Source organism: Scleropages formosus, chromosome 19 (assembly GCF_900964775.1).
Source record: "Scleropages formosus chromosome 19, fSclFor1.1, whole genome shotgun sequence".
Classification (NCBI taxonomy): domain Eukaryota; kingdom Metazoa; phylum Chordata; class Actinopteri; order Osteoglossiformes; family Osteoglossidae; genus Scleropages; species Scleropages formosus.
In genome coordinates this window covers 12,719,225-12,863,403 of record NC_041824.1, presented here as the reverse complement: position 1 = coordinate 12,863,403, position 144,179 = coordinate 12,719,225, and the positions used below count along the sequence as shown (strand labels likewise).

At 43.0% G+C, this 144,179-nt stretch overlaps 5 protein-coding genes and 1 pseudogene across 8 annotated transcripts; 3 read left to right on the top strand and 3 right to left on the bottom strand.

The window, feature by feature from the left end:
• The first annotated feature begins 331 nt into the window (after positions 1 to 331).
• LOC108939108 (uncharacterized) lies at positions 332 to 6,145 on the top strand (annotated as a pseudogene).
• A 41,895-nt stretch (positions 6,146 to 48,040) lies between these two features.
• On the bottom strand, positions 48,041 to 52,973 carry e2f1 (E2F transcription factor 1). The gene is made up of 7 exons (XM_029246413.1): positions 51,540 to 52,973; positions 51,081 to 51,183; positions 50,219 to 50,438; positions 49,812 to 49,965; positions 48,795 to 48,908; positions 48,446 to 48,680; positions 48,041 to 48,288 (listed from the first exon to the last, which is right to left on the bottom strand). Exons 1-7 carry the CDS (start codon positions 51,762 to 51,764, stop codon positions 48,041 to 48,043), a joined length of 1,299 nt encoding a protein of 432 aa, XP_029102246.1. The 5' UTR covers positions 51,765 to 52,973.
• A 5,358-nt stretch (positions 52,974 to 58,331) lies between these two features.
• pxmp4 (peroxisomal membrane protein 4) lies at positions 58,332 to 60,089 on the bottom strand. The gene is made up of 4 exons (XM_018760359.2): positions 59,924 to 60,089; positions 59,593 to 59,655; positions 58,985 to 59,183; positions 58,332 to 58,861 (listed from the first exon to the last, which is right to left on the bottom strand). The coding sequence occupies exons 1-4, from the start codon at positions 60,034 to 60,036 to the stop codon at positions 58,592 to 58,594; spliced, it is 645 nt and encodes a 214-aa protein (XP_018615875.1). The 5' UTR covers positions 60,037 to 60,089; the 3' UTR covers positions 58,332 to 58,591.
• A 540-nt stretch (positions 60,090 to 60,629) lies between these two features.
• On the top strand, positions 60,630 to 69,753 carry znf341 (zinc finger protein 341). The gene is made up of 15 exons (XM_018760223.2): positions 60,630 to 60,755; positions 61,528 to 61,638; positions 62,823 to 63,013; positions 63,141 to 63,266; positions 63,377 to 63,577; positions 63,665 to 63,839; positions 63,958 to 64,051; positions 64,198 to 64,403; positions 65,861 to 66,051; positions 66,140 to 66,348; positions 68,070 to 68,166; positions 68,259 to 68,391; positions 68,499 to 68,610; positions 68,692 to 68,762; positions 68,863 to 69,753. Exons 1-15 carry the CDS (start codon positions 60,698 to 60,700, stop codon positions 69,372 to 69,374), a joined length of 2,487 nt encoding a protein of 828 aa, XP_018615739.1. The 5' UTR covers positions 60,630 to 60,697; the 3' UTR covers positions 69,375 to 69,753.
• Positions 69,754 to 73,589: 3,836 nt separating this feature from the next.
• itchb (itchy E3 ubiquitin protein ligase b) lies at positions 73,590 to 97,693 on the bottom strand. 4 transcript variants are annotated; one of them, XM_018760602.2, is made up of 24 exons: positions 97,035 to 97,693; positions 89,232 to 89,304; positions 88,725 to 88,866; positions 88,082 to 88,206; positions 87,530 to 87,664; positions 85,311 to 85,356; positions 84,850 to 85,031; positions 84,423 to 84,609; positions 82,267 to 82,362; positions 81,668 to 81,842; positions 81,288 to 81,357; positions 80,566 to 80,650; positions 80,304 to 80,432; positions 79,591 to 79,663; positions 77,090 to 77,161; positions 76,383 to 76,471; positions 75,919 to 76,078; positions 75,642 to 75,775; positions 75,400 to 75,540; positions 74,936 to 75,056; positions 74,466 to 74,570; positions 74,197 to 74,293; positions 73,876 to 73,948; positions 73,590 to 73,731 (listed from the first exon to the last, which is right to left on the bottom strand). In XM_018760602.2, the coding sequence occupies exons 2-24, from the start codon at positions 89,299 to 89,301 to the stop codon at positions 73,632 to 73,634; spliced, it is 2,607 nt and encodes an 868-aa protein (XP_018616118.1). In that variant the 5' UTR covers positions 89,302 to 89,304; positions 97,035 to 97,693; the 3' UTR covers positions 73,590 to 73,631. The 4 variants fall into 4 exon arrangements, with proteins under 4 accessions (XP_018616118.1, XP_018616117.1, XP_018616119.1 ...); XM_018760601.2 differs by having other exon boundaries at positions 97,042 to 97,693; XM_018760603.2 differs by having other exon boundaries at positions 84,850 to 85,028; positions 97,042 to 97,693.
• A 1,354-nt stretch (positions 97,694 to 99,047) lies between these two features.
• Positions 99,048 to 142,453, top strand: LOC108939351 (N-terminal EF-hand calcium-binding protein 1-like). Its single transcript, XM_018760619.2, has 13 exons — positions 99,048 to 99,572; positions 113,841 to 113,865; positions 122,921 to 123,029; positions 125,462 to 125,487; positions 127,466 to 127,563; positions 130,667 to 130,803; positions 134,638 to 134,759; positions 135,123 to 135,202; positions 136,315 to 136,368; positions 136,891 to 137,003; positions 138,844 to 138,921; positions 139,305 to 139,396; positions 140,154 to 142,453. Exons 1-13 carry the CDS (start codon positions 99,411 to 99,413, stop codon positions 140,180 to 140,182), a joined length of 1,125 nt encoding a protein of 374 aa, XP_018616135.1. The 5' UTR covers positions 99,048 to 99,410; the 3' UTR covers positions 140,183 to 142,453.
• Positions 142,454 to 144,179: the final 1,726 nt, after the last annotated feature.

The window sequence follows — 144,179 nt, the reverse complement described above, 5'->3', positions numbered from 1 at the left end:
TGTGTGCAAAAGGAAGACGGGAGGAGGGAAAGAAAGCAAGGGAAGTACACAAGTGGCATACTTCAGAGAAGGAACTCTGCTTCAGGTACTGTAAGGTTTAACTTTCTGTGGCACAGTGCTGTGGAGTCTTTTGACCCCTCGTGACACAATAAATCTCAGTATTCTAAATTAAAAGATTAGGCGGCAGACTACAGGTAGTCCTCCACTTACAGGGTTTTATTCAAACCCCCTTGTAGTGTGTTATATAAGAAATTTCTATATTTATATACATAAACAAAACTCTATGTTGTATAATGGGGTTTTATTATATTTTAAAAGTCTTTAGGTCCCAATGTACCTGGAGAAGAGTGCACTCTCCTGGAAACTTATGGCCAAGTAGTGGATAAAGCAGTACAGCGCACCTCATCTTCTTGTTGGCAGAGTCTCCTTCAGGTGAAGGCCAAGAGTGACACTCCACCGTGGACAAGATGAAGATTCTGTGGGCCCTATGGAGATCTCCCTCCATCCCCCAGCCAGTATTCCGCATATAAAGGAGGAAGATTAACACAAAATGCAGAGGCATATTTGCCTGAGGGGGACTTGTGTGAGGCAACCGGGATACGGTACTCTGGGGAGGAGATAATGGACCAGATAATGACTGGTTTTTATCCTGGTTTTATTATCTTAATGCATTTTATTGTTTTAACACCATACCCGAATGGCTGTTTTTAAAATTCTAAGTGAATGTCAGGGGGCTCAAGAATAATGTTAAAACAAACTGCTGTGTTTAATCAGCTTAAGCTTTGTGCCTTTAACCTGTGCTTTATGCAGGATGTCCATCTCTGGGACCAGTGGAACATGGCTCTCGTCTTTTGTGCTTGGAGGTGGAATCCACTCTACATGTGTGGGGATTCTATTTGAGGACCACATCATTGAAAAGGTATGGCCTTTCACTGTTTATCCTGGCCAGGTTTTCTGGATGGATATCACGTGTTCTGTGCATCTACATTCTGGTAGAGGTCAAGTCACGCTGTCATGACCTGAGGAAAATACCCTAGAGAACCACAGAGGAAGGTAATTATTAATCCCAGGTACATGCTAAACACCTGCACCTAATTAAAGGTCTTGTTAAGAGGAGACCTGCCTGCAGTAAATCTCAGAATCTGATTGAGAAACCTTGCCTTCTCTTGTGCTTTACCTTGCTCCTCGCTCATTGTCATGTGAGCCTTGGATCTTGACCCCTGCTCTTCAGATCACGGCCACAACTCCTCGGATCTCAATCTTCACATTGGAGCCACGCCACTTCTGATCTCAACCGTCATTCTTTGAACAATGACCTCGCCCCTCTGGACTCAGACCCTGGCTTGCAAACTGTAACCTTTCAGAAGCCCTGAACTCAACTCAGCTTCAGAAAAGACATCAATGAATGCTTGTATTATAAGAAATAACACTTGACACATGCATTGCTAGATGAGCTTGTCCCTTATTGTGTAACAGGCACTTAACAGGAGGGGAGTTTAACATCTTTCTGGAGGGTAAAGACAATGCTAGTATTAAACATTTGAAAAGTTTTGTTCTCAGTTTTAGCCTTTCTGTTTTATAAAATGCAACCTCACCGATCCAGGCATTACCTGGTGCAACAGCCAGGATGCCTATAGTCAGATTAAATTTTAGCTTTGTGCTCTTTTTAAGAGGGTCCTCTTAACTGCCCAGTAGCCTACGCATCACATGATGACTGAGGCTGCTAAAAGTTGAGCATGAACGTACTTCTGGAAAAGGAGTACAGAGACATTTCTTAATGAGAAAGATTCATTGTGGCAGGAACCCATGGATATTTACTCTTCAATAGCTGGTTGCTGGGAGGGGCAAGGCAAAAGTTAAGACCCTCACCACCAGCTATTCAACCTGATGTGTCAATGTGTTAGGATATCAGTTTGCTAGTAGAGGAACACCAGGGAATTTATTGCTGCTGCAATAATTGGGGATTTTTTTTTTTATTTCAATAGGGCCATGGAGATAAAGGCTTTTGAGGCAGCTGCCTAAGTGGCAGGCCATAGACTTTCTGTTTGGTGCCAGAGTCAAGTGGGTAGAGAATAAAAAGTGCACCTCTTTTTTTAAACAAAGTGAAGTCCTTCACTGATGGTGCCCAAATGCTGGAGGTTGCATCTTGCGTTTATAAAAATTTTAGCGAAGTTAGGGAAATGCCCCGGAAACAGAAAGAAGCTTTTCCGAGAAATTAATATTGCAGTTCCCCAAGGATGTGCTTTGCAGTTTTGAGAGTTCCATCACTTTGTCTAAGTTGTCGAAAGTGCTTGGTAAGATGAATCAATGCAAGGTCCCAGGCATCAACAGTCTTTCACCTATTGGCATATCCTAGGATCAGCCTTTTTGCAAGTTTTCAAGGAGGTGCAAAACAGATGCATACTTAAAGCTTGATGACAGACATTCTCTCCTTTATTGCTTACAAGATACCACAACCTCTATTTTTGGCATTTGCAAGAGTTGCGTTTGGTGGTGTGTTATGTTAGGTGTAGGGTTTTAAATATTTATTCTAATCCACCTTATTGAATTGGACATTTTCATATAATTTATAGGACATTTTTTGCCCTTTTAGGTACGTAGCCTCTGAAGGCAAGCTGTGTGATGTTTTAGTTTTTATTATAAATCAGGGTAGTTGTTCATTGCTTAGTATTATTTGGTTTAGTTGAATTCATTTTACTAAAAAATGTCCTAATAGGGCCAGGCATGCTGGTAAAGAAAAATATCCAGAGGAAATGGTAGGTAAGATGTATACCCTGAGAATAGAACAGAGTACAGCATGTTTGAGCAGCAATCCACTCAGATTCAGCCAAATGCTTTGAAACTCATTGGACACAGAGCAGATTGACAATGACCCAAAGTATACTATGAAAGCAACCCAAGACTTTAAGGCAAAGAAGTGAAATGTTCTGCGATGGCCAAGTCAAGCATCACCACAGAAGAAACCCAGTGTCTGGTGATGTCTGAGTTCCAGACTTCAGGTAATCATTGACTGCAAAGGATTTGCAACCAAGTTTAAAAAAATGACAAGTTACTTTGTTAATTTGTCCAATTAATTTTGAGCCCCAAAACCTGGGGGATTTGTATAAAAAGGGTTGTAATTCCTATACTGTTCATGCAATGTTTGAGAAAATCCTTGAATTACAGTTGAAAGTCTACACTTAAAGGACATCTTGTTTCTTTTCAAATCCATTGTGGTGATGTGCAGAGCCAAAAAAACAATTGTGTCACTCTGTAAATAGTTACAGATCTGACATGTTTTCTTAATGGTTTATGCAGTGCAGTATGAACAGGGTTCGCAACTTACAATGGAGTCGACTTGTAATAAGGTAATTGGAATGGAAGCCCATTGTTAGCCAAACGGCATCTGTATAAGTCATAGGTCCGCTTCCAGATAAATGTTTGAGCAATTCATCCTTTGCTGACAGTTCTCAAGAGTTGAGAGACTGAAGTCTGTCCTCATTGTTCACTCAGGTTCTTTATTAGAAGAAATTTAATTATGCACAGAACAGGCTTTATAGAATGACTGTCAGATATCAAAATAGCTGCACTCCTGTGGCCAAATAAAAGTTATGTATAAATGCTTTATTTTCATGCAGACTGAAATCAATTTGCCAGATTTCAAAACATGACAAAGATTTCTCCAGGGAAGCTAATGCAGACAGTGAGAAAATTTTCCTGTGCATCTATGATGAAATGTTCTTGAAGTCACTAATTGATACAGTATTTTTATTGCATGAATACTGTGTATGTGATCTGAATAAAATAATCTGCCAAAAATGTACTGAGTCACTTTATTCCTTTGTTTACCTTTAATTTCATATACGATTAAGTTATGGAAAAATATATTTACAGTAATATGTTCTCCCAGGTTCTTCTAAATGCTTCCATATAAATAATTTTCACTGGAATAATCCTGACAGTATTGTTCAGTTATTGTGATAAGTTTTACCTGATACATTAGTGGCATTTCCAAACAGATTGGATCTTCGTGCCTTCTCACATAATATCCTAAGTTCTTGCATTGAGAATCCTTTTGAGGATCATTTGAGCCCTCTCATTCATCTAAGGCGCCACAGTTCTGCATAAATCTAGAATATTAAAATAAGCCAAGCCTGAAGTCAGAGCGATTGTGTCTAAAGGTGACCCAGTTTTATGACTGTTATAACATCCTGAGAGCCCTGTGACTGCCTCACATCCATAACAAGTGAGGAGGTCTATTTTATAACAAGGAACATTGAACCCTACAAATTTCATCTAATATCACTGCTCTTCTTGCTCTTGCACTTTGGGAAATATATATTTTATATAAAGGCATGCACATACTGCAAGTGCTGATAGTAACCCCTTAGCTCAGTTGTGAATCAGACCTCTGCATTACCATTACGCAGAATAAAAACCCACACAAGTCACAGCTCATCAGCTGTGAACCACCATTGAATATTATTATGTCTTTTCTGGATTGATCCAAGATTTCTTCTTGAAGCTTTTCCAATTCCATATCTGTAGGGTGATTAGCTGACATTTTCCATCTTAACTCAGTAATTCTGAGTCTCAAAGGCATGCTAATCTGGCCACCCTCCCGCCCCCCAATCACACCCACACCCTATCAGTCAGTCACTGTCTCCTTCCATATTCACCCCCCCGCCCCGAACTTAGCCTCTCTTTGCTAAACAAATCTAACTAGCCCTGAATGAGCAGTCATACTGCCGTTCTTTCATCCACTGCAGTCATCTATGTCCATTGCATATGAAATGGACATCTGAATGAATGAAATTTCTTTTTAGTTATTCAACTTGACCCAGTACAGCCAGCTCAGAATAATTGCACTGCTCAGTGTTGAAAGATTTTCTTTAGCATACCTGCCAGGCATTTGACTGACTATCTCCTCAGTAACACCTATATCAATACTGCTGTCCAGAAGGAGGGATCCCCAAGGTTCCAGGATGTACATCACAGGCATGGCGACCCAGCTGATCTGGGAGGCCAGGGAGAAGAGGGAACCTGGTAATGCTGTGACTGGACTGCACTAATGCCTATGGATCCATACCCCACAAGCTGGTGGAGAAATTCCTGCACCAACACCATGACCCAAGGAAGATTAGAGACCTCATTTTGGACTACTACAACTTTAGCCTGTGAGTCTCCACTAGGGCCATAAAATCAGACTGGCACAAACTTGAGAAGGATATTGTGACAGGGTATACCATTTCAGTGACTGTGTACTCGCCATGAATATGCTACTGAAGTCAGCCAAGGTTGAGTACAGAAACCCTCTCACCAAGTCTGAGGTATGTCAACCTCCCATCAGAGCCTTCATGGATGGCATGACTGACAGCAGTTGCAAGGGAGTCAATGAAACCTCAAAGGTTTGGAAGGACATATTGGGTGGGCACACATCAAATTCAAGCCTGCAAAGTCAAGATCCCTGGTGCTAAAGAGTGGAAAGCTTCTGGACATTGGGAACACCAATACCATAAGTCACAGAAACCTGTGAAGAGCATGAGAAAGATCTTTGACTGCAGCTTGAATGATCCAGTGTTCATCCGAGCAACTAGCATGGACCTGAAAGCCTGGCTAATTTCAGGGGATTAGTTTGATCTGCCAGGGAAGTTCAAGGCCTGGATACATCATCATGGCATCCTTCCCCAGATCCTCAGGCCCTTCCTCGTTTAGGAGGTCTCGATCACCACTGTTGAGGCTTTTTGAGAAGAAGATCAGTTGGTACCTGTGCAGATGGCCATATCTGCTTCAAAGTCGGAGTAAGATCGCCCTGTACACTCAGAAAAAGAAGCTGAAGCTCCCCATCAGCAGTTTGGATGATGTGTTCAAAATAAGCCATGTGAGGGAGCTACTGCAATACAGAGAGCACAGGCTGTCAGTGAAGTCAGAACAGGACACAAGTGGAGGATGGCAGAGTCTGTGGAAGCAGCCGAGTCACGACTCAGGCAGTGCGCTAGTGGGCACGGTAGCCAAGACAAGGGCTGGTCTTGGCAGTAGCATAACACCACACTACAAGACGACTCCAGCCCAACTTGTTCTGCTTGGGAAATGTGGAGACTCCAGCATGCCCTCTTTGTCAAGAGAATGGCACATTGGAGCCTATTGCCTTCGAGAGGGTTCCTGATGATGAAAGACCCAAAAAAACTTTGACCCCAGATTACATAACTGATGTGTCCAGGTGTATCAAAAGCAACTTTCTGTATTAAGAGGAATACATTAACATGAAAGTTAACATTGTTGTAAACTAGCTTCCCATGAAAATAAAGTAAGAGTACTACAAAAATCAGCCAGGAGTGGGGTGGCGCAGTGGGTTGGGCCGGGTCCTGCTCTCCTGTGGGTCTGGGGTTCGAGCCCTGCGTAGGGTGCCTTGTGACGGACTGGCGTCCTGTCCTGGGTGTCCCCTCCAGCCTTACGCCCTGAGTTGCCGGTTTAGGCTCTAGTTCCCTGCAACCCTGTATGGGATAAGTGGTTCAGAAAGTGTGTGTACTACAAAAATCTCAAGTCAGCTTGTCTGAGAAATTACAGATTATGTTATAGTTAAGAATAATGGTAATGTACAGGTAATTACACCAAATTTGAATATACTTATTTTTCCCCATCTTCTTAAGATAACATAACCATGAAGGCCCGCATAAATGGATTGAACACAATAGTTTACACTGATTTACGAAAGTTTTGCAAGAGAGAAATGCTGTGCAAATGGTTGTGGTGAAAGGATGTAAACAGGGCCGCTGATTATGATGCTAATAAAAACCACAGTTGAGAATGCTGTGAGCGGGAAACGTCACTTTGCACCTGTCAAACATGCCTTGTGTGTTCCTTGCGTAGGAAGGGAGTATGCAGGCTATGAGGAGTGCATCGCAGCACATTCACTGCTCTCAGAGCACAGCTCCACACATGTCCCACAGGCCAACCTTTGTAAAGCAGACAGAACATACCAGAAAGCTGTGGCACATAGTGACTTAGCTCTGCAGGCCTCTGAAAGGAAGAGTGGCTTTGCTTTTTCCACTATAAAAAAGCCTGAGAACATCACAAGTACTTTGACACCATTCTGCTCTGGAGCAAAAGCCTTTTTTCTAATTTCTCTTGTACTTCTGCAACATCTTGAGCCTTGTAACCCACACTTGTTTTGCCCTTATTTCCCATTGAAGGTCACATATTCTGCAGTAGGGTGTCAGCCAGCACTTTTATCAAGAATTACTACAATTTTTGAAAGGATATTTTTACTGGAGCCTCACAAAGTTCATTACACCATGATGCTTATGGGATTCCCCCTCCAGGAATTGTACAAAGTCCTTACTTTACAAGTAAGTGTTCTTGTCATACATGTTAAATGCCATTGGTTTCAGTCAAGTCATTGAAAGTCTTATAACTTTGATTGTATGGCTAGTTGTGCTTCACAAACTCTATTTCTAAGACATTTCTGTCTAGTAGCATCTTCAGGCAGGTGGCACATGAAAACAGCAGATATGACTGAGGCTTGTAACAATGTTCTGTTGGAGAACACAGTGAAAAATGACTTGACTTACAGTGCACCCCATGGCATAAACACCATGGAGGAATGGATGTTGGGTGTTCTCACATCTCAACTATCAGACCTGCAGTCCTCTCATTCCTTATACACAAGAGAGAAAGCTGTGTATGGACCTCACTAATCTCCATTACCTTTCCTCCAAGGGCTAATTGAAAGAAATTGAAAAATTGTCCTACATTTCCTAAAACAATATCTGAAAAGACACCAGCTGTAACCAGCCCCTGGGTATACGTGTGAGGAATAATTCTTCTTGGTCTGCTGACTGGGAATAGTGCTGAGGGGACTCCACCAGAGATTAAAAAGAAGCTACAGAGCTCAGGTTCTGACTGATGGGCCACAGGGAAAGAAACCAGTGAATCCATCTGAGTACACCAAGCTCAACAGACAGCAACTATGTCCATGTTCACCATCACCTTACCTGATTCCCACTGAGAGTTGAAGTAATGCTTAAATGATTTTTTTCTGCCTGACCTTTTCGATCACTTTTTCAAGTGTCCAGTCCCAAAAGAGGCTCCAAGCTTTAGATCTTCAAAGTTCTGAACGTCTTCCATTTTAGAATTATGGACACCACTGTGCTCTTGGGAACCTTCTGTGCTGCAGAAATTTTTTGTAACCTTCCCCAGATCAATACCTTGATACAATCCCATCCCTAAGTTCTGCAGCCAGTTCTTTGGCCTCATGGCTTCACTTTCCCATTGATACACGCTGTCAGCTGTGGGACCTTATATAGAAAAGTGTGTACCTCTCCAAATCAAGTCCCGTTAGTTGAATTTATCACTGGTGGACTCCAAAGAAGGTGGAGAAACATCTCAAAAATGATCAAGGCAAATTAGATGCACCCAAGCTAAATTTCTAGTGTCAAAGCAAAGGGTAATGAATACCTATGTCAATGTCATATTTCAGTTTTTATTTTTAATAAATGAGCAAAAATGTCTAAAATCCTGTTTTTGCTTTCTCATTATGGGGTATAGACTGTAAATTGATGAGGGAGAAAATAATTTAAACGATTTTAGCATAAGGTTGCAACATAAAAAATGTGAAAAAAACTGAAGTGGTCTGAATAGTTTCTGAATCCACTCGATGGTAATGAGCTTCACAGGGTGTGATCTTCTCAAACACAGATTGTTCTAAAGAAATGAGATATACAATAGAAGAGTAGACATATACTGTCCTTCAGTCCAAGTTAATTAGGGAGGAATGTTCGGCAATGAGGGGCGCGGTGGCGCAGTGGGTTGGACCACAGTCCTGCTTTCCGGTAGGTCTGGGGTTCGAGTCCCGCTTGGGGTGCCTTGCGATGGACTGGCGTCCCGTCCTGGGTGTGTCCCCTCCCCCTCTGGCCTTACGCCCTGTGTTACTGGGTAGGCTCTGGTTCCCTGTGACCCTGTATGGGGCAAGCGGTTCTGAAAATGTGTGTGTGTTCAGCAATGATCAGTATTTCAAGAATATGTCTGTTCCACTTGAGACAGCTCAAGTAAGAGTTTTTATTTGCTGGTACTGTTGTGATTGACAACTTATCGTCGTGTATTGTTTTCCAGCATAGCAAACATAAAAATGAGTGAAATCATACATTGTTTTTTTCCAAATGAGTCTTGAAAATGATGGGCCATTAATAAAGACAGTCACTCTGCATTGTATCCCCCAGGACCAGCAGAAAAACTGCCTTGGAGAAATGTTGTTTTGCTATATATTTGGAACAGTCTGAACAGCATTAACCAAAATACTAACAAAGAAATTCATAATTTTGAAGTTTGATCATTTCTTGTGCTGATTAATGAATAGATATTATGAAAGCTAATGAAAGCAAAGTTACAGATTTTTCTTCAAAAAACATCTTGAAACGTACACTGAGTACAGAACATGAGTGTGTTCAGCGTAAGGATAAGACAACCAGCATTCTGCCCATCAGCTCCATTTCAATGACTGGTCTGACAGGAAGAAATCATAAGGGGACTTGGGGTTCATACTGTTGTACATACTGAAACGTTATGCTTTTCTACCTTTGCAAATATTTGGATGACATAAGTAAAGAAAGAGGGATGCGGTGGGTTTGCCTGGATCCTGCTCTCTGGTGGGTCTGGGGTTCAAGTCCCACTTGGGGTGCCTTGTGATGGACTGGCATCCCGTCCTGGGTGTGTCCCCTCCCCCTCCAGCCTTACACCCTGTGTTGCTGGGTTAGGCTCTGGCTACCCACGACCCCACATGGGACAAGCGGTTTCAGACGATGTGTGTGTGTAAGTAAAGAAATATTTAAATTAGGTGAGGTAATTTGTGCTATTTACATGATCTCCAGCAGCTCTATTGGTGCTTGGTGGTGAAAATATCTAGTTTTTCTGCCACATCCACTGAAGATGAACTGAAAATGTTGTCTTGATTTTTTAAGCACAAAGTCAAGCATTTCCCTGGTAACAACTAGCGGGAAATGATATTCTTAAACTCTCAAATGCTTTGTAGCATATATTGTATTTTTGTTGTTTTACAGGACACAGAGGTTTTGCTTGTACTTCCAGTGAAGTGTCTAATTTCAACAGTATCTAAAAATACAATTTTGTTGCTATAGTAACCTCAGCAAATGCTATAAGTCAAAGAATGTGACTGAGTGAACACAATTTGTGTTGTTTATCATGGACCTGATTTGATTTGAATTTCTTCTGCCGATCAGATGAGGCATAGCATATTCAAAGAGTATGCTACCAAATGGGCAAGGCATAAAAATCAGTTTTCAGAATGCAAAGTGTTGTGCTTTGTGAGTCTGCTAACTAGACAGTATGTGTGGACCCTGCTGAAGAAGGAGCAGTGAAAGGGGGCAGCGTGAACGTTTCATTCGTCAAGGACATTAATGACGCTGGTTGGAAGCAGGAGGCCCCTGGCTGAAGTCACCAGAGGGACTTTGTTCTTGCAAACTTCAGAAAATCCTGAGGCTTGAATAGGAATGACCAGATATGCATTGTGACATGTTTGAGTTTTTGAGATGTTTAGCAGCCAGAATAAAAACACCTTTCTCCCACTGTGCATTTGAATGCAACAGCCTTATAATTTAATGATAAAACTCACAAAGATTTAAACATGGCAGTGCTGTGGTTGGATGCTTGCAGTTAAAGGTGAAATGCAGCGCTGATCATGGACAGATCCCCAGGTACAGACACACTTCTTCAGGAACACATGTCACACTCAAGGCCCAGTGACTCTATGATGAATTGTAATAAATTGCACTGATCGGCTAAAAGAGAATGACGGCACCTGTCTCCAGGTTGTGGAGCCTGCTGTCCTCCCTCCGTCTTCTTTTAGATCATTAATTTCTAATGAAGGTACAAGTTGACTGAATGCCCCGTTCCCCTCCCCCCCGACACTCCTGTGATAAATATTGGAATGGGGAACCTGCCCTCCCCCACATGCTCTTGGACCTCAGCGTTCCAGTTTAACAGAGGTAATCATTTATCCCTGATGGGCTCCGACATTCTGGCTCGCTGCAGTGGCTGCCGCAAACTCATTTCGCCACCTCGCAGCGTTGTGGACGGAGCAATGTCAGTATTTTCTATGCCAGTGGTTTTCAATTTAGATTAAGATAAATTTGTGCCTTTTTTAGTGCCCAGTGAGTGAATCTGTCAGCAACAATGAAGGCTCCAGCCCATCCCACCTTCTCCTGCTCCGGCAAGTTCCTGCTGCACAGCAAAGTTGGACATGAGCAGGAAGTCCTAGCTGCCTGGGGCAGTAAATCTTTTATTTTTCATTTCTTTGCAATGCCTAGGGGCAAAACCAGATTGTGAACAGTCTCAAGTATAAAACATATGTTTCATTATGCCCTGAGGCTTAAACATAAACCGAACGTACAATGATTGTGTCGATGTACTCTAGTTTAAACTTGCGATGTCATATTTTAATGTTCAAAAGATATGCCATTTCCTTTTGGAGCTTTTATCCATTTCAAACAAAGTAATTAAATCAAACTAAGCAGTAATTACCCCTTTCCTTGTTGTTCCAGCTTTTATCCCACGTATCTTGAGATCTAACATTCCACTCATAGAGGTAATGTATTTAAAATATCCTCAAGTCACCTAGGCAACAGTCAGTTCTTAAAATTGTGATAGTAATGTAATCATATTGCCCTCTGCAGGCAAGATATGCTGTAAATGAAGAATGCCAAAAGCATCCTGCTGCAAGGTTACAAACATGCGTCACTTAAGCTTCTTGAGATGCTCAGGTAACACAGATTAAATTGAAATGACAAAAGAGTGTTTTTTACTGAAACCAAAATCACAGCTCTTTTGTTTATATCATGTTCAGTGTTCATACTTATTTGAAAAATAAAAGAAGAATGAATGAAGTTTGTGATTTAGATTTTCTCAAATTTTTAAAAGATGTGATCAACGAAACCTAATGTTGAAAATACAGGGATTTTATTTAAATAAAAATCGATAGGGAAGTAAAATCTCTACCTTTGAATTAAGAAGCACTATGTCATTATTTTTCAGGAAAAGTCTAGTCAGTCTAGGTTCTAAAAGGTATTTAATCCATATTGCCATATTGTAGACTGTTAATATTTTTTAAACATTATTCTGTATTCGCAGGGGTGCGGTGGCACAGTAGGTTGGACCGGGTCCTTCTCTCTGGTGGGTCTGGGGTTCGAGTCCCGCTTGGGGTGCCTTGCGAAGGACTGGCGTCCCGTCCTGGGTGTGTCCCCTCCCTCTCTGGCTTTCCGCCCTGTGTTTCCGGGTAGGCTCCGGTTCCCCGTGTGGGACAAGCGGTTCTGAAAGTGTGTGTGTGTGTGTATTCTGTATTTGGCTCATTCCTTTGTCCAAGGTAAGGGTGGGCACAGTGGTGCAGCAGGTAGAAGGGATATTTTGCAGTGCATGGGCTGTGCATTTGGATGTAGCTTCAATCCTCGTTTCGTCTGTGTACAGTTTGCATGTTCTGTGGGTTTTCTGATTTCCTCCTATGGTCCAAAGACACGTTACAGGTGGTTTGCTGACTGGAAAAAAAAATTGCCCATACTGAGTGAATGCGTGTTTGGTTACCCTGTGATGGAATGGTGTCCTGTCCGGCGTCTTCCCCGCCTAAGCTTGTGCACAATATTTCTAGGACAGGTGGTGGACCTGTGATTATCAGCGGTGAGTGATGTCAGTGGCAGCTTTCAAGGATAACAGTCCTGCAAAGTTTCACATGGGCTGAACTGCCCTATTACATCTTTGCTGCAGTGTTGTGGCCTGGACATTCCCACACCAGTCAAGTCTGTTTTCTGCTGTTGTGGCCCATTTCATACCACTTTAAAACAACGTGCTGTCAAGCAGCAAGCCGTTCTCACCCAAGCAGCAGCCTGTATTGGATGTAAACTCTACAAGCGAGGTACGGTCTGAATATGTGTGTATTCCGAATCATTCATCAGCCTGATGCAGATAACAGATCACACCAGGCAACACCTGGGTTACCACCTTCTCATATATAATTTATGGATAAAAAGATTTTTTATTACTTTTCTTGTATTTTCTAACCTCCTTATTTTGTAGATAAAAATTTCCCAAGGTGAATAAATTGCATTTTCTGAGTTGGTTTATTATGAATCTGTCTGTATTTCAAGATAAGGCTGGTGTTACAAGAGATTAAATAAAACACTGCACATAGAATGCATACATTTATAAAAATGTTTTTATTAATAGCGCATAGGTACAAATGTATTGTAGGTACAAATGTAAAGATACCTGATAATCAAGTAATCTGTGAAGGCTGTATCACTCTAACCCAGGTTATATTGTTATGCAATGTTACCTTAATCAAAGTGGTATTCTTTAATCATGTGTTTGCATGCTGAATTTTTAAAATTGTTAATTCCTTGTGAATGAAGAAATTGGATATGAAATAATAATGCACATATATTATACATTCTATGTTTACTTTTTAAAATTTTTTTCTTATTACAATTTAGAACCTAATTCATGTAACTATAATGCTAAAATAAATGCACAAAACTATGAACTTAATAGCTACTACATTTACATTCATTCATTTAGCTGATGCTTTTCTCCAAAGCAACTTGAAATATTAATCTGCCTACAGTTATTTACCCATTTGTACATTTGGGTGATTCCACTAGATCAATTTTAGTGTAAGTACCTTGCTCAACGGAACCACAGCCGGAGGTGAGAGTCAAACCTACAACCTTTGGCTCTAAAAGCATCGGCTCCAACTACTACACTACCAGCTGTACTAAAAGCAAACCTAAACAAATAAATAATGCGATTGTTTTGTTCATTAAAATCCATGAGTTCTGTTTGTCATTTTGTTCATCTTTCAACTTGCAGCAGCCTGAAACTTCTGTGCTGAAAAGACTGCAAGTTTAATAGCTGTGGATCTCTCAACACGAAGAAATTGCACAGTGGTGGCTCACTCCATCACTCTGTGCCAGATCGGCACCACATACAATAACATGTCATGACGAAGACTATGAACACAGGCGAAACACAGACTGTACATACCTTGGCCAAATCCAACCGCCGTTCACACGGGAGAGGCATAAATACAATGGAATCGAATTTTTGATTATAATTTCAACATTAAATTAATTCAACTAGCATGACTGTTAGTGCAAAAAATTAAGCCTCTCCATATACCTGAAAAGACATTTTTTCAAATTATGTAACACAATCACACAATACATATTAAAAACTAAATTGGCAAATCTGCTCCGCACAAAAACGGGGAGAAAGTCAAATGATTCTAACAAATTATTAACACGCAGTTACAAATTGTTCCTATTACATTTCCACAGTAATTCTTCATTTTGTTTCTACTACATTCTGTTTCCTTGCTATGTTCCCTGCTGGGTAACAAATGCTGCTCATTATTTCCCCATTATACTGTAATGCAATTGTCCATTTGTTGTAGTTTAAGAGTCACTAAGCAGGTGAGATTCTCAATGGGCTGCTTGTTTTACTGCTGCGTTTTATGTAAGGAGTCACTGCTAATGTACCGCAGATGCTCGGATCCAGCTAAATGGCTGTCTGCTGGAACCAAGCACCAACAAAGCGGTTTGATTTCAATATACATGAGATTTATAAAAAATTTGCCATTTTAGGTTAAAACAGGGGAGACCAGCCGAATGCTTGATACATCCGTTGTGTGGCAGATGAGGCACGCCTTAATCGGTTGGTGTGAAAAAATGAAAGAATAAAGAGCCATAGACCAACGGAACGCTTCTAAGCTCTGGTCAGGAGAAGTGTTTGAACCAAAATAGACCAAAGTAGAAATGTCAAAGCACCAGAACCCTATAGAGGACTATGGTATCGCTGTGCCCTGCAGCCTTTGAGAAATCCAGACTGAAAGCACAGGTCCATAAAGGGACCAAGGTATCAGGTTAAAAAAAAAACTGAATGTATGTATGTGGAATGAATACCAAATGAATACCAAAAAATGGTTAAGAATGCCGCATGGGCAGAAAGCATCATGGTGGTTAAATCAGCAGTCGTAGGAAGGACCCTAAGATTGCATTTGAATTTCGGCAGTTAAAGATTTGACTTGGTATATGTGGATGAAACGTATTTATTTCCGAAACCTGTTTATCCAGGACTGACTCATGAAAAACAGACTATCATGTTGTTACTGGGTTCAAGGAGGGAAAACCTCCTGGAAAGGAAGGGTAACATGGTCCTCCTCACGTTATTTGGTGTTTCTGTAATATGAGAAAAACAGAACCATACAGATGAAACACGGACATTTAACAGGGTCTAAAAGCTATGGGGTTACCAAGCAGTCTGCTCTACCACCTCTTACCTTTGGACACGCTGCCACTGGCAAAATACACACAGACTCTCTGAACCGCTTGTCCCATACAGGGTCACAGGGAGCCGGAGCCTAACCCGGCAACTCAGAGAGTAAGGCTGGAGGGGGAGGGGACATACCCAGGATAGGACACCAGTCCGTCGCAAGGGACCCCAAGCGGGGCTCAAACCCCAGACCCACCAGAAAGCAGGACCCGGTCCAACCCACTGCTCCACCACGCCCACCTCACTGGCAAAATAATCAAAGTAAATGTAAGCAAAGGAAAGTGAAGCATATTCATTGAAAGGATGTATGTCAGAGTTGTTCAACTAAAGACAAGTTAAGGAAGAGTTCAGTGTAAGATCTGTGTACTTACTGAGCCTATTTTATATGTTCGATCCCTCCATCCTGTGGACAGCTCCCATCCCAGGAGCAGACAGCACCTCTGCAAACCCACTTGTTGGATCGAAGCAAAAAAAACCACATCTTCTAGGACTCAAAGCATGGCAGAAGAACATTCAGCTCTCAAGCGTTTTTCCCACTATTTTGACATGGGTGGCATTTATTTCCTTGCCTGGCAACTTTTCCTAGAATAACCTGTACAGTGTAACCAATGGGAAGAAGCAAACAAGACAGGGAAGGTAGAAAATAAAAGAAAAAGATAGGTGATAAATTTATAAGTGCCTTATTTGGAGAGTTTGAAACTTCTAGAATGGAGTAAGCATGATTTTTCACTTCAGTAACGGAGAACATAAGAGAAGGCTCTAGTCACTTGGTTCAGTAGTTACAGATCTCTGCATGAAAATCAGTTTAACCAAGGCATGACAGATTGGAAGCATTCAAGGTAAGTTACTGACAGCTGCTGACCCACATGAAGAATTCTCTGCTCCCTCACAAGTCAACTTATATTCTTTTGTACCAAAGTACAATGTTGTAACAGTGAAAAATCACTTTCCTTTTCCTGAAATATCAAACATGCACTTTCATTTTGTGGTGAGGAACACTCCAGGAGATTTCAAGAGCAGGCATTTCGAATCCAACACAAATACTGTTGCCGGTTCATGGGATAAATCTCCGCATCCCCCCACCCCACGGTCACCATCAGACATGGTGCTGTGGACATGATCGCATTAGAGCTTGTATTGGCAATTGCACCCCGTGGTCTGTGCACCCCAGTCAGGTCTTCCAGAAAAGTGGTCCCAATAGTTGAAGAATGAAAAGAATAACCAAGCTGTTTGGCAGGGTTCCCATTCAATGGGGTCAGGCAGGGCTCATCACAAGCCCTTGGTAGTGCCATGTACTGGCTGCTCATGTAGATAAACTGGTCATCCCCCTTTAGAAGTGCTGTACATTTTATCTTACATACCGTGGATCTCCCTGTTTCCAGACAAAACAGGACAATAGGCCTCCACCCATCTTCTGAAACAGGAGTGTCAGGAACAATCCCTGATTCGTGGCCGTGTGTGTGGTATACGTCCTCCTTCTCTTAGAACAGGCTATCTAAGAGCAAGGAAGTTTTTTGGAGATTCCACACAGGTGGGTTGTGATCGAGGTGCTTTTAAACCTTCTGTGATTATGAAGATTTGGAGCTGGCTGTCATCGCGGCCACAAGGAAGAGAGGCGTCGGACCCAATTGCAGGTGCACGTTTATTGCGTTGTGGAATCAAAGAAGAGTCGCTGGCAGAAGCGTAGTCAAAAAACAGGCAGGAGGTCACCGATGCACAAACGTCGTACTGTGAGAAAAAGCCAGAGTCCACGTCCAGGAACTAAAGCCAAAGGTCAAGAGATAGGAGATCAGAGCGGGGTGTACAGGGATAGAGCAGGGAAACGGGAAAACAAGGAGCTTGGGAACCGATGGTTGCCGCGACAGGTTGTGAAGGCTGCGGTCGCTCTAATGAGGTTCCACGACCTGAGGTGTCGGAGCAGCCCTTTCATGCCCCGTCTCCCCGATTCGCTGCCGGTGCGTCTGTTCGCCACTAGATCGTGGGCATGACACTGGCGTGCAAGCGAACTCATGTGAACATTAAGGGAACATGAAAATGCCACACAGAAAGGTTTGAGTTCAAAGCTATATTCAGTTGCGGTCTTGAAGTCTCTTCTGTTATCTTTTTATCATATTTATATCTCAATTTGCTTTAAAGAAAATGTTTTTATTACCAGCTTTTGTGTACTGCATGGGTCTCATTTTGGAGACATTCTTCACGGGTGAATGTTACGTTTTACTCTTTTTCAATTAAAAACACAGTTTTGGGGGATGCTATTACAGCAGCCATCCAAGGTGACTGCAATATTTGTGAACTAAACAACAGTACAGGAACAAATGACAGGAAACACACTGAAGTGCTGAAGGTCTTTTACCAGTTTTAAATGCTGAACTATGTCATTTCATTGTTTTTAATAGAGCCATGCTTATGCCAGCTTCCAGACACCTGGAAAACAGTGCAGCTGCACTGCCTACAGAGAGACATTTTCCTTGAAAAGCACTGCTTTAAATCACACTGTGAGAAATGCAAAAAGAAACTGACTTTGTTTTTCTAATAAAGTTTATTGATCACACTTGCGATTGTTTCCCTTATTGAACTGTGTTGTACCAGTGTACAAGGTAGCTTGAAAGCTGAGCATCAACTGCACTCTTTTCTAAAACCTGCTGGTTGAAGTAATGCCATATGGGCAACTGGGGTTCTTTTATTAATCAGTTATTGTGTGCTCTTTTTGTGATAATTAGCCTCATTGAACTGTTTTGTACCAGCGTCCAAAGCACCCTGAAAGGATGGCAGCAACTATTGCACCTAAATTAAGGGTGCTTTATTTTTCATGATGTACAAATAAACTACAGGAAGCAAAGTGTGTTCCAGAAAAATGTTTTCATAAGTAAAACAGGAGCGTTTCACATTTTTCATATCCTCAGTCGGAAGGAAGCAAAACAAAACATAAACAATCAAACTGAAACAACAAAAAAAATCCAACACATCCGACCAGCAAGACAGCAAGGTCCCTCCGTCAGGCCCCAGGCGGGAGTAGCTTACAAAAGCTTTTTCATCTGTCCGTAGCTCATCATCAGTATGTAATTTAACTGAGGCAGTCAGGCTTCAGTTCAAGCCGTACCCCTGCTACTGTCACGTCCACCCCCACAACTCAATCGATAGCACCTGACTCCGGTCCAGCACCTGACTAACTCCCTACCCTTTAAAAGACACTCCGCGGCTCCAATACCTTTGCGGAATCTCGTCAGGGAGAACCGCCCTTCCTCGTGACGCTTCGTTCACAAGCATCGCTAACTCTCAGTTCACGTCCTCTGGTTTTTGACTCTTCGCTTTGTTTCCCGACCCCATCCACGGATACTCGTTCTTGTCCTGTTCGCTGCTTGACCGACCCTTCGCTAAGTCCCCTGACCTCGCTCATGGATCTTCGCCCTGACCCTGACCGCCGATCGACCGACCCTTCGTCTGTCCCCGACACCGAGAACTTGCCCCATCCCTCGACTCCCGACGAACGATGCTGCACTTGGGCCCAGCCGTCTCGGCTCCCTATGTTTTGCGTAACAGATGTGGTTGTATCTGAGTAATTCACAGTAAAGTACCAGCCTTTTGGCACTTACCTCTTGCAGTGCTCTTTTCATTATCTTCTGAGAGTTGTATATTTGACCTTGATATGGCCAAATTTTGACGTGCTGCTGTCGATACACAACAGCCTATTGCCTTCATTCCTGTCACGAGGAGTTAATGGCATTTTCCCCACCTGGTGTAAGAGTGTGCCTTCAGGCTTTGAAGAAGATAGATGAGCACTAGTGTAAGCTTTACATGGTGATTAAACCCCTTTTGTCTCTACATCTGGACTGGATGGACTTGGCAGGTAACAGCCACAGCAGAAGCTCGGTATGTTTGAATTCCATGTCTCTGTTTTTACACCTGCCATGTTTTCCTCCTCTGCTTTGTGCCACCGTATCACTAATCATTCATTTCGCCATCATTTTTTAAAGTTAGAGTGCTGGAAACACAGGTGACTGCACACCTTATCTGAACCCAACAGCTGCGTCCTAGTTACTGGCTGCAGCATCTGTCAGCAGGAATTTAGTCTGAGGTGTTTAAAATTAGATTTAACATCTATCATTTCCACGGGCTGAATGGCTTTGTGTCAGACCTCAGCAAGGGTAATCCGTCACCGGACGGTCGTCTGCCCCGGCTCAGTGACCCATCAGTCAGGTGTGCTACACCAGCAGGACCACTGAGGGAGCTCACAGGAGGAAGCGTCACTGCAGGACAAACACTAGCGCCTGGAAACATGAGCCACACGTGTCCACAGAGGAACCCCACGAGGAGCCATACGACGGGCCGGGAGAAGCATTTCTCAGATTGATGGAATGCCGTAGGACCAGTCAAGTTGCCGAGGTCAACGGGAAGGACAAAGAGGTTTCATTCTAACACAAAATAATGGCATTTGTTCACTGACTGAGTTGTCAGAGTTTTGAGGTGCAATAGAAGTTTAGAGGCTCCTTTTACCAAGGTAACAACAGCAGGTCCACATTAAGTGCTCTATACCTCACTTTGAAGCACATGTAGAGCAGCGTACCAAATACGTTTAGATATGTGTTCAAGTAAATATTCTCTTTGAAATAAATAGAAAAATCTGTTAAATTAATAAAATACTACAATTTGCACCAGTGATTTATCGTGACATATAATATTCACCTGTATTCATTTGACAGACATTTTTCTACAAGGTGATTAGCATCACACTAGTAAATTAACTCCACAACTGCACTCATTCCAACATTGGCTTCAGAGTTTTTCTTGACAGCTGAAAACAGTAGTGTTAATTATTCACCATAGTTGGTTTATTTTCTTAAAGGTTTGCATTGCAGCATATTTGTCTGTATATTGTCAATAGTGGATAATTAATAAAAGTAAAATTCCAGGCCATTTAAATCATGATTTCTATATATTTTTATTTAGGAGATGCTTTTCTCCAAAGCGACTTCCAATGAACTCTATGTAGTGTTATCAGCCCACACACCTTATTCACCAAGGTGATTTACACTGCTAGATACACTACTTACACTGGCTCACTCATCCATACATCATTTAATTGGTAATTTAATCGGTAATATATTTCAGGAAGATATCAATTAGGCATGTTACATAATGTCAGAAATCACCGTGAGGCAAAGTAAATCCAAGTGTCAAAGTTTATTGTGTGAAAGGCTAAGGAAAGGGAGCAACCAAAGCAGAATCTGTGTGTGAGGATTTTGGGAAACATGGGCATTGTGCAGGACTCAGGAGCATCAATGGATGTGGTGGAAAATGGTGTCATGAGCCTTTTGAGTGATGGGGAGGTGAAGGCACAATTGAGGTCACAGCCACAATCAACGTCAGGAACAAAGCCAGGCTCAAAGATTAAATCTTGGGAATAAACAAAGCCAGGGGTCAAATCCATAGTCCAGGTGATGAACGAAGCAGGGGTCGAAGCCAGGTCAAGAGTGTTCAAGGGGGCGAGGATGAAGGATGTGGTCAGGTTTGAATTTATGTCATTTTCTTTGTCGAATATCACACACACACACACACACACACATTTTCAGAACCGCTTGTCCCATACGGGGTCGCGGGGGAACCGGAGCCTACCCGGCAACACAGGGCGTAAGGCCAGAGGGGGAGGGGACACACCCAGGACGGGACGCCAGTCCGTCACAAGGCACCCCAAGCGGGACTCGAACCCCAGACCCACCGGAGAGCAGGACTATGGTCCAACCCACTGCGCCACTGCGCCACCGCGCCCCCTTGTCGAATATCAAAAGACTGAAAAGCACAAGGAGTTGACATGGTTTCTCTTCAAGATTCCACCAATTCCCTGTGGTACCTTAGTCTCTTTTACCCTAGTCTTTGTGACTGGAAACCGGCGCAGTTTGTTGAGTTTCAGTGTTTGCTGTGAGGTGTCGGGACCGGTAGTGACTTGACACTAAAAGTACTGTGTCATACTAAGCAGTAGAAGAGTATGAGAATTGAGATTTAAATGGAGATTTGATATCATATTTTAAACAGTAACGTATTTTAAACAGTAACAATAATGTATTCCACTTCATTAAAAAAATTAAAGGTGGTACAGCGGGTTTGGCCAGGTCCTGCGTTCGGGTGGATCTGGGGTTTGAGCCCCGCTTGGGGTGCCTTGTGAAGGACTAGCGGCCTGTCCTGGGTGTGTCCCCTTCCCCTCCAGCCCCGCACCCTGTATTGCTGGGTTAGGCTCCAGCTCACCGTGACCCCACTTGGGATGAGTAGTTTCAGACAGTGTGTGTGTCTTAAAAAAAAAAACTTAAATCTGTTGATGAATTCTTTTTCTTTGCTGTGTCCAGATTGGCAGCAGTGCAAATGACAGAGAAGAATCTCTAATATCTTCTCTGACATCTATTCAGAAAACTCCCACTCAGTCCTTCTGGTAGATTAGCCCATGCGTCGGTGGTGCAGGTGAGCTGTGGGGCTTTCCTAGTACGGTCTGCTGTGTCTGTTTTGTGGACGTGATTAAGCAGTTGGTAGAGAGGCTGTTTAGAGAGCCTGTGTTTGGATGTCTGTGAATGACTGGTCTCCCATTGTGTTTGCACAGTGTCCAAACAGTGTCTGCTTCTGGGATAAACCTGATAAGGAGCTTCATGTCCCTGGTATATTCTCATTAAAATAATGCACCAGAATGTCAATTGTGCAAGGCAGACAAGAAAACATCAACTCAAATGGCTCAAATTTGCAAAGGGTTGATGAGGAGTCTGCTGAGCGAATTGTGAAAGCTTAGTACTTTGTTTTTTTCCATTTACGAGTCAGAAAGGTCTGGCCTTAATACAGTATGTACTGTACAGTAAATTAGATGATTATGAAAAATGATGCAGCCAACAAGCCATAAGTCATGTCATAAAATGTAGTTCCCTCATGGGTAAAGCAAATTAATCCTCTATGTAAATAATTACTTTAGCTGTTGAGGTGCAGCACTGATTCATCATATATGGTATATTATGTGAATACGCATGAGGGTAACCACAAATAAATTTATCTCTGCATGGAACACGTGAATTTGCAGGGCATCGTGTACCAAGTGTTATAAGCTGGGTCAGCAATAAGAGTTTGATTGAGGACACAAACAGGACAAACCAAGCATGAAATTTGCTACAGTTGGTTAAACTCCTAAATTCCAAAGGCTTTTTGTCCAAGTGGTGTTCTAAGTATTGAGTCCATCGGAAATGAATCAAGGATTTTCAGTGATCCAAAAATTGATGTCAAACTCAGCAATTCTCCAACCTCGCCAACAGACAAAACTTTCCATATTTCAGAACTGGGTCCACATCTGACTTCGTATCTCAAATTTAGTTCCGGAATTTAACATCACTGTTTAGAACTGATGAAAATTTGCTAAAAAGAGCTTTGCTTCTCAAAGCCACATCTCACACTCACACACACACCATCTGAAATTGCTTGTCCCCTACAGGGTCTCAGGGACCTGGTGCCTAGCCTGGCAGCATAGGGCGGGGGGCTGGGATACAGCCAGGACAGGATGCCAGTCTGTTGCAAGGCACCCCAAGCAGGACTCGAACCCCAGACTTACCTGAGAGCAGGACCTGGTCCAACCCACTGCGCCACCACACCCCCTCGATAATTTACTACTATTTTTTTTTTTGCATGTTTTTCAGTATTTACTATCGTGCGGTAACATAAAACAATTTTCCTTCGTAATTACATCATTGTGTGACATTGTGAGAGAAATGTGACTGCACATCAGGGTGTTGCCATGTGGTCAAGTATCAACAGCATAATGTCCACAGTATAGCGTGTTCTTTATGATGAGTTGTAAGTCAATAGTCACTTGATCACTTGACCGACCAGACTATCGGGAGTCGAATCGACTCCGCTGGTCACAGCACGCTTTCCATTCCTCTCTGGATCACGCCTTCCTCATCCACGTAGCTCCAAACGTTTTTCTTATGTCGTCAATCCATCGTTTTGGAGGCCTTCCACGTGGCCTTTTCCGCTCACGCGGATACCACTCGACAATTGCGCGAGTCCACCGATTGTCGGTGAACCGAGCAACGTGTCCGGCCCATCTCAACTTTTGCTTCTCGTACTCGTTGATGACGTCCCTCACGCCGGATTTCTCTCTGATCGTCTCACTCCGGATATGTTCTCTTAGTGATATTCCCAGCATAGATCTCTCCATCGCCCTTTGAGCAGTTACCAACCTTTGCTCTTCTCTCTTCGTGGTGGCCCAAGTTTCACTGCCGTATAACATTGCAGGTAAAACTGTGCCATTGAAGAGGTTCGCGCGGGTGGTCTTATCCAACTTTCCTTTGAGTCTTTAGCATGGAAAAGTCAATAGTACTTAAATTTATCCTTTAAGTATTTAAAATCCAAATAGTTTAATCTTCTATATGTTTAGCTGGAGGGTGGCTTGGCACAGCAGGTTTGGCCAGTGCCTCCTTGCTGGTGGGTCTGAGGTTCGAGTCCTGCTTGGGGTGCCTTGTAACGGACTGGCATCCCATCCTTGGTGTGTCCCCTCCAGCCCCACGCCCTGAATTGCCGGGTTAGGCTCTGGCTCGCCGTGACCCCCCACTTGGGACAAGCGGCTACAGTCAATGTGTGTGTAAGTGTCCAACTGCTATAAAAGGAATTGTAACCAACACATTCAGTTCTACAGAAAAAGTGTGTCAGTGACATTTAGCAGATCTTTGAATCATCTATAGAATCACACATGATGCCATTACATGGAACTTCTGCTCCATCTGAATGTCTTGACCATAATAAATTCAAAAGTGTCCATTTGCATTATTACTTTAACGGAACAAGGCTCGTGAGAGCTGAGTGCGTGCAGCTTGATTTAAAGGCTCCAGACGCCTTGCTGTTAATGAAACTCTGAGATTGTGTGCTTGTCTGGCATGTGTTTGTGCTGCTGTGGGTTTGTGTGTGTTTATCCAATTAGCCTACTGTCATCTGCAGCAAAATTTTGCAAGCTGCAGCCCTTCCACCAGGCAGAAGAGACCACGTTGACCTGTGTGCTCCCGCTTCTCTGCCACTCACCACTGGCCCAACACTCAGAAAAAGCTTTACCATGCAGCTCAAGTCACAGACAAGGAGAGCTGACATCTGCATAAATCACACAGTGTTTACCGAGGGGACGCTTGCCTCCTGGACAGAGCTGATTATGTCTTAGAGGGCTTGAAAAATGAAGTGGAACCATGGGGGTGTCAGACGAATAAAGAGGATCGTTTGTTTTTAGTTGCTGGAGGGGTAGATGTGGCCAGGTGATCGTGATGCTTTAGAACATCTCTTTCTACATGCTGGTAATACGAGTGCCAGCAGGCGTGACAAGAAGGCTCCTGACAGGCCCTCAAAGCAGCATGTGCATTATAGACATATTTCAGGTGACAGCTGTTTACTCATGACGAGAAGGAAGCGTCGGATGGGAGGACCTGTTTGTGCGGTACTGTCCCCATCGATAATTCTCACCACTTCTTGATATGTTGCACATGGTCAGTGTGTCCCAGAAGGAACTGAGCGCAACTGCATGCATGCGTTGAGAGGAATGAAACAACTGAACTAACAAGGAGGAGCACCCCGGAGCTCCCGCATCAGTGGGCGAGTACTTCGGCATCTGATCCGTTTACTCCACCTCGCAATGGCTGCGGACGCCCCAAAATGAGTGCATGGTGGATCTTTAAAAGCAGAAAAACGGTTTAGCCGTAGCTTCAGACTTTCTTCTTGTGGCTGGAACCCGCATATGAAATGAGTATGTGTATCTCCTCAGCAGGCCACAAATAATATCATTTTTTTGGATTTTTTTTTTTTTTTGAGTGAAAGATCCCATGCCATTCCACAGGAATACGTCTGTAAACGGTCTTGTTTCCTGTAGAAATTAATTCTCATTGCAGTCCTTAATCATAAAGTGCACATCAACCCATGCACGAGGAGAAATACAGACTTGTGTTTTACAGCGTTAGTTTAACTGTTTGGTGGTGTACTCTAGCACTTTCTGTTCCTTTAATAAACTATGCAAAATAAACTGAAAATTAGTAGCAAGTGTGTTTTTTGCAAAGTCGGTTGCTGATATTTCACAGGAGCAAACCACGAATATACGTCGCGCCTGAGGGTTTGGAAATTCCCCTTAGAAAACTGAGAGCTTGAATTAGTTCCGAATATGACACTGAAGTCATTAATAAAAGCATGCAATCTGTCACATGTGGTCAGTAACCTGACACTTCCCTCTAATGCAAGTATAGTGTTAAACTCTTGGAAACTACCTATTTACACAGCTGGGTAGTTCTACTGGATCAGTTTAGTACAAGCACCTTACTCAAGGGTATTACAGCTGGAAATGAGATTTGAACCACAGATCTTTGGGTTCAGAAGCAGCAGTTCAACCACTGCACTACCAGCTGTCCTCTTGCTTTTATTCTTTCTCCTGAGTGATTTAGGGAAATTAACCTGTGAGCATTTTCCCCCTGACTTCTGCCTTGTAAACTGTCAAGATAAGGTAGCACAGCAGTCGCCCATGAGATAACCTGTAATTGTGAGCCCCCCTCGCTGCTCTACCTTTATCTGCTGCCCTGCCAGTGTGGCTTAATGCAGGAGAATCTGTCAGTCTGCCTGTTGGGTGGCCGCCTCTGGGAACTGTGCCTCCTCTTCACGCCGCAGCATATCGTGTCATGTTCACGTATCACGTTCGGGTCAAACGCCCAAAGCTGGAGGCACCATTTCTCTGTCTCAGCCCTTGGACGAGCTTCTCTCAGTTTCCAGCAGGAGGAAAAAGGCGCACGATAAACTTCCCATAATAAGAGCGGTCTGTTTTCATTTCGAGTGCCTAATGTGGTCATTGTTAGTTCGTCGGCAGGTGAATTTATTCAAGACGGCTTGCAGAGGTTTATTCTTTTCTCACTCATGTATGCAGCTGGTTAATTTTTGCTGAAGGATCACTGGCCCAATGATGTGTTTAGGAGGACAGTAACAGGGCTCCTCCTGGGAAGTAAAATTACACAAGTCCACCTTCTCCATCAGTGTGGTATGTTCTGCCTAGAAGCAGGCACACAAAATATTTATCTGTCCAATCCGTTTAACAAGAAGCTTTATGATTATTGTGGTTGTGTAGCTGAAGGATTTATCCAAAGTGACGTACAGTACATTAGATGTTTATACTGTATAGTTGGGGATTTTTACTAGAGCAACTTAGAATAAGTACCCTGTTCTAGGGTGCTACAACAGCAGCTGGGAGCAAGAGTCAAACCTACAGCATTTTGGTTAGAAGTACACACACACACACACACACACACACACACACACACACACACACACACACCGTTTGTCCCGAGCATGATTGCAGGAAACCAGAGCCTAACCCGGCAACACAAGGTGTAAGGCTGGAGGGGGAGGGGACAAACCCAGGACAGGACACCAGTCCATCACAAGGCACCCCAAGTGGGACTCAAACCCCAGACCTATTCAAGAGCAGGACCCAGCCAAGCCCACTGCGCCACTGTGGCCACCCGTGGTGAGAAGTATGGTATCTTTAATGACTAAGACACTCACTACCTAATTTGAAGGAGCTTTCCATGGTTCTTGTTCCTTCAGAGCTGTCATGAATCGCATAATGTACAGCATCAACAGACACAAGAGGTCCCCAATACAACTCACTAGGAAATAAGTTTTGATTTTGTGATGCAAGATGTTCAAACCGGAGGAGGAACATAACAATTTTCTGACCGTAGGCGTGACTGACTTGATCGTTATTTTTGCCATTTCTATAATACTGCTCACTGTAGACCGTTTCGTGCTTTAATAGCCGTGTACGTTAATCTGAACAAGTCAATAAAGTGACGAAAACGTAAATATTCAATTCAGTTCAATTTATTTTTATTTTTATAGAGCGCTGTTCTCACGCAGTGACACAAAGTGTTAAAGGCATAAGACAAAATGTCTGAGCAGACTCTTCCCAAAGAGACTTTCTATGATGATTTTACATTGTGTTCACTTTTCTTCTGTCTTTACATTCATTAATTTAGCTGATGCTTTTCTCTAAAGCAACTTACAGCATTGAGGTGACAATTATTTACCAATTTATACAGCAAGGTAATTTTACTGAAGCAATTTCAGGATAAGTACCTTGCTCAGGGGTAGTAGGGCCAGCAGCAAGGCTTGACCCTCTATCCATCAGTTCCAAGGGCAAAAGCTCTAACTACTACACTACCAGCATTTCCAAGGGGTACCTCTTTTAACATAGAGCATGTTGTGCCACTCCAAAATAAAATAAACCACATTAAATTGTCGGCAGGAGGGAGGGACATGAGGTGTCACTGCTGTCACTCAATGATGACACCGATATAGTAGCTTTCAACCAGTTGATAAGCGTGACATCTAAATGGATGTGAGCTACTGTTTCATTGATTTGCCTGGTCTAAGAATGATCATATATTGGGCTAGGAAAAGAAGTCATTTCACTTTTCGTTGTCATCCAGAAGGTTTTTAGTCTGCCTCAATAAAACAGTCAATATCACATTAGTTGTGCCGGCATTGTATTAACGGTCGCCCCTTTATCGAATGGCATAGTCTGGAATTCAGATAATGAGGATCAGGAATTGACTGAAGATCTGATAAAGTGGTAATAATTTATTATGGCACCGCATAACTGACTATTGATCTGAAACAGTATGAACACAGAGGACAGTGTATGACAACAGAAGTCAATGCCACAAATGTCTATATTACATGTGTTGTCATCATTTTACTTCCAAGAGGACAGTGGATAGCAAGAAAGATACTGCCATTGTTTGTTTAATTTTACTACCTTCTAAAGTAATATAATTCCTGTCTAAGATTTCCAGTAGCTAATGAATAAGAAGTTACCAATGTACCACACCAGTCTCCTGTCACAAGAACATGTCTAGACTTTAATAAGGCAGCCTAAATAATTAAAATAACAGCAAGCAGACGTCTTAATAATTCTAAGTTAATAATAAAGTTTCAACATGTTGATGTGAACATCTTTTTGTCTGTAGACCCTTAATCAGTCCCTGCTGTTAGGAGATATATATTTTTTTAAATGTACTTTTGAAATGATCCATTGTACCACACAGGCCCCTGAAAATGGCTGTAGTTTGGTAGTTTAGCGGAAGTTGGAGGAATAGAGTGATCCATTTCAAATGGAACGGGTCCTCAAAACAAGTTTTTCTGAGACAAGTCAGATTTTTAAAACTCAAAATCTAATCCTGAAGGTGGTTGTGAAAGAGCAGAAGTGAAAATGTGTTTCCTTTCTCATAAAAAGCAAAATAAAGAAGGCTGTGTTGCACTGTATTCTGTCTAAAAGGCTAAAAATATAGCAGTGCGAGTGTGTGTGTGTGTGTGTGTGTGTGTGTGTGTGGGTGTGTGTGTGTGGGTGTGGTAAAAAGAAAAGAAGTCTTGACACAGGCAGTGATATGCTTAAAACACATCTACCCAGAGGTTCTTTCTAGTTTGTAACATAAGAAAATAAGATATGATAGCTAAACAAAATTACAAAATACATCACAATAGGGTGGATTAAAAAAACATTTTTTTCTTGCCATATTTCACACACACATCATCTGAAACTGCTCATTCCAAGCAAGGCCGCAGTAAACTGGAGCTTATCCTAGCAACGCAGGGCGCAAGGCTGGAAGGGGAGGGGAGCCACCCAGGACGGGACGCCAGTCCATCACAAGGCACCCCAAGCAGAGCTCAAACCCCAGACCCACCAGAGAACAGGACCCGGCTAAACCTGCTGCACTACCACACCCCCGTGCCCCTTGTTGTTCTATTTCAGTGGATTGCAAACTCTTTTTTTTTTTTAATCTGCAATTTCAGTTATTCCCACAGCCTCAAAAATACGACTGTGCTCTATAAAACACAGCAGTAATACAAAAATACATAACTTGTCAGATTTCCATAATTAATCTAACATTGTTTTTTCTTTAACATTTATTTTACATATACTTTTCTCTCCAAAACAGTATTAAACTACTTGCAACAATTTACCCATTTATACAGCTAGGGACTTTTTTACTGGAACAAGTCAGGGTAGGCATCACACTCATGGATCCCACTGGAGAGACAGGGAATCGGAGGAGTAGGTCTAATCACTATGTCACCAGCTACTTCTACAAAAAAGCTAAATCTTTTTAGGGGAAAAATAGATGCCCAAGACAGGAAATAAGTAGTTCACTGTACACACACACACACACACACACACACACACCACTGGAGACCACTTGTCCTGAGCAGGGTTGCAGTGAACCAGAGCCTAACCTGGAAGCGCAGGGTGCAGGGGGCACACCCTCAGCAGGATACCAATCTGTCATAGGGCACCCCAAGCAGGACTCGAACCCCAGACTTAGCAGAGAGTAAGACCCAGCCAAGTCTGCTGCGCCCCCACACCTCCACACCCCCTTTCACTGCATCCATTAAATATGATTTCAAAGAGCACAAATTTACATGACCTTAAAAAATTACCATTTTTTTTCTACCTTTCCCATTGTACTGCTCTCTGGATGGAACTCTGGACAGAAAGTGCAGTTCTCTATTGTCTCTCTGCACTCATCATATCGGTGCGTTCAGCGTGAAATTAAAGCAGAGCATTACAAGTCCAAAATAAATGTGCTTCCCTGATGAAGCTGGAGTAATTCCAAGGGGCAAAATGGAAACGTGTTCGTACCGCATATTCTTCCCATATACAAATGACCTCTTCGTTGTTATTGTTATTCATGAATTTCAAGTTATGTCTAAATTGTATTCTTAGTAGGAACCTGGAACTGTCTTTATTGCATTCAGGCAACATTTTAGGCCAACAGCAGTAATGTTTTTTGCTGACTCCAACAAACCAAATTCAGAAACACATCCCGTTATTGCTAAAAATTTCCACAGACATGCTTTGTGTGTGTGTGTGTGTGTGTGTCCATCAGTCGCAGGGAAAAAGTCTGGTATATGGAGGTGTGACTCAGTGTAAGTAGTACATCTCTATTTTGTGTGATTTATACATCACACATACATCAGTGGAACACTCTCGCTCCTTCTCTCACACTATAGATGAACCTGAACAGGATGTCTTTGGACTGTGGGAGGAAACCAGAGCACATGGAGGAGAGCCACGGAGACACGGGGAGAACATGCAAACTCCACACAGACTGAGGAGGGATCAAACCCACATCCTCTCACCCCACCCAGGCCCTCTGAGACAGCAACGCGACTCGCTGTAGCGCTGTGCCGCCCAGGTTAAGTTCTGAGTTAATGTCCTGTCCCCCCCACCAGTCCTCTGTCCTCCTCTCCTGGCTCCGTGTCCCTGTCCTGTCAATGTCACCCTCTGTACACCAGTTTGGATCTTGTATCATTGAACTAGCTGTATGTCTTTTGTTTCGTGCTCCTTGTATCACCTTTACACGTTATTTCCTAAGTTACACTGTGCGCTCGTAAATTTTCACTCTGCATTTGAGATCATCACCCCCTCCGTGTTTTGACGTTATAGTAACGCATGCTTATGTCAGGGTACCTTTGGACATGACAGTTTATTATACCTGTTCAGTTTTTTTTTTTTTTGTATTCCTTCATAATTTACAAAAGCAAAAATTTCATACTGTTGTACAAGTTGCAACCAATCAAAATAATTTATTCACATTGAAGATTCTGTCAGTGAAGTGTCTAGACTGATAATAATATCTGGTTCTTATAAATATAACGTGCCACCTTTACTCCACACTAGCTAGATACGATCAAAACCTGCTCCTAGTCTTTGACAACAGTGAGAATAAGAGATTGTTGAATTGTGGTTGAACTGTAGGTGTTAGGCACATATTTCTACTTACTGCAGACATAACACTGCAGGATATATTACTGGAGAATAAGAGAGGTTAGCCCTTTCTGAGGACTGCAAGACCCTGGATCTGGGGATGAAGTCAAATTCAGTAAAAGCCACTTCCCCAAGGAAATAAACGAGTTGTAGAATGAGGTCCACACATCTTCGTAGGCTCAGTAAAAAAATGCATGAATCAGTGGATGAGGAAGAAGGTTTTCGTTCTTCATAGAGTTTCCCCAAGGGCCACGGTTCACGAGCACAGACACTTTACAAACTGTTTCAGCGAAATAGAGCTGGCATGTACCATAGAACACGATTATTTTGCAAATCTACATCAACTAGACTGAAAACACTACATGAGAGATTAAAAAACTGACTTTTGGCAGGTAAAAAAATTTTAAAACTGATGTTCTCTGCAGAGCAGTGGTAATAATGGAGGTCACTTCCTTGCTAACATGATACTCCACTACATTTATGTATTTAGCAGACACTTTTCTCCAAAGTGACTTACAATGGATACTATGTAGAGTTATCAACCCACACACCTTGTTCACCAAGGTGACTTACACTGCTAGATACACTACTTACAATGGGTCACTCATCCACACATCAGTGGAACACACTCTCTCTCTGTCACTAACACACTATGGGGAACCTAAAGAGCATGTCTTTGGACTGTGGGAGGAAACCAGAGCACCCAGAAGAAACCCATGGAGACACAGGGAGAACATGCAAACTCCATACAGACTGAGCAGGGATCAAACCCACATCCTTTCACACCACCCAGGCATTGTGAGAGGGCAGCACTACTCGCTGTGCCACCATGCCACCCCTATATAACACAAATGCCCAGCAAAGACAGACATACACCATAATGACATATACCATAAGGGTCCTTAAGGTAGAAACATTCACGCATTCATTTACAAATGGAAACATTCCAGTAACTGAAAAACACTGACAGATGTGTAGGAGGAAAGACAGACCATTATTTCAAAATAGGCAACACCACAAAGCAATGAGCTGCAGCAGAGAAATGAACACAAGATGTGATGTTAAGGAGTGTGGTGTAAAATGTGTCACTCTGATACATTATCACAGAGTGGTGTAAAACCCTGTCTGATAGATGATACCAGCAGATTGGTAGCCAGTGACCCACTGGTGATCACAGTCTTTACTGTTAAATAGATAAAACAGACACAAGTCATTATATAACAGTTGGGACTCCCAATCATGACAGTAATTATGGAAATTATGGTCTGGTTCTCACGATAGACGTTGCAGTACAAGGCAATCACTCACACACAGTCCGAAACCACTTGTCCCAAGCAGGGTCGCAGCAAACCAGAGCTTAACCTGGAAACAAAGGGCACAAGGGGACACACCCAAGATGGGACGTCAGTCCATCGGAAGGCACCCCAAGCAGGACTCGACACTCAGATCCACCAGTGAGCAGGACCCAGCCAAGCCCACCGTGCCACTGTGCTCCCTAAGTTAATCACTTCTGAATGCTATTCCTATAAATTTAAATCAAACAAAATTTTACCAAACTCAGCACCATATTACGTGAAATCCCCGCACCTATCAATTACCTATGAATGTAAGCTTCTACAAAAGTGCCTTGACTTTTAGATTCTCGGTTTCTGCAACTTTCATCAACAGTAAATTTCTATAATGTTCAAACACTGTTGTTTACTACATTAAGATAACACAACATAAATAAAAGCTATAAAACTTTTGTAATTGTATTCATAGCTTTCGGAACTCGGTGACATTTCTGCAGTGGGCTCTACTGTGTGACATACAGAAACTATTTATTATAGAGCACCTAAACCAAGATACTGGCCTAGGACTTTTCAATACCTTTAATGACGTTGTTTTTATTAAAAAAAAAATATCCACAGCTAAGAAATGGCCTTAACAAGAAAGTATCTTTGACATTTCAGTTTTTATACCGTTGTATAACATGTTAAAATTAAGATTTTATTTGCCACCATTGTGATTTGCTTCAGGCAGATAAAACAGTATGTTTTTTCTTTACTAATCCAAACTCATTACTCTCCATCTTAATTAGATTATTCATTCATTATTCATCCAGTCACATATGACTAATTCATAATGAAAACCATTACCTGATTTCTTGAAATTTTTCTAACAAATTCATTTTTATTCACTGCAAGCATTTTAATTGAAAATATCAGAAATCCCTTTAAGATGAAAGCCTGGGAGAGCTAGTAAAATTATAATATCTCATCAGTGGAATACCACTCAGTCTGAGCAAGCATCTAAAAATATGGTTACCTTTATTTGTATTATTCAATCCATTTACTCCTGAATGCCCTGTTTTGGCACAGCGGGTTTGACCGGGTCCTGCTCTCTGGTGGTTCTGGGGTTCGAGTCCTGCTTGGGGTACCTTGCAATGGACTGGCATCCTGTCCTGGGTGTGTCCTCTCCCCCTCCAGCCTTTCGTCCTGTGTTGCCGGGTTAGGCTCCGGTTCACCGCGACCCCGCTTCGGACAAGTGGTTTCAGACAGTGTGTGTGTTTGTGTGTGTGTGTGTGTGTGTGTGTGTGTGCGTGTGCCCTGTTTTGTTGAAGTCAGATAGCGGATGTCATAAAAGAACTATTTATGTTGGTTAGTAACCTAGAGATACTTAAATATGATAGACGAGACAAAATAATAAGCTAATTTCGAATTGCTTCTTGAGGTATTTCTTTGTTAAGAGTTAATAACAAGCCTAAATTTTCATAAAAAGCTGATGTCTTGCTGCACTGCCGCTTTTCCGCTCTCTGGAGTATGAAGGACATTGAATGCAGGGGTGCGCCTTGTTCAGCTATAATCTAAAAAGTGCTCCCAGAATTACAGATCTCAAGGTATTACAAGAACCAGAGTTTGTTAAAGAATGAATCTATTGCAGAATGACCTAAAGAAGTCTTCATTAAAAACTGAAAATCCCTTATTTAACTTGAGCAGATAAGGTGTCTTCTTTTTGGACAGCGAAGCAAAAACGATTGCCTCTTAAGACAAAAAGCAATAAGGACTGTCTTAACTGCTTACAAAAAAACGATGTTTAGCAAATTGAAGGTTTTTCCTGAAATAGAATGTGTTTATCGTTCGAAAAATGCCGTTCTCCAGAGCAGCATACACCCACGGCACATGACTACCCTTAGGGTTAGGGTTGGAAATGAAAGAAATTCAAAGGATAGTGATGCAGTTTTGATTATTCTTGTATATCTTCAAGATATTAATTGTCCCTGTTTACAATAAAATTAGTAAACCAACTGGAAATTTGTGTCGTCTATCCTTTCAGTCTTAGCTCAGACCACATGCATGTGCAGATCCTTCTCTTAAGTGTTATTTCTTAGTCATCAGTGTACAGCCTGTGATCCACACCAGTTGACTATTGATAAATGTTAATTACGTGAAGGTAGATGTCATTTTCCATATGCACTGACCTTTTTAAATCAATTCTGTGTCTGTGACATCACAACAGACATGATTATTGGCTGTTTCTGTGGTATTACAACAGCAGGGTGATAAAAACGGAAGACTAACCATTTACAATTAAACCTGAATGAAAATTAATTTTGCTTTAGTGTTATGGGTATTTTTTAAGTGCCTGCATTTGTTAAAAATGTTGTAGCACACAGCACTCTGGGTGCAGATGGAGCAAAGAAGGATGCACAGATACTGTTTATTGTGAACATTTATTGCAACACTGGCACAGAGCTAGAGGTAATAATGCTCTCGGTTCGAGGACCCTTTTCCTCAAGGATCTGCACCTCAAGCCAGCCCTTCCTGGTCTTTTTCAGCCTTAATGATGCTCTTCAACTGGATCTCACCCCCTTGTAATTTTATAGTTTCTTAATGAACATTGCCAGTTTGCTAAAATGTATCACTTCAAAAAAAAAAACAAAATATACTGCAAATTCTATACTTTTAGTGACTCGTGAGCTAGAATGCAACTGATTTTTTTTTTATTTAATTCACATCACATTTCAGTTGCCGCCTTATGCTCCAGGCCAATAAATCTAGCGTCCACATCACTGTGCCATACATTTTTCAGTGTTAATAAAACCTTGTCTGCTTATAGTGAATCCTGACATTTGACTGGGAAGTGAGATCTTGTTTGTGTCGGCATTCTGAGTCAAGGCTCAGCAGGCTGAATCTGTGGTCAGCATTACTTTCTGCTGCCTTGAGTCTTGAGGGGAAAACAGTCTTAGATAAGCCATCATCCTTACACGGCACTTGATCTTTTTATTGACATCGACCCAATTCCAGCAGCAGTTAATGGAAGTGTCCGGGCTGCCCCGCCCTGGCCCTCGCTCGGCCCTTAGCCAATGGCAAGAGTTCCCATCAATTTATTTTCCCTGTCACACTTTTGGTAAACCATAAAGAAAAACTGTGCTTGTCAACTGACTCCAGCACCTGCCTGTGATGTATAACTGTAATAAAGCACCTAATCCAAGCTGCATCACCAGCATCCCATAGCAGCCGCCACCGCAGGCCCCTCTGACAGCCTTGAACAGACACGCACGGAGTATAGCAGCGGGGTCATCGTGACCCGCACTCAAACCCTCACGAAACCCTGGCTCTTGTGCATTCGCACTTGTGTGATTTTAGAGAAGGACACAAAGGCACTAACCACGAGCGACGTACCAGAAACGTACGAGAAAATGCTACTGCTCAGCACAGATTCTCTTTGTGGATTTCTGAGTAAACTTCATTTATTCCAAAGAGTGCTTCAGTCATGCTCATTATAGAGTCCCACATGTATCTATGCAGTCCTGTCAATCATAGACAAGGCAAATGTTGGATGATTGCGCATAGAGCTTCTTTGACTTACTATGAAAAGCCCATTGTCAGCATAAGCATCAGACCCCAGGACTGTGATGTTTAAGTGCTTTTACTGCTTACCTTTTGCTGATGATCACAATCCTCATCAGGAAAAGCAAAAGGAAACTGACCAACTTACCCTGACGTAAGTCTGGCACGTCTTTTATATATCTTCACAAGGTTTAGGAGTGAAAACGTAAATCTGCCAATACTAATATTGTTGGCTCAATCAAAAGCTTCTATGAGAAATTTTTTGTCTAAAACAATTGCAAACGTTTCTCTTTTTCTTTTTTTCTAAATTACAGGGTGTTTTGTTTTATTGTCTGCGTATGAATGTCAAATTCTAAGTTGCCTTGGCTGGAGAGAGGTTATAGGCAATGTCTAATTTTTAAATAACTCCCATGTTGTTACGTACTGTTAAATAACATTCCAAGGCAAACAATGGACGGGCTATAAATTAATAGCGTGGAACTGGTAGCATGGTGGTTCGAGCTACTTTTTTGGATCCAAAAGGTCGTCGCTTTGAATTCCACCTTCTGTAGCTGTTGTACCCTTGACAAAGGTTGTTACCCTAAAATGACTCCAGTAAATTGTCCAGCTGTATAAAAGGGTAAGTCATCGTAATAACAGTAAGTCACTTGGAGAAACGTGTCAGCTAAATGAATAAACGTAAAGATGCTTACGAGTCAGGCAGTTACGTGGCAAATGAGAACTTGCCAGGGTCACACGAGCTGCCACCTGCATGTGTTGAACCACACATTGAAAGACAATTGAAAGACAATGCTACCACTCTTTTGCACATCAGTAACAAAGCACAGAAAATCTTAGATTAAATATGAATAACACGGACTAAATGCCAAGCATCGCCGGGAACAGATGGATTCTACCAGCGATGAGGCTGGCAATTACAGAAGCAAGCACAAGCAAGCCTCTTGAAACACTGTAAATGTTAATGGCTTATATGTAAATTGTTCTTAGAGCTGATCATGCCTGTGCATCATGCTGCTCAAGGCCAGAGTCACTCAATCAGAGTAAATACGTTTGAGTCCAGGTACTCAGGGACAATGGGCTTCTTGTTAAGTGAACAATGCGCAGACACACACAAACATACACACACACACACACACACACACACACACACACACACACACACACACTCCACTGAATAAAATGCACATTACATTGATCACAGCACAATTAGTAGGCAGTTTTTTCTCGTTTCATCACATATATTTCTATAAAGTCGATAATGTTTTTTGCCACAGAAGCATCAAACCTAAAGCTATGATCAGGGAGAAGAATTCCTCCAGGAGACATGTGGGTTATCTCAAAGAGATCTCCAATCTTTTTCATATTAGCTCTGTAGGAATGAATCCATCTTGTTTAGGTAACCTCAAGACCGGGAAGGCCAAGAAGCTATATATATGAGCCCTGCTGGACCGCGAGTCCTCCGCCAGGTAGAACACAGCTGGAAAAACAAGACAAGGTGACAGCAAACACAGACACATTAGTCGTAAGAACTGCTGGTTTCATTCATCATCAGACCGCATTTGTGAGTGTTGTTTCTTAATTGAGTATATGACAGAGAAATCCCTAAATAAGGTTCATCGATAAATGTCGGGGGGGTGGTGATTACAGTGTTCACATCTAAACAAATGCATTCATCACTGGAGCATGTGGAAATGGAGATCACTCCTTCAGCTATAATTATTAGAGTCATTAATACAACTGCTGGTGTATTCGCACCATCCCTCACTTTACAAAAGTTTTGCTGAACCATCTCAGCTTCCGTTTTCCGGTCAGACGGAATTGGGGTTGTAGCTGTCCCAGCCAAGATCCACTGGAGGAAATGCAGAGTCACAGTGCTGGAAGTTCCTGAAGTTGTCCACTCTGTGGAACATCAGTCGTGACCTCCCCTCCCTCTTCTCTGGGTTTACGGTGATAAATACCAAAACAGGAGGGGATAAGGACAAGAAATGAAGCGTGCTGCTTGTGCTGAGAAAAGGAACCGCTTGCTTCCTATGCGAATTTGGAAGGATTTGAAGTCATCCATAGAGATATGAGTAAAGAAAAAATACAACACACCTTCCCTTCTGGTCTAGTTGTGTTGCAGATCTTATAGCAAATCTTCTGACTGAACATCTGGAGAGATCCGACTGGGACAACCTGGGAAGTTTACCCAACGCTTCTAAATCCTCAGTGTTGCCGCTCCTGAAATGTGAGCCGGGTTTTGCTGTGTGCCTTTCCTTCGTAATATAAAAGTTAAAAAAAAAAAAATCCAAGGCTCTTGCTTTTTCCCCTTGTTTATTTCAGTAAGTTGTGCCCTCACGGGCTGCCTCTCAGATGGACAGCTTGGCAACGCTGGCAAGAGACGGGGGCCGATAATAATGTATGATTGCTTCAGCTTTTCAAAGCGCCCGAACCTTCCTGCTCTTGCTGACGTTTAATTTGTCTGAAGACCAGCTATTGTGCCGGTCTGATTACCACACGCTATCATGGAGATACGTAGCACGGCAGAGCCGAAGCCATTTCCATCAGTTTGTTTGGAAGCAAACCCCTCCTCGCTCGCTGGCTTTAACTTCATCTGCATTTTGAAACACGCTGCAGTTTAAAATGATTTATCTTACAATTTCAAAGATTTCTTTTGAGGAAAAAAATTACTGTGCAACAGCTGTTAGTGTGGAATGTGCTCCCGGAGAAAATTCATCGATAAATTCGATCGCTTCTGTAGAAAGACAGGTAAAAACATGGAAGCAGAAGGCACCACAACTTGATCATTAACAAGCCTACTTATGTCACATTAGTTATATATTTAAAAAAGAAGCACAGTGGTTCACAAACACGGTGTCACGCCTCGGAACACCTGAGGCTAGTTGAGGACACCCGGGATATAAGGAGCACCGTAGCACCAACAAGATGCGGATTCTTGCAAACGCTCTCATGGTTTTGCGGTCTCAACAGTTTCTTGTCCCAAGCCTACGATTCCTGTTCCGGATCTCTGACCATAGCCTGTTTTCCGACCTCCAAGCTTGCCTTGCCCTTGTAGTGACGTTCGCGCCCCGAAGACCTTTCGCCTGTTCAAAACTGCAAAACTGCAAAAATTCGAAGTTACTTCAGACAAAAGTGTCATCCGTAACAGTAAAACACCTCCGTGTTCTAGTAGTCATAAGATTGAATTACATTTATTTAGCTGTTTATTTTAATTTATAAGGTTAAGCTACTTACATTCTACCCATTTACAGAGCTGGGTAGTTTTCTTTTTTGTTTGTTTTAACTGGAGAAATTTATGGTAAGTGCTTTGCTCAAGGGTACTACAGCTGGAGATGAGACACAACCCTTTAACCTTTAGGTCTGAAGGCAGCAGCTCTAACCACTGCACTACCAGCTGTGCCTCTAAGTGGCAGAAGATCTACTGGACTCCATTACAGACTCCTCAGAGATGCTACTTTTTCCTCACAGCATGTTGTTGGTAAGTGCTGCTCAGTAAATGTCAGCTCTTGGACACACACACACAGTCTACAACCGCTTATCCCAAGTGGGATCACGGCGAACCGGAGCCTAACCCAGCAACACAGGATGCAAGGATGGAGGGGGAGGGGACACACCCAGGACAGGACACCAGTCCATTACAAGGCACCCCAAGCGGGACTTGAACCCCAGACCCACCACACAGCGAGCCCCGGCTCTTGGCCACAATATACACGAATTGCTTCCAGAGTCTTCTATCGTCTAGTAGGGTTGGGCAGGGTGTGTCCATTGCTGTTCTTAGGGAGTCCATCCAGATGATGGACAGTGGCAGTTTGGCAGTTTCCAACTGTTTAAGTCACTACAGTTTTTAACGAGACACTAATCTTTGCCCAAATGTAATTGAAGTACAGTAATTCCAGTGTCATTGTTTGTGCCTCAGTTACAACCATTGATTAGAGCTCTGCTTTGATTTAATTGAGTCATTGATTGATTTTTCTGGCCATTTGTGGTATCCTCACAAGTCTATTTTAGCAACGCAGTCCAAAGGCATCTGCATTTCCTCTTCTACTTTTTCTCAGCCGTACAGTGTTACAGATGACACCACTTCCTGAGAAGTTCTAATCTTCATTCTTTCGGACTCTTCTGCTTATTTCCAGCTCTTTCATTCCAGTTCTGAAGATGTTGGTCTTCAGCATAGCTCTTGACCAGTATATCTCTTGTTGCTCATTAGTGATCCCAAGACTAAGAGCTGTGAACTATTTCCACACATCTCCCACCATCTCTGAAGTTTGTTGCTTTGCCACTTATTACTTTTTAGTTCATGTTTAACGTTAATCCCATTTTTTCTCCTCCAGTACTTTACAGTGTTCTCCATCTCCTGTTGTCAGTGGTATTTTCAGCATATCAAACGTTACTGATGATCCTTCTGCCAATTTTGAAGAGATTTCCAACTTCTCTCATAAAGTGTTTGGTGGGTGAGTTGAAATGTTGAGGTGAAAATATGAAACTTTGTCTGTCTCCTTTACCAGCTGAAAACCATTTGGTTTCTCCCTTGTTTGCTTTAACTGTGTCTCCTGTCACAAGTTCTTCATCAGGATAACCAGGCTTTCTGGAACACCCAGTTTCCAGTTTTCACGTCACACATTTTAACATGGCTGGCAGCAAAACACATTACATTTACATTTATTCATTTAGCAGATGCTCTTGTCTCACTCCTTTTATTACCCAAGTCCAAAAGTTTTGTGAACCATGTTTTTCAATATGTTGATGGTAATAAACACAACTTCTCAGGCCTCTTTCGAAACATTTTAATGCGGCAATATTTAATAATACAAACACAGCGAGCGTCACGTCCACGCCCACAACTCAGTCGACAGCACCTGACTCCAGTTCAGCACCTACCCTTTAAAAGACACTCCGCAACTCCCAGACCTTTGCGGAATCTCATCAGGGACAACCCCCCTTTCTCATGACTCTTCATTCACAAGCATCGTTAGTTCTTCGTTCACGTCCTCCGGTTTCTGACTCTTCGCTTCGTTTCCCGACCACGTCCCCGGATCCTCGTTCCTGTCCTGTTCGCCGTTCGACCGACCCTTCGCTAAGTCCCCTGGCCTCGCCCATGGATCTTCGCTCTGACCCTGACCGCCGATCGACCGACCCATCGCCTGTCCCCGACACCGAGAACTCGCCTCATCCCTCGCCTCCGGACAAACGACGCTGCACTTGGGTCCAGCTGTCCCAGGCCCCTACGTTTCGCGTGACCAACGGATCAAAATTTTAAATGTCAGACCAAAGCCATACTTGTAATAAACCACTATATGGCATATCATCTCATTGTTTTCAGACCAGCTGCTTTGTAAAAACCAGTCATAACTGCAACCACTTCACAGCTGTTCTCCCCGTCAAACCATCACACACACACAGCACTTTGTGTTGATTTCTCTCACAAGGGCACCTCGGTTCTTCATCGGCATCTCAGGCACAGCTTGATAGAGTTGTGCCAGTGGAAGAAGCTGTCAGGTTGGCTTGAGGTGTCTAATAACTAGCGAGGCCCTCGTTTCGCTCACCAGTTTTCAGCTGTTTCCATGGAGCTCCCGCCGCCATCCTCTCTCCAGAGCCCCACCCAGCGTAGAGCAATTCTCACACCTCCAGGCAACAGAGAGCTGGAGAAATCTGAGCATGGAGATTTAGAGGTGCTCATACCAATCAGTTTTCACATGAGAAGTTTATAAAAACATTCACAAGACAGGCATTTCCACTGCTCGAGTTTTACCTGTCTGGGGGCAAAATCCTGCCCTGAATCACAAATTCGTGGTGAAATATGTTGCTTGCTATTGGAGGTAAATTAGATATGTTTCATTTACCATGTGATTTGATTATCAGCGGTCATTCAAGTTTACACTGTCAAGCAATAATAGACCGTTTCATTATGTTCACACAGTGAAAAACTGAGCACTTCTTCCAGGGTGTGCTTATTTCCGCCAAAGAAAAATGTCAAACACAAATACCAAGGCATGCGGTGAAGTTACTGACAGACTATGAATGACTTCGCATTTTACTTATGTTTTGAGCAGGAAATTTGCTATGTGATGTGTAGAGAACTGATTTTGTGTTCATATACATTGTGCATGTATCTATACTGTATATAACAATATGAGTTCATAGATGTGACATAGAAGGTCATTTTTATGCAGAATTTGAACATGTATACCACCTTCATGAAAAATATGCTCTTGGTCCCATGATTACTGAGGAGTGGTCTTGAGGAGCATTCTTCAAGTATGAACATGGAACCACATGCAGTGGTTTGTTTACGTTTGTTCATTTAGCTGATGCTTTTCTCCAAAGCAACTTACAGTGTTAAGGTCACAATTATTTACTCATTTCTACAGCTGGGTAATTGTACTGGAGCAGTTTTAGGGTAAGTACCTCGCTCAAGGGAGTGGGGGTGCAGTGGTGCAGTGGGTTGGACCACAGTCCTGCGCTCCGGTGGGTCTGGGGTTTGAGTCCCGCTTGGGGTGCCTTGCGACGGACTGGCGTCCCGTCCTGGGTGTGTCCCCTCCCCCTCCGGCCTTACACCCTGTGTTACCGGGTTGGCTCCGGTTCCCTGCGACCCTGTATGGGACAAGCGGTTCTGAAAATGTGTGCGTGTACATCGCTCAAGGATATTACAGCCGGAGGTAGGGATTGAACCTGCAACCTTTGGATCCAAAAGCAGTAGTGCCAACCACTACACTACCAGCTCTTCCCTAGGATGGACTACACACACATCATCTGAAACTGCTTGTCCCATTTGGGGTTGCAGGGAGCCAGAGCCTAACCCAGCAACAGAGGGCACAAGGCTGGAGAGGGAGGGGACTTGCCCAGGATGGGATGCCAGTCCCTCACAAGGCACCCCAAGTGGGACTTGAACCCCAGACCCACCAGAGAGCAGGACCTGGTCAAACCCACCACACCCCCTCCTAGGCTGGATTAAACTACTGAAATTTCCATGTTATCCATGTTCTTTTTGGAGTCCCAGATGGTGGTACGCACAGATGCAGCGGCATTTCACGACCCTAACATATCATTACCATTGTGGTCTTATATGTCTAAAATGGCTAGTAGGAGCACTCTGTCTTTTTCTCATGAAACAGCCAGCATTTTTTCCATATATAAAAGAAAAAGACTGAACCAGTCACCAGAACAGAGCACATGCCACTTTGTACAAAGAATTATGTCGATTAAAGAAAAATAGCACAGGTTATGGAAATAACTGAATCCTGAACTCCTTGGGAGCACTACCCCCTTGAAAAATTACTCAAATTGTTAAATTGTCATGGCACACACTGTCCCCCGTTTTATTTATTTACTGCTCCTATAGCTCATACTAGTATCTGGTAATTTATTGTCTATATTGCTACATTGTAAATTACGTGTCCTGTATCGTTTTCCTTTTTTGCATTGTATATTATATGCAAATCTTTTCTATCATTTTTCTATATGGTATATATCACTGTATTTGTAACACATCGCACTATGTCACTATACCGTGGCACAGAGGTCGAAAGAGATACAAAATTTCGTTCTCCTCTATGCGTAACTCACCTGTAAGTGGAATGACAATGAAGCTGACTTTGACTTCTTGACTTTGATCCTGGAGTTCTGCTTTGAGCCGTATATTTTAATGTGTCCAGGTGTCCCTGTGTGCCAGAGCTCAGTTCTAATGTGTTGGATCAGGGTCCGCAGTCCTGCAAACCAGTGATCCGAACCCTGCAACCTGAGCTCACGACTCCTGTGCGCAAGGGGCAGACGTGCAGAGCGCTCGGAGGGAGGAGACGAAATGGCAGAAAGTGCGGGGGGTGCGAGCTGGACATTTGGAGGTGTCTGGACTCCTACAAGAAAGAGCTGGTTCCCCCAAATCCCACTGTATCAAATGTAGCCTCCTTCCTACGGAGCAATGGGGAAAAATACATAGTGAACAGACTAACGTGGAAAGTGGTGACTGAAAAGAGGTGAGCCAGAGTTCTGAGCACCATGCAACCCACAAGTCCACCAGAACAGGCACACTATCCACAACCCCGTGGGACAGAAAGCTATCTGTATATGTTTAAGAATTACAGCCTCTATGCACTGTAGCTCAATATTGATAGTTCTACTTATTGGACACATTCACACAGGTGCTCTGCCACCACAGTAAAATAACCATGATGGGTGGGCAGTCACTGGTACTTGAACCATCAGAGGTTTATTTTTCTACCTTTGTCTGTCACTGGGGCTCTTTTGTTTTCCTCTCCACTGTTGCCAGCTGCCTTTTTCTATTGTTGATTTTATGCGTTATAACTGTAACCTTGTATTATTTTCCATAACTTTGTTTATCGCTCCAACCTTGTTCAGCACTCAGCGTCACTCTGCTGGGAAGAATGCTCTATGAAAGATGAATTGAACTTTATACAGACGGATTTCCAAAAGAAAGGTAAAAGGCTTCATTGCGGAATCACAGCTGCTCCCCCTAACCCCGCATCAGCACACCTTCTACGTGCCATTTTTATCTTTTCTGCAGGTCCCCTGTAGTTCCAGCATCTTTCTGTTATACGATGCTGTTTTTTCTCCCCCCCCCCCATCGACTTTCAGATTCAGTTTTCACATAAATAACGACCATGTAACATGTTGCTCTCTGTCTTACCAGGACAGAGGCTTTTTGTCAAGCAAATGGAAATGAAAGGGCCTTTTGTGCACCGGCTGCTGGGGTTGCTGCTGCTGTCACTGGAATCTGAGCACACAGGCACAGAAGTGGTCCGATTTTACAAGCAGAGCAAGAGCGGCTCTTGGAGGGCTATTGGGGGGACTTACAACAATGTTACCACACTGTCCTCCTGTGGGCACTGAGGGTAAAACTGCCGTCAGCAACAGCATCCAGTCTGCGTGCTCTTGCTCTTGGTTCTTTCCTTCATGCTGAATATTCACAACTCATCCCGCTCCCTCTGACAGCATGTGTTTTCGCTGTCGGCCCACCCGGTAGCATTTCCATCAGTAGCGCCGTCTTTAATTAACACGTACCCACACACTCGCAGTCACACTTATCCGCAGCGTCGCCCATTCGTTTACTTTTCACGGTTACAAATTGTTTCCGTGCTGCGCGGGAAAGCGAATTTCTAACGAGAAACTTTTAGAGGTGCTGCGCACGTGCGTCGTCCACCTTACTGAGCCGCGATGGTCGTTAACGCACCAGCCTCGGCGCTCACTAATTAACTGCTCTTCTCATATTGATTCTAATGGAGAGGGAAGAAGCTCTTCACACGCTTCCTTCCTTCTTGGAGAACAAATGCAGAGTCTGCGCTCTCAGTCCAATTGATTTACGGAATACGATACTTTTGATGTCTCACTAACCCACTGAGATGGACCGAGGGCACGCCCACCACCTCAGGAATCGGGCCCGCTATTGATTTATACAGAGGGCCCGCGCCGATGGCCCAAGCCATACGTCAGCATCATTGACAGACATTGGGCAGCACAGTATTGCTACACTGCTACTAACTTCTTTTACCCCCTACTTACTGGTGTAAAATACAAAGTGTACACTTGCCTCCAGGAATTTTCTTATTTGCAACCAACTATTAAGAATGACAATTTATGGTTGCATGTTTATCCAAAGGTGTGGTGATGCAGCAAGTTTGTCCAGTGCCTTGTTGTTTGGCACCTTGTGATGGACTGGTGTCCCATCCGGGGTGTCCCCGCCCCTTCAGCCTTGCGCCCAACGTTGCCAGGAAGGCTCTGGCTCACCGCAACACTGCTTGGGACAAGCCATTATTGGCGCTGGATGGATGTTTATCCAATCACTTTTGAGCTCCTAAAATTGGGGTACGTATAAAAATGGTTGTATTAGCTACATGGTTCATCTAAGACCCTTAAATTAAAGCTGAAAGTCTATACTGAGAGCACAGCTAGATTGCTTCATTTCAAATCCATAGTGGTGACGTACAGACTGAAAATGCTGAAAGTTGTGTCAGTGTCCAAATGGAGAAATACAGTCAGATCCATAACCAAAGACCTTGTACTTCATGCTGTATGCTAGAAAATGTTTTTCTTTAAAACTGTATAGGGTTGCAAATTTAAGAGTAAAAAAATACTTACCAATAATTTTAACCCTGTAAGAATCTTAATATGCTATTTTTTTTATAACACACCATTTACATATTTGCCCCACCATGAATCCCTTGCCTCACGTCATCTCAATTGAATATTTGCATGTGAATCGTAACTTTTGTTGGTAAAAGATGTCTGAACAGCAAACAACACTCAACCTGCCCAAGGCAACAGGATGAACTTTGCCATTATATCTCCTGGATTAATTTATAGATATGTTAGTCAGTAAATTATGCTAGTATTTCAACAACATGCTATGGCTCAAGTTTAGATAATGCTTAGTGAACAGGTAGTCAAGGAGAAAAAAAAAAAAAAACAATATTAAGGGGTTTAAAAATGTTACATTTGGAATGTATTAAGTCTGTCCACACACCCTTAATTCCATTTTATTATTGCATAATATTGGCAGTACAGAGATTATAAAAATAGAAATTCTTTCATTAGCGACAATCTGAGAAGAAAAACCTGACGGCAGTATTTTCATATGACAAAATGATCATGGTCCACACCAATAAATATGCAATATTATAAACAGCAAAGCATTTGATGCAAATAAAGAGAGATTACATTAAAAGTGGAGTGAAACATTTATGAACTCATAAAGCAAAGTTTCAAAGGTTCTAAGAATTTTAAGCATAAAAGGCAGTCCAAGGTCCCAGTTGTACATCTGTTTTTCTGTGGCTTTGTGTATTTCATCACCTCTGCCCCTTCGAAGAGAACGATGTCTTCACATAGACTAAGTGTAACAAAATGCTCAGACAGCACAAGCTTACCACCTCAAGCCGCAGGTGTTCTGCCATCACGCACACCCAGGAGATCGCCACCGGCACTATGGTCTTGATGTAGAGTTAGGTAACGTGACATTTGAACATATATGGATTGGATTAAACAATCAGGATTTTTAATTTCGGTAACTCCCTTATTGTATGCATTGCAGAGTGCAGGTCATGATGTGAGAAAGTCAGAAGTGCACACAACAGAGTTCTGCCAAATGTTTGGCAGCAATTTTTCTCTGATGATGTTTTCGTGCTCAGTCTACATGCGTGTAACGTTAGCTAACACTTTGCAGTACAGTCGTTTGTTGCAAGTACAAATATAGTTTCTCTAGTATAAAAAAGCAGGTTCTCACTCACGCTTCCGTCGTACTGTTATCACCAATGACTGGAGGGGCACTGCAAACGCCACTCCGTTCACCTGACCTGTTCACACACACACAGCTTACACACAAGATCTCATGAAGGACCACAAGTCCACGGCACAAGTGCATGTGGCTGGTGCAGGATGAGGACTGATTTACAAACATTTTCAAGACCTTCACGTGCACAGACCATCCCACCTCTTTCTTTTTTCAGTAATCACATCCACATGACTGGCACAAGTTACTCCATTGCTGTACTTTTTAAAACTGCTCAGAAATCAATGCACACAGAGTGACCTTGCAGTACAAGAGTATCTTCAGATGGCTAAGAATCATGTTGACCCATCTACCAAAACAGCTGTACTCACATCCATGCCCAGAGTTGTTCCATTTGCTCGCTTGACTTCAGACGATCAACCTTTCCATATTTCTGAGGACCAGACTGTCAGCACTGCCTTTTCTGTAGAACATTCAACCTGAAATTCACCTTCATAAATATGTGTTACTACTGTCATTAACTCTTTCTGCCCGTTGCTCCTGAGATTAGGGCACAAAGTGTGCTAAGGTTACCGAGCGGCATCGTTTAATTCCAGACAAGTGCTTTTCTACCTCGTTTTTGTAGCTAACATTTCTCACTCTATCACATTATCCTGTCCCATCACACACAAACTGAGGCACTCCAAAACACAGAACACCACAACAAACACAGCAGAAATGCTACAAAAAACACATTAAAATCTTTTAAAATACATATAAATAAATTAAATTGCCACTCAAAGCAATGCTTCCTATCCTAAGTGCTTTGAAGACCTAAGTGCTAATATCGTCCCACAGCTTGACATCATGCCCCAGGCCTCAGAACCCCAAAGATGGTAGGTCCCCAAAGTCACAGTCAAAGAGCTCGCTGATACCCTCTCCCTCCTCCAGCCCAAAGTGGTAGTCATGGACCTGAGGAGGGGACAGGTTGATGAACCCATCCAATGCAGTTGATAAGTCCTCAGAGATTCCATCTAGCAGGTAATCGGATGATGAACCCAGGGCTGGGAGCCCAAAATCAGGCATCTCCCCGAGACCACCGAATGCATCTGCAGCAAGAACATCATCTGTGGAGGAACGAACAGGACTTATGTGACCAAGACTCAGAAATTAGGACTAGGTGAAGACTCTTTGGAGTGTCAGTCAAAGAGTTCGAACCAGAGCTTCACACCCCTACTGCAGCTGAAGCTTTTAATATCAAACCCTTTTCACATAAGGACTCACCAGAATCACCAGAGAGCCTTAGAGGGGAGCAGTCCTGGCGTAATGATGACGGACCTTCCTGGGTACAGCTGGATTTTGGCTGATCGCAAGCCTGGTCTACAGCTTGTGGAGACGTTTCAAAAGCCACCTTGGATGGGCTGAGGTCAGCCACAGGGCAGCAGAGCTGAGAGCTATCCTCTGGACACAGGAAGACATCAATGGGTCCACGGGAGCTTTTTAGAGAGATCTGATAACCCTGACAAGAGAGAAAGGAAGAAGGTGAGACTTTGTCACAGAAACATCATTCCAATGCGTGCACCAGCCAGCTGGCAAAACTCAAACTCTACTCTATTCTATTCCCTCCCCTCACCTCGGATGGGTCCGACACTTGCATTTGTGTCTCCGGTGGTGCACGCACCACCATGACAATCTGCTCTGGGGGGTTCACAGTGCTGCGGAGGTCCTGGCACATCACATAGCCCAGCTTGAAGACCATTGAGGAGAAACAAACCGAGCCATAGAAATAAATGAAATAAATGAATAAATGAAAATGTCAGTAACCCTGCCACCTCCAAGGGGAGGGAGGCAACAGCGGGATTTTTCTACCACCAGCAGCAGCAGCAGACAATCTCTCTCTCTCAATCAGCAGACTGTGGACAACACATGGGCAGACAGCCCTTCCCTCTTGTGAGCCAGGGCACCCTGTGCATGTTCAGAGTCCCCTGGCAGGAGTATTTACAACGTTATAAATGGAAAAAGCCCAACAAACAGTCTTTCCTAGAGCTGGACCATAGTGTTGGTGCTCACCTGCAACTCCTTGATCCCTTCTTTTATTCTACACATCACACAAAATTCACTCAAACCCAGTATAAGAGTAATAATAATATGGATGCAAGTAAAGTAGCATCAGCAATAATTTGCTTTTGAGCAAATTTTAATATTGTGCATACTTGAGTTACCCTTGTAAATAAATGCATAATTATATTAAAAAAAAACAAACTTTAAACTGAGCAAGTTGCATGTTGTTTACCTTGAACTGCAGACAACTGGGCATCAATTTGCAGCTAGGGGTATTACATGAAGGTGGAGGGTGAGGGAGAGGCAACACTTCACTTATGGGCTCAAAACTAGTAGATGTAGAAGTCAGAGGATCATCTACAACTTGTCAACCTTCTATTTGCATCTTTTCCACCTTCCCCACTCTTCTGAAAAACCCAAGGGAGAACTTACTATTCGCCATCATCATCTGTCAGCGCACAATCTGAATTGGTACGCTAGCTTTCTTTTCGTGAAAAAAACTAAATACTAAAACTATCATTACTGAAAAGCTTATAAGTGAGGGCCCATCGGTACACGACACCATGCTGCAGGGTTAACCAAAGGATACTTTTTTGTTCTGTGGGTCCTCTGTGAGCAGCTTGAGCTGCAAGTTGCTTTTGCTGATGAGTTCATCCAGCTTCTCCTCTGCTTCTCCCAAATCGGACACCTCCTTCTGGAGGCTCTTGTACCTCGCCACCAACCCGCTGTCGACCCGAGTCCCCCTGGAACATGAAGGAAAAGAATCTCAAACAACAAAATTTTTCACAAAACCTCATTTTATACTTGAATAGTGCACCGTCTCAACACCAAATAGGACAACAGCTAGACAGTGACCCACTGCCCTGACCTCTCTAATAATTTGTAACCAACAGTGGTGTACACAGAATGATTAAACTCGCTAGTCAAGCCCTTGGTTCAACTAACCTCAGTCACTAAATAAATAAGTAGAGAAACATATATAAAATCTAAACTCACAGCCACTGGATGTGGTTCTTGGACTTCTTGGAGATGAGGTGTATGCCCTCCAGGACATTGGTGATATCATATATACGTCGCTTCTGTACCTCAAGAACCTGTGAGGCCCAGTTGAGATCTACCACACCATCAGGAGACTTGGCCAGGAGGTCCAGGAAACGTTTGGTTGTGAGGTTCAGGGAGGTGTCGTAGCGAGACTTCTCAGAGGACGACTTTGGAACTGGAAGAGGAAGGAGAAAGGGGCCACAGGAATGAGAGACCCAGCGGTGCAGATACACACAGCTGTGCCTCGCAACACTGCAAAGAGCCAAAGAGCAGCGCTGAAAGAAGTCATGTTTCCAGTGTTATTGTCACTTCAGAGGCAGATACACCTTCAGGCTCAAGGACATTTTCAAGTAGCAGTATAGCATGTAAATGGAAAATAAAACAAAAACCTCTTCCTACACTGCATAATAAAATAATAAAAGAGGGTATTTCCCAAGGGGGTGCAGTGGTGCAGCAGGTTTGACCGGGTCCTGCTCTCCGGTGGGTCTGGGGTTCAAGTCCCGCTTGGGGTGCCCTGCGACGGACTGGCATCCCGTCCTGGGTGTGTCCCCTCCCCCTCCGGCCTTACGCCCTGTGTTGCCGGGTTAGGCTCCGGTTCGCCACAAGTTTCAGTCAATGTGTGTGTGTGTGTGTGGGTTATTTCCCCATTATCTCATTTCCCATTAGGAATCAGAGAAATTAAGTGGTTACCGAGAGCAAGCGGCAGCAAAGCGACATGCGGCTGTGTCCAAAGGACACGTACGGGGAGCAACACCTGAACAAACAGAGCGACCCCGGCAAAGACCGAGTGCGCACTTGCCGAATCCTCCCAACTTACCCCTGGGCGGAGCGGGCGTGGGTGCCGGCAATCCACTGAGCGGGGCGGGCGGCGAACTGCACACATACTGGTGGTCGCTGTCTAAGTCAAGTTTCCTCTTCACCTGAGAGCGCATGCAAACGGCATGCAAACAAACACACGGGTGAGAGAGACAGGTGGGATTCAAAGATCTTGCAGCTGCTACTTTGGTTTGCTAAGACTTAAGAGGAGTGTGAGCAGGCAAGGCAAGGGGTGAGGACTGCCGCAGTACCCCTGGCTGGGCAGGGCAAGTTTTACCCAGAAACACCAGAATACAGTGCTCCATTACTGAATGGAGGTCACAGTGAGTGGTGTGGGGCTCCGATGAAGGATATTCATTCACCCTGACCGTCGGATAAGTACATGAAACGCCGATCACATCCAGCACGCGACACACGCTGCCCACACCCGGAGCGCGCGCGCGCCCTCCCGCCTGCCTACCGGGGGTCTCCCCAGCGGCGGCCTCCGCTGCTCCTCGACGAGCGGGGGTCCCTGCGGCGTGGTGAACAGCAGGATCTCGCCCCCGCGCACGTCCACGTCGCTGGGCGTGGAGATGATGACGATCTGGTGCTCCTCGCCCACGCCGAAGCTCCCGGCCCCCAGCAGAGACTCGAAGTCTGCCAGGAGGTCCTCCGAGGTGTGGGCCGAGATCAGGGTCTCTGACATGGCCACACTGGCCCGTCTCAGCGCGGACCCGAGCGGATCGGACCGGACCGAACCGGATCGGCCTCACAGGGCACCGCGAAGGGTCCCGAGTCGCAGAAGAGCGCTGAGCGCCGGCGGCGGCCTCCTCCTCCTCCTCCTCTCAGCCGTGAAGCCGCGGACGAACACAGACATTGTCGTGAAGCGACCGAGTGACCATCTTCACAGCAAAAGCTGCAGCTTGAGACGCTTTAGATGTTATATTTTATATATAATGTTATACTGGGTCACTGTTGAGTCGGAGGCTACTTTTAAAAGCAAGAAAGTAACTAATAACTCGTGTTTCGAGCCCTGTCTCTCTGCGTCCCTCCGTCCCGCCTGCGACGGACTTACTTTCTTACTGTCAAGGCAGAAATTCTAACTGTAAATTTTACAGACTGACTCAGGAAACAAATTCTAGTTTGTCGAACTTCAAGCAGATAGAAGTGTGCCCAAAGTTACAACAGTTTTAGCACAGCAGCAGAAAATGTCCGCGAGTGTGTAAAATCCACTATTACACCGACTGAAGCGAAGTGAGCAAAGCCGCCCTCCTTTTTTTTTTCGCTTTTCACACGATGCGGCCCGTACTTTCCCTTTGTTTATGGGACTTAATATGGTGCAAAACAAGGATGCGCACACAACGAAAAGAATAAAAACTGATACCGCCTATTTTGAAGCGTGGCTACTTTCTTCTTGCGGTTATGCGCTCACAGTTTATACTTAATTCCATGTGCATGAACGATTTAAAATTTACACTCTCATTCGCCTCTATTACTTCACTGTCACTTGTCCTCCATTTATAATAATAATATTCCCGCCACGGTGCGGCTTCCCGGGACAGGACAACGCGCTCACTTCGCCACCTTCACAAGTGTCACCGAAGGCTCCCCGCGCGCGAGCTGCCTGTAGTAGCGGACCGAACGGATGCCCAGCTGGTCCTCTTTCTCTCAGCGTTTTGCCCGCGTCCTCGTTTCGGGCTCATCCAGGAAGCGCACAGCAAAGCCCAGACAACGCGATTTTAAAAAAGTTCCCCTTCAGATGTCGCACGATGCGACATCCGCGGTGTCACTTGGACAAGACGAGCTCGCGAGCCGTGTAAGTTGCGATGTCCCACCAGCGAAGGTCTCCTTCTCCGGGCCACTTCCCTTCTTGTTATTGTTGTTATTGTCCCAGCTGATCTCGACAAGGCTTCGGCTTTACGCGCCAAATCTTTTTTGCCGCGAAATTTGCACGTGCCAAAATGTCAGCACGCGATTGGCCCAGGTTCTAGGACTTCGGGTTGATTGATTGGCAGTTGGACGAATCGTTGTCCTCGGTCGTACGTAATGGCAGTCTACTGCCGGTGCGTTCTGGGGCTGTTTGTTTTTTTTTGGAGCGTTGTGAATGTGGGAGCGTAAAGTGGTTACTTTACGTGAGAAGTTATATGTTTCCCCCCCCCATTTTTATAATTGCTTCATCGTTATATACGGTTCTGCTCTGCATTTAGCTACTTTCAAGTAGGTTAAATTCTAGCGAAAACATTTTGCTCACAAAAGAAACGAGGCAGGAGACGCGATGAAACCGATACGAAATTTAAAACTTAGAATTGCATTAAGTGGAAAATAGTTTCCATTTTGTAATTTACCAAACATAACAGTAAGCTCGGAGCGTTCGCTGTGTGTTTGTACCGATGCCCCCCGCCCCTGTCCACGTGCGGCGCGACGACACCGTGGCTTCCGCCTGTTGCGCGCAGCCGCAGAAATAACTGCGATGTGTTTTATGAAGTTCGCATTTATTTAATTGCATGAAAGTACACTGTCTCCAGCTCCATTCATTTATTTAACTTAAAACATTAAATGGAAATTGTTTTAAAATATTTTTTCTGTAATTATCTGAAAATACTTTGGATGTACAGTATAAAATTGCTTTGTGCTGGTCACTATATTTGCTAGTATGTGCTAAGTGGTATCCTTGGCTTTGTAAACTGAAATATGATTGCAGTGTTTAATAAAGAGCAGTTTATGAAAAATTTAAATTATGATTCGAAAAGAATATTTACAAATTGAAATCTCCCTACCATACATTCATTGTCGGTCAGCACTTGGGCAGTGTTGGGTTGCAGTGATCAGGGACCCATCCTGGAAACATGGGCCACTGCACCAAGCTTGGGAAATTGGCAGTCTATCAGAGAGCAATCACAGACACACACTCACTTGCATGCTGACCCACTGCCTAAGAGCAATGTAGAGTCACAAATCCACCTGAAACATATCTTTGGACCGCAGGGGTGAAACCTACTTATGTTTACACAGGGACAACAGGGAAACTGCACACAAATTGAGCTAGTTTCCAACCTGGAAATTGCCTGGAATGCCACTGTGCAGCCCTTAAACTCCATTTAAATTGGTTTAAACAGCTATAAAATTTCAAATATGTAGTCTGATGACAGTAAATGCAGTGTAATGGAAGGAATACATATTAAATGCATATATCAAAGGCACATTTCCTTAGAAATTTATTCACATTTTATTTTATTAGAGTAACTAGTTTGCACCCCAATACATTTATGTACAATAAAATTCAGTATACATGTCATATTTTACATTTTTGTAAATTCAAACATCTTAAAATACACATTAAAGGAACAGTTTGCACCTTGAGATGACAAACTAAAAGTAAACAAGGGGAGTACTGATGAGTAGAGAAGGAAAGGCACAAACCAGGTCTGTTCATTATTTCAGCACTCACAGCTGTATTTTATCACAAAATATGTGCTGATAATCAGAATTTAACTTTTTCTCATGTGTTATAGAAACTCATACATCATTCAACAAAAATGGTGCCCTTTAAACTACCCCCATTAACAAGTTCATCTTTGTCTGTGAAGATTCTCAATCATCCAGGTCATGGTATAAAACAAAGGCAACTGGACTTGCATGAGTTTTCTTGAAAATATTTCACCCCTCATCCAAGTGGCTTCTAAAAGACTACTGGGGAGTTTTGGTTTTAAACTTGGAACACCTATGGGTGGAGCCCATTTGAGACTCACATGACTGGGGTCTGTTAACAACCCAATAAATCACCTGCTAATTGGAGGATGTTATTGAAACTAACCTGGGTGGTGTCCTGTTTTTCTACAATTAGCAGTACTTAACAACCCATTAATGGCCAGAACCACCACACCCAAGGTGTAAATGGGTGGGAAACTTTTTGGGGACAGATTCTAAAACTGTATTATTTGTGGTTGATAAATTGTGTCTCAGTCCACCTCCTCTGTTCAGAGAGGGGTTTTCCAGTTTTACATAGAAGGCTTCCTTCACTCCTCTTTCAAACCACCCATCTTCTCTGGCTAAAATATGTACGTTGTTATCCTCAAAAGAATGCCCCTTGTCCTTCAGGTGTAGGTAGACTGCTGAGTCCTGACCTGAAGAACTAGCTCTCCTGTGTTGAGCCGTGCGTTTATGAAGGGGTTGTTTTGTTTCACCAATATACAGGTCTGTGCATTCCTCAGTGCACTGAACTGCATAAACTATATTGTACTGCTTTTGCCTAGGTGTTTTGTCTTTGGGGTGAACAAGTTTCTGCCTCAGAGTGTTGCTGGGCTTGAAGTGCACAGGGATATGGTGTTTGTTGAAAATCCTCCTGAGCTTTTCTGGTATTCCAGCCACATAAGGGATGACGATGTTCTTTCGTTTGTTGTTCTCTTCTCTGTCTGTTCTGGGTTTCCTTCTAGTACTTTTGACGAAGGCCCAGTTCAGATATCCACATGTTCTGAGTGTTTCTTTTTTTTAAAAAAAAAGATGCAGGCAACACAAGATCATTCCCACCAACTTATACCTAGGTTCTGCAGTAAAGGGCTACAGAGCTGAGAAAATCCTCCAGAAAGCCCAAAACCAGCTGCTCAATGAGAGAAGGAGACAGGTTCACTTCACCACTGATGCTCTTAAATCAGAAGCTGAACGGATGCTTAACAAACTGGCATCACATCTACCCGGGGAGATTCTGGGGGAAGTCTCCAAATTCGTGGAAAAGGCACAGATCTCACAACACGTCAAAGGCAAGGAATGGCAGAAACGCAAATTTCTTTCTTTACAAACTCGGCATAAGAATTTATACAAAACAGAAGAACTGACTTGGAGGGAAAAGGATGACAACACCATGCAGCTGGGCATCCAGAAGAAGTGGGTTAAGAACCTGTCTGACAGGGAGCTCACTCAACCGGAGTCTCGGAGAGGGATGTCTTAGCCAAGGGACTAAACTTCACCATAACACCAGAACAAATATTTGTGGTAGACCTCATTACAGCCACAGAGTCTGCCATTAGGAATAACAATTTGACCAACACAGAAGCAGAACAACTAAGGTTGAAAGTAACAGCTGCCCTTGCCAGTGCTAAAGCACCGCCTTGCAATCTCACCATTGATGAAAGGAAGGCAGTCGTATCACTACAAAGAGACCAGGACATCACTATCTTACCGGCTAATAAAGGAAGGTGTACAGTGGTTCTAAATAGTTGATTGGTCACTTTAGTGTGGTAATCTCCTCCGTGACACGGCCACATATGAGACGCTGAAGTGGGATCCCACCAATACATACAAGAAGAAAATAAACTACCTGCAAGAACTGGAAAGGGAAAAGGCTATTGAGCGACAACTGTACTACCGGCTATATCCTGGGGAGGCCATCCCTTGTATTTATGGACTCCCCAAGATACACAAGGACGGAGCTCCACTCAGACCCATCGTCAGCAGCATCAACTCAGTCACATATAATATTGCTAAACACCTGGCCACTGTTCTATCTCCGCTAGTGGGTAATACTCCATATCACTTTCAAAACTCTCAGGACTTTGTTAACAAGGTCAGGAATATCCAACTGGACCTAGAAGAAACCATTGTATCCTATGATGTCATCTCTCTCTTTACATGTATTCCCACCCCAGAAGCAACAAGAGTGGTAAGGGAATGACTAATACAGGACAGCACTCTGGCCGACAGAACCAACCTCACCCCAGACCACATTTGCGTCTTGCTGGATCTCTGTCTGACTACCACCTACTTCCAATTTAATGGGGGTTTCTACAGGCAAAGACAAGGCTGTGCAATGGGGTCACCTATAGTGGCCAATCTCTATATGGAAGATGGGGAGAGCAGAGCCCTGACCTCTTTTACAGGAGCCACCCCCTCCCATTGGTTCAGGTACCTGGATGACACCTGGGTTAAAATTAAAACACAGGAGGTGGAATCCTTCACACAGCATATCAATGAAGTGGACAGCAATATCAAGTTCACTCGGGAGGACATCAGTGGGAATTGTTTGGCCTTTTTAGACTGTGCAGTGTATGTGGAGGAGGACAGAAGCCTCAACATTGAAGTGTATAGGAAACCCACGCCCACAGATCAGCATCTATTATTTGATTCCCACCACCATCTGGAACACAAGCTGGGTGTCATCAGAACCCTACACCACCGAGCGCAGACTGTACCCCCAAGGACAGAAGGCAAGGAGAAGGAACAAAAACACATGATACAAACACTCAGAACATGTGGATATCTGAACTGGGCCTTTGTCAAAAGTACTAGAAGGAAACCCAGAACAGACAGAGAAGAGAACAACAAACGAAAGAACATCGTCATCCCTTATGTGGCTGGAATACCAGAAAAGCTCAGGAGGATTTTCAACACCATATCCCTGTGCACTTCAAGCCCAGCAACACTCTGAGGCAGAAACTTGTTCACCCCAAAGACAAAACACCTAGGCAAAAGCAGTGCAATGTAGTTTATGCAGTTCAGTGCACTGAGGAATGCACAGATCTGTATATTGGCAAAACAAAACAACCCCTTCATAAACACACGGCTCAACATAGGAGAGCTAGTTCTTCAGGTCAGGACTCAGCAGTCTACCTACACCTGAAGGACAAGGGGCATTCTTTTGAGGATAACAACGTACATATTTTAGCCAGAGAAGATGGGTGGTTTGAAAGAGGAGTGAAGGAAGCCTTCTATGTAAAACTGGAAAACCCCTCTCTGAACAGAGGAGGTGGACTGAGACACAATTTATCAACCACAAATAATACAGTTTTAGAATCTGTCCCCAAAAAGTTTCCCACCCATTTACACCTTGGGTGTGGTGGTTCTGGCCATTAATGGGTCGTTAAGTACTGCTAATTGTAGAAAAACAGGACACCACCCAGGTTAGTTTCAATAACATCCTCCAATTGGCAGGTGATTTATTGGGTTGTTAACAGACCCCAGTCATGTGAGTCTCAAATGGGCTCCACCCATAGGTGTTCCAAGTTTAAAACCAAAACTCCCCAGCAGTCTTTTAGAAGCCACTTGGATGAGGGGTGAAACATTTTCAAGAAAACTCATGCAAGTCCAGTTGCCTTTGTTTTTTTTGATAAGTTTATCTTTAAAACATTCAAGTTACATTTAGCAGTTTAATAGCCATTCCAGTGTACCATACATGACATCTAATAGATCCAGTGTTATTTTAAAAAAAAAAAAAAAAAAAAAAAAATTCTACTTATCTATGCAAATATCCTTAAAGTGCAGATACATGTACTGCTTAATTTGATTGAACAATTTTATAATTTTCTCCAAATTTAATCACTGCAATTACTTTAACAAAGGTTAACATAGGGGGTTAATAAATAAAAGGAGACAAAAGGAAGACTGAATACAGTATAAAACAACCTCCTAGTCCTCCTTTTTTACATGTAGTGTGTGAAGTGTCCCCCAGAGTGTGTAAGGTGATATGAATGAAAACAGATAATTGACAGTTCATACTTATAACACAGGACTGTAAGAAACAACAGCTGAAAACATATTTCCTCATTTTTTAGCAGGTGACGGTGGTTTATTGTAAATAAGGAAGTCTGAGATGTCATGCCACATGTTGCTATCATGATACAGGTAGTTCATTGAAGATTGGAGTGATGGCTGTAGTGTGTGTGGGTAATACTCAAACAGCCAGAGAACAATGCCCCACACCAGGGTGGCGAACAATGGAAAGGGGTCTTTTTTCGGCTGGGGGATGTAGCCTTTCTCCACAGCTAGTCGGGACAGGGCAAAAAGAATCCGAGACAGCAAGTACATATTAATCTGCGGAGGAAAAAAAGGACAACAATGATGTAGCGATTATCTGCGTCAAACTGGAACAAAATCACAACTACTTACTGGCTGTGAGTGTGCACATTTTATGAGTATTGCCAAAAGGCTGCTCACCTGACTGTTGATATGATTGTTGTCTCCGAAAACCAGCCAGCCACCAACGCAGGCTGCAAGGAAGGCCTGTGACGGCAGGGTTTTGCCCTGCAATCTGGCCTGCAAACTTTGAAGTCCCTTGTATGTCGCAACAAAGCAGGCCAGGTTGCGCGAGTGGGTGTACGTCGCCTGGGCAATGGCTCGCAGTTTCTCCTTAAGGCTTGAGCGCAAAGGAGGAAAACAGAGAGAGAGCGCCCGTCACACTGTTTTCACTTACATCAACATCTTCAGTTTGAGTAAATCCTCTGACGCATGGTGCACCGAGCGGTCAGTCACAGGAAATCTCGGTACTCTGCAATACAGCACACTGATGCAAAAGATATTTACATTTATTCACTTAGCAGATGCTTTTCTCCAAAGCAACTTCCAATGAACACTATGTAGTGTTATCAACCCACACACCTTATAATCACCAAGGTGATTTACCGCTAGATACACGACTACTTACACTGGATTACTCATCCATACATCAGCAGAACACATTGTCTCTGTCACTCATACACTCTGGGTGAACCTGAACATTAATATGAATCATAAGCAGCACTGCCATGAGGCGTATGACTTCATACCTTCCACTTTTAAAGAGGAGAGTCATGACCAGCGCGTGTGGGGCGCGGATTTTGGCTCCATACCTACGGAAGGAAATAACAATGTGAATGTGACGTGAAACAAAAATGTCGTGCGCCGCTGCCTGGGTCCGCAGCAACCGGGACCAGAACTTCTGTCTTCCTATGTATTCAGGAATTGATAATACAATACAGATTAATAACACTGTGTCTCACGTCTTTTTCTGAATAAGCTCTATTATCAGATAATATATATATTTTTTAAAATGCTACTTTTTTTTAAATTCCATTTTCTCTCTCAAAGTCAAAGCGAAGAGCTGCTCCCCACACTCACACTGCGCCATTCCGGAACCCTTTAACAACCGCGAAGGCTGCCTTGTACTTTTCTTTCTGCAACAGCGTATTAATCGTGTAAAGTAACGTTTTGAAGCCGTCAGCGGTCGTCATAGTTGAAGACTGTTCCGGGGGGGGGGCGTCTATTCCAACTAGTAACTTGTCCATACAAGAGGTGCAGCCGCGATAGATGGCCGTGCGGAAACCATGTCCACGTGTTCACAAGTTCCTACTGTATATCCCACTGGTAGTGTAATAATCCAGGGTTTGGTGTTTAGATGAGAATCTTCTTTCCGCTTCACACATTTGTTCGAACCATTTACATATCCCCTTATATTTCAGTAAATATTCAATAAATAACAACAGAGGAAAACTACCAGATAAGCTTCCCTTATAGGGAAAATATTTCGCCAGGTCTTAATTTTCAGGCCACGACTCTCCCACTTTCGTGCCCCGGTTAGTCGCTGTCAGGTTGGGCGAGTTCGCGGCCCAGGATGGGATGGAATGGGAAGGGATGGGTACAGGGGTATGTACATTTACATTGGGATTTAGTCTATTACGTATAAATGGCACGTGATTATTGGAACACTCGGGTAATGACGCCAATTAAGTAAATTTACCACTGTTTATGGATGCAATTAGTTGTTATCCTGAAATTTTATTTCAAAGCTCACTCCTGTCATCCAGGAATTACCGCAAGGGTTTGACGTGAACTGTGGTCTTCGAGTGCCTCCTCGTGGTGGAAACTCCGCATCACAGCCGTTAATTTCCCAGAATGCTTAAATTATATACAGGGGACAAGATGGCGCAGGCGATCTTTGAAGCTCTTGAAGGTAATTTTAAATCATATTTTCGGGTATGTTTACTTATTTTCTGGGGGCTACAGCGGCCGATTTCTTTTCTGCCCCGTTTTTCCACTTAGTAGAAGTGTTCCGAAGATGAGAGAATGCGGGAAGACCTTTCACATTTACGTTAAAAGTGCATTAAGTACTTCGAGATGCCAGCGCAGAGACGAGGAGGAGGAAGAGAGTTGTTTCGTCCAGCTTAACGCTGCTGATGCGTTTGCTGGCGGTTTGTTTTATTCGCTGCGTGTTTTGAGTTTCCTGCATTGCTTCGCCTCTGCTGCCGGAGCGATGTTTCGCTGTTGTAGAAGAGGGGGTGCGAGCGCACGGAAGAACAGCCGCGAAGGCGAACCGAGGACGAGCGCGGTGGGCGCGCGGCCTCCTGCTGGAAAAGCCCGACACACGGCGCCCTGCCCCGGGTGTGGGCATCCCATAATATGCCCCTTCACGTGAGGGTGCTCGAGGAGAAGCTAGTGGCTGGGATGTGCCCCCATCATGTCCTGGGGCTTCTGCGCGAGCAGTGTAAATCATGGAGTAACACAGAGTAACACACACACACAGACAGAGCATCATCAAGGAAACGTGATTTACAGACACATGGTGGTTTACTGACGCTTCGTTCCGGGTCTGAGTTTGATGAGGTGATGATGATCACCTGGGACAGCTAACAGTGTTCCACTGTTATTCCCCGAGTGACTTGTGTGTGTGTGTGTGTGTGTGTGTGTTTGTGTGTGAGCGCATTCAAAACCATGTTCTCCCACAGGAATGGACAACCAGACCGTCCTGGCCGTCCAGTCGCTTCTGGATGGACCAGGTGGAGTTCCCGATGCCGGCAGCCAGAGCGTGTCCGGAGCAGCTGCTCTGCAGCCTATGGGTGCGTAACGCTGCCGGGGGGCAAGTAGGGCACGGCTCCATTTTGAGGAACTTCTCTGTACTGCGGGTGGCACAGCGGGTGATTCTGGAGTCGTACAGCGCCCAGGCTGTGTGATGCGACGTGGGTTCGATCCCTTCTCAGCCTGTGAGGAGTGACGTGTTCTCCCTGTGCTCAGGTGAATTTCCTCCAAGTGCTCTGGTTTCCCCCCACAGTCCAAGGACATGTTTCAGATGGACTAGTGACCCTAAATGACCCACTGTGTGTCATATTATTCTGGCCTGATACACAGAATGACTGAACATACTGTATCTAACACTGTAAGTGACTTTGCTTGTGTCATTTACAGTCACTCATTTAGCAGTTGCTTTTCTCCAAAGTGATGCACAGGGATTATTAACCAGCTGCCTTTGTCCAAGGTGACTTAACACCATTGAATACACTGCACGAAATTCCCTGCAGCCATCAATACACTAGAGCGATGTAATACACACACAATTGGCAATTTGGAGTCACCACCCAAAATACATATTTTTGCACTGTGTGAGGAAACCAGAGCACCGTAGGAAACTAACCCAAACATGTTGAGAACATTGAAACGCCACACTCTGATTGAGCCTGCATTGAATCAAATATCCCAGATGTACCATGAGAAAACACTGCTACCTGCTGCACCACTGTATCACCCAGACAGGAGACGAGCACCACCATGTGCTCTTTGTAGTTTTGCTAGTGTCATGTGTTACAGTCTAATCGTGGCCCTTTTGGACTGTCCAATCCATGTCAGCTTGTTTAGTAAGTGTGAACCCATTGGTATTGTTTTCATTGATTTCTTTTCTCCTCACTTTTCTGTTAATTTTTTGCATTCAAGGTTAAAGTACTACATAAATTCTGAATATCACATGCTTCCCCCCCCCGAGTGTTTGTATGTGGTGCACAGTGGTTCTGAAAGAGCTGAAGTAGCGCAGGTACACAGCTAATTAATAAAGGCTAACGGTCTCGAGTTATGACAACTAATGTTAACATTTCAAGTAACGTGTAGATTTTTAGAGGAATTTAGTACTATTTTAGCAATATTTTTTTCAGTTAAATTCTACATAGTATTCACTGTATGTTCCTTCGGAGGAAAGTGTTTGCTAAATTTAATAAATGTCAATGTTCGTTTTAAAATGTGGCACTTTTTGCAGATGACGACGACGTGTTCCTGTGTGGGAAGTGCAAGAAGCAGTTCAACTCGCTGCCTGCCTTCATGACACACAAGCGGGAGCAGTGCCAGTCCAACACACCTTCCCTGGCCACAGTTTCTCTGGCTTCCAGTAATGCGTACACCCCTGTGCCATCCATCAGCTCAGTGCCACAGACCCCTGCCAACAGGCAGGTAGGAATGGGTCCAGCAAGCATATTGTGGGTACAGCTTCTGTCCCACCAGATCAGAAAGCACAGCATTTGATGTAGTCAGCAGAGAGGGTGCACTTAGCACCATGCGCCTTTGTCCTCATCTGCAGGTTTCCACGTACATCACTGTGCCCCAGTCCCCTTTGACTCACACTCTGGTTCAGGGGAATGTCCTGGTCAGCGACGAAGTACTGATGTCCGCTATCTCAGCGTTTACCTCAATGGACCAGCAGATGGTGAGCTGACACTTAGAAGCCTACCTAGTAGGAGTTCACAGGCCTGTAGTTTGTGCCTTTTGGTACATTCTCTTAAAAGTCACCTTTTGTTGTCGTCTTTTCCTGTTTAGGGCAATCTCAGCATTCCCACAGGTGGATCGTACCTGCCACACCTGCCACACTCTTCTCATCCGCTTCCACACAGCCAGAGCCAGGTGCCATCTAGCAACAGTAATTCTGTGGTCCAGGTGTACAGCACACTGCCCCCAATGGCAGGAGGTGGTAATGCGGAAGTCCAGACCCTCGGTCTACAGTCCTTCCAGCAAGTGCAGGTAGGGTTCTGCCGTGCACATTCCACACATAGATGTGAATGCTGATGATTTGGTGGTTAGCATAGATGTAATCCTCCTCCTCTGCAGGTCCCCAGTCAGTGTGTGGACAGTGCTCCCTTCACCACCACACCAGTGTACAGTCCTGGAAAGCAGGAATCCAAGACCAAAACCAGCAGCATCACCTCTAATCTAACTGAGATGGGGGACTTTGACAAAGCAACCAATCCAAGGCGTATCAAACATGACAACATCGGACAGGATGGTGAGTGTCAGTCAGCAAGTCTCTGACCAATACACCTTCATGTGATTTCTTTTTGTGGGAACCATAAAGAAAAGCTAGGAGGCATGTTTTTAAAACTCTTTTTCTGTTTTCTCTTCAGCAGCGCAAGTGAAGGGGAAAGCTCAGAAACTGAAATGCAGTTTTTGTGACAAGACTTTCACAAAGAACTTTGACTTGCAGCAACACATCCGCAGGTGAAGTCCCAAAACAAAAAGTCTGGGTAAAACATCAAAATAAGTAACTTTAAAGTTTTGTTTGCCATTGAGTTTACTGAAATGTTCACATTCCCAAGGGCCACAGAGAAAACCCTGTCCTTACGTAGAGTTCTGTTTGCCTACAGTCACACAGGAGAGAAACCTTTCCAGTGCATTGTTTGTGGCCGAGCCTTTGCTCAGAAGTCCAACGTGAAGAAGCACATGCAGACCCACAAGGTGTGGCCATCGGGCATGGTCAGCACTGTATCCAGGCTGCCTGTCACCGTCAAGGTGGTGCCACTGTGTGCTGAGGAGGATGCAGAGCAGCCTGGAGGAGAGGTGGATGACCCAGGTGACTTTCATAGCGGGCCCACACATTTATGTTGTATTTATTAATGCTTTTCTCCAAAGTGAAGTACAATTCTGAGTAAAGCAAAGTGCATTTTACCAGCAGATAGAGAGGTGTAGGTGCAGACATGTGATTGTGAAAATATAGTCAGTCCAATACCATTGTTTTTGTCAGCATACATTATGCAACTAGCTGTAAATGGAAGTCATAGGAAATAATTTAACAAGTAATGTTGTGAAAGTTTATGGAGCATTTAGAGCATCAGGAGAGAAGGGGGTCGAAAGAGCTGTTTTGGGACCCTTCTGGAATGTTGACATAAATTCAGCAGTTCTGAGATGAGAGGGGGAAGTCATTCCATCACAATGGAGCCAGGTCTGAGACCCATCAAAAGTTTGATTTGAGACCTGTTGTGTATGGGACCACCAAGCAGCCAGAGGTGGTGGGGAGTGGCAGTCTGGGTCCTGTAGGTGTTGGGCAGATTCATTGATGGTTTTGCACCCCATCACCAGTGTCTTGAACTTGGTGAGGAGAGCCACGGGAAGACATTGGGGTGAGACAAGGAGGGGTGATACTTGGGAACTCTTTGGAAGGTCGAACACAAATCGTAAAATGGTATTCTGTATCACCTGGGAAGGTTTGATGGCAGAGGCCAGAAGACCAGACAGGAGGGAGTTGCATTAGTTCAGGCCAGATATCATCAGGGCCTGGACCAGAAGTCACATAGAGTTTGTTTTGAGATAAGGGAGAATCCTGTGGATGTTATGCAGACTGTATTTGTAGGACCGAGTTATGTCTTTGATATTTTGAGAGGTCAGACTTAAGTCAGTCATAGTCGATAAAACAGGTAAAATTAACAAATTGTTCAATTTTATAGGGTTCTCAACAGGATGGAGTGGCTGGGAGGTGAAAGATCTCTATTCTGGAGAATTTGAGTTATAGGTGGTAATCAGACGCTCAGACAGAGATGTCGGCAAGGCATGCTGCGATACGTGAGGAAACGTCTATAGCTCCAGAAGGAGAAGAAGGGAAGAGCTGGGTATTGTCACCATAGCAGCGATAGGAGAATCTGTGGGCTGTGATGACATGGCCAAGGGAAGAAGTGTAGCTCGAGAAGATTAGGGGGCCAAGCACTGAGCTTTGGGGAACGCCTGTTGAGAGGGACGAAGAGGGAGCCATGCCAGACGGTCTTGTAAGATATACTTCAATAGGTAAAACTCGGACCATTTCGGTGCAGTTCCTTTGATTTCAATATGTTCTAGAGAGGAAAGTAGGATCTGATGGTTGACGGTGTCCGACGCCGCAGAGAGTTTGAATAGAATGAGGACCAAAGAGGGAGAGCCTGCTATGGCTGACCGGAGAACTTGTAGCACTGCAAGGAGGCCAGTTTTGGTAGAGTGACCATATGCTGAATAACCTCCAGAGCACTGTAATTATTTGGACCTTTCCCATGTTGGTGACAGGTGGACTAGATCCACTGGAGGGTGAGCCAGACACAGCAGGGAGTGGCCAGGGTGGCAGCAAGACAGCAGGCAAGAACAAGAGCAAGCAGATAATCCTGATTGACAGCTCCTACCAGTGCCAGTTCTGTGCAGGCAAGTTCAACACCTACTTCCAGCTCAAGTCCCACATGACCCAGCACAAGGATGAACAGGTGAGTGAGTCTGGGGCAGCTCTAAAGAACTATCTGTGTTTCAGCCCACGTAACCCAAATGGCTACTGTGGTATATCCCCTTCTCCAGGTGTACAAGTGTGTGGTGAAGTCATGCTCACTGACATTCCAAAAGCTGGACCTATTCCTGGAACACATCCGCACTCACCAAGAGCAGCTCACGTACCGTTGCCACCTGTGCAGCAAGGTGTTCCCCTCGCTGTTTGAATTGGGGGTGCACCAGTACTCCCACAGCTTCTGCCCCCAGCAGAGCCCACGCAAGGAGCCTACCTTCTACAGGTCAGCAGCAAACCCACAACTCCTGCTTGAGGCTCCTCATTTGGCTGTGTGGCCCAGAGTAACAGTGGAGGAACAGGCTTTTAGTGAGTTGTGTCTGACATTCACAGTGATCTCAGGCGTATCTCCACTGCATCCAGCATGGTCCTAACAGAATATTCAGGTACACTGGCTTCTCGTATTTCAGATACTGCTGTTACGATTTTTATAAAACGCAACCATTTCCAAGTTTGTTTATTTTGCTACCATTTTCATATTTGGAAAATTTATTTTTGAGTGAAAGCCACCTAGGTTTTTGAATTCAGCCAGTAGTTAACAGTAAAATGCACTCAGAGTAGAAACGGGAGTGTAGGACCACCTTCATTCAACTCACTTCCACAGACTTTACAGTTCAGGTCTTGTGTTCCTATCTGGCAATCGGTAGCAAGACGAGGACAGTGATTGATTGATATTTTTTTTTTTTTTTTTTTTAAATGAGTTAGTCGACAGCTGGCTAGGCGTTTCTGCAGAGAATATTCTTCACTCAACTGAGTTGTTTTTTTAATGCAGTTCGATGTTACAAGTGTTAAGATGAAAAGTCTTAAATTGTTTTTGTTTACTATAGCCTTTTACACAATCTTATTTACAAATAAGTCAAAGATTCTATCTTTTATTAAATTCTTATTGATGGTGTACATCATATAGTAAGTTGAAAGTGGCTCAAAGCTGACAAACATTGGACATGGTTAACGTGATGGACCAATCAATGGCATTGTATGGGAGATTGTGGAGATTCTCTTTTAGTAATCTTAAATGGCTTTACAGTACTGTACTGTGCAAAAGTTTTAGGCACTTGAGGGGGGAAATGGCTGTAAAGTGAGAATTCTTCCAAAAATAATGCTCTTAATTAATAAATTTCCTACAAAGCTTAGTAACCATCCATTGTCAACAACCGCTTGTTCCGAGCGGGGTTGCAGCGGGCTTGGCAGGGTCCCGACCTCTGGCTGGTCAGGGGTTTGAGTCCTGCTTGGGGTGCCTTGCAATGGACTGGTGTCCCATCCTGGGTGTGTCCTCTCCCCCTCCAGCCTTGCGCCCTGTGTTGCTGGGTTAGGCTCCGGTTCGCCGTGACCCCACTTGGAATAAGTGGTTTCAGACTGTGTGTGTGTGTGTGTGTGTGTGTGTTTGTGTGTTTGTGTGTGTGTTTGCTTTAACGACATACAAAACCCTTACTGTAATACTATAACTTTTTGCAAAAGGAATGCCTGGAAATCTAAAATATTCTCTTTCCCATTGACACTAATGCAGAAGACAAACTGTCTAAAACGTTTTTGGGAAACATCTAAGCTCCTAAGACTTTTGCACATTACCGTATATTTTAATGTAGTTTGAAATTGCTTAGAAAATATCGAAACTGTTACACTATGATATAGTGGAGTCAGATGTACGATGAACCACACTCTGTCCTTGATGGGATCCAGACTCCATGATACTGAATTGGACAAGAAATTTTTTCCAGTTATGGATGATGGGTTTTTATTATTATAGTTTTGTATGAGGTTTTTACAGCTTCTCACAAACCTAACTTGTTTGTAAGTAGAGGGATGTTTCTATGCAGCTTTTGATTGTAACTTAGGAGGAAAGGTGACCAGTTGAGTTTTATAAACAGAATTTTGGTTCTGTTTGTTTGTAAATTGAGGAGCCAGTATGCAGGTGGACTTGAAGTGCTTGCATTTTATGTTGTGCAGATGCATGAAATGCCAGAGCAGGTACTCCACACAAGAAGCCTTGGAGCAGCACCTCCAGACCGCATCACACAATTTTCCTTGTCCTCACTGCCAGAAGGTGGGTCCCATGATTAGAAAGTGGGCTTTGCTCATAGAACCTGTGGCCCACAGGTCTGATCCATCACGTTTTTTCACTGACCACGATTCCAGGTATTTCCCTGTGAGCGCTACTTCCGACGCCACCTGCCCACCCATGGCATTGGTGGCAAGTTCAAGTGCCAGATCTGCAAGAAGTTCTTTAAGACAGAGCACTACCTCAAGCTGCACACACGGATCCACTCTGGTGAGGGTGGCCATGCTGGGTTGTCTTTACCGCTCCCTCTGCTATGTGACGCAACTCCCCATCACTTCCCTCTAATGTACTTCGTGTCTCCCTTTGTCGTGTGGCAGGCGAGAAGCCATATAAATGTTCTTTGTGCGAGGCTGCTTTCAACCGCAAGGACAAAGTGAAGAGGCACATGCTCATTCACGAGCCGTTCAAGAAGTACAAATGTCCTTTCAGGTTGGTGTATGGATGCTGCTTAGCTCTTCGCAGGGGGTGTAGTGTGTGACTTCTCAGCACTAATGCCTGTCCTCAATGCAGGACACACGTTGGCTGCACTAAAGAGTTTAACAGACCAGACAAGCTCAAGGCCCACATATTGTCCCACTCTGGTAAGTGCACTGATAAATGTGAATTACTGCTGTGTTTTGTCATTACATATGGATTTATCAGCGGTGGAAAGTATGACAGTGATCTGCCTGTGTTGCCCAGGCATCAAGCCCTACAAGTGCCAGTACTGTCAGAAGGCCTTCAGCAGGCGGGCACACATGCTGGAGCATCAGCGGTCACACACAGACAACTACCGATTTCGTTGCTCTGCTTGCAACAAGGGCTTCACTCGCCAGAAGTACCACAAGGACCACAAGTGCCCACTGGCTGGCGGAGCGGAAAAGGAGGTGTCTGACAAAAGAGGGGGCAGGAGGAGACGGAGCCGCAGGGCTGCTGGGAGTGGACAGGATGACAGCCCCACCACTGATGAGCTCATGGTTAACTGTAAGGGCAAGGAAACAGAGCTGGGAGAAGAGGAGGAGGAGGAGGAGGAACAGACTCAGGACAGCGAAGCTGTGCTGTCAATAGAGAGGGAGGAGAAAGACGCACAGGATGATGCCAACGTACAGGAGCTTGCGGATGGCACAGCTAGTGCCAAGGATCTCCTTAAAGACAATAGTACTGCATGTAGACGACTGCTGACGGTGCCTGTGTTTATAGAGACTACCCAATGACACCTGGGCTCTCTGGGTTTGAGGCCAAAAACAAGCACCCATATGAAGGCATGTGCTACAGAGGAGTTTCCCAGCTGATTTCTTCTTGCTGCTCTTTCAAGCCAAACTGGTCCAGTGGGACTTCCAACATGTTTTACATTAAAACGTTGCTGCTCAGCCCTTGTGAATAGAGCAGAGGGAAGCAGTGGTTGTAGGTCAGATGTAATGTATCCCTTCACTCTTGTTGGATGAGAAATATTTATTGAACATTGTTAGAAACTGCAGACTTTTATATGTGGTTTTTAAGGTTGATGTACAAGCTGCTGATTTGGACTTTTCAGGTTTGCTGCTACTGGTGCAGTATAACATGACTGCTGCAAATAAAAACTTTTTAAAAGCATGTGCTCATTTATTTAAAAATAGACAAAGCAGGGCAGCTGCTAGCATTTTGCTTATTGTACAATTTACTTGAGCTCTGTACAGCTTTGATTGCTCAAAATTTTAGGAAATCAGATGAGCTCCATCATCAAATAGCACTTGTACTGGGCAGGGTTATCATCTGTTGCTTGTCTCAGAAGTGTGGGCACGAAGCATCAGATGCTACTCCATCATAGAGCACTGAGGTCTAAAATTCCAAAGACTGAGGCAGGTTTGAATCGACACCCTTAGGCCAACCACTAGATTAGTGAAGAAGCTTTTCCTTATAGCAGTCAATTACTTCTCTTGCTTTCACTTTGTAACACAATTTAAAATTCATATTGCACTATGGAGATGGATACTTTTTTTGGCTGTTACACAATTGAAGCTTATTGCACATTACATAACATAAGCTGGAAACTCAGGTGCCTCTCTAAAGTGAAAGGTGAAGAGGCCTTTCCTGTTCACATTTTAGTGAGAGACTGAGGCCCCTGGCTCTCCTAGGACAGGGCTGGACTCCAGTGTAGGGGGACAGCATCATGTTCCATCTTACAGTCACACTAAGGGTGAAACAGTTAAAGTTCAGAAGATATTAATTAACCGTAACAGCTAAAACACATTACCCACAAATTGAACATGAGGGTTCTTGGTTTTGGTTCCACTATGGTGGAACAACCTCCCCCTCTCACTCTGAACTGCTGAATCTCTGCCCACATTTACAAAGGATCTTAAAACACACCTGTTCCAAACTTCATCCATGATCTCAGATTCATGCAAGGTGTAAATGTTCATGCACCATAAGATTATGCTCACATAAACCTTTAAGCAGCTACAGCTATTCCTGTAATATAAACAAAATTTACTACCAAGGTGATCAGGAATTGTGGCTATTTAAGTTTTATGCAGCTCCTCATGTGAAGAACATTTGTTCATATGGTGGAAAGAAAACCACAGTTAAGAACACAGATGTATCTACCATATGTCTCTCTAATGTAATGCAGACAGTGCATTTTCTGCAATGTACATTTCTTTGGAGAAAATCTGCTGACTAAAATGTTAATGAGGGGAAGAAAAAAATTCTCCAAGAGGAGATATGGCTTTTAATTTCTTTAATTGCTAAACAGGTTTAATCATTTTTACACCAGTTCTTACTGTACAGATACTCAAACAAGATTCTTCAAAATGGAATTTGAACACAGGAACCCCCTTTACTAAAAGATTTACATTAGAAAGAATATAGTGAATTCATTATAAACAATTTACAGTGTTTTTAAATGTACAGAAGCAGAAAGGGAAAAAATGTTTTAGTGTTGAATAATTTGAGGCACAGAAAAAAACATTTATTTGCAATGCAACCATTTATATTTACACAATTTTTACTTCCCTGGACTATAATATTTTACCATACAAAAATTGTGTTCTGACATTCTGTTCTTACTGAATGTGGTTTACAACACAAAACATTTTACACTGAGTGGCAGTAAGACAATGAAACCAAGAATTTAAGACCATGTCTGATGAATAAGCAATGGGTGGGGGGGAAAAAAAAAAAAAATAGCTCTGGTATTAAATGAAGTTATGTACTGAGGGGGAATCCAGTAATAAAATTTACTTCTGATCTGAAGAAAGGGGGAGAGAGGGATTAAAAAAAAAAAAAAAAAAAATTCATGAAGCCCCTAAGGTCAGACAACCCTATAACATATCTGTTCTGAGAAGGATAAAAACAATTAGAAATTACAGGGCACAAAAACAATACCTGAAAACAGTCATAGCATTTTAGCATTAAAAGCACTCCTATGAATTAGTGAGGGAAAAAAGGAAAAGGTACATGGCTTCTATAAATAAGTGTTCAGCTTCAGAACTGTGGTTGGAGAGCAAAGAACCCTCTCCCGCTAGAGATGATAAATGCTGGTCTTTCACATTTGTAATAATGGATATTCAGAGGCATAGATTTGCTTTTTATTTTTTTTTTAAAAAAATGGCTCCCGTTACTTTAACTCAATTAACAACTTTTCATTACATACTTGTAAATATTCAATTTGCTCCTAAAAATATACTCCCATGACTTTTATATTATGAAGCCAACACACTTACAAAACCTAATGAGACAAGCCATGTGCTATTACAGTGTAACCCTGTGGACGTGCACACTAGTGCACGACCTGGAGCTACACACAATAGTGGCAGCAGGTGGTCAGGTGACAAGTGCCCATACAACGTATGAATGCCAAAGCTCCTCTGAAGAAAACCCCTGCATAACATACTGTGCACAAAACCAGCATCTACTTCACACACCCTTCTGAAGTGCACCATTAACATCAATGAATTCTTTAAAATAGATGTCATTTGTGAAACATTCAGCTTATGTACAACAGTGTGGTGCACAGGTTTAGTAGCTCAAACACATCAAGGTATAATTCTGTCACTCCCTTCAGTAAGGAGCCTCTTGTAACTGTCACAGTGGGACCAAGATCTCACATGGTCAAAGTCATCACAGTGCCTCCCAAAGAGCAACACCCACACCTTTGAAGCCAAACAAATGACACCCAGGACAGATGTTAAATGCAGCAAAGCAATAGTCCAATCAGGAGTCACTCTTCCAGGAAAGAAACATTTTAAAAAGTTTAAGAAAACCCTATAAAACTAGGGCTAAGGTATGTGGACCTGTTTAATTTACAGCTTCTAAAATATTGACCAAATACAAGCTCCTTGTCTATTCACCTTTAGCGAACTCATGGACTGATGGCAAATTGGGAACATAAACGCAAGTGTGTGTGTGTGTGTGTGTGTGTGTGTGTGTGTGTGTGTGTGTATTTCGGTGTGAGAAGAATGCACCTGAGTACAGGCTCTAAAGACATTATGAAGAGCTTTCCTAGACAGGAATCTGGCATTTTCATCTGAATTCAACATGACTTTCATTTATTCTGCATCAAAAGCTCACTGGATCAGCATACTTTTGAGATTTGCATTCCCACTGTTTTCACTACACACTCAACATCCCAGAACATCATACCCTGTAAGACCACCATCTTGCTTCCCATTCTTTGATATGTCACCAAAGCAGCACTCATAATAAATATAAGTTTCAGATATGTATGGTTTAATCTAAAAATATATACAAAAATTATACAAGGGCAAATACATGGCAATTAATGATTCATATAGGTATAAATTTCTGCAAAAATGCAGTTTAACATTTAATTATGGTTTATGTTTTTCAATTTTGATTATTCCTTATTAAGATGAATTCCTATAAGAAAAAGTCATTTACTAAATAGGACATTTCTTTAAAGTGCATTTTTACCAAAATGAAAATAAATTAAGATTTCAGGCACTGTTTCAAACATGATAGACTGCTAAAAGAGGATGTGTACTGCCAGGAAAAAAAAAAAAAAAAAAAAAAAGGATGTAGAGCATGTATGAAAATATCAGGACAAACCACACAGACATATATATGTAAAAGGAGTGGCATCAAAATACCATCCCTTTCCCTGATTTCATTCCTTTTTGAGATGAAATTTAAATGCAGCAGTTTGGACAAAAGCACGTAAACCAAAATGGGAAGTTATTAAAACCACTAATGTGGTGATCTCAAGACACTACAGCTCACATTTAACATTGAGCTCACTGTGAAGGAGTTAAGGGATAGCTCTGTTTGCGCTACAGTTTATTAGCTACCGCCAAGGAAGAAGGCAGGCCTTTGGTAAGGTGCAGTTCTGCCTTTTGCCCAGAAGGTTAGTCCTCTGGCCACAGTTCACCGAGACGGGACGGAACAGGTCAAATCTATTCCCCATCCCCTCCCAACTAAAGCTATATGGAGTCAAACTGCTGGGTGATGCAAAGTGGAATGGCTTCTGTAGCTTATTCCTGTCCAAAACCTTCCGTTTCCTCTATCGCAAACAGCAACTTCTCTTTCAACTGCTCGTAACTTTTGTAAGGTGGCAAATCCAGTCGATTAAAGCTGTGATTAGGAAAAGAAAACACACAGATCAGAGTACAGTTTAACCTGGGTTAAACACTGAAGTGTTTAAAAATGAGCAGACCACAAAGGGACCAGCTGCTCAGATCCTTGAGTGAACTGATCTTATTATGCAACTGGACTCACCAGGTGTGACTCCTGGGCAACCAGTTCTCTTTCCCAACTTTCTCAATGCAAAATTTCTGGGGCCCATTGCTCCCTGAGAGAAAGAGAACAAACAAATTCATAACACAAATGTTCTCCGACTAAAACTACTGCATTTGATGCTAAATTTACATATGGCATATATGCATAAACTTGGAACAATACCCTAGTTAGATTATACCAGGTAACAGGCGATTAGCAAAACTCCCCTCTTAAGAGTTGTTCCTTTGACCTTATAGCCATAAGTCTTACATTTGGAGTTCATCCACTGCTGCCCAAGCCTGCCTGTTACCCAACTCTTACCCATTAGGTCAGCAAAGCCCCCAACTGGAAGACGACAGGTGCCTGTCACAAACTGCAGCAGACGCATGCGCTTCTCATTGTCCATCTCCTTCACCAGCTGCAGAAGACAACCAGGATGTTAGCAAATAGCTGCCAAAGGCAGTCTAACAAAATGGCAGGGGGGAAACCACACTGCTTGTTTAAGGTCTGTTCTTGATCTGATGAAGGTTCCACACAAATTAAGTGAAGTTTGCATTTTCCTATTTTCTGTACCAGCTCTCAGGCCCTACCTGCCAGAACCACATTATCTGTTTGCTGTTGCGAGCGTAGTGCCGATAGATGGTATTCCTCTGCCAGTCTGCAAGGTCAATCTCCTGCATCCCACACAGTAGGACCTATGGGAGCCATAGTAACCATCAGTGCCATACTGGGAATGGGAAATGTGCTCTGACTTTCAGAACACACCAAGCTACCTCTTAGCACCAACTACATAAACTTAAGGGGTGACACTTTAATGAGAAAGTCTGCAATATATTACTGCCAGGGTTGGGATCACAGAGAGATATTTCAATGCGACTGAAAATGTAACTGTAAAACAAGATGGAGCAGAAGCATACAGTGAAAGGTACACTTGCTGTGCTGAACCACTCCATGGGCTCAGCAATTTAAAAAAAAAAAAAAGAAAGCCAGCAACCTTAAAACACAGAGAATTCAACATGAAGACCCACAGTCTCAAGTTCAGCTTCCAGCACAACCATACCTCAAGCTCCTTCGCATCAAAGTATTGCAAGTACTGCTGTGGCAGAACCTCATTGAAGCCCTCAAAGAAAGCCTGAGTCTGTTCCTCCACACCTCTGGATAACCTCCACTCTGATACAAGCCTGGAAAACACAAACACACACCAATCACAGGGTAACTGCTACATTAAGTTAATAGTAGATAACAAGGAAACAAAACACTGGGGACATGGTCAGTTTATTATTGGATGCAGATGTGCATAATTTCTGGAGGCTACAGTACCAAAGACCTCCCACCCATGCAGCAACAATTACACTCCATTTAAAATCACCAAGGCCTTCCCTGATTGCTATGGTGGTACCTATTTCTGAGGTGGCCTACTATACATGCACAACACAAAGGCTACTGGGAAAAGACCTGTATGTTCACCGAACATGCCTCATCCAACTTGCTTATTTATTGCATTTGTCCAGCAGCTGTATTCACCTGATGTATTCCTCTTTATTATCCTCTGTGACAACAATGTTGCTTCCATCAGGCTTGAGCTCATGTGTTGTGATTTCCCCCAGGATTTCTTTATCCACTGAGAAGTACATTTCAAGTCCACACTCTTCAATGTTGTTCTCCCTGTTCAAAGAGAATGAAAGATTTACTGGATAAAATAAGCAAACTGGTTAATAAAATAAGCTAAACCATTATATTCAACAAACAGAAGTTTGGTTTCTCACTTAATCCAGATGAGGGAGTTATAAAATTCAGGATCAATGGATTCCAGGTCTTTCAAACCCAAAGGCTTGTTGAGAATGCGTTTATAAAATGGCAAGGAGAAGCCTGTGTCAATAAATTTCCCATGGAACAATGCCTGGAAAAAAATAAAGCAAGCACATTAAGAAGGAAACTGCAGAACCACCAGCAGTAGTCAGTCATTATGCAGAAAGTAACTTAGGTGTCAAAAGCTAAAACAACCAGTATTATCTATGATCAAGAGCAAATTAGTTATGTTACCATGGCAATGAACCGCCCAATGAACCTGAAGTACTTCAGGTGGTCAGGGTTAATGTAGGATGCTGGGTTGATCTGCAAGCAATAGTTGTCCTTTCCGGCATATTCAAAGAGGCAGTACATAGGGTTAAGGACTTCATGGGAGACAAGGAAGAACCATTCCCTGTGTTGACAGATAAAGGTGTCATATTTGCTGTCAACCATTAAAAATATATAATTTCAGTATGCCAAAACACTGTTAGAGACTTCTCATTTACAAACTACAGTGGAAATGACTCCAGAGACTTAAAACATTAACCTTCAAGTGTATACCCTTAACTACTGCATTACCTTTTATAATTAAAACTGCAATTATGAGAGTCATTGAAAGTATTTTTCTGTATAACAGCTCTGTTTGACTATGAGGTGTATTGAAAACTGAAGATCATATTACTGCGGGGGGGGGGGAAAATATGCTTTAAACTTGCCTTGCCACTCCTCCATAGTCTAAGCCTTCCTCTCCAGGAAAAATTATCCATAATCGACGGCGAAGATCTTGTGCATTGAAGCTCATAATCTAAACCGGACCAAAAAATAAATATTAAATAAAGGAAACTGAAAGTGCTACAAAAAAAGGGAACGTAAAATGTACAGAATACAACAGCATATTATGCTTTGTTCACATAGCATGAGTTAATGGTAACAAGTCTATACAATACAAAACTTCTAAAAATACAGGATAATCACATGACGGCAATCCTGGATTCTTGAACTAAAACTATTACAAAACTGAAACCACTGCCGACAAATATGTTCATACCAGGTGGTCCCCGATTTACGATGGTTCGACTTGCAATTTTTTGACTTTACGTTGGTGAGCTGGCAATAGACATTCAGTAGAAACCGTACTTTGAACTTTTCCCCTAGGCAAGCAATATGCAGAACGATACTCTCTCACAATGCTGGGAAACAGCAGCGATCTGGATCTTCCATTTTGTCACGCAGAGCGGTGTATTAGGTGTAAAGTGCATTTTCGACTTACGAGGGGTCTCGGGGAATATAACCCCATCGTAAATCGGGGACCTCCTATATAAAATTTACACAAAAACCTTCCATACATATTTTATTTCCTTTCCCTTATATCTCTAAAAACATCAATTCCTAAGATTAACACCCAAAGAAAATATTTACTCACCTGCTGGAAAGAATCCTCAAATAATGTCTTGCGGGACACTGTGATCTTTATGTGCTGAGGCATGGACAATTGCTGGAGTCAAAGAAGAGGAAAGCCATAAACAACCCTGTTGATGAGCACCAATTTCCAGTGTGGCAGTGATTAGACTGCAAGCTGTAATAATGATTTGTCATGTGCTACACCCTCATACTTGTCCTAACAGACAGAGCCTTACAGATTTTCACAAAATAATCAACACATATTAGCTAGGTCAAAGGAGTAGCATCATTAGGGGTAGACTCAGTCACAAGTTTTAAAGGATAAGGTTATAATTTACATTTCTTCATTAAGCTGATGCTTTTCTCCAAAGCGACTTACAATATTAAGCTACTTAGTTATTTACCCGTTCATACAACTGGGTAATTTTACTGGGGCAATTTAGGCAAGACCTTGCTCAAGAGTGCTACAGCTAGAAGGGGGAATCAAACAACAACAACAACAACAACCTTTGGGTACAAAGGCAGCAACTCCAAGTACTACACTACCATTTATAAAACTGAAATGTTAACAGTTTAGCATTGCAGAACACTACTGTTAAAGGGAGTAACATGACTGATTTTAATTGTGGGGGGCACATGGCTATTACCTGGAGGTGGTGACTCATGGAGTGGGGTGAAATATTATACAGAAATTGTAGGTCACATGTATTAGCTTCATATTTAGGCACAGTGATCATAGTAATGATCATCATCTAAGGAGTCCCCACATCATAGTCCAACACTAAAATCTGAATACCAGTATAAAAGCAAAACTTTAACAAGTATTTTATCTGACCTTGTAAATGACCTCAGGCAAAAAGCTTAACATTTCCACCTGAGAAACCTGGGTAAATGAAAGCAGGTTCTACCCAGGCAAGATCAAAAAAAAAAAAAAAAAAAAAAAAAAAAAAAGGTGGCCAATGCCTTCATCTCTAGTAAAATTGACTACAGATACCCTACTGACAGTTCTTTGAATCGCACTACAGTGGAACCTCGGTTGGCGAATGTCTCTTTTTACAAATAATTCGGAGCACGAAGTGCAAATACGAAAAAAATTCTCTGTATACGAATGGTGGCTTGGAATATGAACAGCATGCAAACAGCCTCAAGGCCGTCGAATTCGGTATTCAAACATTCAGTGCGTATGATTCTGTTTATGAATAAATGTATTTGTAAACTTCTTTCGTTTTCTAAAGATTGCTTCCGAGCACGAAAACCCTGTTTGAACCTGTACGCGTCGGTATGCTTCGGGAAGCATCGAGCGAGTAGGGAGACAACGAATACCCTCCGCCAAGCATCAGTTGTATACGTAGCCTCACGTTGTGAACGTCTTGTACCCAAAGCTCTCACGCACGCGTTCGAGAAATTGTGTGATTTGCTTTAGTGTATGTACGTATTGCGCATACCCTAAGCAACGATGTCACCCAAGATGATAATAGCAGCATCTAAGAAGAAGGAGGTTGTCCGTATCTTGACATAACTGAAGAAGGAAATCATTGGGAAGCATGAACGTGGTGTACGTGTGTCTGAGCTTGCCAGGATGTATGGCAAGTCAGCATCAATGATCTGTACCATCCTGGCAAATAAGGAAGAATCATGAAGGCTGATGTTGCAAAAGGAGCGACAGTGTTAACAAAGCAACGGTCTCAGGCCATTGAGGACGTAGCGAAGTTGTTGCTTATGTGGATAAACGAGATGCAGTTAGCGGGTGATCATAACATATCCGAAGCTATCATTTACGAGAAGGCAAGGCAGTTGTACACTGATCTCATAAAATAAAATAAAACAAAAAAAAAAAAAAAAAAAAAAAAAAAAAGCCAGGATCAATGAATGCAGATCTCAAGTAATATTTTTGGGGGGGGGCGTAGTACCAATTATTCTGTTATATATTACATATTATGTCTTATGGGTAAATTTGTTTCGGTGTACGAAAATTTCAGAGGACGAATGAATACATGGAACGAATTAAATTTGTAAACCCAGGTTCCACTGTATAACCATAAAAAAAAGAAAGTGTTGCTACAGGAAATACAACCTTGTAACAGCAGTTCTTAAGTCTTCACCGTGGCTTCCTAAAATTTAGAGCTGGCTTCAAAAATCTTTAGCAAAGTATATAGCAAGCAGTTAGCTTCTGTCCATCTTACTGCAGTGACATTATTGATGCATATATTTCAAAGCATTCGCTGCAATCTCCAAATGCCACAACTCTTAAAATTTCTAAAAAGTCAGTGAGTCTTGACCTACAGACCACCAAAAAACTGTGCAATGATCTGTCAGCTGGTGTAAAGGATGCATAGTCTTCACAAAACCAAAAAGAATAGGAGGAGGGTGTACTATTTTGCTAAAAGGGTAAAATCTCCATCTTCTTCAGCCTGAGCTCTGAATACGAAATGGGGTGACAGTCCAAAAGGTATCCCATACAGTCGATTACACAAAAACAAATTAAATGACTAGACTTAGTTTTACCAAATCCTTGAAACTAACCTGACACCAGAATCTGAAGTACTGGACTTTGGCTTTGAAGTCCCTCACATAGGTGATCTGTGGCCCATTTTCCCTGTTAGACAAGATGGAAAAAGTTCCCAGAAGGCACATTTAAATTCAAACCATAAAGCACTCATCTTCGTTTCAGCAGCAAAGACTATGGGGATAATGAATAGTTTGAGCGAAGTTTTCTACAGAAAATTTTAAAAGAATCCATCCTACACATCCTCAGACAAACAAGGCAAAAGGGAAAAATGTCATTTAGACTGAAGGCATTATGCAAGCTAAAGGATCTTAAATTTACATAACTTTAAAGTAGATATTCAGATATCTTAAGGGGGGGGGGGGCTTAATGTGATTAAAAACAGCCAATGAGTAAATATAAAAAAAAAAAAAAAAAAAAAAATGTTCAGAAGACTTTTAGATGGTGATTCAGCAAAAAAATAAAACAAGCACAATGTTGGGAGGTCATCTTTAACAAAAACAGATTTTACTGAAACACTAGTCATGTCTCCAAGGTCTGTCCACCTTGTCTGAAATCCTCTCACACACAGCCATACTACTTCCATGGCAAATACTACACACCTGATAATGAGACTCAGTTGTTACAGAGAGATGCCACAAAGTATAACCTACTCATTAAAAGAGGACTTCCCTATAGATGTCACAGAAGACAAGAATGTTGATATATTATCATTCCTGGAAAAACTTACAGAGACGATTTTCCTGTTCGAGGATCAATGTACGTGGTGGTTCGCCTGTTGTGATCCACAAAGTAGGGAATCCCATCCACTGTAAACCTCATCTCCCAGCCTTCTGGAAGAGGCTTCTCATTCAACAGCCTGCACAAAGCAGTTGAGGTTCAGTGTTGATTTGTAAACAGACTGCAATCTGCAGTCATGAACCCATGAAGTTACTACTGTCACCAGTTCTTTAAGTTTGAAGACAAAGTTTGTGTCTAATGGATAAACTCACCCCTGGGTCCGTGGATCCTCCCACTGAGTAGACCGTGTTGGGTGGTGTACAAAGTAAACTCTGCCATTGCTATCGGTCCTCTTTTCTGTCAAGTGAAAAACACTAACAGTAAGCTGGGAAATAACAAGACATGCCCAGGTAGCCTTTCAACAAATACTGTACTTTGATAGCTCACTGCATAAATAAACTGACTTGCAAATCACATGCAGGTGAAAAATTCTTCAAACTGTTAAGGTCTTGCAACTAATTTCCATAAAAATCATCAGTAGAAAATATTTTTAAAATTTGCTCAAATCAAACTACCAAAAAAAGTTTGTTGAGGCTGTCCAGCCATAATGTCTAAGGCATTTCACCTGATGTAGTTCTACATTTATTCATTTAGCAGATGCTTTTCTCCAAAGGAACTTCCAATGAACACTAATGTTATCAGCCTGTACCTTATTCACCAAGGTGACTTACTATTAGTTGCTCGTCCATAGATCAGTGACACATATTATCAATCTATCAATCACACATTATGAGTAACTTAGAAACCCCAAAGCACCTGAACAGCATGTTTTTCGACTGTTGGAGGAAACCTACAGATTCCACACAGACTGAGCGGGGATCAAACCAAACATCCTTTCATGCCACCCAGGCACTGTGAGATAGCAACGATAATCAATGTGCCGCCTTACTACTCTACTAGTCCTCCAGTGGGAAAAGCCTGCACAACACCTTACCCCATCCATGTGGCAGTGGTCCAAGGGGATCATACTCTTTGTTCTGTGTGGCCTGGACCTGATCCTGGAGCTGCGGACAGAAACAGAAACCTAGCGGATCTCAGACTACGGTGACATACTAGTCCCTTCATTGCTCGTGTCAACTGCTTTGGAGGCGAGACACCAGGAAAAACTGATTTTTACAGTATGATGGCTTGCAGATAGTTAAGACTCAGTAATTAAGAATTCTTAAAATTCTGCAAGTTTCTCTACCATGTAAAGCATCCTTCCTAAATGGTGCATTAAAACAATGTCATCAAAACACTTCCATTGAAAAATTCAATACTCTTCAAAATTCATAACTGGTCATATTGCTGCCAAGCAGTTTATTAGTGTCTTACCCCAAATATGAACCGCTGGTTGAACTGATGCATAGCTCCCTGCAGCTGGCTGCGCTGATGCTGCCACTGCTCGTAGTTTCTCATGGTCTCCATGGTAGGTCGCTGCCAAGTGGTAGTCCTGGTAATGTGGTCTACAAAATAGATCCTACCCAAAGGGTCAACACGCCGCTCCCAGCTAGCCAAAAGAGACAGGAAAAAGGACCCGTTAAAAACCTTGTGTGTGAGGAATACAAAAGTGCTCTTCTTGTTGCTAATTATATAAATCAACCCCCTCCACAGCAACCACATAACTGAGGGTTTGTGTACAACAAACTGAGCTCTCCATAACTGAGCCCAAATGCTTCTCCCACATGGTGTGTGAAGTTATCTTTGCATTTCATTTGGTTCTCTGTACAGTACTGCCCCCTTTCTTATCATATGAGAGAGAACATGAAGACAACAGCCTAGGGTTTAATTTGAACTCTCTCTATTGACAGTCAGCTTTTAATAAACTGCATGGCCTGCTCAAATATAATTTAAAATATTTAAACAAGTACTACTTTGGTTCTGTGAGCTAGTGACAGCACATGAGGATCACTTTGGGTGTTCATACATATTACCCAGGAGGCAGTGGTTCAGGCCTCTCCCAGGTTGTCCTCTTCTCTACGTGATCCACGAAATAAACACGACCGTTCTGGTCCACACGCTGCTCCCATCTTCACCACAGACAAAATAAAAATCAACAAAAATGTAAAGTCTGAAACAGCATGGTGGGACATACTTTAAACATTGAACAGTTCCAGATGAGTCCTATAGTATAGCAAGTAGTCCAATATTTTGTCCCCAGTTAACACATATTCCAACAGTTTGCTCACTGATGGGATACAGGTGGGGGTCTTTTAGGGAAACCACTCAGTCCAATGTGGTCCATATGGATCATTTTACATTTATTAATTTAACTGACACTTTTCTCCAAAGCAACTTACAATGTTAAGGTTACAATTATTTACCCATTTCAACAGCTAGGTAATTTTACTGGAATAATTTAGGGTAAGTGCCTTGCTCAAGGGTACTGCAGCCAGAGATTGAATCTGCAACCTTTGGAACCAAAGGCAGTAAGCTCTAACCACTATGCTACCAGCTGCCCCATGAAAAATGCAAAATAACCAAAATACACCACATGTAAAATCTAGTGTAAAGATCAGCTAGCATGGACATGTTATTTAAAATTGCATTACTTGTGACTCAGTGAATTTTTCAGTGGAAGTGTTTTGATGGTATATTATACATTTATTGATTTATTTCCCAGAGGACTTTTCTTCTGGAAATGGCCAAGTTTGTGCAGTCTTCATAAAGGCATAGATGTATTGTTTATCCTTCGTTTAAAACACACGTAACTGGAACTGAGCACAATAATAGAAATGCACCTTTAAAAAGTAATCAATAGCAAAATATAACAACCAATAACTGAATTACTCATTTGGATGAGTGATAACTGGTGAATATAAGTTAACCAAATTTGGTTCTGAAGTAAAGGCCTAAAAGCTTGAAACAAACATGTTTTGTGCAGCTGAACAAAGCATCTGAAAACACAGCACACGCAAATGTGAGAGCAGCAGCATTTTGGACGTGGCACAGTGGCCCACACAAGAACAATAGGTTCTTCAGGCAACATGGCACTGTTCAACTCATGAATATTCCCTGTGGTGGCCCAGTTGACACCATCAGTGATCCTGCAGCACAACAGCTGGATTCCATCAGTACAGGTCAGAAAATTCATGGGTGTGCGCGAAATATTCTGCATGGTAGAAGTCACACAGTAATGATAACTTTGTGAAACAATGTATATATAAGGGCTTGGGGAATTAGGACATCATCCATTTACAATTTAACTATTTTTAAATTGCATTTTCTTCACTGGTCTATTTTCCAAAAGTTCTGTCACAGAGTGGGGGAGGGGAAAAAAAACACCCACTTATATCCACTGCCATTACAGACCATAAAACACATACTGAATAAAAACATAAGCTGACTCATGAGCACAGTTGGTGTACACTTCAGTTATCTGATTACAGAAAGCACCCTCCAAAGGAATGTTTCTATTATGTGACTTTGACAGCTAACTTAAGCAGATGCATCACAAAAACATGTTTGTCAGCATCAATCACTTTCTAGTGTTTGATATGAGCCATGTGGTCAGCATTTAAGTTGAAACACTTAATACAGTCTTCCCATGTAATGCTCCATTACAACACAATTCACCCTCCTTTCACTCCACTGCTTGATTCTGCTGTTGCATCCAGTTGAGGAACACCAAGTGCATAACAGAGCACTTTTCAGTAGCAGGATTGAGATTTTTTTTTTTTTTTTTTAAATTCTGGGTCATTTTAAAAGTAAACATTGTACTTCATCTTTATAAGAGATAGTAAACAGGTGCCCATTTCATATCCTGCATCACATCTTTTGTTTCTAGCCACAGTGAGTGCATGCAGTGTAGGAGCTGTTGAAAATAAACACCTGATGACTAATCAAAAAATGGCCCAACTAAATGAACAAACAGATTACAGAATTTACAAGTTACAGGAAGCACTGAAGATCATTCCCCCCCCCCCCCCCCCCAAATTCAGTGGTATGTTTTCTCATCCAACTGTGGTACATACTATGACTTGTCCTGGAACTATCACACCTGAGCAGATTGCACCTAGAATGTAAAATGAGTAGAAGTTGATGCTCTGGTTGACAAAAAGGCCTCTAGCAGCAGGATTTAGTTACTTACCCTGGGGGAAGAGGACCTGTGCTCACAGTAGGGATTCTGGGAAGGGCCTGTCTGGGTCCCACTGGCGCAAGCTCCTGAGTGGTAGAATTGGTGCTGGACTCCGAACTCCCAACTGTGGAGACACAACCTGAGGCCTCCAAACTGGGGTTGTCATTGCATTCACTGGGCCCAGACCTGCTGGAAGAGGCTGCCACAAACCACAGGATGATAGGAATCAAGAAATTGACAAGAACGCTGATACAATAATCTTTTGTGTACAGAAGAGTTTACTGGAAAGATGCATAAAATTTTATCATTCATAACTAAGGAACAGCTTGTGGAACATCTACCTGTACAGGTAAAACTTGACAGAAGTCATACATTTAACATTTATTCCTGGATGATATATCTCAACATGAAAAAGAAAACACAAAGAACTCATTTAAACCTGGTGAGGATGCTGGTCGCCGCGGTGTAGGAGGTGGTGGACGGGAGGGTCTAGGGGGGCGTAGCGGCCTAGAAGTTCCTGCTGATAACAAGGGGGATGCTGTCCCATTTACTGGGCGCCCATTGGGTGTGGTTTTGTCCTCCACACCATCAATGGAGGGTGAGGCATCTCTGCTTGTCCTGCTGCACAAACAATGGCTTTATTAACCACTAGCCAACACAAACCCAAGTCTGTGAATTCCAGAGAATTTTTGATAATTTCTCTTAAAATTGTAATGTAAAAAGGTTCTATTGAATTTAAAAGTAAACTTCATCTAGCATACGTTCCCAACACTAAAAGATTTCACCAGTCCCATAAATAGGGTAAACAATGATAGAACTCAAAAATGCACTACACCCAGAGTTCAGTAGCATATAATATGAAAATCTGGTCCTTTGTGATTTTATATTAAAGGGCCATACCTCATAAAATCCCCATTCTGTCCTGCATCCCCATTTGGAATTGCACCTGTAGCACAAAGAGTACCAGAGTCAGGCCACATGAGTAGAGAACCTTTGTCAGCATACAACAAACTAGTCTAGTTAGAGGACAGGGTGAAGTCCACAAAGTGGCATCTTAGAAGGATGTGGACTGACAGGTGTCTAATGGGCAAGGAGTGCTGGTGGAAAAACTAGCACACTGGCAAAAAGGTTAGTGGCTAGACCAGTACTGCTGCATTAAAACTCATACCAATACAGAATTTTTTTTTTCCTCCCCCTCATAAAAGCTCCTGAGTTTTAGAGTTTAATCTCGTTTTACACAGGAAAAATACATAAGTAACTAATGGAGACTAAATAAAACAAGTCTTCAACACAGATACTATAGGGAACCAATTTCTTCTTCACTGGTATTGGATTATACTGACTGAATCTTCATTTTGGTACAGCACATTTTTCCTGACGGAGCAATGCCATCTTAGAGCATGTATAGACTCTCAGCAACTTTGGAGGTATGACACTGATCACCCATGTGTTATGGCTATCCCAATCATGAGACTGAATCAAGGGAAACATCTGGAAAATATTCTAGTGCAATCCCCATCTCCACCAATCAAATCTCCTCCAGCTGGTTGAGCTGTTTTACATGGAAGAAAATTCCAGCAAAATTTCAGATGTTGGTGGACTCATTCCAGTTTTTATAGAGCACTTCTCACACAGTGACAGTTATTTGGTTTCCCAATACCAACTTTTCCATACTTACCCTCTTAGCAATTATCAAAACCATTTATTGTTAAGTGGTTCAGATGTCATTTGTACAGTATGTGAAATCTTGTCTGAGTCCATGACATTTGGTTCAGCACAATAAACTGAGAGCACATTTGTCAACTGTGCCAAGCAGCCATCAGAGAGACTGTGGCAAACACTTCATTGTGGGAACAGTATGTCTACACTCTCACTTGTATTTTAGCACTATATGGTCTCGCTTGCATTCTCATATGGTTGTTAAGCACTGCTGTGCTTTCATTTTCTAATTATGATGGTGTGGAACAAAAGGAACTCTTGGAACCAATAAAGTGAAATATACAATCAAAATTCAGTCAAAGTGCTTCAAGATACCCCTGAAGATGACATTTATGTCAAAAAACCTGCATGCTCATGGCATGATCAGAGCTCTACCACCAATGAGGTTCAGGACAAAAACAATTGGTCCAATAAGGTGTAAAAACAACAACATGCGCCGTCCGTTCTCAGGCCAGTCGTAAATCTTTTACATCCTAAGAGGAGCACAGACACTAATATGGATGCTATGCAACTAACAAAGTAGAACAATCCAGGTTTTGCCTATAGGAATTATGTAGCTAAGCTGACCTAGGCCTCACCCCTAAGCAATTTTCTAGCATTTCCCACAAGGGTAGCACATACAATAATTGTTAAAGATACTGCCTTTAAACTCAATCCCTGGCTCATCTGTGACACTTGCACGTTCCCCCGTGCCTTCCCTCCATAGCCCAAAGACAAACAGTTCAGATGGACTAGTAATTAAATTGCTGTTAGCGTGTGAACAGGGGAGTTGCTGTGTGTGTGCACGCGCACGCACTGAAGGCTTCCAGGATAGGCTCCGGTTCACTGTGAACCTGCTCCAGGCAAACAGTTATTGAAACTGATGGATGGATAGATGGATGAATCAATGAATCAATGAATGAATATAACATCACCTTCAAGCCAGTCCATGCAAATCACATTAAACTATGAATTTTTTTTTTTTTTTTTTTTTTAAATTTACATGTGTTATTCTATTAAAATGCATTACACAAAATTTTTCCTTAAGGCATAATTGAATAGGATTTTGATAACCTTAGGATAGGCAAGGGGGGGGGGGAAAAAAAAAAAAAAAAAAAAAAATTTCCCCCAGTAAGAAACAAGGGAATAAATGTTATGCAGTTCCTCAATATTTCAGTCCATTTTCAAGAATGAAGGATAAGTTCATAACAGACTAAGGACAATGAACCAAACACACCATGCACTGTCTAACAATATTAAAAGACCTTTATATAAGGGTTTACATTTTTTTTTGCTCAAAAGGCTGAAGACCAAATTTAATCTTTTTTTTTTTTAATAAATGAAACCACCTATATTTAGATTGTCCAAAATCATAGCCGAATCAACCCCACCCACGGTGAACTCAATTACAGGTCACTCACTGCAGCTGTTCACTTCAGCAGAGGCAAACATCTCCGGGTCAACCTGCATCCCATCAAGACAGACGGACAAGTCTCCAATCACCTCTGCTTGGTCTCCATCAGTGCTGAGCTGCAACGTCTGCACAACTTCTGAGACTGACACAAGAAGGAAAAACAGCTACAACACTAACAAAGAACTTGTCTACCACATGTATAGGAATAATGCAATTTCATTAGTCCTTCTGGGGATTTCAAAAGTCTGCTGACTGAGTGCACAGGTACAGATCAGATGCATTCTGGGGGAAGAAAGTTAAGTTTACAATATGGTGACATATGGCTCATTAACAAGACTTATGAAACACTAATTTGAATTGCTTTCAGAAAAATCTATACATTTTGGCTTAAAAAATGTTTTATTTGAATGTAATGTTGCTCAACATGGTTTCAAGTTAAGGAAAAGAAAAAAAATCCAAAGGAGTCTAATTTCATCAAAATGAATTTCAGTTATGACCAATGTAAAACATGTATGCCCATACATCTTCAATGAAATGGGGTTAAAGAATGAGTACTTACTTTTCATATCATTAGATTTTAGGGTTTCGCTGACCTCTAACGTAGCGGATCCTAACAATATGTCAGACTTTAAAGTATGATGGCTCCACACGCGGAAGATCAACTTACTGAATGGTGTAACAATTCTGTGTATGAAACAAAAAAAAGGTTAATTTAAAAAGGTAAAATTCATGATCTACAAACAGAAAATATTTCCAGTTTTATTTACACATTTATCCAAAGTTCATGCAAGGGTTACAGAAAAATTCTGAATAGAGCAATTATGATGACAATCAAATTGCTGAAAAATACAAATAGGTCCCAGCAATAAACATTTTACAGCCAACTTTTCCACCTCTGATGTGCCAAGAGCCAATTCAGTAAGGAAAAAAAGAAATCCAAGAGGGGTAGAGAAACAAAACAAAACAAAACAAAAAAATTTATACTGCAGTGTCAGTAAGAATCCACATGCAATCTGACAACTGAATACAGGCCTGTAGTCATGAAATCTGATTCCATGACCTCTGCCTGAAACTGTAGAGGGCTACAAACTAAATAAAGATGGGGCATGGGGAAGGGCATGTCGTGATGGTACTTTAGCAACAGTGTACCCAGCCATCAAGTGGCCACCATATATAGACCAGCGCTATAGGACACTACTCACACTGTGAGGGGTTGTTTCCACTTAGGACTGTGTGTGTTGTTGCACTTCTCTGTCTTTTTGGACTGGCCATCAACAGCAACTTCCACATAAGGACTGGGACCAAACCAATTCTTCTTGTTCTCCTTCAGCTTGGCAGAGAGTACTGTTTAGGTTTAAGTCAGAGATGCAATGGTGAAACATGTTTTAAGCTTCCCAACTCACACTGCTAGATGACCTATTAGAACAGACTGTCACTATGATTAATTTCATTAAACTAAATGATTTGACCATTCCTTGACTAATAATTCAGTAACAAAAAGGAAAACAATTTATAATCCATCTAGACATATCTGAAACCTATTCACATCTGCATGCTTCAAGAAACTAAATCCAAATAATGTAAAATATACCTTGTGATATAGAATATAAAAGTGTTAACTCATAATGCTCTTTTGACTAAGTTTATGAATTAAGCCACAACCAAATAAACACTGCAAGCAACAACATACAGTTGACACAGAAACCCACCAGTGATCTGAAGCTGTGCCTTCATGTTGCAGTTGTTGACAGAGCCTGGTTTCACAACACTGCAGGCCATAACCTAAAGCAATAAAATTGGTACCGTAAGTTTTTTTTTTTTTAAAAAAGTGAGGGGTTCAAAGCAATAGCAGAAACACCACAAGTGTCATAACCCACAATACAGCATCTCTCACCAGGTAAACTGCTAGAACGCATCTGTCAACACCTTACTGCCCACTTTAAAAAGCAAGACTTTTTCCACCACATTAATTATGCACTTGAATCACAATCATGATCATCTTTGTACTTAATGACTCAATTCTATAGGGAGCTACTAGAGCAAGTGGCAGAAACCTAAATGTCTAAAGCTTTTCATGCCATCACTGCCCTATAGCCTAAATTGTACATAGATTTTTCTGAACCAATCTGCAAAATAAATGTAATGTAAATACTACTTGTCCAGTGTCATTATCACAGTGTTTTAAGATCAATGGGGGGAGTTGTTACTTCTAATAGTTTATCTGTCATTTAGGCTTCTTTTGAACTACTGCAATACTTTCCTACTTTCCTCATAGATGTTTCAACAGAGATAAGGAAGTACTGCTTTGGCAGCAATTTCTTGAGTCCTGCTCTGTAAATAAGCAAGCCTGACATCAGGTTAAACAAGGAAACTCTGATCCTACAAAAGACTAATTCAAGTACAGATACAGAATAAATGTTAGCACTGCACTCCAGCTGATAGGAAATTAATGTAAAGTATTATAATTCAACACAAAAAAAAAAATCTGTCACACTAGGTGATGGGCCTTTTCTTCTATATTTTTCTACCTTTAACATTTTATGCTCCTTATAAAGTGAAATTTAGAGAGAATTGCTTTGCTATATGTTGAAGTTATCTATTCACTTTTAACAAAAGTTTCTGGGTAAAAATCTGAGGAAATGTCAGGCATGTCAAAAGGCAAGATTATGGAAATTCAGAAGCTCTCAAAAAGGGAAGCCGTGGATAGAAGCATGTACTCAAGAGCCTCAGGGTAGCTGACAAGGCAGAACTGGAGAAAAACAGCAATGAACTACACACACAGTGTGCGTCACAGGCATGTCATCAAGAACACTCCTCACAGTCACCCTCACAGGGTGTGTGACGATACCAAATATGCGCAAACCTCCTGCGAACCACATTCCTCTCGACTCACAGACAGGTGTAACCACATGCAATATAAGTAATAGGCACTGTGAAAGAGCCTGATAAGCAGTCATTATCACATTTACAAAGAGATGCATTTCCTTGAGTTCACCTCAAAAGAACTCTGGAACATAGTGAACTGTTGCTCAGCAGGGTATAGCTGAGGGGCTTCAGAATGATACATAATGCAGTTTCAAAATCATTGATTTTGCTATTTCTACTTGTCCTAAGCCTGTGAGTGGCTCACTTCCTTCAACACTGCAGGTTTACTCCACAACATCTACAGCACAGTAAACACACCCAGATTTTCTACAGTTATATCTACTGTAGTATATAGCTTCTGCCATAACCATTTTTGCATACTGCAGAGTAATAAGTGTACCACATGGACAAATGCCTTACTCATTTTTCCCCCCCAAGTACTACCCCATTGATTTAGTACTTTCAATCAAAACATTGGGAAAAAATGTAAATCAAAGGACAGAATGTTAATTATAAAGTGGACTATACAATGTTTAGGCTATGTAGCAAACACATAACTACTCCCATTTCACTGGTCAGGACACACCAGACATGCTGAAAAACAAAAGCTAATCCCAGGGTCAGGCTATTACATATGTGTGAAGCTAAAATTGAATGTTATACTCACGGAAAAGGAAACCGCAAATTACTATATGCCCTTCAATTCATTTATTGACCCAGTACAGGCCTGTCAGACTTTTCCATGCACACTGATCACAACAGTCTCACTAGAGTAAAGGCTGAGTGGATGTGCCATGAGTGAATTTCTGACTAGGGCAGGAAAACCAATACTAATGGCGATGGCGCACCAACAAGCCTTCATGAGGTCAGGTCACATAATGCTTGTATGTTACAAATAAAAATAATGGCTCACACACATAAAAGAAAACACCATAGGCATCATAGTACAAAGAATTCTTCCCTTAACTTGAGGAGGCAATCCAAAAGTCACCTGCCTCACTACAAACATGGTGTATTTGTTACTGTCCCTTTATGGCAACAGACACTGGTATTAAACACATTGATTATACAGATAACAAAACTGAAAATTACCAGAAGTTGGCATATAAGACATGCTCATGAGGTGAAGTAGTCAACAGTAAGAAATAAGAGGTGGTTGAGGAGACAGCTTATTTTAATGTGGTTTTCTTTAATGGAAAAACCTGCTAAAATGACCTGACATCTGTCCAGGTTATACCCTGCCTCACATCCGTAGTTATTGAAAATGGGTGGACGGTTGCAAGAGTATTTTACTACAGCTTTATTTAAAATAATTAAATACTAAATGTGAGATGTTTGTGACGCAGCTGCAGAAGCGACTGTACAGATACGTCAATTTCTTTTGTTTTTTTTAAATTAATACACTAGACATCCCCACACAGGGTTCCCTGTCACCACATCAGTATGCCCGGGAGGAGTGGGCAGCCACTCGTTCCTTGAGCTCCTTATGTTCATCTTCCTGCCTTTCCTTGCAGTAGTACCTTTTCCTTTCCTCAGCTGACAGCTGGCTTATTGTGAAGTTAGTTAACTTACTTATCACACCACGTAATACTTGATTATTCATAACAACTTTGCTTAGCACTCCGTCACTATCATGAGAAGAGCACTCTATAAAAAGAAACATAAGTGAATTGAACTTACAAATAGACTTCCTATCCCGATTGTGTCCAAGTTGAGGAGCCAGAGTACTTATAACTGAAGTGCTTGAGGTGTTTCATTCAGTCTTCTAACAATAACCACTTACGAGACTGTATAAAAATGTCAGCTATCATAAGACACAGCAGTAGTCCGATTACAATTCTGGGTGTTTAGATTTATACACAGAAATTTAAACAGCAGATCTTTAAGCAAAATACATGACCCTCTGATTCTTCTGGTCTAAAATGAGGAATGTAGAAAAAATAACCATATGAAATCATGCTCTTATTAAACTAACATCTTAGTTTTCTTTTGTGATTGTAAATGAGACTTGCAAAGTCTCAAACAAAGCTCATTAATTCACTCGCACGATAAAGTACAAGACAGGAAATTCTCCTGCATTCAGTGAAGTACCAACACTACACTGGGTTCATTTTAATTGAGGGTTGCATATTCCTTGAAATGCTTTCAACAGCGCTTGCAATACAAATGCACCTATTCTGGATAGCAGCGAGTCGTGATCTCACTAACGGCATTGCATAACACATTCTCATTACTTTCCTTATACACATGCAGGGGCAGTATAAACTTTCACTTTGGGTTAATAATTCAGTGTGCTGAATATACGGTACAAAAGGGCAGCCAAAAGGAAGGCCACTGAGCATGACTTGACCCAAGTAGAAGCTCAGAGTCCAACGACCTCACCATCTGTACTTCACCAGGTGAAAAAGTATAAATGTTAAGTCTTAGAAATTTCACACCATGTCAAGTCCGAAAGCAGTAAATGAATTAAAGTTAGACGTACAGAGGAATTATAGTGCACGCAGTGCAAAAGTGAAATAAAATATAAACAAGTGGCTAACTGACAGCCAACTGATACTTGACAACTGACTCATGGACACCATAGATTCTGCTGTTCTCAGCATCCCATGTTAGCCTTGTGTCTGTGTAACTATCCATGCCAACTGTTCAAATGTACACAACTATAAGGCAGAACAGCAGTCTACAAGTCTGCATAAGAAGAAAAATATTGCCGAAAACAACAAGGCAAGAAAGCGTGTGTGGATCAGTCAAGAGCTAGTACTCATACTAAAGCCAGGTTAATAACCCACTGAGACACATATAAAGACAACAGCTGCTCATTTGCAATAAAAATGCTGAGATTGCAAGGGGCAACCTGTAGCATACTGGTTAAAGTTGCTGCCTTTGAACCAAAATATTGCAGGTTTGAATCCCACCTCTAGCTGCACTACCCTTGAGCAAGGTACTTGCCCAGTATTGGTCCATTACAATTATCCAGCTATATAAATGTGTAAATAACCAAGTAGCTTAACATTGTAAGTCGCTTTGGAGAAAAGCATTAGCTAAATTAATAAATAGATGTAAGATGAAAATCAGGTTCAGATGAATACTCTGCTAGGTTGACAGCTGAGTCACGATCAACAGCCAAAAAGTCAACATCAAAATGTTCACTCACATACCAGTAAGATAACAAAACTCACTTTGTTGCTTGTTAAGCATAAAGCAAATTAGGTTAGTATTCTTCACTGCATTCATTTTCAAATGTAACTTTGTAGAGTATCCATAATGGTAGAATGGTATGTAGTACAGTCTTACAATCTGCAAAAAAATTCTTAAGGATCTTTTTAGGACATTGTTACAACTCTTGACAATACCACATGGGTGTTCATTTCTATGATTCAGACACACTGGACACAATGCTGTGTCACACTCCAGTCCCATTCAATTCTGGTGACCCACTGAACACTTCTTTCACACTGATGTAGTAACTAACACACCATTAGTTGACTAAATTGCTTTCCAACTGAAATAAATGCCATTTGTTTTGTGGAATACACTAGTTGCACAAATCACAAGAGAATGAGATTTGGATAGACAGCTGATACTGACAGAAAACAGGAGATTAAAAAGAAATATACTTCAGCAGAAGTAAACACTAGTTCTCCAAGTTGAATAAAGTATTTCAGTACTCTATCAGAGGGCACAGTGGGTTTGGCCGGGTCCTGCTCTCTGGTTGGTCTGGGGTTCGAGTCCTGCTTGGGGTGCCTTGCGACAAACTGGCGTCCCATCCTTGCGTGTGTCCCCTCCCCCTCCAGCCTTGTGCCCCGTGTTGCCAGGTAAGGCTCCGGCTCGCCATGACCCCGCTCGGGACAAAGCGGTTTCAGACAGCGTATGCGAGTACTCTATCAGCCCATGTTTATTATGCAACTTTTCTGTCTCGTTGGAACAGAGGGCCCCTAAAATATTCAACTATGCTTTTGGTCAAATTTCACTTTTCTCCCCAATTTTGATTTGTGAGGCAAACAATACAGCCCAAGAGTTTTTAATTGTAGTTTGTCACAGCAGTACTGAAGAGCTTCAAATCCTGGCTATTTTCAAACACCACATTAACATGCAATAAACCAAAAAGCAAAACATTCAATGCTCTAGCAACATCTTGCTTAAAAATACTGATAGTTCAAACATACAAATCTTACTTCTTATACCTTCACATTGTTTTTTTTTCAACATTTCAAACTGCTATCACTTTTTTCTTCATTGAAATCAGTGCTGACATGTGGCCTTGATCCCTCTGATCCAGGCACACCATCAGGCTTTATTTCAAGCTCAGGAAGAGGGTTAGATAAATGTTCTCTAAAGGCCCTCCCTGGACTGTAAATCCCATAATGACCACACAAATTTAAACAGAGTTACTGCTCTGCAATAACTACAAGCAGACCCAACGTAAGGTACAAACACATCTGATCCAACAAGATAACTTCAACAAATGATACTATTCTGTACTGCAGACTCTCAATGCAGGTTTTTTTTTAATAGTTTGTAAAATAACCTGTAAACCACAATGTTTTTGTAGTCAAATATGAAAACCTAAGTACTTATGGGTTTGTAAGTCACCAAGAATTGTGAGGTCTGTCTTTAGGCCACACTTACCTGAATCAAATAAAGGCCACAGCAGTAAAAAGGACTACAACTCTTTATACACACACACACACACACACACACGAACCGCTTGTCCCATGCGGGGAGCCGGAGCCTAACCCGGCAGCACAGGGCATAAGGCTGGAGAGGGAAGGGACACACCCAGGACAGGGTGCCAGCCCGTCGCAAGGGACCCCAAGCGGGACTCGAACCCCAGACCCACCGGAGAGCAGGACCCGCTCAAACCCACTGCACAACTCTTAATTCACACCTGGAATCAACACTACCAAAATGTAAAACAACAGCACAACTACTTTCATTAAAGAAAAGCCTATCCTAAAATTAAATATATTGAACGTTATTACATTTGCTTAAAACAGGTTGTCATTCAAAAACTCTGGCAGCACACTGGACGTTGAAATATATATCAAAAAGTTCCAAACAAATTCACACTGCAATACACCCAATTTAACAAAAAAAATTAACTTCAGAGTGGTAATTTCATAGAAAAATTATCCTTGAACTGCTCTGTGTTCCAATCTCTCACAAAGAAAAAGAGTTCCATGCAATGATACACAGCACAGACTAATAGAACTCCACCAAATAACCCAGCTTGCCGAACAATAACTTTTTGAACAATTTCCACAGCTGTTCTTTCTACCCTGTTCAGAAACCACGCCATCACAGCTGTAAGATCAGAGAAAAAGTGCAAACATATTTAATGACTTTTGTTTTTGCAACAGAGAGTGATGGGGGAAGAGACTAAAAAGTCTTCCATCTCACTGCTGCAAAACAAAAAATAAAGGGCAGGTAAAGATGTCAGTGACTACACCGGTTTTTCCTCTCCTACTCCCGGAAGTAACCTGACAGTATATATTATATATATATCCAAAGTATCCTCAACTCACCGCGCTCCTCCTCCTGCCATCTGAACGTAGGAGACACAAGTTAGTCCCGGGGGTTTTTGAGCTCATACCATTGGACAAAACTACTTCCAAACAATACTGTGGAAACCAGCAGAAGACGGTGTGACGGAATACAGGTGTTGCCAGCTGTGCATCACTGTGTATTGTAACAAGCACAAAGCTGGGTGGCACTCACTGCACTGGCCCAGGACCTCAGGGCCGCCATGTTGGAACCAACACACACACACACACAGAAAATGGCTTTCCACATCCAAAAAAGCTGAGATGTTTTAAAACAGGGAATAGGTATCCCTCCCCCCCAAAAGAAGTTCTTACATTTTAGACACTCGAAACATCAGAGCACGTTGTGGGTAAAGAAAAGTGCATAAAATAACAGCCCACCTGACTCAAAAAACTGACCAACACACACTCATCCATCATCTAGCTCTTCTAACTTGGTCTGACAGTTGACTAAACTGAACCCCTCCTCGTCGTTATAAACTCGAGAGCTCGAGCGTGCATCGTATAACGAGGTGATAACACGTACAAACATTTTTTGCTGCAAAACACTCTTCTAAAAAGTGACTCGGTCGGTTCTACAAACTTTACTTACCGTAAGTTACGTAACTTACGTTAGTTTAGACGTCATGAAGCGAGTTGGAAGTTTAAAAAAAAAGACTATTTATTAAAATTAGGCCGCCGGCCTTCAGTCCACAGTCCGCCCGGCACGAGGACAGCAGCTCGCGCTCACAGGCAGCAGAGAACCGCGAAAACACCGCCGGCGGGACCGGGCAGCGCTGACAACTTCTGTGATCTATCATCTACCGCTAGCCGTCCGACTGGCAGTGGCAAGTGTGTGAGCGAAGTCACCTATTGTTGTTAATAATAATTATAAAATACTATTAAATCCGGTTAGTACTTAAGAAACATCGGAATCGCTTATCCGCCCAGATCTGTCTGAGCAGCGGCGGCGGCGGCGGCGGCGTCGCCGCCGCGACACCGTTAGCTCAATAACATTAGCCGCGCTAGCTAAGAATACACAACCTGTCAGCCAAACAAGGAAGTTAAACACTGCACTCACGACACGCATAAACGCGACTTAGACAGATATCGACTGAATCACACCTCTTACCGTCTTCGCAAGCAGCTATAATAAGTTATATATCAACTGTCCTATGAACACTAGTCTTCAATGTTTTGATCACCACATCGGAAAAGTCCTGAGCAGAAACTTCCACCATACTCGTAACCTTTCACGTGACGCACGTACCACGGAGCGAAAATACGTACGACGTGTCCCTCCCATTGGCTCGAACGCGACACGCGATTGGGAGTCATCGAGGATATTGGAAGTGTGTGATTGGTTAAAATGTAACCATGGCTTTCCAAGTGCAATTAATCTGCTCCTCGGGGGTCTGCAGGGCTTTGACAGTAACGGGGCGGTTTCCACTCCGTTCCACATTGCGAATCGGTCGTGTTACGAGGTGGTTAACTGTATAAGTATGTGCAACTGGCATTAAAAGATAAGCAATTCATTTTAAGACAACACATGATTACTTCCTGAAGTATGGTCTAAAAATTAATCATCTTCCATCTTTGTATCATAAGTTTATCATAAGTATCGTAAGTTTATCCAGGCATCTATTTAAATCATCATTTCAATTTATTAGGAAAGCTGTAGTTTCAAAGTGTCAGCTACATTTACTTGCAAAACTATTTAGGGGACAGTTGACAATGTAGTGGTTCAAGCTGCTGTCTTTGGACCCCAAGGTTGCAGGTTTGAATCTCACCTCCATCTGTAAAACCCTGAGAAGGGTACTTATCCTAAAATTACCCAGCTGTATAAATGGGTAAATAAGTGTAAAGTACCTTAATGTTGTAGGTTGCTTTGTAGAAAACCTCAGCTCAGTGAATAAATGTAGATATAATCCATGTTCCAGATGTATTTGTATATTTCTGTCATCCATTAAGCAGTCTACTTTATGGGCCTGGTTCAAAAACTGACTACTTTTTACTGACTGTGCAATAAAGAGCATAATCTTGTGTAAATGAGGATGCTGAACATGCTGTACTAATTACATTTTTTGAAAAAACTTCAATGAAATCTTAGTTAGTTTGGTGAAACGGGACCCAGAGACTCTTGGATTTTGTCCTAAATCATTCAAGAGTTTCTGTACAAAAATGTTAACTTCCATATTTTGCAGATATACTAATTGATTCTAAAGCCTATCTATCAGTTTTCAGAAGCATCTTATTAAAACGGGGCCGTAACAGTTTGAAACATTCCTGGGGAATTCAGAACAAAAGGCAGGACCGGGACCAAATTGTGAGTCCATCACAGCAAACTGCCAGTCACAAACACACTCACACAGATTTGTACATGAAGAGCAAAGTTTCTGTTTGGAATGTGTGAGGAAACAGGAGCACCTGGATAACGAGTAGAATATAAACTACAGACAGACCTTGTCAATGTGTTACGCCATGTGCTCCCTTCTAAGATCTTACAAATCAATTTCCTGGGCTTTTTGGGTTGTTTATAAATTAAGAAAATCTGAGGGTTCTAAGTGAGGCCTATAACTGCTTCTTTGTATTATTCTAATGTGTACTAAATCTGACTTATTTTAGACAATATTCAAATCGTGAGTTTCATATACATTAAAATTGTTCTTTGCAACAAAAATAGTAGTTATTTCACCGCCCAAATGATTAAAGGCAACAAAAAGGAGAAAACGGAAAAAAGTAGAGGTTACAGCATAATAAGAGAATTTTTGTATCAAATGCAGAATAAGCAACGGGAATGAGTATGCGTACAACCAACAGGTGGCGCTACTAAGCAGCAAGAAGAGATGGCTCTCCGTAGCAGTGAAGCCTGCTCTAGTGTTCAAATGCTGCAGTAGCCTGTTTGAGAACAGATCATGTTTTAGTATCACATATACAATTTAATTTTATTTCTCTTCCCAACTACTGTGAAACTCTGGGGAAAATACAAACTCTACTCACAGTTATGCATATTAATATTCACCATGCTCAACATACTCTGTATTAGAATTAAAAAAAAAACATTTAATTAACGCATAAATGTTTAATCATAACTAGGCTTAGACGCGAAATACTAGGTTTTAAGTAGCACAGGATCTATCGTGTATTCAAAGGAATTAAGAGCGAGCGAATAAACGTCCGAAAATGCGGAAAAAGATTGTCACACCTTTGATGGAATTAAGCGGCACCCAATCACATGAGAAGACGGCGGCAGTGGTATCCAATCAGATTATAGGAGGGCAGAGCTTATTCTCCACCAAGGAAAGTTGCGCTTTATGCAGAGCGGCTGCCTTGGGTAGGATCCCAGCATCGCGGCGTCGCGGCGTCAGAGGGCTCGTCTCCAGTTGTTTCGCTTTAAGAATCTGAAAACCCTAAAGACAGAACCTGTCAGCGGTATACATTGCTTGTTTGGAGGAAAGCGATTTCGGACATATATAAATATCAGGTGTAAATTGTGTAAAAATGATGTCATGCACGGAGATCATCACTATGTGTCTTCAGTCCGCCAAGCATCAGCATCTGTACTCAGAGCAGCATCAGCAGCATCAGCATCAGCAGCATCAGGAGCATCAACAGCATGTCACCCAAAACAGCCCCGATCAGGGCATCTCAATCTTCCAGGACGTAAGTATCTCTCTCGACGCATGGAAGAAAACTGTAGGTGCTCCTCTTACTCACTGTCTGGACACGTTTCATTTTCTTATCAGAGTAGAAAGTCAGCGTTCAGAAGCACTGAGACCCGCTCGGAACACAACATGTAATAGTCAGCCCAACATACAGCATCAGTAACATCCAACTGCTGTTTATTCCAGCTGCTGATTTTCTAAGGGAATTGGCACCCACTAAATATAATCACGATCCCTCACACTGTTATCTCATTTATACGTAATGTGTGCGCACGAGACAACCCTGCTGATTATAATCCAGGAGAAATATCCAGAAAACTTTTTAAGGGAGATGGGAATGAAGTCATGAAATGCTTTGTTTTCATTTCAACTGTCATTCAGAATCTCAATGTGTGGGAGTTCCTTCCTTAGTAGTGTTGCATCCTAGTCCCTGCGCAGTGATCATTCCATTCTTTCAAAATTAGGTTAAACAAATGTAGACATTATGCTTCCTTAAACTGCAAAAGAACCGTCGGCAGCATTTTTTTTTTTTTTTTTTCCCCAGAGGGGTAGTCAAAATGTATACACTGTGTGATAAGTGTTCTTCGCGTATTTTTTTTTGCCAATCATTTCATTTGCCAGTGAGTACTTGTTTAATAACCATCTGTTTGTAGAGAAGGAAGGCACAGTTTGTCGTAGACAACCTGGGTTATCAGCCGGTTACCACATTACTTGGGTGTTTACCATTATTTCAAATCTTTTTCTGCAAGAGGCTGTGGCAACCCATGAGGTCAATATAATCTAACAACACATTAAATAAGGTAAGACCTTCCGTAATGGACAGAGAGAGCACGAAACCCTGCTGATTGGTTGGGTGTTACCCCTGCACTCACGCACCACTTACCAAGTCCCATTCGCCCCAGTGATCAGTACCACTTGATTGGCCCTCAGCTGGAAATTCACAAAGCGAATATGCTTAGTGGGGTTTATATAGATAGCTTGCCTTCATGGTCATCCGTATGGAATTTTTGCGCTGGATATATCGGTCGATGAATTCATGCGCAGAAATGAGGGTATGGTCCTGCACCACTGTGTCGAGACTTGCCGCACTGTTCTGAGCAGGTTGCCAGGGTAGGCAATCGAACACAGCATGAAATGCCTCGTTGCCGCTTTATGCCTGCCGAGCCGACTGGTCGAAATGCACCTGTGCTTTCTGTAAACCACACCTCATGAATCTGCCTGTGTCAGGAAGACCTGACCTGTATGCTTGAGGGCTGGAAGGGCAGTGTGGGAGGTGTGGAGCACTGCACAGGGTACAACCACACTGTTCATCCAGGGCACTTTGTCAGATGCACTAACCGTGTCTGTATGCTCATTGTGTCACTGAGCCAGGTCACCAGCTACTTCACTGAACGGTGTGTTCAAAGAAAGCCGCATGTCTGACCTTGATCTGTGTGTATTGTGTGTGGTTCATGTATGTGCTGTGATCATTCCTTTGTGCATATTTGCGCTGATCATGAGAACTGTTTTTTCCATCTGGGTGGGAATTCCATCAAAATCTCTGCGGGCTGTTACACACCCTTTAGCATTTGTGGATTCTTGTAGCACAGTATGGAACAATACTCATCTCAGTCTGTTCCCACAAAACAAACCACTGCTGAACAAGGGAATTGTGGGGTTTGTCTTCCGTGGGGTGAGGCTAAATGAACGGTGTGATCTACTGCTCTCAGGAGCTAACACTGTCTCACCCCTTGGCTCGCTTGTCCAAGGTTTATTGTCTTGCTGCTTTCTTCCTTGGGCCTCTGTGGAGACCCCATATAGCACAGCATCTTTTGCCTTTCAAGGGAAGCAGATTACCCTCTCTTGGAAGTTGAATGATTTTGTTGTCAGCTTTTGTGTTTTCCTCAGTCCCTAATGCTTTTTGAGCATTATGAGAACTGGTAAAATTTAAATATAGTGTGTGAGTGACAGACAGAGTGTGTTCCACTGATGTATGGATGAGTGACCCAGTGTAAGTAGTGTATCTAGCAGTGTAAGTCACCACGGTGAATAAGGTGTGTGGGCTCATAACACTACATAGAATACATTGGAAGTCGCTTTGGAGAAAAGCATCAGCTAAATGAATAAATGTAAATGTAAATATGAAGAACAATGTCGAGCAGCAGGTTAACCATACCGGTGTACGTCACATTTAATTCACGCTCTCACTCTTACGTTTCTGCCAAGCCTTTTCACTTTCGGCCTTCAAATATCAAAAGCAATTCCTGTCTCGTACTAAATTAGTTTGTCATATTTTGGAGCTCCGATAATGCATTACGTGCTTTTAATTGTCGCACTTCTGTCATTACTGTGTTTGTCTTGTGTGTACAGTGAATCACAGAGGTGATCGTTAAAACAGATTAGCGCAAATGGAATTCAGAATCCTCATTTGATCGGCCATGAGGAATATACAGACATTTGTTATCCGTTGCGGTCTGCGATGGAAAATCGTAAACCATCCGTCATATGTGCCAACATAGGGGTTCTAGTTTTGTGCTATGGACTGATGACTCTGTTTACTGTGACAGTGGCGAGTAATTAAACCATCATCACCTGCCATTGCAGTCAAGGTGATGTACATTTATTTTAGCAATGGCAGGTGATGATGGTTTCTGACTGACTGAGTGAAACAGCTTGTCCCGAGCAGGGTCGTGGTGAGCCGGAGCCTAACCCAACAACACAGGGCACAGGGCTGGAGGGGGTGAGGACACACCCAGGACGGGATGATGGTTTCTGTATAAAGGAAGATTTTTAAGAAATTTAAGAAATTGCCTCCCCTTGGAGAACGAATTAATTCATAGAGTCTCTTCATGGTTTTCTATTGACATTTCAGAGGGTTGCTAATCCATTATGGGTGGGAGTGTCTAGGGTCTTTGTTTTCCCATTTGTGGCCTATAGACTCTCGTGTCTCGAAGATAAGGAGAACATGCAGAGCCCGTACGTGCAGCTGTAAAAGCTGAGACAATGCAACCCCTGCTTCCTTGCAACATTCTCTGTGCTTCTTCTGCCCCTTAGCAAAAATGGTATTTCCACAGGACGGCACCGTGTTACGCTGCGCTAGTTTGCATGAGGGATTTGTTCTCTGTTTGAGAGTAACGCCTTCACTATATTATACATAAACAGGGACAAGCATTATTTACTAATACTGTCCATCATTCAGGGGGTGGGTGGCACAACGGGTTTGGCCAGGTCCTGTTCTCTGGTGAGTCTGGGGTTCGAGTCCTGCTTGGGGTGCCTTGCAATGGAGTGGCATCCTATCCTGGGTGTGTCCCCCCCGCGCTGCCGGGATAGGCTCCGGCTCGCTGTGACCATGCTTGGGACAAGCGGCTTCAGACTGTGTGTGTGTGTGTGTCTGTTATTCAGCCATGCAAACTGTGTTACGCTGATTTGAGGTAGCAAACAATTAAAGTGCAGTCACACAGATCACTGGCTGATCAATAGAATTTTCACATGAACTCAAATCTGCACTTTATTCTTTCCAAAAAAAAAACACAAAAATACATTACAGGAGTTCCAGGAGTTTCCTTTCTATGAGAGGAAATTGCAGTTATTCTGTCAAATAATAATGGAAAGTCAAAAAATGTTGTTTTTGCTGAATAAGATCTTCAGTTTTAGGATGAGCAGTGGTCTCTAACTGAGCTGGCTGACAATTGCTGATGAAACAGATGCCCTGTATTATACTTTTTTAATGAAAACTAGAACCTCTGCGTGCCAAAAGCACCGACAGAGAGCCTGGCTCAGTTCTACGGGTTATATGTTTTCGGAGGCTCTCCGTAGGGCAAATGGGGGTTGATGTCAGGGGTTCCCAGAGAAGGGCCATAGGTGCGCGTTGCCGTATGGCAGAGCAGACGGGCTGTACGCGCTCCAGGTTATGCGTCGTACCGAAAAGAAGATTCAGAGCAAGACAGATTGCAAACAGAGGCAGCGAACATTGACTGCTTCCCCACTGTGCATTTAGCAGAGCCGGTGCAGGGAGAGCACAATGCGGAGCCTCTTCTTTCTCAGGCTGGATCAATGGACGAGCCTTCCCAAAGCAGCTGTGCAGCATTCGAACATTATCAGCTTTCTCTTTAATGCTCCAGTCATGGCTAATCATGCAGCATTATACTGTGGTATTGAAAAGACCATGCAGTAATGGTAGGATCCATACAAACCATTCCCAGGTTTCATTTCAGCACCTTCCCTCTTTGTATCATGGCTTATATACCGAAGGGACCTGCACATAAGGAGGAGTACGTATCGTATGTTACGTGTCTCTTGGTAGTGATTTTTCTTTGGGTTTTACATGTACTAAACCATTCAACTGAATATTTCTCAGAGCGCGATGAAATGTTGTTAAGGTGTAAGTTTGTACATCTTTCATGTGATTCTTTACTATAGTAAAAATGAGCAAAATGAATACCAGCAGTAAAAGTTATGAAAAGCACAGCAGTTCATAGAGGTAAACCGCTCATTAACATACTCTTTTTGTCTGGAAATTTATTCAAAACCTTTCTCAGCATTATTCAACGTGGGTTTTATTAAATCATCTCCGAACCTTGTGTATTGTGCTCCTGTAACTGCCATTCTAAAACCTGTTTTATTGCTACTGATATTATTGCTACCTTAATCTTGGACCAGATGAAGGCAGTGTAAAGCAGAGTAAATATGTTGCACATTTTTAGGTTGTTATTTCTGCAAGCCCACTATAACTAATGCGTTTTGATTTATTAAGCATGCAGCAAGAAGGCTTTTCAGAAATGGAACAGTAACACACACACACACACACACACACACACACACACACACACACACACACACACACACACACACACAGTCTACAAGCCCTTGTCCCTAGCGGGGTCGCAGCAAGCCGGAGCCTAACCCGGCAACACAGGGTGCAAGGCTGAAGGGGGAGGGGACGCACCCAGGATGGGACGCTAGTCCATCGCAAGGCACCCCAAGCAGGACTCGAACCCCAGACCCACCAGAGAGCAGGACCCGGTCAAACCCACCATGCCACCATGCCCCCCAGAACACTAAGAGTATTTGTGAAAAAGTGAAGACTTGTATCTTCACTGGTGGGCTAACAGAGTGTACAGTGTACAGGTGCTGTACATCCTGTCCCAATGTGCTCTGTGCAATCATGGAAGAGCCACTGAAGGACATCCATGGAAGAGAAAAATTCATTTCCAGATTAGACTTTCATTACTTAGCTGTCTTTTCTCAACTTCAATAGTCGGTTGTTTCTGTCTTTTTCAGTTTCAAGTGTGGGTCTCATTCTTAAAAAACATTATTTGAGACTGTAGCCTTTTTGTATCTATTGTTATAAATGCAGAATATTCAGACAGAAATATTTAATTCCAGAGATGCAATGCATGTTGCAAAACAGATGGTGATGATTAATAATCATGTTATTAACACACACACACACACACACAGAGTCTGAAACCGCTTGTCCCAAGCAGGGTCACGGCGAGCCGGAACCCAACATGGCAGCACAGGGCAAAAGGCTGGAGGGGGAGGGGACACACCCAGGACGGGACACCAGTCCATTGCAAGGCACCCCAAGCAGGACTTGAACCCTGGGCCGACCGGAGAGCAGGCGCTGGCCAAACCCACTGCGCCACCACACTCCTCCTCATGTTATTAACGATTTTTCATTTTAAAGATTATTTGGAACAAGACTTTATATCCTTATCTTTTCATAAAGGTAATAAGAGTATGCTTCTTAAACAACAACTTTTTCTGACGTTTCCTTGGTTACAGAGTAGGAGAGCATAACAATGGTGGGTCTGTGTGGACGCTAAAATATAGAACCACTGTGCTGCTAATCTTGACTGTGCAATGTCTGCTCAAAACCCTGTCGACATGTCTACAGCCGATAATGTTTAAATTCTGCAGGTACCAACAAGGAGTCACATCGGTGAACGTTGGTAGAAATTTTGTGTTTCAGAACAAGCTCTTTGCCTTTTTCTTGAAGAGAAAAGGAAGAGGAAGTATGCCAGATGTTTTATATACTACAGGTGATTATTTTCTTAAAGATGCTGTGTGATAATAGAATTAACCTCAATGATGTTCTCTTAACATGACAGTGTGATTAGTAAGTTATGTGCACGTAAAGTATCTTATGGAGTGTATAATTGCTATTTACAGGTTTCGCAGGTGCAAAATCTTTTTTGCCTCATTTACCCTTCTTCAGTGGCTCCTAGCACAGGTTCATGGGTTACAGGTATGGCCATGTAGCAGAGGACCCTTTACATGTGTAAGACACTGATTTGTACAGATACAGAAATACGCTGTATGGCGTGACATGTTCAACTGATTGCCCACGTGTCAATGTGGTTCCAAGGGTGATAGGTTATTGAGTTAATTATTACAGATTATTATTACATTAATGGGGGTGCGGTGGTGCAGTGGGTTGGACCACAGTCCTGCTTTCCGGTAGGTCTGGGGTTCGAGTCCCGCTTGGGGTGCCTTGCGACGGACTGGCGTCCCGTCCTGGGTGTGTCCCCTCCCCCTCCGGCCTTACACCCTGTGTTACCGGGTAGGCTCCGGTTCCCTGCGACTCCGTATGGGACGAGCGGTTCTGAAAATGTGTGTGTGTGTGTATTACATTAATGGGGGGCGCAGTGGGTTGGACCTTGTCCTGCTCTCTGGTGGGTCTGGGGTTCGAATCCTGCTTGGGGTGCCTTGTGGTCCGTTCTGGGTGTGTCCCCTCCCCCTCCAGCCATACGCCGGGTTAGGCTCTGGCTTCCCGCGACCCCGTATGGGACAAGCGGTTCAGACGATGTGTGTGTGTGTGTGTGTGTGTGTGTGTGTGTGTGTGTGTGTGTATTACATTAATTATTACAGATTGCATTGCAGGCGATGGAAAAGTATCTGGAATGCTCTTTAAGAGCCCATTTATCCTTTAATATGCCTGTTTTTGAATATGTATTATTTCACATGTGATCTATTAAGGCAGCCAGGTATATATTTGAGTAAAAGTGGAGTGGGTCCTTTGCACATACAGTATGTACAACGGTAGTGTGCCACTCACTGTCTCAGCTTATTAACAGCACACCCCTTTCCCCTTGTGACACTATCTGCATTTGTTTGTAAAATGGACAGAGATCATTTGCAATAATTCCATTTTTTTCTTGCTCTTTGCCCATTCCCCTGAACCCTATGCTGTGTAAGTCATCTCTGTTTGGAATAACTGGAGAGAATGAATGTTCGGTACAAATGTAATGTGATAAAATGCCTGGAAACTAAACAGGGACGTCGTAAGGTGTACAGATGGTGTATGAATGGTTGATGAATGGTGTATAAATGTGCGTCCATCATCTGTCCTGCAAGAGCAGCATGTGTGGCTATATAGGCTGCTTTGCATAATGTCTATGTGAAGTGTATTGTGTTATGAGCTTCTTGTAAAATGAAGCAAACAACCCCCCGTTTATGGCTGCGCTCTGCAGATTGTCTATTTCTCAGTGGAAGGAGGACAGACTGCGGCGGCAGAACTTTGGAAAGCCACTCCGTGCTTAGGGGAAAATGTTATTTAAAAGACCTTTTGTGAGCAGCAGCTGATTCAGTTTATATTCACACATCTGTGCCATCCTTGCAAAGCTCCAAGGATGGAGCACTTTGTATGATACAAAGATATAAAGTTTAAAATGGGTTATCGTACAGAAGGAATCGAGATTCCGTCCATCTCTAGTTCAGAATGAGGTCTCACTCATCTCTTGGGTGCTCAGCTTCAGCACATGAGTCCACCCTTGACCAGCCTTGAAGCAGAGGGAGCTGTGTGGAGCCCCTTTGGGCTTCCAGCGTAATCCAGTGATCCAGATCCCCATGACACATCCCTAAAATAGCTACGCCCCTAGAGCGCTGTGGTTGTGCCGTGGGCTGCCGGTGTGTGTCGGCTAGGGCTCCGCTCCACAGAGATTCATGTCAGTGGGACCCAAGTGTGTTGGTGTGTGAGAAGCTGCCAGAGTTAAGGCGAGAATACATGATCATCCCAGGTGGCTCGATGGCCCTTCCATTTGCTCTAATGATGGATTTACTATAAACTAGTTTAAGAAGCAGAAAATAGAAATAGCGTGACACCAGGGCTCCAATCACTGGGGGCAAACAAGCCAACATCCAGGTCACTTTGGGCATATTTGTGCGATGTCAATCCAGAAGTAGCACTTTCTGTGGACGTTCTTCTTTCTCACCTCATTTTGACAGTGCTTTCATAGCACCCACTTGGTCTGTGTGATTTTCTGTGGGGTTTCTGACTTTCAGCCCCCCAAGATGTGGGGCTTTTGATGAATAGGCTAACCTTAGTCAAAGGCACCGGCATAACAACATATTGTATATATTGATAAACAATATACATCATGCTGCATGATGGCATCTCCTCAAATTGGAATATGATTTAATGTGATTCTGTATCAGAAATATTTTAAAGAATGATGTTGACAGTGACACCATAGTAGGGGAGGCTATAAAAAAGACAGCATGTCGACATGGATACAAGTCGGGCGCAGCTGTGCTGGGTGACTCACGCATGGAAGCGCTTGTCTGAGGAGTAAACCCAGGGTGCGTGCATGCTCTAAACTGGGACCACACAACCGCTGCTGACACGTGACATCATTGCGCTTTTATGTGGCCTTTATCAGTTGTATTGGCTGTCAACTGTCCGTTATGAGAAAACTTCACAATTATTTTGAGAAGGTAAAATTACCTCAAATTGCACTGTTACTTATTGGAATGATTCATGAACATATCTCATAAATGACACAAGGCAACAGAAAGTTAATTTAACAAAAATCCCAATACTCCCCCAGTCAATTAAAATACGACTTCAAGAGAAATACCTGTTCTGTTGTAAACTATGTAAACTACACATATCAGCCTTCTGTTAGAAGCCTATAGATTCCTCCTTTTTCTATAATCTTCCACTCACTCTCATCCATCCATCCAGTTTCAATAATTGCTTGTCCTGATCAGGCTCATGATGGTCTGGAGCCTATCCTGGAAGCACTGGGCACAGAGCCTGCCCAAATACTACTAAAATCTTAATTATTTGCATCTAAAATATTACATATTTCCATTCAAACATTTTTGTATTAAATATGTATAATTTTAACTCGTTGAATGTGAGCGCTTTGTGACCAGCTGTGAATTTTCTTCAAGCTACTTTGGAATCAGACTCTCCTGAGGAATGGATCTAAAAATGGTACATTAAGTAAAAAAAAAAAAGAAAAAAAAGAAGAGTAAATCTGTTATGCTCTTAATGAGTTATGTGTACGTGTCAAGCCGAGCGATGATTTCCTTATCCGTCTCTGCCTGAAGACAGACAAGCGACCCATTAAACTTGCTTGAAGGCTGCCGGGGGGCCAGAGGGGGCATACAGAACCCAGCAGTGCCGATGACAGTGGCACACGGAGGAGGAGCGTACAGCATGACAGGGACATGTCCCCTGGGCAGCTGTGTCCACGATGGCAGAACAGTCAACAGCTCTCTGAGACACCAGGGACCCGACCATCCAGCATTTCCCATGACGCAGGGATCGCCGTATGAAACTTTGAGGGAGAGCAGTTTTCAGACTGCCTGAAGAACACAGGTTACCCTATTTGAGTAAAAGAAGAACAGTCCTCCTTCATGGACTCAGTAACATTTTGAACAGTGACGTGAAGGGGATTAAAAAGATTATCCATAGTAATCAATGGAATCAATTATCAACAGTAATCAATGGAATGAAACACAAATTTGGGGCTGTCACATTAAACTTCCTGGAACCTGGGGGGGCATCTTGGGTAAGTCAGAGCTCACAACTGCATTGCTTTCCGATTTTGAGCAGGCAGCCTGTTTTCAGTGCTACAAGGAGTGGGACGTCCTCCAGACAGCGTGTCCATGCGTTGTGGACATGCAGAATGTTCTAGTGTGTCTCAGCACCCCAACACCTGCACGTTGCCTGGCCTTCTGTTACTATTGTCATCACCTGCTTCAAACCACTCCCTTCACAGGATAGGGCTGTGCTACGCTAGGTGCCATCCTCATGACTGAGGGTCCGAGACCATTCAAGCACCTGACCCGACGTGAGTGTCGTGGTGCCTTCACGATTCACTTGCGTAATGACACCACCAGAGAGACCCAAACTATCATCTGGTGAGAGCTATCTAACTGCTCCATGTCCACCTATGGCCAGTGTTTAGTTTCACCAGTTCACCAGAAGTTACCAGCAATTTAGTACCACCAGTCCATCTGAACCGTATGTCTTCGTGCCGTGAGAAGAGACCGGAGCACCCGGATGAAACCCACGCAGACTCCACAAAGACTGAGCGGGCATTGAACCCACATTCTCTCACAGTGAAATTTTACAAAAAAAAAAAAATCTGACAATGCACTATTGATACCCTGAGCCTGAGAAAAGTGTCACATGCGGTCACTTAGCACCGCTGTGCTGTTCTGAGCACTTCTGCCGTGCTTTCGGTCATGTTGGTCGAGTGCGCTGGAGTGTTTGAATTCTGCTCGTTTTCCCAGAGGCTCTTTGTGTCTGTTATTTGTGTGTGTATTCTTGTGATAGAAGTGGCACAGTGCCATCGCTTATCTTCATTTAAAGAAACAATTGTACCTTCCAGTTAAGTGCCACCGGTGTCAAAGCTACAGTAATCTGGGTTTAATGAGATTTTATGAGTTCTGAGATTGATTTTTGGGTACAGATCTTTTCCCCTCGTCATTTTTCTTTCAACATGTTCTGTGGAGTGTATTTATGCAATTTTAAGGTCTATATATCACAATTTTTCTACCTTATCTCGTCTGAGAAACAACTCTCGCGTTTACTTGGCCTGTTCCCAAGCCTTCATTGTACTTTAATAATTAATTCATAGATTGTGATAGCTCAAACTTTTAGATCGGGAAGGAGAAAGTTGTTTAAATGCCTTCCCCGTGTGCTTTCTAACCTTTTTTTCTCTCACGTGTCTCCCATTGCTTTTGCAGTGTTAGAGCCATAAAACTGATAACACAGTCATTGCATACAATTACTGTCACTGAAAATATATGCTAATTTGATTTCCAAGATGCACAATTACATAATTTACTTTTGTTAATACTAAGCTTTTGTATATTTCACTATTGTACTTTTGTACAGCTTTTGGTATAAGCGCATGGAATGTAACACCTTGTCCTTCTCATGTCGAATGCTAAAAGCTCTGGTATCTTTTCGATCTGAATAACTGCTATAAACCATGTACCTGACTAACCTGGCTAAAAAAGTGATGCCTTGAAGATAGTACAGTCTGTGATATCAGAATCCAGATGGATTTGTTGCAGTGGTTTCTATGTTTTGCTTATTATTGTATGTTTTTTTTTGTTGCTTTGACTTTCAGTCCTGGAGTTAGAACATGCAGGGTGATAGGAGATTCGTGGCCTGGGTTCTAGGCTGCTTTGATTTAGAGGAGTGAAACCTGACGGGGAGAGGGCATGCCTTTAATTTGTCAGATTAGAAAACCTGAAAATCTTATTTTTTAGCAAAAACTTTTATGGAAGAAGAAAGTCTGGGTTTGCAGTAGTGCAGGGGTAAAGGAAATAACCTGGGCGCCAAGTTTCTAACGGAATTTTACAGAAGAAAGAGCTCATTTTAAATATAAAGGTCAAATTTAAAGGTTTTAGAAATGGGATTCAATTATTCAAAACATCATATAATGTAAATGCAGTGCAATCTGATGAAGAGAAAATGGAGGGAAAAAGAGATAATATGTTTTAAGGGACCATGGCCTCAGTGTATGATGTTTTACTTTAAAAACCATAAAAATTGGATTAATTTGATTAATTTTAGTTCATTCATAACACATACTGAATTCGGGGGGGAAGTTGAAAAGTGAAATGAGAGATAAATGAAAACAGAGTCAACATGTTACGTTTTTAACTGTCCTGCTTGATGCTTCATTATTCACTGTGTGTGAAATCATGGCTTCAGACAACACACTGCCAATTTTACATTTATTCATTTAGCTGATGCTTTTTTTCCACAACAGCTTATAGTGTTCATCTGCCTACAATTACTGTATTTACCCATTTATAAAGCTGGGCAATTTTACTAGAGCAATTGAAGGTAAGTACCTTGCTCAAGGGTACTACAGCTGGAGGTGAGGCTCAAACCTGTAACCTTTAGGTCCAAAGGCAGCAGCTCTGATCACTACACTACCAGCTGTCCTTATGGCCCTAATTTTTTGTGATTGAAATAGCCAAATTAGCCAATGCAAAAAATCCAGGGCAGTAGGTGGTGCGGTGGTTAGAGCCACTGCCTCTGGACTTTGTGGTTGCAGGTCCAAATCCAACTTCTTACTCTATTACCCTTGAGCAAGGTACCCTGAACTGCTCTAATAAAAAATGGCCAGCTGTATAAGTTGGTACATAAATGTATGTACTCTAATATTGGAAGTTACATTATTGACTTTGCACTAGAAATTAATTTTTGTTACTGGTTCAGGGGGAAGGATATGAGGTAGAGTAAAAAAAAATTGCATTTATATGAACTGCTTGCCATGTACTTAGGGGGGAAGAGAAAAATGAGAGGGGGCTGTGCCCACCCTAGTCCCCCACTGCTTGTAGAATATATGTTAATGCTGAGAAAAAAATCATTTTTCTACCCAGTGCACAAGTACAGTAGTTTACAACATGAGGACATGATGTTTTTTTTTTTTATGAGGCCAAACCATACACCTTCAGCCTTTTAGTTAATATTTCAAAAATAATGATGTTGTCTTTGATTTTACATTGCAATGCAGGCAGGTTTATAGAGGAAAATTATATTTATGTCATTATGTGGGTCATGCATCCTGTGATATGCAAACCTCCGATGATGCTGCCTGAAGAGAAATGATCAGAAACAGGCAAAAATAATGCATGTTCAGTGTGGACAGCCATTGTCTGTTAAATGCCCCCTGCTGAATGGGTAATTGCTACCCCTCGTATTGCTTGTTAACATCCTTGCGGCAAGGCTTTCATGATTTAAATATAACCACATCACATGTGCACAAAAATGGAATATGTTTAATATGGAAATGTATTATGATTGGGTCTGCTCACCAGTCCGTTTGGAACATGTGAATTTTGTAAGCAGTGCTATCAGTAAGGACTGCTGGTAGTGTAGTGTTTAGTGCTGTTGCCTTTGGACCCAAAGGTTGCGGGTTTAATCCCAACCTCTATAGTACCCCTGAATGATGTACTTGCCCTGAAATTGCTCCAGTTCTGTTACACAGCTGTATAAATGGGTAAATGACGGTAGATATAAAGTATCAGCTAAAGATATAAATGTACCCATGTTATGTCAAGCCTGGGCTTGACATTGTGTCCTCAGTCACCTTTCCTGCTAAAAGATGCAGAGGCTTATATTTTGCAGCAGGTGTTGATTTTAGGCTGTCGGGTCCACAGAAAGGACACTAACAGTTGAGCTGTGTGATGTCCTCTTGCCTCTCTGCGTGCGAAATGGGTTTGAGTGGCCGGGTGGCCAAGTGTCCTGTGATCTGTACATCCGTGTGGAGGAGAAGGGGTTGCTGAAGGTGCCGATGTTGAGGCTGCTGTTTCAGTGCAGTCAGGTTTGTGGGCCTGAGTTACACTGGAAACACCTAATACAGTGCAGTGTGTGGCTCATGGCTTCCTTCCACCATGATCATTAGGCTGAAGATTGAGATGAGCTTCCCCCCAGCTGTGATTGATGGCTGGTCTATTTCGGAGGCCCCCTGAAGGTTTTCCTTTTGCAGCACTCTTGGATAAAAGCTTTAACTAAGTGAGACTGCCTCTGGTTCTGACATGCAGTCCGGCTTCAGTGAAATTGTAATAAAGCAGGGATGTCCCTCGATGTCCAGCATGAAAGGTGGTCCAGAAACTGACGAAGGCCACTGATTATTGTACGTGCTCCCTGAACATTATCCTTTAACCTCCTCACAGACCTTCTTAGGAAAAACAGTTCATTGATAAATCCCTCCTCTGGGCAGACACACACACACACACACACACACACACACACACACACAGAGGCTAAAACAAGCCTCTGCAATCTTCTTTCTGCATCAGACTGCATCATTCTGTCCATTATTATTCTGTCCAGAAGAAAAAGTCAAACAGTATATTTACTCATATTGATTTAATTGAATGGGCATAATTTACATTAATATAATCTCTCTTTTAAACAGCTGTAATTGTAAACTGTATTGCATCCATGCAACCAAATAATAACCTCAGTCAAGATTTTTACATTTTTAATGCTGTAATTAAATTGAACATTCTTTTTTTTCAGATATTTCGTCGCGCTGACAAAAATGGTAAGTAATGTTTTTCTTTTTTCAAATACGTTAACAGCGACTGATCAAACATGTCAGATAGTTAAAAGAAGACTTCTGCTGTGAAAATGGAAGCTGTCCCATTAATGAGGGTTCTTCTGAAAAGCTGTGATTTGATTGCTGTGAACGCAGAGGTGAACATGCCTGCGAGCCCTTCACGTGTCTTGACAGTCAAAGAGCAACACGTATCACGTGAGCGAGTTTTTCCAACAGCTCGAGCCGGAGAAAGACACATCTGCGACCTTGTGAACGCAGATGGTGTTGAAATGTCTTCTGGAACAAAGCCACTCCTTGCCCCCAAATGCCATGTTTGCTGTTAAGTCTCCAATGCCATATTTGCTATGTGCTCCATGTTTGCTGCATTCCCAGCAGAAGGACACGTGTACTGTCACCTTAGCACAAAACCCTGTTTTGCACAAAAGAGTGCACAAAGAGCACAAAACCGTGTTCCTCTCCCCGAACGAAAGACAGAGGCAGAGGGGAGGTGAAGACGCATCTGCGACAGCGCTCCAGCGACACAGCCCACGATTACTGCAGCAGGAAGCCAGTTAGGTGTCATCAGCATGAAGCGCTCAGAAAAACAGCACATCTTTAGCACTAAAGCGCCATCGATGGCCTGCGCTGTCAGCTGTAGCATTGTTCAAATCCAACAAACTCCTCCATCCAGGGCAACGAGCGTCAGTTGGGTTGGTTCCCTTGCGGAGCAACGTTAGGAGTGGCCAGAAAAACAGCTATGGACACTGTCACATTTTTGTACCATTAATTTGCATTAATCTGGATATTATATGGTAACATTGTGGCGCTGTGGGTTTGGATGGGGCGAAGAAGGACGCGGAGGCAGCGTTCATCTCGAACGTTTTATTGAACACCGGCACACAGGGAAATAATGCCCTCGGTCGGTCCGAGGACCCCGTTTCCTCCAGGAGATGCGCGTCTTGCCAGCCTTCCCAGCCTGCTTAGCGCCCCCAGGCTCTCTTCTCTTTGACGCAATCACCCCCTTATATTCCCCGTACGTCACCAAAAGCTAACCAATTACAGTAAACACATTTCCTGCTCAAACACAGTAACGTGGGTCATTACAACATGTTGAGTCTGTGGCGCCATAAAGTCTCTGGAAGGAGGAGTTAAACGATCAGGATATTACTCGCAGCATTAAATTCCTCTTTAAAACAGTTAATTAATATGAATGAGTGACTGGGTCAAACTGTTATTTTCCTGTATCGTGATTTCGATACTTTCTTATACATTTGTTTGGGTTTCTACGAGACGTTTTTTTTTTTTTTCAGATCAGTTTTTGAGGCTGCGAAGGCAAGGTACCCTCAGTACAGTTAAAGTGGAAAACTGGTGATGGTCTGATAAGGGTGGTGATCAATGCATGTTCTTTGGGCCATTCTATAAGGCAGAAGTGTAGTGATTGCATTAGCGCTGTCACACAATGGCAGGTCTTCTAAGGCCACCACCGGGTTCCTCGCACCTCATGTGTGGCCGAGGGGTCGCAAGTGAAGAGCAGGACTGTTATGGAGAAACTCGGTGCTGAAAGCTGTGTCACAGCACTTGGCATTCCCGCTCTTTTTCCTTCTGTGGGAATGGTCGTCCTTTTCCAAAACCCCTCAAGAGTGCTCCTCTCTTGACTTTGTATTGGACAAATGTTGAGCTGAGTTACACTTTCAACTAACATATGTAGCAGGTATCTTCACTGGCTTAATATAGTGGTTAATTTTCAATTAACATGAGTTATTCTCCGTCAGCTGCGGCGTTCTTCATAATGTCTTGTTCCTGCCGAGAAGATAAATTGGCTATGAATGATTCCATCGAAGTCCGTAACGGGCCTTTCTGACTTGGCCTTTGTACCGCAGAGCACGGCAAAAGTAAGGGTTGGCACTAGTACTATTTTAGAGTTTTTAAATGTGTCAGACCATGTGCTTGTTTCAGAGATTGTCATAACATTTCTAGAATATTCTTTTTACAGCTGTGGGGAGTAGGGAGCTAAATAAACACATTTTTTTAAGAAGTTTATAAAAGAAGGCATAGGATGAATAAAACATGGCAGCGGGTTCCAAATTGCTTGTCCCTGACTGACAGCTGTGATAACCAGTGGGGGGGGGGGGGGTATTGGGGAATGATGCAGACTGACAGTTGTCCTGCCAGACCGGCCGGACCGACCACAGGAGAGAAGAGCACAGATTTGATAGAGATCGCCAGACCCAGTCATGCTCCATGTGGCTGGATATTCTCAGCTCCTGCAGCCATGAAAACCGCAGGGACCAGATGCTTTAATTACTGAGACCACAGAGTCTGGTCTGTGCAGCTAAACCGTAGGCTCCTCAGGAGCAGAGTATTTTAAATGAGTACGATATCTGATATCGGCGAGAAATGCAGTAAATGAGGAAGATCAGAAGTCTGTAAGACCGTAAGGTAAGAAGCTGAAAACGGCATCAATGAGGAGCACTGAAGATTGGTTGCTGTTGGTGGAGGAAGGGAAGAAACAGAAAAGTGTGCAGCTGCAGCTCCTCACCTCCATCCTCTGAGCTGCTCTTGTCTGAACACAGGCCTCACTGTACCAGGTTCAATTCAGATTCAGCGTGGCTTTGTAGTATTTCCTTGCTTGCTCAACGAAACACACAGCAGGCTGGCATAAGGTACCCAAGAAGCCACACGCTTCTCAGCAAGCCGAACTTTGCGGTGCGTTAAGCTTCCAGGCTCCGCGACACAGGTGGTTTCGCTCACCCAGCCATACGCTGTCCCGCCCGGGTCTGACAGCACGAACAGCTCAAGATGTGAGCAGTCATTCATGAAATGAAGCTGACCTGCACATCTTTGACACACGGCAGAGTTCTGAATTTGAGATTCAGGCTGATCAGCTTGTTAGTGGTTCTGGACCCGAGATCATAGGCGCATCTCCTGTAGTGTTGCTTCTCTGCAGGATGTTGAGATGTTTGCGTTCTGAGAGCAGCAGAATTTTGTCTGAGCTTGGAAGCCTCTTCGTTCACCTCCTGACTACAGCTGTACTTTTCCTACTGGGTTCCTGCTTGTGATTCTGCATCTGCTTTTGAAGCTCTTTTTCAAAGAATAGAACCCATTAGACTGGTACATTTAATGGATGTACACTCCAAGTGTCTTGCTCACATGGACTCTCTTTGGATGGTGTGTCGGACACAGTGGGCAAAGCAGCCACATCGTCAGCCTTCAAGTGCTTTTTTCTCTTTTGTGAATGGTGAAGTGTTGGGATTCATTGAGCTCTTTACAGTGAATTCATGCCGCTTTATGCAGTCTGGAAGTTACGGAACCAAAATTCATTCTTGACATCCCTGATGTCTTCATATGGTGGTTTTTTTTCCCATCCGAGACCAGCAACCCCCTCCCCACCAGTGAGCATGTCCTTTAATGACAGCTGGGTGACAGCAACATGATCCATGAGCTCTCTTTGTGCCTCCAGGCTCTTGTAGTACTCCAGAGCACTTGCTTACTCAGTTCAAGCTGCTAGTTACTACTCAAAAAGCAGCAAGTCACTTCGTATGTGTCACGACCCCAGGGGGTGAAATCCCAGCTGTCCACCAGAGGCACCACTCAAGATCCATGTAACTGACCCAACATACCTGTTTTCAGTTAACCTCACAACCAGTTCCCAGCCCTACAGAGGGGTTAAAGACACACCACTAGTTTGCAGATTCTTCTTCTCTTTCCTGGTTTCCCTATGATTCTCTAGCGATTCTTGTTCACTGACCTGCTTCTCTAATTGCTGCTTCAGTGTGTTTCTGTTCCACTCCCCAACTCCTGTCCTATCTACGCCAGTCCTTCATGGTCCTGTCCTGGTCCTGTCTACCAACCCCTCAAGGTCACGTCACTTTGTCAAATCACGGAACACTGTTTCACTTACTGTAAGAACACTCCTAGTGTCTCTCTTGTTCCATGTCCACCATCTCCCCATCCACTTTGTTTCCTGGATCGCACTGTGTGCTTGTATTTACAGTCTGCTGTTGAGATCATGGGGTTTGGCCGGGTCCTGCTCTCTGGTGGATCTGGGGTTCGAGTCCCGCTTGGGGTGTCTTGTGACGGACTGATGTCCCGTCCTGGGTGTGTCCCCTTCCCCTCCAGCCTCACGCCCTTTGTTGCCGGGTTAGGTTCCGGTTCTCTGCGACCCCACTTTGGACAAGCGGTTTCAGCCAGTGTGTGTGTTGAGATCATTCCACTTTACCTCCTTTTTCCAGACTTTACAGTGAAACACATCCATGTTCGTTTCACCTCTAGACATCACAGCATGCTTTTCAACACTTTCTTCCCCAGGAGGGGTAATGCTTCCCTATGTTTTACTGAAGGAATTCTGGTTCAAAAGTACTTCCATTAAAAGTGACCTCATAGTATTTGAACTGCATTTTGGTCACAGTTACAGTGTTTCATACCTATATCTACAAAACAGATCTGAACTGTCCTGATTCACATTGTTCACCAGCACTCAGTGGACAACTTTGAGCATCTGCCTTGTTTTGAAGAGCACCTGAATTCACAAGAGCACCATGCAATACTGCACACGCTACCCATGGCTAGAACACAGGTCTCTCCCGAAACCTGAAAGAACATCCTCTCTGAAGATTACACTGAGCACGGAAGCACTGTTGAGTCAGATGATCCATGATTTCCATTTGTCATTTTTTGTTGTTTAGAAGTCTTCTCTTTGAATGTTATTGCTGAAGAAAAACGTTTATCAGATGGGAATCACTTCTTTATCAGATGGAATTCACTTGTCTTGCTTTTCTCAGCAAATCAAAGCTCCAGATTTTTCTTTGCCACCTTAGCCATCGTACTGAGATGCTTTGCGTACCCCTCTCAATAGTAGCAGCCTTTGCTGGCAGATTCACATCAGTTTGCACAAGTTCAGCTCCCCTATGGATTAATTATAACGTTAATTAAATTGATATGCAGTTGGGCCTCAACTTAAAAACTGTTGAGTAATTACTTTTAGGCATTGCAGACTTTTTTGGGAGGTTTTTGTAATAAATAGAGCTAGCATACCTATTAAAAACATATCAAAGATTCACCTAATTCACCAACAGATAGCGATTGCAAGTAGTAAGAGCTGCCTTAAGATGTCAGCACTCTGCTCTAGCTCTTACCATGATTCTGTATTTTTTGTTTCTTATTTATAATTGGCCATATATATCCAGCCCCGGGATTGAGAATGCGTAGGGGTGTGCACAAGGCATCCCAGAGAAAGAGAGAGAGAGAGTCCAAAAAACATCGCTTCACACCACGCAGAGCTCTCGTGTTGCTGACGTTTATATTTGCAGTTATTAGTTTAGCCGATGCTTTTCTCCAAAATGACATACATCTCAGAGGAAACAAAAGTGTATTTCACCAACACCCGTTACACACGGGTACAGACACGTGACTCTCATCGCACAGCCGGTTTGTCCAATATCACTCTTTTTGCCATCACACGTCACATCGGTAGCTGCATATAGAACTGATGAGGGGCCCCTCGCCAGTTCCGTGTCACATTCGGCTAACAGACTTTTTTACGTGACAAACCAGGTCTGGGTCCCAATTAAATTTGTAAGTAGGGGACCCAGTCTAGTCCTTTTTCATCACAACCAACAAAATTACAGTTTAAAGGACTGAAAAACTGAAATGTCCAGATTCATATTCAGATTCGCCTGGACTGATGCACGAAACAGGCCCTAATCAGGGGAATTTTACGTGAACATTTACAAATCACTGGAGCAGAGAATAGAAATTGACTATGGTCTATGAATTCGTTTTTTTTTTTTTTTTTTTGATGCCTCCTGGTTGATTTTTGTCTGGGTAGATAGATAGCAATTTCACATTTTCTACTGCAAATTTGCTGTGGCAGCTAGGGTAGTTTTTGAGCGAAGGAGGGGCTCAAAATTAGTTCCAGAGAACTAAATCACTGAAACACTTGTTTGTTTGAAAACATTGCATCCACACATATATGATATGCTAATGTACAGAAGCCTGTGACATGTTTTTACCTTGTTCCAAAGAGTCAATTAGCTTTGGGATAATTATGTTTGCGTTCTTGTGAATCTAATGGGAGCAGGGGTAGTGTGTATTATGCATAATCTGGGCCGCGGTGCAACTAATTAAAAATTCAGATCAGCTTTGCATGAAACTGAAATGAAGGAAAACAGCCAGCATTTAAATGCTCACCTGGAACTCATCGGAATGCCAACGCAGATTGGATGCCATGGTGTACGGCGGGTACTGGAATGTGGTAGAACATGTCTGGGACACCATTTATTTTCTCCTCCCACATATTGTGTAAATGTGAAGGAGGAATGTGGTGGGTCTGATTTCCTGAGCACGTGGAGTCAATGGAGCCCCATGCACCACCACCACACTCTGCTTGCAGAACTGTGCACAGGCCTGCAGGGACAGACATAAATCCCGGCGATACACTGGCAGCCAGTCAAAGTGCACCTGGCCCAAACATCAAACTGCTCTGTTCTCATTTTCCAGAAACCCGCAGTTTGTCAAACGAGCTAAGTGCTTGAGTTATTATTGAACTCATTGATGGAGTCGCCAAAATCCTCAGCTCACTTATAGCAATGACTCTGTCTGATTATACAATATTGCTCCTGTCAAATCTTCATTTAGTGTTTGTCATCTTAATTCTGTGAATTTTAGTGAATGAGACTCCCTGGATGCCCATGGTAAATGGCCAATGTGCAGCTATTTAAGGGTAAGATATATCAAATGAAAGGGGTGCAGAAAGAGGAGGTTTTCTCAAAACAATGTATAAAATAATAAGAGAAGCTCCTAGTGGTGTTGGGTGAAATGCTCAGCACACCCCACCCTTGGAGCTGATGGATGTTAGGTATGATGTTACCATAGAAACAAATCTCTTCATGCAGCTCCTGTCAGTTCTTTCATATACGTCTTAATATGAAAATAACTCCCAAGTACAGTAGACAACAATGCAAAATAACAGTTGGCACACATAGAAAGAATAATCATGACTTCACTATAGTCCCTCAACATCATGTCTCTGGACTGGGTCAGGCCACCATTCTTCATTCATATCACATGCTGTGTCAGCCCAGGCTATATGTTTTCCTTGTCATTCATCTTCCTCTTCTACCTCCCCTCTGTTGTCATCTTCCTCTTTCAGCTCTTCCAGCACTGTTGGAATCCATTATTCCAAAGCATATGAATGCACCTGTAGCCCAGTTTACCGCAGTCACGCTGAGGGTCTGACTGGTCTGTGAACAGTTTTGCTTCTTTGTGTTTATACATGGAGAGCTCTGTGCTCATTGAGTTGAGGTTCTGATGACTTGAGTTCACCGTACTGAGTGCTCCTGCTCTCCAAATGACCACAGAGTGCAACCTGTGCTTTAGATAGGGATTTCACTGTGTAGTTTTGTGTGAAAGGTGCAACAGATCTGCAACTTGCGTGAAAAAGTACTGTTAATGGTTTTTGAGGGGCTGATAGAGTGGTCTGGAATCTTTGCTCATAGAAGTAGTTTTGTTGTGTGATTGATTGGGAAAAACTGTAATTACACATATTGGCATCGCAGTTCCTTCACTGTTTCTTTCCAGTACGACTCAGTTGACTTGTTTCATCTGCATTCTGTGTCTTTGGAAAATATGGTTGATTGCTGTCAAACTGACTTGGTCAGTTCTACTGCAGGTGGCTACCATAATTTTACCCTGTAGTGTGTTCACTATACAGAGCATTACTGACATGTTGTGGAAGATACAAAAGTAAATGTAACTTACTGGTTTTCATTTCTGAATTTTTGAATCATTGTAGCTACAGTGAAGCAGCTCAGCTTTGGCCTGACTCTTTGCTCCCTTCATAGACAAACCATGGACAAGTGCCTGGTTAATCACTGTAGCCCAGAGCCCATGCAAGATGTTTCTACTGCTTCTTCTGCCTCTGTTTTTGTCAACATTTCTTGAATCTATTTTGGTCAAACAAAGCATTACTCCTAACCCTTTATATTTGTGCTACTTTCTGACTGTCGAGTGAACAGTTAAACATTCAGTTGGTTTTACCTGGTGGTCTGAGCTTTGCTCATCAACGGCCTGAGTTAATAGCTACGAATGCCATTGTTTTCTACACCAAAGATGAAATTTGTGCCTAATGAAGTGTTCTTGTGCTTTGTGTTATGTGAACTGTGTGTAAAATAAGTGAAATTTGCTTTTGCTTTGCTAAATTTGGTCTCTTTCTTTGGACATCTACTTTTAAGTTGGTGTGTAGGGTTTTTGAAAGCAGTTTTCAGTGGGTAAATGATAGTAGAAAACTTTATACCCAGCTACACTCCTATAGTTTAGTATACAGATGCAATGTTGTTCCTTTGTTAGTCAATATGTTTGTAGATATCCGACCCTTGAAAAAAGTCATGGCTATAAAGTAGCTATATAATTAAATACTCATAGAACTTTGAAAACTACTTCGTAGAGGTGGGTCATCCGTAGCACAAAAGCTTGCAATAATGCTTGTTTGAAGATTATGGATCAATTGAAGGTTTCAGGGACGGCAGTTACTGTATTTTGCCAAGCCCAAATCCCCACCCAGTCAGCGTACAGCCTGGGTGCTCTATATAGCAGGCCATATGTTTATATGCCATATACCTGTCTTAGAGCTAAATTTTGCAGCCGTTCACTGTTGTGTTGTATCACTGTTCACTGTATGTTTTTGCTTTTTATTAATATACTGGTTCTCTCATTGGTTACATTAAAAAATATATGTAAATATGAATAATGTTCTGATGTGTAATTTTCTTTATAATTTTCTGTGTGATTCTTAACAAGTTCTAATTTCAACATTTTTAGTATAATGATAATTAATTATGTTACAACGAACTTAGCACATGACTTATCTGACAGTTTTTTCATAACATGATTTGTAAACCTTTAACAGACATCAAATATAAAAGTGAGGAGAAAGAGAAATAAGTGGGGTCGCATGTATTAAATTAGTTGTAACAGACCTCTGCAGCCACTCCGTACTGGTCTCCTGTGGAAGACAAGTGGAAGGAATGTCACTGCTGGTAACTTCTTGTGTCTCTCCTTCCAGACGATGGAAAGCTGTCCTTTGAGGAGTTCAAGACGTACTTTGCAGACGGCATCCTGACCACAGAGGAGCTGCAGGAGCTCTTCTACTCTATAGACCGACACCAGTCCAAGTGAGTCACTGCGCTTGCCCCCAATGCCCTTCCCACCCTACTCACACTCCCCTCAGAGCGTGTTGCATGGGGCGCCACAGTATCAATATTTCAGCAGCATCCGTGAATATTTAATCAAGAGAAGAAAATCGGGGTCTGTCAGATGTATAACTAAGTAGGGCAAATAGAGTGTGTTGGGTGGGTACACTCACACATCTCTACGTAAGTGTTTTGTCTGTGTTCTTACTGAACCATGGAACCGATACAGGAGCATAGATGTCTGAGAACCCAACTGAACATGATTGCACTTCCATCCAGGATGTCCAAGGAGAACAAAAAAAAAAGAGTGGGCTACTCAAAGAAGTTGGGGGGGGGGGGGTGGGCACTGTGGGGCCAATCTCTCCTGTACCTTTTCACAGGTCTTGGTGCTAAGGAGCTGAGAAGGAAATTCAGAGCAAGGGATCCTCTCCCTTTTCGATTTCCATACCCAAGGTGACAGTGTATGGTATACAAAGGGCTACCCTTGTTTGTTAGCATCACACATAACTGAGAAGTGAAACTGGCAAAGTGTTGTTGTCGTTCTTTAAACACTGCCCATACTCTTATATGTATATATACACACACAATGAGCATAACAAAAGCCTTTCAAAAGCAAACTGAATGAGTTTTCTGCCCGGTTAATAGGATTGAGGGTCTCATGAAGCTGCTTCATGACAAATGATGCATTTTGTACATTAAAATGATGATAACCTTGACCAGGGAGGACATTTTATAGCTGTAGGCCTTAGGCACCATGATGGCCATTTAAAAGATCATTAAATAGCCAGTACACTCTGCAGTGTTTTCAATGTGTTTTCAATTTGTTGCCATAAAGAAGGAACGTCCATGTAGCTACTTGAAGGCCCACGGAGGCAAATCGATTGACCTGTAAACAAAGACCCGTGTTTACTCCAAAATCAGAGCCTGAAAGCCATTACATGAAGAAAATCGATGAATGCAGCACTTTATTATGTTACAACATATTGTTAATTTTTTATTGCTTATGTAACATTTTCCTTGTTAGAGGAGAAAAAAACATCTGTGGAGAGGTTTTGAATAAGCTTTTCTTCTGTTCTGGGAGGTGGGGGACGGACTTACAAGCAACGCTGTCTTATGCAATGCGCGTTGCCATTAAAAGCTGTGTTGCCTGAGAGGTTACCGTAATGATGCTGTAGTGTTCGTGTGTGTCCCTCGGGATGCCCTGCAAGTTCCTCAGCTACAAAGACTAAGGGAAAGTAGCAGAGCAACACTGTTGGTGTGTGTGTGTGTGTGTGTGTGTGTGTCTGAGTTTGGCCGAGAAACTGGCATGTTTGTATGGATGTGTGTGGTATTTATGTATTTCACTCTATGTGCATGTTTCTGTATCAATTTGCTTATGCATGTATGTATGCATGTGTTTTGTGTAAGTGCATTTTTCTTTGCATGTGTGCTTGTTTGCGTGTTTATCTGCATGTATCTGTGTGTGCGTACATGTGTGATGGATGTGTCTGTCTCTCTGAGCATGTGTTGTGTTTTGTAGCCTACCCAGCTTGTTCCCGCTGGACTCGCTACAATTGAATACAAGTAGAAGGGCAACATCATCACATCACATCTCCTGTGGTGACTGAAATACCTAAGAGCTGCTTGAAATCAAGAAAAACCTCCAAGTGAAGGAATTCTTTCCTGACAACCTACTTTGGTTTCCCACTGACTGCCCAAGAGGTAGCAGAAATGGTACTGACCCCATTTTTTTCATAAACTGTGGAACCAATAACACTTACCATAAATAAAACACGTTTGTGCTTTAGTGCGTTTTCCTTCACAACAGAATAAAACTGTTGGATCAGTTATCTCCTTCAGTTTCCACAGGACTAAAAGTAAAACTCCCCTCTTCTCCAGCAGTTCTGCAGCTTACGATGAAACCTTTGCAGAAGCCGTATACAACCAAGGTGAACAGTTTCAAACAAGTTTGAATCTCAGTTTTTCATTTTCTTTAAAATATCAGCAAACAAAAAACTGATTTTGGCTTTTACAATTTAGTGTTAAGGGCATGAGTTCACAATAAAAAAAGGTCAAAACTGGAAAAATATTTGTAAGTCTAATTTGTGACCCGGACAGCATTGATAGCTTTCAAGTGGTGTGTATACTTTTGCAAGGCGCTATATAATTTGGTGAACATCAGCAAATAAACACAGATGATAATTTGTAGTATTGAAGAAGATTCCTGCATTCCTCTTCTCGGCAGGGTTTTGACAGACTGGAGAACCAAACCTGTTTCACCCTCTTTCCTCATTGTGAAATTTCAGTTGAAGCCCATCTCAAGGCTTTTTTCCACACACACACATCCCTTCCCACATCACACCATTAAGGTCCACAGACTGCGTTGGCTTCATTTAACTGTCTATCTTCTTTTCTCTTTTTGCTGTTTATTTCAGCAACCTGGACACAGAGAAACTGTCAGGTAAATCTATCTTTAATAATCTGATCCACTGTGCTCTTTTTTCATTGAAAAGGTCAGGAACACATATCACAAGCACATGCTTATTATACTATATTTGGTTGTTCTTGTTTATAAAAATATAGGCTATGAGCATAAATCATTAATAAATGGGCTGTACTTTCAGGGGTTTTTTTGGTTTATTATTTTTATCATTCATGGCAGCAGCTTCAAGATCACAGTATTTGTCAGTTATGTTGAGCTTCTGAGTTTTTCCCTTCGTGCAAGTGACATGTAGTCAATGCAGATGATGCAGGAGTCACATAGAGTGTGTTTGACAGTACTGGAGGGCAGCACTGACCTTGGCAGGCTTCATTCCCAATGCAGCAGCAGGTTTAGTGAGAGGGACATGCTGCCTGATGAGGTCACCACCAGTGTCCAGAGTGCTGAAGAGTGACACAGTGCGATGAGTCAACGCAAGAAGGAACAGAAAGCAGCAGGACACGGTGGCGCACCAAGTAGAGCTTTCTCGCTGGGTCTGGACAAAGCGAGGGAACGCAACCTTGGTCCCCTTTCAGTGTGTGTTTGCCCAGCGTTCACAATGGTCTCCTCCCGCAATCAAAAGACCTTCAATTTGTTATTGCTTATGTAACATTTTCCTTGTTAGGGGAGAAGAAAACATCCGTGGAGAGGTTTTGACTAAGCTTTTCTTCTGTTCTGGGAGATGGGGGACTGACTTACAAGCAACGCTGTCTTATGCAATGCGCGTTGCCATTAAAAGCTGTGTTGCCTGAGAGGTTACCGTAATGATGCTGTAGTGTTCGTGTGTGTCCCTCGGGATGCCCTGCAAGTTCCCCAGCTGCAATGTCCAAATGCCACACTGGAACCAGAGTGTCTAAGTTTAGTTTTTGCACAAAGATGAACAATTTACCCTTCTGTTCTGGACGTGTGACAGGTCCTCGCAGAAGATCCGTGAGCCGTGTCATTGTACATGCATGCTGCGTGAGCCTTCATTAGCATCCACTACAGATGACTTCTCCTTTAAAGTACCGAACCAGTCTCTTAAAGCCAATTATGTGGAACATCAGGCTCAACAAAGGCGAATAAACCGAGGAGGAGAAGTAGGTCATTGCTCAGAGTGCGGGGTTCCAATTGTGTAAATAATATCCACCTAGGAGTCATTTCACTCTGCAATTGGCTTTGATTAACGCAGTGATGGATGAAGTGATGTTCAGCAGTGAAGGCTGGTTTTTTATACCACTGCAGAACCCGTTTCAGACTAATCGTACATAGAATAGCAGGTTACCAAAAGTGAACACCAAACACCAAATCCCAAAAATTTAGGGATAACAACAAACCATGCATCTCAAATAGAAGTGGGAAAACCTGAAAGCTTTTTTTTTCCTGTTACCGTAATATGAAATTTTGAAAATCAACGGATTCTTAGAGGTGCCTGTCTGACATTTGTCTTATTCAGTTATAGAACTGGTTACTGCAGGATTAAATTGCCATTCTCACTTCTCTCCCTAATCACCAAGAGCAAAATTTCCTTCTGCCAAAACAATATTATTGTCCTTTCAATGGTTTTTGATTACAAACACACACACTGTCTGAACTGCTTGTCCCATGCGGGGTCGCAGGGAGCCAGAGCCTAACCCGGCAACACAGGGTGTAAGGCTGGGGGGGGGGACACACCCAGAACCGGACGCCAGTCCGACACAACGCACCCCAAGCAGGACTCGAACCCCAGGCCCACTGGAGAGCAGGACCCGGTCCAACCCACTACGCCACCGCACCCCCCGATTACAAACAGTTTTTCTATTAATGTAATATTGAGGGACACAAATTCATCATCACAGTAACTCACAGAAAGTGGTAACTGATGGGTGTATAAATCAAACCAACTCCAGGCAAAAACAGGAACCATCACTCACAGCACACATCACATTAGATATCAGTGCTGGGAGCACCTAATTTCTACTTATTTCATGTTTTGTTTCAGATTACTTTTCCCAGCACCTGGGGGAGTACCTGAATGTTCTGTCAGCTTTGGAGAAGCTTAACATTGCCATTCTGAAGGCAATGGACAAAACAAAAGAGGTATGTATGGCATCCAGCTCCCCCGTCCTCCTACACACGAGAATATTGCCCCAAGACAAAGAACAAAACAGTCACAAGCATGTGGAGCTCCAGACACTTCCAGATGATTCAGAAGCTCTGTGTTTTCTTTTGTTTATTTCACTTCCCTCTGGAAGCAGGCCAGCTCTCGCATGAGATCTTGCTGCGGAGAGAAAAGTGATTAGAGAATGAAAAGGAGAGCAGCAGCAGAAAGGGCTGCCCAAAGACGGTGCTCAGCTTGCTGCGATGCGTCGGCTCGACAGCGCAGAGCAGGCAGCACCTCTGCATCAGTCTCTCTGGGACGGTTGGGAGGGAAGCTCATTCTTTGCTGAGATGTACGTCGCTTTGGAGAAAAGCATCTGCTAAATCTATAAATGTAAATGTAATATTTTAGTCCCTGTTGGCCGTAAGGCCTTGAATTGACTACACTGATATCGGGGCAGTGACACTTATCTCACGGGGGTGGAAGCACATGGGGCTCACCTCTCTCCCATTGACTTCAGCTCTCAGTACACGTGTCTGTTCTGGTCCCCAGGTGACCAAGAGTCCAACACTCTTCAGCAGCCGGGGGGATGAGCAGTGATACTTCTGTGAAAAAACTGAACAGCTTTATTAGCTCATATTACTGGAGCCGTGCGGCGCTTAGTGGCACTTAGCTGAAAAAGGGCTACGGGATGGTTCGACTCTGGACATCCGTTATTTGGCAAGACTTCAGCTGCCTCTGTATGTTCTGTGGAGATGAGCTTGATGTCTGTGATTGGCTCCTGGTTCTTGACACCCGTTTGTCCTCATCGATATGTGCTTCCAAGGACTGTACATGCGGGCTCTCTGTGTAAGCTCTGCTGTGATCATTGTGTGTAACAAGGTTTTAATTCTCCCTGTCAAATGGACTCAGTGTCAGCGCTGATGGTCCACTTCCCTCCTTCCTCATTAACACTGTCCGCTTTAAGAGTTCGCCTATAACGGCACCCTGCTACTCGGGGTCAGTCCAAGGCAGGGATCACAAGACTCTAATTGCTGTTGTTTCTCAGCAGATGTGTGAAGGACAGTAGAATAAAGCTGTGGCCCTTAATCGTGATCTGATGTCCCAGTTGTTTCACACGTTCCTTCTGAGCACCTCAGCTCGCATTTCTCATATGAAATGAGCCACCGTATAAAAGCAGTTTCTCACAACTGGCTGAAGAGCAAAGGCTGCTGTAGCGAGGATGTACTCCAGCAGTGCCTGCTCTGGCGATGATATATGGGGATGACAAGCAAGCATAATTTTGAAATCATCTTGTCTCTTGTGCCCGAAGTTACATCATTAGCCAGGACGTTGTACTGTTTTTTTTTTTTGTTTTTTTTTTCCTGTTTGGGGGGCAGGGAGAGGCAAAGTCAGACCTTGAACACATGGCCCTGGAGGGGCAAGAGGAGGACAATAACAGCCACTAACAAACCCCCAAGTTATGTGACCACATGACACGCCATGGCCCCCTAGCCATAGCTCCCATTATGGTTTGCTCTGCAGTTGGGCTGTAGCTTCAAGTAAAGACATGATGTCTACGTGATCATCAGGCCAATGGCAGAAAAACATAAAAGAAGAAGGAGTAATAATAGAGTTCTGAGGACATTAGTTTTGCTTAGGAAAACAGGAGTAAGAGTAACTGTGTTAAAACAAATTCAGCAGAAACCTTGGGACTGTTGTTTGGGGTAGTTTTCATATTTGCGGTTTTTTTTTCCCGACACTTCCTTTTCACTGTAGCCTTCAGACACAACTGCCATAACTCCTTTTCCAGACAGGAGCAGGAAAACAAACCTTCCCTGATCTATTTTTTGTCCCCAGTCATGATGAATAAATCACAATCTGATGCGGGCACTTTGATAAAAGGGGTGCAGGAGTTCACTTTGAGCCGTAGAAGCAGCCGTTGTCCCTTGGTGGAACTGAGGCATCATGCACTCCTGAAGAAGCCCTGCAGCAAGTGATTCCAGCCTTTACTGTGAAGAGAACCACAGTGAAGACTTGTCCTCCTACATCCATCATTGAGATGATCCTTAGAATCAGACATGAACCCCTACTGAACATATAAAAGCCTGAATTGCAGTGGGGATCACATGGAGTATCCCTGAGCTCTGCTGATTACCAACAACGGGAGCAGATGTTTGAGCTGGAGGCTCCAAATGAGGAGGAGACCCTCCCCATAGGCGGCGCATTGTGCTTTAGCAGGATGAGAAGAGTTTGTTGGTGAGTCCGGTGGTGGACGTACCCTGCGCTCTCTCTGAGGCATCTGATGGGACAGAGCTGAGCCCATGTCTGGGAAATGGAATTAATAGAACTGCTCCCAGCTATTCACAGGACTTGATCAACCGCTGCACCCCAGCCAGACCCCTTCGTTTGTCTACTTCTGCTCACTTGGTGGTCCCACGCACAAAAAGTAAAGCACGGAGGTTCTCGGTTCTGGCACCGTTGTGGTGGAATGACCTTCCCCTCTCACTCAGAACTGTGAAAACTCTGTCTGTATTCAAGAAGGGTCTGAAAACTCATCTTTTCAGGACCCATTTCGCCCAAGATCTCTCCAGCTCGTGTACGGTGTAAATGTTGATGCACCATAACTTCATGAGCATCACCAGATAAAGCCTTTAATCAGCCACTACTCCGGCATTGTTTTTGCTTGTTTGCGTATCTTATAATATTAAAAAAAAAAATTGGTAGGAGGGTATCAGGATTTGTCTGTCCTGTGTTTTATGCACCTACTCGAACGATGAACCTCGGTGCAGCAAGTGGTAGGTAACAAACTAGGTTTGCTTGAGACTTTCATGTCTGCAGCTATGCCTCTTTCTCTTAATGTAATGCATAAATTGTACTTTTGCTGAGATGTACGTCACTTTGGACAAAAGCATCTGCTAAATGAATAAATGTAATGTCTGTTACTGTGGTGATAGTGTGCTCTGAATGCTCCCCTGTAGGCCAGTTCAAAATAGGATGCACAGAACTATTTTAAACTGCTAAAGAAAAATGCAGCAACTTGAAACGTTTAAGCTTTTGTGTGGGGCAGTTAGAGAATAACTCCAAAAATGAGTAACCTCTTCTCCTTCCGCATGTCCTCAGGAGTACCAGAGCTCCTCAGTACTGGGCCAGTTTGTGACGCGTTTCCTGCTGCGTGAGACCTCCAGTCAGCTGAACTCCTTGCAGGTGTCCCTAGAGTGTGCTATGGAGGCTGTCGAAGAGCAGAGCTGCCCAGGAAGGTGAGAGAAATATCACACCTTATCATAACTATGAAAAGTTTTTGTCGTCTAATTACACGTTTTACCGCAATGAACTTTTAACAGATGTGCGCCAAGTAAGTACATATAACACATATGGATGAAGCTGAATTGTAAGAGTCACAAATGGGCATTTCTTCTTGAGTACGTGGAGGCCATGTTCCTCTTCTGGCTGTCATGATCCTTCCCTAAGATGGTCACGCCCCACAAAATGCTCGTGTTGTAAGACCTAGGGCTGGAACCAGCAACCGTCTGCAGCTGCAAGGATTGCTGTGAAACTGACAGGGATTATCTGAAAGAACAGTCAACGCAACCAGCTGTCGGTACATTTTTGTCTGTTTACCGAGGTACACTTCCAAGAGAACGTAAATGGAGGGAGAATGTCACTCGAAAACTTTAACTTTGATAAACTGCGCATTCTTACTTAAAAGTGCTCGCCATTTTGAAGCTCCGGTTATGATTTTGGCAGCGAGAGTACACTAATGACCATGCGAAAAAACATGTGGTCCAAACAGCCCAACCCAAGGCATGACCTGATGTGAGGGCAGGTCTCTGTTCAGCCAGTGAACAATTCAGAAGGGCCACAGTGGAGTGAAGAGACTTGGGGAGCGAAACAAATGGTAACCTCTGTTCCTGACATTAAGAAAGGGCAGCTGGTATGAAGAGTGGAATTAATTTTTCATTGTCTCATATTTCAAGCGGAGGAGGAACACAAATATGAGATTTTTTTTTTTAACTCCCTCACACCTCCACATGGGGTGGGGTGTGTGTCTTCCTCAAGCTCGGTCCTCTATCAAAGGCCTTGGAGTGTATATATACAGACACCCCTCGACTTACGCAAATAGACCGTTCTTCAACCCCTTACATAAGTCGAAATTTACGTACGTCGGATCCCCCCTCCCCCACCGTTACAGAGCCAAGCCTTCTCATTTCCTTTGCATTTGTTGCAAACAGTGGTATAAAAAAAATTACCCAAAATAATTCTGTAGTGAATGTCAGACATGTTAAATACTCTAATAAGATATAGACCTAGTCAGTTAAATAAATTTTTACATTTCTATAAAGTATAAATTTAATTTAAAAAAATACTGTGCATGCTTACCTTATATCTAATGGTATGCTGGTACACAAGAAGGTGCTGTAATTGCATAGTTTATGATTATGATTTTTCCATTTCAGTTATTGCACCTTGACATTCCTTCGTTATTATTTTATATTATAATTATTTTCATGCTAACTGTTCCTTTCACAGGCTCCTTTATACGTGCACCATCCTTCACTACGGTATTCACAGTCGATACGGCTAAACCTGGTTCCCGTGCTATAGACGATAATCTTTGTCCACCTTCATACTTCCTTATTATTTTCAATTTCATCTCCAAATCGATTGCTGTACGCTTGCGAGACAGTTCTCGTTTTTCTTCAAGTGCACGTTTACCACCAGGCATTGTAAATAATGAAAAGGGTAGAAAATATGCAAAAAAAGCACTATATAAGGAGAGGAGATGCGTTCACAGCTCAAAACAAGCGAGAACTGGGAAGATGCGGCCTCCTCCCTTGTCTGGCTACTCCGACTTGCACGTGACCTATTTCAGATGTTTTCCGTAAAATAAAAGCGCTATCCATAAATGATGTCTATTCCGGGAATTTTTTGCGTAAATCCAGATTCACATAAGTCAAATTTACATTAGTATAGGGGTGTTTCTATATAGAGTTCATGCATAATATGTGGTATTTTGTACAACTAGTGCTCAATCCAAACAAACTGACTAAAGATGGGCCATAATTAGCTAATTGCAAAATGGTATCTTGCCAGAGAGCCACTTTATTGTTTTAATAGGTACACCAACACAACTTTAGCTGTTGTATCCCTGAGCAAGGTACTCACCCTAAATTGCTCCAGCAGAATTATTCAGCCGTATACATAATTGTAAACTTGTAAACGTAATAATTGTAACCTTAACATCGTAAGTTGCTTTGAAGAAAAGCGTCAGCTAAATGAATCAATATCAAAACTGCAAAGGCTATTTTACAAGTGCTGTCACAAGGATTTTGGAAAGGAACAGTAAAGTGAGAATTACTCTATAGTTTCAAAGATTCTGTAGGTACAAGTAGGCGTTGTTCATCATTGTCTTGGAAAAAGACTGCAGAACCTTTAAAACAGTAATGAGCGTCTGCACTCTTCTGACAGCAGGTTGCTGTACTCACTGCAGATGTGATTCTCTTTGGAGGTAATGTAACAGTTGCACTCCTTCAAGGACTCTATGGATCTAGTTCTTGCAGGCCTAATAAACTCAACGAAGTGTTCTGCAAGATAAATGAAATGAAGGAAATGAACCTGGAGAAATATGCCACTGGTGTAATATGGTGTCCAATCTTATCAATGTTGCATAGAACAAAATTAACTTATTACTGTTCATGGCTGATTTTTGATGACTGATAGACTTTGTTGTTAATTACTCTCGGAGCTGAAAAGAATGACAAGACCCAGTGTGTCCTTATCAGTGAGATGGCAAAGACACTTTTGTTCCAGGGCTTTGAAAGGCACCCTTCAGCCTTTCCTGCGATGCAATGCATTCCTGGCCTGTCTCTTTATCAGACACACTCATTATCACTGTACAGAAGAGTATGTTTTTCACATGCTTTTATCAGCTGATAAAAGTACTTCAGTACTTGATTTAGAGTACTGGATAAAATTGCCTTTACTCTCAGAAGTCGATTTCTTTGGCATGGAAAATGTAGGTCTGAAATGGGAACCTTGTCTTTAACTTCAGTGTCTCGCGTTGTTAAGGTTGATCATCTGACAGTAGATCTGTGGAAAACATACTGGAGGTGGGGCCATGTGATAAAATAGGCCTTATGGTGCTCACTTTTTGACGTAGAACTACGTCTTCTTCCTCACTAGGTATGGGGGGTAACTTAGGAACTGACCGTCACGTAAAAATGCAACCCCCTCTCGCCGCTACTGCTCGCAAATGAAAACACACAGAGAGATGTGCATATACCGTTGGATGGAGGAAGAAACACCGCATCACACGACATCTGAACGGCCGCTGCCGGTTCAGCCTGAGCGAACTGGCAACGTTGCGAAAATGTCCCACATTGGCTCGTTATGGAGTCGCTGCGCTACATGTCACCACGTTCGAACCGCGTGTCCTAGCGTCGACGTCAGCGCATCAGTTCGTAGCTACAGAGCCGCACTATCGGACGTGTATCGCGCCGGCAGGAGAACCTGCGTTTAAACCGAGGTAGCGGGCCCGAAGGCGGCTCGTCGAATTAAACATTTCAAAGATGCCCAAGAAACACGACGCAAAGCACTTTTGCGACCAACGAGCTGCACGTGGGGAGCGAGCCGAGGCCTCCGGGACTCGAAAGACACGAGCCGAGACACCGGCTCAGCGAAAGCTTGAACGCCGTGCCCGGGAGAAGGCGGCGCGGAAGGTTACAAAATCGACTCGGGTGGCCCCGGAGCCGCAACCATCGACTTCTCGCGCGCCCGACATCGCCGTGCAGCACGAGCCCGTGAACGTGGATGCAGCGGCGACCGACCTGATATCTGGGCCGAGCGGATCGGGGGGTCACCACCCACATGTAGTTCTATGTAAAGATATGCAACATAGTAAAGCTATTTGACTTTGGGGTTTAGGGATGATGGATGGAACACCTGGGTTGAGAGACGGGATCCTGCTTAGCAAGCCCCGTGGTCCAGTAGCATCCAGGGAACTCATGATCCGAGACATTTGTTAACATGATGTACACTGTCTCATGCTGCCTAGCTGATGTGGGTGGGGAACCTCTCGTGTCCTCAATCAACAGGAAGGAGGCGAAGAAGCCAGAGGAGCTCTCCGTACAGAGGAGCAGTCGAAGGTGCGCTCGACGGATTCAGAAGAACCTGTGCCTGTCTCCCACGGATCCCTACTCAGGCATGCTCACCACAGGTGCGTGCACGTGATCCAGCAGGCGCCTGAGACCCAGAACATGTGTGAATAACAGCAATCCTCAACTCAGTAAGAGTCTGTGAAACAGGACGCTTTGGGAGTTATAGAAATTTCCAGAACATTTCCTGATTTAAGGTTCCTCATAAGATTTATTTGGTTACCCAATAAAGTCCAGCTGAGAAGATGTCATTTTATAAACAATGCAAGTCATCCTGTATGAATGCGCTTGCTGCTCCCACTGAGCACTAAGGGCCCGGATTGAACCCCTAGACACTTTGTCGCCATCGGCCGGGTTCTGGGGCATCATGGGATTTCATGCTGACTTGTGATCTGTGTGTGTGTGTGTGTGTGTGTGTGTGTCAGGCGTCAGTGTGGAGCCAGACAACCATTGGAGCTCCCAGATCAACAGGCTCCAGCTGCTCATCGACAAGCTCGAGTACCAGGTGTGCGGACATGGCTGAAGTGCAGCGCAACCAGAACATGAGTCCAGGAGTCGGTGACACTGTGTCTCTGCGGCACATCGCCTGCCCTTGCACTCACACTGCACACGCACACTGTGCTCACAAAGCTTTTACGCCATTTGCATGAATCAGTCTTGGCAGCAAAGTGCTGCGGAGGTGTTTCAGACAAGGCGTTGCTTTGTTTGGGAAAGCACCGAGGCACAATACCTCATTGACTTCAGCTTCCTATTCGGTATCATGTCATGCGCAAAACAAACTAATTACCCAGAGGAGGAGATTTAATAACTCCTAGTGAACAGATGTTCCATGTCACTGATCTGTCTAAACTCCTCCTAAACATCAGAAAATTCTGGTTGTGTAGCCTGACACCATTATTGTGGCTCTATATGTATTATTATTATTATTATTATTATTATTATTATTATTGTTGTTGTTGTTGTTGGATAATATAATATAATATAATAGGTATTTTCATCAATTTCCTCTTGAGATTTATAGACCATTGGCCGCTCTCTAATATGGAATGTAGATGTCAAATTCTCCAATGGATTCAGATTTTTTGTATCAAGGAAAGTTACAGGTGTGTTTGTGCCAATGTCAACCTTTTTAAAATGCGACCCCAACTGTTTCACAGGTAATACTGTATGATTAAAGCAACAGAGTCGTAGTGGCATACGGTACGAGGAAAACCATTACTTTGACTTTACTTTTTATCCATCTCCAGAAGAAACCCTTCCAAATAGTTGAGCTCGAAGGCAATTTCCTTTCGGTGCTCCGAGATCTCCAGTGCCCGTCTCACACCACAATTACACTCAAATTACTTTGTGTGCTTTTTCTAACTGTAATAAGTGCATTATTGCAAATATCCATACAATGAAAAGCAGAATGACGTTTCAGATGTGTTGATCACTATGGCAGAACGCACTGGATCTTTTGATGGATGCAGGATGCAGTGCTCACTCTTGACTGACTGCAGCATCTCTAGTTTTCACTGTGACTATATTGTATAGCTGTATGGTTATAGACATGGCTAACAGGTTCCCCCCAGCTGCGTTGAGCTCCGCTTCAGTGCCATTTCTCCTCCTTCTTCCCAGAGCCCACGTCTGGAGCCGCTGAAAGAGGACACACTAGCCAGCACATACAAATCCGTGAGTGCGCCGACCGCCCCCCACACCCATCGCCACACGCACCGGCAAGACTCTGTTACTGGACTCACCGGAACGGCAGCCCCAGCTGGTTCTCACCAAACAAGCCGGAACAGATGGACTCGGCATGCTTAGAACAACCGTGGCTGGGGAGGAAAGCCAGCAGATGGAGAGAACGAGTCCTGCTAGTCCAACTGTGCTCCACTTGGCGGGCAGACCCTAGGAGAAGGCGCCCTGAATGCGGAGCTCTGCATTATTTATTTGCCTAGCAGATGCTCTTTACCTCTGGCATTCGATCCATCTTCCCTTCATTGTGGGGTTTTTTTTTTTTTTTTCCACAGCACTAAAGCTTCAAGCTGTGTGATGCACTATAGCAGAATTCCCTGTTAGGATTATCTACATGGCAAACAGAAGAAAAACACACATTTACGTCATTCGTGCCCGAACGTTCCCGGTCCCCACCTGCATTCGCCATCTTCTCTCGGCAAAGGGGTCCACAGCTAACGGCTCTGTTCCCTCCCACAGAACATCCTGCTGGTCCAGAGGCAGATGTCGGTGATGGAGAAGAACCTAGAAGAGTTCCAGCAGGCGCTGCGAAGATACACGGAGGCCACAATCAGCCAAAGTGACAGTCTACAGTGGGTATTTGAGTGGCATCGACACACTGCACATCCAATACGGGCTATGCCCCTGTGCTCGGGGATGCTGTTAATGAGCCTTTAAACGTGTCTCCTGCTATGTGGTAAAAGGACACATTTTTTGCACAGTTAAAAATTTTGAAGTAGGTCTGGACATTTGTTGGACTCCCATGTTGAAGCCCTTTCCAAGGTGTCAAGTACAGCTCTGTGTACTGAACTTTAGAAAAAGCATCAGCTGTTGTGTCTTTTCCAAACGGGCACTTTTTTAGTTATAGCCAGCGTGATACTCGTGCTTTCGGCGGTATGTCGTGTTTCGCGGCCGTGATTCAGGAGGACCATGAGAAAACGGTGAACGTGAACCCGCGTCTCTCGCCGTTCGCCGTTGAGTTGCGACATTGAACGCCAATTATTCCATGTACAAAAAATGCGCACTAGACTGTAGAGACACCTTGTGTGTTCAGAACGGAGCCTTCATAACAGCTAAGAATGCATATTTCATTTGTGAATACAGCATACTGACTGATGATCTTCCTATATATTCTAAATTTTGCAATGCATCTTAACTGGAATATATGTTTTCATTACAAAGATTCAATTTAATTAAATTAAATTCAGTTTATTTTTACAGAGCGCTCTTCTCACACAGTGACGCAGAGTGCTGAACAAAGGCGTAAGACAAATAAATAGTTGACTGTATGTTAAATTACTACAATACCCATGCAATTATTAAAGCTGTAAGTAACCCTACTACCCATGGAGGACAAGAACAAAAAATTCCCATCTGAAAGGCAAGGGAGAAAAAACCCCTTGGATTCTAAGTGGAAGTGGCTGCCCACCCCTCTTGGGCATTCTAGATAGAAAAAGACTTTTAAGCTAACTTAGCTGTTTATAACATTGCCATGGTTGCTAGATGCTAATAAGCTGATGAGTAGTTGCCCCAGTTCACATTTGCGGGTCTCATCCATCGGGGCATGCAGTCATCAGCTCCTCCACCATCACAGTTCAAAGGATTCTGTTTTTCCTGTCCTGTCCTGTTTTTTTTTTTTTTTTTTTTTTTTTTTTTAAATCAGACTTTCTCATCCAGGATAAAAAAATCCATAATTATAGAAAATACAAATGCTTGAGAAATTCTAGTCTTCTAGTCTAGTCAAGCAGTAACGGTATCAAACACGGCACTCAGGTCCAGTAACATAACAACTGAGGTGTGACCAGCATCAGAGGAGATGAGAATATCATTAACAACCCAGGTAAGACGGTTTCAGTGCTGTGACCAGGACGGAAACCCGACTAAAAGTTTTCAAATATATTATTATGATTAAGGTATTTTACAATTTAGGAAGCTACAATCTTTTGTAAAATTTTGGATTAAAACTGGAGATTAGGGATAGGTCTATAATTACTTTAGTCATTACGGTCAAGATCCAATGTCTTGTAACGGTCTAAAAAGGGTGACTTAAATCGTTCCGAACATAGCCATTAAGTAATAAAATATTAATGATATCAAGCATTAAATTTCCTTTAATCTGTTCAAAATATTACCGGGTAGGCTCCGGTTCCCCGCGACCCCGTATGGGACAAGCGGTTCTGAAAACGTGATGTATGTGTGTTCAAAATATTAAGCATCTGATTTAAAAGGTTTATTCCGAGAATCAGTCTGTTAACAATGAAGTATTAAATGAATCAATGGAGACAGGACAGGTACGCTGTAAGTGCTCTGTAAAAAGGGTTGTGCTTGTGCTTCCCGGTGAGCCAATGTTCGCCGCAACTGTCCCTCAAACGGACACGTCTTATGGGGTTCGGTGGGCAGCGCTCTCACTCCTGCCTAACCTGTCCCCCTCAGTGTCTCCATCCAGAAGCTGCCAGAGAGATCCTGCTTCATAATGTACGAGTTCTGGCAGGACCGCATCTCCTGGATGAGGTGAGCGTGTGATGCAAGTGAGCTATCCCACCCCCAGCCCCCTGGGGTCGTCCGGGCTGGATCCTCTACCCTCCCGCCCCCTTCCTGATGAACAGATGGCTTCGCACCACCCGCTGTCACAGCCACATCGCACACAGCAGCGCTCCCCACTGCCCTGCTCCAAATGAATGAAAGAGAAAGTCTTTTCAGAAGCCGGTGTCTCTACTGGCTCTTGTCTCAGTGCGCAGGCTCCACTTGTACTGACACGATTATGTGTGGCTAAGAAATCCATAGTTCCGGTCCTGCTAGCAAGTGTTAAAGTGAACTTAAACACCAGCCTGTCCATTGAGACCGTTCAGTGAACCTGCACTGGGCTCCGTGGGCCGTTCCCTGTCTTTCTTCAGCTACCTGCAGTCCAGCACAAGCAAAACCTTCCAGCGCTGTGTGATCGACGTGCTGGAAGACCCGGAGGTGGTCTCCACCATGCTTCTCCCAGGTGAGTCCGCAGCTCCACGGGTGAATTTGATTCCATCTGAGCACTTCAGTCTCTAGAGAACTGAATCAGTTCCCGTTTTTGACAGTGGAATATTTACCAAAGCAGTTCTCATCCTTAGTCAAGGGTACAACAGCAGTTGCCCTGCAGCACACTTCATCTCCGTGACTCCAAAGGTTTTGTGACAATAGCTTTTTTTGTATCCCAAAAACTCATACAGACTGACATTTCTTGCTTATTAGTAGTCATCTATTGTGTGGCACGGTGGCACAGCGAGTAGTGCTGCTGTCTCATAGCGCCTGGGTGGGATGAGAAGATGTGTGTTTGATTCCTTGTTCAGTCTGTGTGGAGTTTGCATGTTCTCTAGGTGCTTTGGTTTCCTCCCACAGTCCAAAGATATGCTGTTCAGGTTCCCCCATAGTGTGTGAGTGACAGAGAGAGAGTGTGTTCCACTGATGTGTGGATGAGTGATCCATGTAAGTCGTGTATCTAGCAGTGTAAGTCACCTTGGTGAATAAGGTGTGTGGGCTGATAACACCACATAGAGTTCATTGGAAGTTGCTTTGGAGAAAAGTGTCTGCTAAATGAAGTAATGGAAACAAAAAATGAAGCAGTGCCTGTTGTTTAAATCAGATCCCTGCCCGGGGACTAAACTGTGTGCTGTATTGTGATGCCTCACAGCTTAAATCCCGTTGCCAGGAATCAAGCCATGATGAGTTAAGGTCTAATGACCAGTCTTTGTACATTTCTCCCTCTTCAGCATCCTGGTGGATCATGAATGGTAACTGACAGCAGGAAGGTCCCGGACACCTGTGGTGGGGAAACCTTGAAAGAAGAGGAACAACAGCTGCCTGTACATTTTATTTCAGGCCATTTAGAAATAAATTCATGTGTGCAGAAGTATGTAAGACTGCTGAATAATGCTCTACTTTGTATGAAAATTGTTGTTGCACATTCACACACGCACATATACACATATACCCCCTCCACACACACACACACACACACACTGACTCCCTGATCCTAATCACACATCCTGTGCCATCTGCGAGTTGATAAAGAAGAAAACATTAGTCCTGATAGATTAGCTCTACTCCATGATAGCAGAAACAACATACATGGCCGTGGTTCACGATAACAGACATTCTCCGTAAATCTCCAACTGCATAGCATGAGTAAAGTTTATGTAATTTCTGCTGTGTAAAATTTTAAGATGGAATTATTTTCTTTCACTTTCTGTTTCAATGTCTGTCGAACTGAATCCTGTAAATTCAAGTGTAGACAAAAAAAAAAAAAAAGTAATTGCATGAAACTGATGGTTTAGGGTTTCTTTCTAAATATCATTGTTTATTAATCTGTGAAGCGACAAGAAATCAGTTCACCCAAAATCTCAGCCTAAAGCGATGTTGACAACTTCCAGGTGAGTCCATATCTTTGATAGGTATATTTTGAGGTCGGTAGCTGGCTGAAGAGATGTTTGCTAAATGCCAGCTGGGCCTTTTAAATGTTTCGTTTAAGTATTAGTCGATTAACAGCACTTGTTATCTCACCGATTGACTTGTCACACTTTGATAACATGAGTACAGCTAAGAAATAGATAAATGGACTTTAAGTGACCGTGTGTTAAAATAATTTAGGTTTAGGTTTAAATGCAAAATTTCTTATGTCTAGTATGTTGATAGTGTTGTACTGATGAGCTGTGTGTGACAGTGAAGTGTAACAAAGGGCAGGTAGACCCTCGGTAGTGCTTAGCTTCACAAGAGGCTATGAACAAGCCCATACCCAGCTGGGAAACACCCAGATGGCATCCCTCCCCTAGATGGGGGGAAATCCCTCTCATGGCAGGCCTCCTCACTGCCTTCTGCCACAACCCTGGATGCTTGTGTGAAATAATAGATGACAGCCTGCTGGGATGCCCCCATGCAACACACAGCTTCCCCTGTCTGTAGAGGTAGTGACTCTATGGTGCACTGGGTAGGTGTGCGAGATAGAAGCAAAAATGATAGTCTTGTTGGTCAAGAAAACGTTTGACTGATGATGCATGCCGATTCACTCTTTTACCAAGCCTTTATTTTCGGCTGCTGAATGTGGCACCCGGGTCTCTCTCGCAAGAAGGACGATGAAGGGATGATATGGGCAGCTGACAGAACCAGTACCACAGCTTTGTCCACTAGGATGTGCTGTTCCATTCCTGGAGAACGCTTCCACGTGCGCTGAAGCACATCAAGGAAAAGAGAGCGACTCGTGTTGGGGCTGGGGGTGGAAACGCTCGACGCGTGTACACAGGGCAGTGTGTGCTGGAACAGAGGTGGAGTCACCAAGATCTCGGTGTCATCAAAATCCTGAAAAACAGCAAGGGAAGAGGTTTGTGAGTACGGCCAAGTTGAGCCTTCCGTTGATGCGTTGCCCCCTCTCCACGCTAGTCTCTCTTTGTCGCCAGCTTGTTGAGACGGTAAACACGGTCTGTCAGAAAGGATCACTGTGCCGCCGGGCGCTGTGGGACGTAAGCGCACATTTGCGTAACTAATGTGATCTTCTCAGTTCTGACAAAAGCTGATATGTTTCCTACAGTTGGCTATTGCAGAGCTTCTCTCCAAGAGGAGCAGCAGAAACCTCATGAACCCAATGGGAGAGACTAGATTTTCCGAGAAGGTAAATTCATGGTAAATCGTAGAGTACGTGCAGAATGCGGTATATCGCAGTACAATGATTAAGGACAGCGAGCAAAAGGTTGCCAGTTCAAGTCCGGTAGTGCGGTTTAAGTACCTAAGCTGAACTGCTCGGGTAGGATATAGAGTGGACGAACAGGATGACTGATTTAGAAAAAATATCATCCTAAGCAGCAGGTCATTCTGAAGGTTTTTTCTGACTAGGAATTGCTTTTATGCTCAATTACAGTTGAAAACAAAGCCTGCAACTCCATTCTGGACCAGCCCAGTGTCCCAGCTGTTATACACCTGTCTTTTAATAGGAATTACTGTTTTTTTTTTTTTAATTATTATTTTAACGATTTATGGATGCAGTGTTTGACCTCAAAATAAAGATTATCATTTCACAGTGTGTGCAAGAGTTGTTTTATTTATATTGCTGATGAGCATATAGTTGTTCTATGTGTTCATGACTAAAGTCATGCAGGGTGATAAAAAATATTGTTAATCTTCACTGAGCTCTTGGTGCTTTATCTGGTTAGCAGACGAGCATTACAATCATCAGCATATGATAGATAAGATGAGTTTCAGCCGACGGGGCAAATACACAAGCACAAGTTTCTATATCATCCAGTTACTAATCAGAATTTCTTATGCCGTGGCTTATATCAGACCCTATGGTTGCACAAAATCTCAGAACTGGAGCCATTGTATAATACGGCAAGAATATACCTAACCAACAGTCAGCAACAGCCTTACATTTTCCCAAATAAAGCCTTCCTTTGGTGCTTATTTAAATGAATTAAAGGAAATGCTTCATTATTTTTCTCTGCCACCTTCAATAAAAGCCACTTGAAATGTGTTTGGTGTTTATGAGACAGAAATGAAATTGATATGAATTGTTTCGTTTCAGGTTCAAACGATAAACTAAAAACTAACACTTTATACTCATTATATATATATATATATATATATATATATATATATATAAAAAATATACATTTTGTTGCTGATGTACCGTGATGCAGTGAGAATGACTGTTCAGCATGAGATGACAGTGCTGCTTTTGGAGAGAGACAGAGCGTTAGAGAGGATGTGCTCGTCCCCGAGGGAGCCGCACACCCTGGAGGTGTCGTGGGAATGGAGCTGCATCCAAAAGGCTGCAAGGTCCATCTTCAAAAGAAGGCACACTGTTTTGACCTGGAGGAAGCTGCTCACCCTTCGTGTTTCAGTCAAAATATATTCAGCTACCCTGGACATGATCCGGGGGGGTCTAGAACAAGGCAGGCAGAGCAAGGTAAGGATCTCTAAGACACTAAATACACACACATTGTCTGAACGCTCGTCCCATACGAGGTCGCGGGGAGCCAGAGCCTAACCTGGCAACACAGGACGTAAGGCTGGAGGGGGAGAGGACACACCCAGGAAGGGACGCCAGTCCGCCACAAGGCACCCCAAGCGGGACTTGAACCCCAGACCTACCAGAGAGCAGGACCTGGTTCAACCCACTGCCCCCCCCCCCACTAAGACACTAAATATTGACAGAAAATCCAAATGAACTGTCAAAAAATGGCAAAAACAAGAACCTTTACTTTAGATTTTCATGCAAAAACCCTACCAACAGAGTTATGTTAGCCTCACTGTGCTTAATTTTTACTCTTGGTCTAGTCCACAAAAACAGTGTAAATATGACAATTCAAATGAGGTTTATATTTCATAATCTTTCTAAAGGAAGGTGTTCAGCAAGATGCTTCCCCTGCAGCTACAGTAAGCCTTTTCTTTGCTACTTCTTATACTTGTAGCTTCCTTTGTGGTTATGAAAAATGTTGTCAGTTACTCATGCAATGTAGTTTCAGTCCAATAAGAACCGCTTTTGTCACACTGTGCCCCAAGTTCTCCCATGGGGGCATCATCTGTCGATCCGGCTCATCCAGCCCTCTCCATCTCCACCTCTACCCGTCTCTCGCTCCATTTAACATGATGTATCACATGAATTTCCAAGCTGCTTCATTCTCCATCTCCAACATTTCAACAAGAGAGTAAAAGGACTGTCAAAAGAAGTCGTTCAACCACATTAGTATCACAGGTGGCGGAGAGAACCGGGACAGCAGGACCCAAGCGCGGAGTCGTTCATTTGG

Coding starts and splice junctions, on each gene's coding strand:
- e2f1 (XM_029246413.1), bottom strand. CDS start 51,764: ATGTCAGAGACCCTGATCTCGGCCCACACCTCGGAGGACCTCCTGGCA. Junction 51,184..51,539: donor CGCCGCTGGGGAGACCCCCG/GTAGGCAGGCGG, acceptor ATGCGCTCTCAG/GTGAAGAGGAAACTTGACTT. Junction 50,439..51,080: donor CACGCCCGCTCCGCCCAGGG/GTAAGTTGGGAG, acceptor TTCCTCTTCCAG/TTCCAAAGTCGTCCTCTGAG.
- pxmp4 (XM_018760359.2), bottom strand. CDS start 60,036: ATGACGACCGCTGACGGCTTCAAAACGTTACTTTACACGATTAATACG. Junction 59,184..59,592: donor CTCCTCTTTAAAAGTGGAAG/GTATGAAGTCAT, acceptor TTTGCGCTCAAG/CCTTAAGGAGAAACTGCGAG. Junction 58,862..58,984: donor ACAATCATATCAACAGTCAG/GTGAGCAGCCTT, acceptor TTTCCTCCGCAG/ATTAATATGTACTTGCTGTC.
- znf341 (XM_018760223.2), top strand. CDS start 60,698: ATGCTTAAATTATATACAGGGGACAAGATGGCGCAGGCGATCTTTGAA. Junction 63,840..63,957: donor TGACAACATCGGACAGGATG/GTGAGTGTCAGT, acceptor TTTTCTCTTCAG/CAGCGCAAGTGAAGGGGAAA. Junction 68,763..68,862: donor CCACATATTGTCCCACTCTG/GTAAGTGCACTG, acceptor TGTGTTGCCCAG/GCATCAAGCCCTACAAGTGC.
- itchb (XM_018760602.2), bottom strand. CDS start 89,301: ATGGCCTGCAGTGTTGTGAAACCAGGCTCTGTCAACAACTGCAACATG. Junction 76,472..77,089: donor TTGAGGATTCTTTCCAGCAG/GTGAGTAAATAT, acceptor GGTCCGGTTTAG/ATTATGAGCTTCAATGCACA. Junction 73,732..73,875: donor TTGCCCAGGAGTCACACCTG/GTGAGTCCAGTT, acceptor TCCTAATCACAG/CTTTAATCGACTGGATTTGC.
- LOC108939351 (XM_018760619.2), top strand. CDS start 99,411: ATGATGTCATGCACGGAGATCATCACTATGTGTCTTCAGTCCGCCAAG. Junction 130,804..134,637: donor GAGCAGAGCTGCCCAGGAAG/GTGAGAGAAATA, acceptor CTCAATCAACAG/GAAGGAGGCGAAGAAGCCAG. Junction 135,203..136,314: donor TCGACAAGCTCGAGTACCAG/GTGTGCGGACAT, acceptor CCTTCTTCCCAG/AGCCCACGTCTGGAGCCGCT.